Source organism: Neoarius graeffei, chromosome 1 (genome assembly GCF_027579695.1).
Source record: "Neoarius graeffei isolate fNeoGra1 chromosome 1, fNeoGra1.pri, whole genome shotgun sequence".
NCBI lineage: Eukaryota > Metazoa > Chordata > Actinopteri > Siluriformes > Ariidae > Neoarius > Neoarius graeffei.
In genome coordinates this window covers 20,276,618-20,418,790 of record NC_083569.1, presented here as the reverse complement: position 1 = coordinate 20,418,790, position 142,173 = coordinate 20,276,618, and the positions used below count along the sequence as shown (strand labels likewise).

The 142,173-nt window shown below is 43.1% G+C and overlaps 1 protein-coding gene, 34 non-coding genes and 2 pseudogenes across 35 annotated transcripts; 28 read left to right on the top strand and 9 right to left on the bottom strand.

Annotated features, from left to right (window-relative positions):
• Nucleotides 1-3,590: 3,590 nt before the first annotated feature.
• trnaf-gaa (transfer RNA phenylalanine (anticodon GAA)) lies at nt 3,591-3,663 on the bottom strand. Its single transcript has one exon. It is a non-coding gene; the product is annotated as a tRNA-Phe (tRNA).
• Nucleotides 3,664-6,871: 3,208 nt separating this feature from the next.
• Nucleotides 6,872-7,059, top strand: LOC132898006 (U2 spliceosomal RNA). The gene has a single exon (XR_009656441.1). It is a non-coding gene; the product is annotated as a U2 spliceosomal RNA (small nuclear RNA).
• A 3,279-nt stretch (nt 7,060-10,338) lies between these two features.
• Nucleotides 10,339-10,410, top strand: trnaq-uug (transfer RNA glutamine (anticodon UUG)). Its single transcript has one exon. It is a non-coding gene; the product is annotated as a tRNA-Gln (tRNA).
• A 4,982-nt stretch (nt 10,411-15,392) lies between these two features.
• LOC132896822 (U1 spliceosomal RNA) lies at nt 15,393-15,556 on the bottom strand. Its single transcript, XR_009656179.1, has one exon. It is a non-coding gene; the product is annotated as a U1 spliceosomal RNA (small nuclear RNA).
• Nucleotides 15,557-19,278: 3,722 nt separating this feature from the next.
• On the bottom strand, nt 19,279-19,350 carry trnad-guc (transfer RNA aspartic acid (anticodon GUC)). Its single transcript has one exon. It is a non-coding gene; the product is annotated as a tRNA-Asp (tRNA).
• Nucleotides 19,351-19,719: 369 nt separating this feature from the next.
• LOC132895558 (U5 spliceosomal RNA) lies at nt 19,720-19,834 on the top strand. Its single transcript, XR_009655771.1, has one exon. It is a non-coding gene; the product is annotated as a U5 spliceosomal RNA (small nuclear RNA).
• Nucleotides 19,835-20,022: 188 nt separating this feature from the next.
• Nucleotides 20,023-20,222, top strand: LOC132898473 (U2 spliceosomal RNA). Its single transcript, XR_009656529.1, has one exon. It is a non-coding gene; the product is annotated as a U2 spliceosomal RNA (small nuclear RNA).
• A 267-nt stretch (nt 20,223-20,489) lies between these two features.
• LOC132898642 (U2 spliceosomal RNA) lies at nt 20,490-20,675 on the top strand. The gene has a single exon (XR_009656567.1). It is a non-coding gene; the product is annotated as a U2 spliceosomal RNA (small nuclear RNA).
• Nucleotides 20,676-29,649: 8,974 nt separating this feature from the next.
• On the bottom strand, nt 29,650-29,722 carry trnav-cac (transfer RNA valine (anticodon CAC)). The gene has a single exon. It is a non-coding gene; the product is annotated as a tRNA-Val (tRNA).
• Nucleotides 29,723-31,408: 1,686 nt separating this feature from the next.
• On the bottom strand, nt 31,409-31,481 carry trnav-cac (transfer RNA valine (anticodon CAC)). Its single transcript has one exon. It is a non-coding gene; the product is annotated as a tRNA-Val (tRNA).
• Nucleotides 31,482-31,568: 87 nt separating this feature from the next.
• Nucleotides 31,569-31,640, top strand: trnag-ucc (transfer RNA glycine (anticodon UCC)). The gene has a single exon. It is a non-coding gene; the product is annotated as a tRNA-Gly (tRNA).
• A 2,360-nt stretch (nt 31,641-34,000) lies between these two features.
• On the bottom strand, nt 34,001-34,164 carry LOC132896928 (U1 spliceosomal RNA). Its single transcript, XR_009656209.1, has one exon. It is a non-coding gene; the product is annotated as a U1 spliceosomal RNA (small nuclear RNA).
• Nucleotides 34,165-37,739: 3,575 nt separating this feature from the next.
• On the top strand, nt 37,740-37,854 carry LOC132895678 (U5 spliceosomal RNA). Its single transcript, XR_009655806.1, has one exon. It is a non-coding gene; the product is annotated as a U5 spliceosomal RNA (small nuclear RNA).
• A 188-nt stretch (nt 37,855-38,042) lies between these two features.
• Nucleotides 38,043-38,223, top strand: LOC132898914 (U2 spliceosomal RNA; annotated as a pseudogene).
• A 13,415-nt stretch (nt 38,224-51,638) lies between these two features.
• LOC132898263 (U2 spliceosomal RNA) lies at nt 51,639-51,803 on the bottom strand (annotated as a pseudogene).
• Nucleotides 51,804-51,999: 196 nt separating this feature from the next.
• LOC132896609 (U5 spliceosomal RNA) lies at nt 52,000-52,112 on the bottom strand. Its single transcript, XR_009656110.1, has one exon. It is a non-coding gene; the product is annotated as a U5 spliceosomal RNA (small nuclear RNA).
• A 3,153-nt stretch (nt 52,113-55,265) lies between these two features.
• On the top strand, nt 55,266-55,337 carry trnap-cgg (transfer RNA proline (anticodon CGG)). Its single transcript has one exon. It is a non-coding gene; the product is annotated as a tRNA-Pro (tRNA).
• Nucleotides 55,338-71,418: 16,081 nt separating this feature from the next.
• trnat-cgu (transfer RNA threonine (anticodon CGU)) lies at nt 71,419-71,491 on the top strand. The gene has a single exon. It is a non-coding gene; the product is annotated as a tRNA-Thr (tRNA).
• A 4,593-nt stretch (nt 71,492-76,084) lies between these two features.
• Nucleotides 76,085-77,974, top strand: LOC132883894 (carbamoyl-phosphate synthase [ammonia], mitochondrial-like). The gene is made up of 3 exons (XM_060918004.1): nt 76,085-76,292; nt 77,734-77,891; nt 77,945-77,974. The coding sequence occupies exons 1-3, from the start codon at nt 76,085-76,087 to the stop codon at nt 77,972-77,974; spliced, it is 396 nt and encodes a 131-aa protein (XP_060773987.1).
• A 1,929-nt stretch (nt 77,975-79,903) lies between these two features.
• LOC132899091 (small nucleolar RNA U3) lies at nt 79,904-80,118 on the top strand. Its single transcript, XR_009656625.1, has one exon. It is a non-coding gene; the product is annotated as a small nucleolar RNA U3 (small nucleolar RNA).
• Nucleotides 80,119-91,801: 11,683 nt separating this feature from the next.
• LOC132897042 (U2 spliceosomal RNA) lies at nt 91,802-91,992 on the top strand. Its single transcript, XR_009656226.1, has one exon. It is a non-coding gene; the product is annotated as a U2 spliceosomal RNA (small nuclear RNA).
• A 3,874-nt stretch (nt 91,993-95,866) lies between these two features.
• Nucleotides 95,867-95,938, top strand: trnaw-cca (transfer RNA tryptophan (anticodon CCA)). Its single transcript has one exon. It is a non-coding gene; the product is annotated as a tRNA-Trp (tRNA).
• Nucleotides 95,939-111,483: 15,545 nt separating this feature from the next.
• trnal-caa (transfer RNA leucine (anticodon CAA)) lies at nt 111,484-111,566 on the top strand. The gene has a single exon. It is a non-coding gene; the product is annotated as a tRNA-Leu (tRNA).
• A 138-nt stretch (nt 111,567-111,704) lies between these two features.
• trnas-uga (transfer RNA serine (anticodon UGA)) lies at nt 111,705-111,786 on the top strand. Its single transcript has one exon. It is a non-coding gene; the product is annotated as a tRNA-Ser (tRNA).
• A 1,083-nt stretch (nt 111,787-112,869) lies between these two features.
• trnal-caa (transfer RNA leucine (anticodon CAA)) lies at nt 112,870-112,952 on the top strand. The gene has a single exon. It is a non-coding gene; the product is annotated as a tRNA-Leu (tRNA).
• A 138-nt stretch (nt 112,953-113,090) lies between these two features.
• trnas-uga (transfer RNA serine (anticodon UGA)) lies at nt 113,091-113,172 on the top strand. The gene has a single exon. It is a non-coding gene; the product is annotated as a tRNA-Ser (tRNA).
• A 1,083-nt stretch (nt 113,173-114,255) lies between these two features.
• trnal-caa (transfer RNA leucine (anticodon CAA)) lies at nt 114,256-114,338 on the top strand. The gene has a single exon. It is a non-coding gene; the product is annotated as a tRNA-Leu (tRNA).
• A 138-nt stretch (nt 114,339-114,476) lies between these two features.
• trnas-uga (transfer RNA serine (anticodon UGA)) lies at nt 114,477-114,558 on the top strand. The gene has a single exon. It is a non-coding gene; the product is annotated as a tRNA-Ser (tRNA).
• Nucleotides 114,559-115,641: 1,083 nt separating this feature from the next.
• On the top strand, nt 115,642-115,724 carry trnal-caa (transfer RNA leucine (anticodon CAA)). The gene has a single exon. It is a non-coding gene; the product is annotated as a tRNA-Leu (tRNA).
• A 127-nt stretch (nt 115,725-115,851) lies between these two features.
• On the top strand, nt 115,852-115,933 carry trnas-uga (transfer RNA serine (anticodon UGA)). The gene has a single exon. It is a non-coding gene; the product is annotated as a tRNA-Ser (tRNA).
• Nucleotides 115,934-117,016: 1,083 nt separating this feature from the next.
• On the top strand, nt 117,017-117,099 carry trnal-caa (transfer RNA leucine (anticodon CAA)). Its single transcript has one exon. It is a non-coding gene; the product is annotated as a tRNA-Leu (tRNA).
• A 138-nt stretch (nt 117,100-117,237) lies between these two features.
• trnas-uga (transfer RNA serine (anticodon UGA)) lies at nt 117,238-117,319 on the top strand. The gene has a single exon. It is a non-coding gene; the product is annotated as a tRNA-Ser (tRNA).
• Nucleotides 117,320-118,402: 1,083 nt separating this feature from the next.
• Nucleotides 118,403-118,485, top strand: trnal-caa (transfer RNA leucine (anticodon CAA)). The gene has a single exon. It is a non-coding gene; the product is annotated as a tRNA-Leu (tRNA).
• A 138-nt stretch (nt 118,486-118,623) lies between these two features.
• Nucleotides 118,624-118,705, top strand: trnas-uga (transfer RNA serine (anticodon UGA)). The gene has a single exon. It is a non-coding gene; the product is annotated as a tRNA-Ser (tRNA).
• Nucleotides 118,706-119,788: 1,083 nt separating this feature from the next.
• Nucleotides 119,789-119,871, top strand: trnal-caa (transfer RNA leucine (anticodon CAA)). Its single transcript has one exon. It is a non-coding gene; the product is annotated as a tRNA-Leu (tRNA).
• Nucleotides 119,872-134,817: 14,946 nt separating this feature from the next.
• On the bottom strand, nt 134,818-134,889 carry trnah-gug (transfer RNA histidin (anticodon GUG)). Its single transcript has one exon. It is a non-coding gene; the product is annotated as a tRNA-His (tRNA).
• A 496-nt stretch (nt 134,890-135,385) lies between these two features.
• On the top strand, nt 135,386-135,458 carry trnai-aau (transfer RNA isoleucine (anticodon AAU)). The gene has a single exon. It is a non-coding gene; the product is annotated as a tRNA-Ile (tRNA).
• The last annotated feature ends 6,715 nt before the right edge of the window (nt 135,459-142,173 follow it).

The window sequence follows — 142,173 nt, the reverse complement described above, 5'->3', positions numbered from 1 at the left end:
ATCGAAAATTATTTTAAAAAAATTAAAAATAAAAATTCAGGCATGACGTGTGCGCATCGTGCATGGAGATTCCCGCCATCATTGGGTTGCCTGTGATGGCAGGTACGTGAGTACACGACACACAGTGACATCGGGCGACAACAGCGACAAGTTACTCACTACTGTACTGTCCCGACTACTACTCTACTTCACACTTCACTACTCACTCCACTAGTTGTTGGGTTTCCTGTGGTGGCAGGCACACACAGGACTGAAATCATCAGAAAACAACTCAATGGGTTTCTTTATGTATCCACACTCTATGCCTATGGGGCTCCCCTCACGCGGGCCGGCGCTCCGCTAACACATAGTCTGGTGGTTATTTCTCAATAGGGCGCTCCATAACACTTTCATGCACATCTAGGGGTAAAAGCTGCCAACTCAAAATATTCCTCATCTTTATATATTATGCGTTCTTCAGCTTTGGTCTTTAAAGTCATCATTCCTGATTCACTTGCTTGACGAAGTTTTGTCATTCTTGTTCCTTCCACAGTCTCGATGACATATGAAGCACTTCTGGAAGTCAATATCCCTTCCTCTTTTTCTCTTCTTGGAGCTGAATAAGGGTTCCATGACTGTCTAAAAAACAAGGGATCCACAACACAAATAGTAGTGTCTCAATGTACAGTTTTTAAAAATGTGAGACTTAGAAATGAGTGCAAAAACTCATACTTAATGTAGGTTTGGATCCGTTAGCTCCATTCCTATAGAGACCTACTACTTTATATAAAATATATGTCTTCACCAAATTCACGTGTCCTTGTCTTTGTTCCAGCTCCAAGGTGTCTTCATCCAGACTGTGTTAAAAACTGTCAAGCAGGCAATCTGTCTAGTTTACACTGTCTTGTAAGGCTGTCTTGTACTGTCTTGTACAATATCACATCTGTACCTTGTCTCCCATTTTATAAATAATATGCATCATGTTACAAAACACATCAATGTTTAATTGGCAGAGGAAAACTACTTTCATGTTGAATAAAGCCACTGATTTTCTCTGTTTTCAGGTACACTGCCGCACCTTCTAGGATCTTCTAGATTGCTGCCTCTGGGACAAGTGACCTTATTGGCTGCTTTTTCCAGTTCTTCCAAGAAAAATCAAACCAAAATGTTTGAAGTATCATATTTTTAAGTGAATAAAAGCAGGTCTCTGATTGGACAACGTAACATATGTTGCACACTCATAAAAAACAATATATATTGCAGGTAATGGAGTGAAATTTCTTTGATACCCATAATGCTTCAATGGTCAACCTATAGGCAGTTATGAACTATGGCTTACACTTGTCTCATCTCCTACCGCTTTATCCTGTTCTACAGGGTCACAGGCAAGCTGGAGCCTATCCCAGCTGACTACGGGCGAAAGGCAGGGCACACCCTGGACAAGTCACCAGGTCATCACAGGGCTGACACATAGACAACCATTCACACCTACTGTCAATTTAGAGTCACCAGTCATCCTAACCTGCATGTCTTTGGACCATGGGGGGAAACCAGAGCACCCAGAGGAAACCCACACAGACAGAACATGCAAACTCCACACAGAAAAGCCCTCACCAGCCATGAGGCTCGAACCCAGACCTTCTTGCTGTGAGGCAACAGCACTAACCACTACACCACCAGGCCATCTGCTTGCACTTGTTATTTTGGTTATTTAAAGTTGCTAAATTATTCTTTTGAAATATTTTAAAACATTCTATTTGTAGGTTTTTTTTTCAGTATGCTTGAAATGAATGGTGGACCAAATATATATATATATATTTAATTTGGAATTTAGCATTATTTTATATTGGAAATGCTTCATTAATGATGTGTGGATGTTATTTAATATAACCACATTATTTCTAACCATCAAAGACATATAATTTTTGACACTAAGATCATGTTTGTATCTTCCTGGAAGGTAAAATTACATGTTTTTATTACATTTCTGGCAGCCATATTGAATTCTAAGAGGGCCACCAGATAAAATCCTTGTTGGTAGATACCAGAACATCTATTGAACAAAAAACTTAGGTTTAACCACAACTTTTATGGTGTAGATTGCTCCAGGAGTCCATACATTTAGGTATTCGAGATTGTCCAATAGTCAGTTTCAAAGTGGCTGCCAAGGGATAGTCAGAGGCATTTCCAAAGATGCCAACCACCATATTTCTGTCTCTTAGGAACCATTTTAACTAAAAAACATGGTTGGCAGCTTTTACCCCTAGATGTACAGGGGGCTTTCTCCCGTAGTCAGCTGGGATAGGCTCCAGCTTGCCTGCGACCCTGTAGAGCAGGATAAAGCGGCTAGAGATAATGAGATGAGATGAGATGTGCGGGGGGTTATAATACCATTTTTATCCTCCAGACTAACAGGCCACGAGGTGGTGTGCATGACTGGCAATTACTATTATAACACTGGCCATGAGGCAGTGTGTATGACTGGTAATTACTAACACTGGCCACTAGGCGGTGTGTATGACTGGTAATTTCTATAACACTGGTATGGTGGCGGCGGCACGGTGGTGTAGTGGTTAGCGCTGTCGCCTCACAGCAAGAAGGTCCTGGGTTCGAACCCCGGGTCCGGCGAGGGCCTTTCTGTGTGGAGTTTGCATGTTCTCCCTGTGTCTGCGTGGGTTTCCTCCGGGTGCTCTGGTTTCCCCCACAGTCCAAAGACATGCAGGTTAGGTTAACTGGTGACTCTAAATTGACCGTAGGTGTGAATGTGAGTGTGAATGGTTGTCTGTGTCTATGTGTCAGCCCTGTGATGACCTGGCGACTTGTCCAGGGTGTACCCCGCCTTTCGCCCGTAGTCAGCTGGGATAGGCTCCAGCTTGCCTGCGACCCTGTAGAAGGATAAAGCGGCTAGAGATAATGAGATGAGATGGTATGGTGGCAGGCACGTACGGGACCGAAACCATCAGAAAACAACTTGATGAGTTTCTTTATCCATCCACACTCTATGTCTATGGGGCTCCACTCACGCGGATCAAGAATGCACACCAGTGCAGATAATAGTATAGAGTCCGTGTGGACACAAAAGAAGGCATTGGTGCAAATGACATCACCTGTGCAGCACCGCTGACCTGCAAATCAAGGTCCTTGCCATACCATGCGGCGCAAAGGGCAGCACCGATCTCCGTAGCCCTCGGCCTCTCGCCTATTACGGTACATAGCTCAGGTTACAGTGGGGGGCTAGTCCTCTGGGAACCGCAAAAGTTTGTCTCCCAACTCGCATCTGTATTGCAACGTGCCTTGCCAGACGGCAGTAGGTACCATTTTTATGATGGTATGACCCGATCGTGAGTAGAACTCGTGATCGACCAAAAGGAGCATGCAATTGAAAAAATCTGGGCATGTTAGCTCAGATACTGCAAAGAAAGTCTTCAGAATTTCCACTGAGAGTTGACCTCACATTACTGGAGTCAAAGTTCAGAGTGCTAACCACTACACCATGGAACCAAAACATAGCTGTAGAATTGTTTTCAGCACCAAATTACCGGCATATACTGACATTGCCCAGGCAAAAAAAACAAGCACAGCTTTTGATATACATAAACCACACTCCTCAATGCTGAAACCCGGGATTGAACCAGGGACCTTTAGATCTTCAGTCTAACGCTCTCCCTACTGAGCTATTTCAGCAAGTCCATTGTCAGTCACTCATTGTGCCGGATTCAGGCTAGGCGTGGCACATCAGGGCGGTGTAAGCAGCGGCCTTATCTGACATTTGTTGCAGTGGGTTGTCGACGGGCCTCGTGGCCCGTGCTTGCCGCAAGCAGCGAACGTGGGTGAAAACGGAGGCTTCGGCTGACGTGGCTTTGCGAAAGTAAGCGCTGCAAATGGTTTTTTTTGTCGCACATAACCCTTAGCCCCTCCGTTAGTTGTGGCTGAGTGGTGAAGGCAATAGAGTTGAAATCTGTTGGGGCTTCCCTGCACAAAGTTTGAATCCTGCTGGTTATGTGTGGCATGATGTTTGAGGCTTGTCAAGTGCTACCGGTATTGATCTGGCTGCTGGTGGATTGTTTTCACCAGGGCCCCTGTGCTCTTGGTGTGAAACAGGGCAGTGGTCTTCTTTTGATCACCGCACATAGGTATTTGAGCAGTGACCCAAGTGCATCGCCAACTCATGTGGTCAGCACAAGACCTGCGTGTGGTCAACAATGCGTCTCGCTTTGGTGTCTGGTCGAGCGGACTAAGGAGCAGTGTTCGGCTAGCGGTATCCAGTGGAGAAGCGTTCTTCTATCTTGATCCTGAGGTCTGTTAAGTCCTGCTGACTGATGTTCGGGATGGTGTACTGATACCATGCTGAAATCCAGTTTTGCATCTTAAGGTACTGAAACGGATGCCTTGATGATTCCCTTTGCAATTCAGCATGCTTATGAGTAAGTTTGAGATTCTCTTTGCCATACGATGGGTGAAAACTGGTCATTGCAGTCCATTGTAGGATTTCATTTTACAGCGCTGGCTTTATTTAGCAGCGCTGCCCTTAGACGGTTGTACATCCAGTGAATCAAGTACGCTAGGTCGTAGACTCGTTCACGTCCAACCTGAGGATTTTGCCTCCCTGAAGTGTATGCGTTTTGAAACGAAGTGCAGCAAAGCATCTCCTGACATTTGTCCATGCTGTCACGAGGCCCCGTGTGCAGTGGTGGCCACCTGGTTAAAGCGATGTCCTTGATGTCCACTCAATGTCTCCCACGCTGCTTTGAATGTGCTGCCGACTCCATCTGAAATTTGGTTTGCCGAAAGGCAGCCAAAGCCTTGGTTTGTGGTGGCTTTTACCCGAGCTTGTCTGGCAAAAGAGGGAGCGGTTCCAAATCCAGGTATCTGTCCTAAACGGAAAGGGCTTCTCTCCTGGACAGGTTGAGCCAAAGCACCGTCATAAAATGTTTGCAGAAAAGTCTGTCTTTTCTGCAAACTTGTAAAAGCACTGCCCAGAGTATTGCAATAGTTGGCCAAGCGCATGGCCCACACGTGAGAGCAACATGAGACCTCAGCATGTTCTATGCCGGATTCGCGCTTAGAGTAGCAAGTCAGGGTGGCCGACAGGTCTGAGGTGCTGTGTTCAAGTTGTTGCCCCCTCTGGGGGTGTGGATTTGAATCCCATTTCTGACATTTATTGCAGTGGGCTGTTGACAGGCCTTGTGGCCTGTGCTTGGTGTGAAAATGGAGGCTTTGGCTTGTGTGCCTTTGTGCAAAAAAAGTGCTCAAAGTAATTTTTTTGTCGCACTTGAGTTTCAACACCTCCAGTAGTCATTGCTGAGTGGTGAAGGCAACGTATTTGAAATCCCTTGGGGTTTTCCTGCGCAGATTCGAATCTTGCTAGCTACGTGTGGTGTGAAATTTGGGGCTTGTCGAGTACTGCCCGTATCAGTCCAGCTGGCAGTGGATTGGTTTTGCCAGGGCCCCTGTGTTCTCGGCCTGAAACTGGGCGGCGGTCTCCTTTTCATCACTGCACATAGACATTTGAGCAGTGACCCAAGTGCATTGCCAACTCACGTGGTCAGCACAAGACCTGGGTGTGGTCAACGATGCGTCTTGCTTTGGTGTCTGGCCAAGCAGACTAGAAGCAGTGTTCGGCTAGTGGTATCCAGTGGAGAAGCGTTCTTCTATCTTGATCCTGAGGTCTGTTAAGTCCTGCTTACTAATGTTCAGGATGGTGTACTGATTCCAAGCGTGTTTTTAATTAAATGAACAAAAGTTCACATGAAAGAATGAGCAAATAATAAGGTAAATAATGAGGTAAATGTATTCTCTGTGCTCGCTCATTTCACTGTTACCCCCCAATCATGCAGTCTTGATTATTTCACTGTTATCCACAGTGTCAAGTGGGGAATGATCTCTCTTATAAGTGCACACACACACACACAGGGAGGTTTTGATAGCCAGACTTTCTAGGAGGTTCCAATCCCACTGGGGTTTTATCCCGGGGTTTCGTACCAGGCAGCGGATTCATTGTATTATATTTTGTTTTCAATATGATGTTATTTCGGGGTAGCATGGTGGTTAGCACTATCACTTCACGGCAAGAAGGTCTGGGTTCAAACCCCGTGGCTGGCGAAGGCCTTTCTGTGTGGAGTTTGCATGTCGTCCATGTGGGTTTATTCTGAGTGTGCCGGTTTCCCCCACAGTCCAAAGACATGCAGATTAGGTTAATTGGTGACTCTAAAATTGACCATGAGTGTGAATGGTTGTCTGTGTCTATTTGTCAGCCCTGTGACTTGGTGACTTGTCCAGGGTGTACCCCACCTTTTGCCTGTAGTCAGCTGGGATAGGCTCCAGCTTGCCTATGACCCTGTAGAACAGGATAAAGCGGCTAGAGACGATGAGATGATATTATTTTTCCAATATGTTTTTTTTGTATTCTTGGCTCAGCAATGGTGAAATCGAATTTGTAAATAAAATCAGTGCCCTGACTCTACTCATCAGGCCAGAGCTATTCTCTTTCTGTGTATGTTTTGTACAACATAAGGAAACAGTATAGTAACTATAACGGTAAAGAAATAAAACAGAAGAGTCTGGCTATGATATAAGAAAATTCTACAACCCAGAAACAGATGGAGCTCTGCTTTTAGGCAGTGCCTCAATCTAGAGATTACAGATTTCCGGGGAGAGGAATGTTAATGAGTTCAGTTTATTTTTGCAGGCTTTGCTCTGGTAGCGATGAAAATTTTTGGTGGTCAAATGTTAGAAATATCGAGCTTTTTGCATGGAAACCACACACACATGCCCAAAGTGATGTCTCTCTTCAAAAGGATCCAGCTGTTGGGGGCGGAGTCTAGCTGTGTTTACCTTTCTGGATTTTAACATTTGGAAGTGGTATATTTAAAGCCATTGACAGCAGTAAGTTGTTGTTTCTTGGCCTTTTATTTAAGATCAAGTGTAGTGTTTGTTTTTATCACTTTAATATCTGATGTATTCTTTAACTGAAAATATTATTATTAAAAAAATTTTTAGATTAGAGAGCTGGAGTTGGGGTTTGCTCCTTCTGCTCCACTTCAACCTGGTATTATAGTATCGCCATAGTTTGAATTACGGGGGGGTACTATACCCCCCAATGAAGACCCAGTGCCCCCCAAAGAGACAAAAATATAAGTTTTGGAGGGGTCCGATATTTTTTTTGACATTGTGAAAAGGAAATATATAATTCAAACCAACTCCCATTCGGCATTCTTATTGTAGGAACATTTTAATGTAAATTGATTTCAGACAGACACCCCTATTGTGGACCGTACCATTTTTAGTCACCGCAGCGCTAGAACGCGCTAGAGCAGGGGTTCTCAAAGTGTGGGAGAGTCAGCCCCCCCCCCCCCCCCCCCCCCCCCGCAGAGAGAAAATAAACAACAGCGCCCCCCCTTACAATTTTTGCTGTTGCTATACTTAATGTTCCATTTTCTTTTACACATTTTAAACATCTGTGCTTTTTGAAAACATCTTTTTTACACATTTAAAACATATGAGCTTTATTAAAACATCTTTTTTTTTTTACACATTTTAAACATCTGTGCTTTTTGAAAACCTCTTTTTTTTTTACACATTTTAAACATCTGTGCTTTTTTTAAACATCTTGTTTTACACATTTTAAACATCTCATAGCATCATTAGCTAGCACCTCTTGGCAGACAACACACTGTGGCAGTGGAGCATCTTCAGATCCAGTCCATGAAAAGCCAAACTTTAAATAATCGTGGTCATACTTCCTTCTTTTTTTGCTTGGCCCAGACTCTGTCTCCTCACTCACTGTAGCTTTAGGTACTAAAAATCGATCCATTTTGTCTCTGGCAAAGGCTAGCTGAAGTTCGCTAAATGTCCGCAATAGTAACTTATTCTGGTTTATTTTTCCTCACGTTGCGCCCCCCTGAAGAACTCTGGCGCCGCCTAGGGGAGACACGCCCCACACTTTGAAAAGCCCTGCGCTAGAAGCAATAGCTTCTAGTCCACACCGTATTCAGTTGATTCATCAGATACAGTCCATGGGTTTGCAGCAATTTATACAGTCTGTGGTTTGCAGCAGAAGACATGCATTGGTAATGTTAGTTGCTAACCAACTTTTAGCCTGTTGAAAATGTGTTATTTTACAACTTTCATTTATTAAAGTGATTTGTTCTTTCAGCTCATGTCACATCTTTATACATTGAATTACTTACCCACTGAGGCCAGAAGGCTACAGTGGACAGATGTTAACGTTAGTTATCAACGTTAGTTAGCAAGATAAGCTAAGTCTCTATTTAAATCAAGCTTATTACAGTGTGGTATAGAAACAATTCTCATTTCAAAGGAGAAGAACTCCATATGTTTCCATTCTCATTTTATCATGAATAAATTGTGCCCTTCTGAAATTCATTTGGCACATAGGCCCATCCTGTGTGTGTGATTAGGCACAAGAAGTTCTGATGTAGGCCTAGCTAAGCCTATGCAAAATTACAGTCAGAACCTCTGGGGACTGGGGGCAACATAAAAAGAGCCAGGTAGTAGGCTAGCCTTGGCAAAATAGCTTAGTACATGGATGTTTTCTATTGTTTTTACTTACATTCCTTTTGTATTATTTTTAAGATAGTCATAGTTTCATCTGAGTACCCTGTTTGAGTTTATTCACAGAAACAGTAGGCCAAACATGAGGAAAAGAAAAGGGCCAGACATCAGGCATTTTTTTGGTGCTAAAAGAGTAAGTAGTAAATATTAGCACTAAGACCTACAGACAATTACAGTACAAGTGTAGGTGCAGTTAGGTTTTATACACTGTTCATGTGAATAAAGAAAATGGGTTCCCAGCAGACAGGAGAGGCACAGCAGGACGAAAGAGAGCAAGACATTCAGCAGGACTGTTCTATATGTGTGTATATACTGTATGTGACTCATTTGTAGTGTTGATACCCAGTTTGTTCTGACAAAGAAGGTTATCAGGTTGTACTGCTGTTTTTCTTCTGTGGTAGTACTGTATGGTTTGTCATGCTTCTTAATGACATTAAAAATTATTGATCAGAGTTATTGTGTTGAGTTACTGACACCGACTTTCATAGATGAGACGGGACAGGACCAGGGGGGCGATTGATATGATAGTGGACCATGATGGTACCCCCCAATTATGGTGGGGTAATTCGCACTCTGAGTATCTCCAGGAATATTGCCTTGTTCTAAATACAAAGAAACAGCTTTCTTATTTGATATATTCTTTAAATAAAGATAATAAATGAGTTTTCTAAAATAATGAGTGGGAATAGAGCTTTTTCTATTCTATCTGTTCATATGGCATTGTAGTAGATCTAGAAATTGTCTTGTTAAAAAAATAAGTAAAGAAAAAAGTTCTTTCTTTCTTTGCTGGGTCGACCTTTTCCCCATTGCCTGATTTTCTCCATGTTCAACAAGCTACTGGACCATTAGTCTGCAGTAATTCTTTCCCCTACTTTCTCATTAGACAGATCACACAACACCCCAACCCCTTCTTTCTTTCTTTCTATCAAAAACGCTCGTTGGTCAGACATTTCTCTGCCTGTGTGCAATGGCTAATAAAGCAAAGTGGAAGAGATTGGCCCAGGCCACCTTACCCTCTACCAGCTTTCTGTATCTCCAATACAGTGTCACTAACCTGGTTAAGTATAACTTAGATTTTGAGTTGTTTAAGGCACTGTGTTTAGGTTGCAGTCTTTTCTGGAGGTGTGGGTTTGAATTCTACTTCTGATATTTGCTATCATGGGTTATTAACGGGCCATTGGTTTTATGCTCATAGTTTGTGTTTGTTGAATGCTTGTTGGGAGTTTTGCCTGCATGTGAGTGAAAATGGAAGCTTCAGCTAGCATGCCTTTGCAAAAATTAGCTTGAGAAACTTTTGGAATAGAATGCTTCAAGAGTATTTGGAGTCCTACTGCAATAAATAAAATTAGATCAGAATTAATTTCTTAGCCTGTAAGAAATTGCATGCTTGAAATATTCAGATTTTTAAATTCTTTTCAGATAATTTTTTTTTCAGTTTCTTGTGAATATCTGCCACATATTACAATATCATTAGGTATTTTATGTTTCTAGATGTAAAAATATAAAGTTTTAGTTCATGGAACGACATGCGACCTTTGACCTGGATTTTCATATGGTTATAATGTAAATTGCCTGTTGACATTGATTGATAAACTACAAAACTAGAAATTAATACAAGCAACAATGAATGATTAACCATGTAGCCAGCGGTCAGGGTTTCTAGAATTTTTTTTTCCAGCAGGTTGACGATTTCAGGTAAAACCTTCAATCGTGTTCGTGTGTTGCTGGAATTTCATTATATCATTCAAAGGTTTGATAGTGAAAACAACCCTTTAGTTGTGTCTTGGTCCCATGGTGTAATGGTTAGCACCCTGGACTTTGACTCCAGTGATCTGAGTTCAAATCTCAGTGGAACCTCTGAAGCCTTTGTTTGTGGCTTCTGAACTCACATGCACAGACTATCTCAACTGCATGCTCCTTTTGGTCAAGCAAGCTGTCACATCCCAAACCCTTTGTTTCCGTTAAAGTGCCAGTCTTCTGAAAATTACATTACCCCTGGGAATTATACCCGATAAAACTAGACATGTTTAATAGTTTACTGTCTAAATTGTATTTTAATATGAGACCAGGAACATGTTCTGTTTATTTGGTAAAGTTTGGCTCTTTGAGTCCACCATTACACGAACGCGTTCCTGGTAAGTTACTGTTTGTTCAAAGAAGTGACATCATATGCGAAATGCTTAAAAGTTCGTTGGCATTTCTGGCTTCATCTGTTTTGCAAATTGGAGCACATTTTTAATGATTTTTTTTAAAATTTATTCTGCAACAAAACTAAAACCAAAGCATGCCTCCTAAGGGGTGTGTCCTTCAAGACTGTTCAAGTGTAGCCATTAAAAAAAGCAGAATTTTGATCCATTGTAGCCCAAAAGCTGGCAGGACACTTGCGGAAAAAATGGGTTTGATTTGTACTGACAAAGAGAGGTAACTTCAAGCCGATAGGATGGTTTGGTGTCTGCTCCATACATTTTGAAAAAGATACATCTGTGAGGCAGATTCACATAGAAGGATTTGAGTGATGTCTGGTACATGGAGCAGTTCCTACGATCTGGAAACAAAAGTCAGACGTGCCATCCCAAAGAGCTCACCGCACAGTAAGTGTCAAGCTTGCATTTAGCCTGTCGCTCTTGGTGAGGATAAGCAGGGTGGCGGTCTTCTTTTGGTCACTGTAGATAGGTATTTGAACAGTGACCCAAGTGCATTGCCAACTCATGTGGTCAGCATAAGACCTGCGTATGGTCAACGATGCGTCTCACTTTGGTGCCCGGCTGTCGGTCTAGCCGAGCGGACTAAGGAGCAGTGTTCGGCTCGTGGTATCCAGTGGAGATGCGTTCTTCAGTGTTGATCCTGATGTTTGTTGAGTCCTGTTTACTGGTGTTTGGGATGGTGTGCTGATACAGTACCATGCTGAACTCCAGTTTTGCATCTTAAGGTACTGAAGCAGATGCCTTGATGTTCCCCTACGTAATTTAGAATGCTTACGAGTAAGTTTGAGATTCTCTTTGCCATACGATGGGTGAAAACTGGTCATTGCAGTCCATTCTAGGGTTCATTTTACAACACTGGCTTTATTTAGCAGCACTGCCCACAGACGGTTGGCAGGTCGAGTCAAAGTACTGTCATAAAATGTTTGCAGAGGTTGCTTGTAAAAGCACTGCCAATACAGAGTATTGCAATAGTTAGCCAAGTGCATGGCCCATGCGTGAGGTCAACACTCCATGCCACCCCAAAATGTAGCTCCCTCCAGTCTCTTGCTGCAGCTGACATCAATTTTACTTTGCCATTTTTTTAACTGACTCCTCTATTACAGACACTGTCTGATGTGCTTGGGGACAGTAGGGGCTCCGAGTGTGCCTCCCTCATGGCTGTTTTAGTCCTTAAATCATCTTCAGTGCTTAAAGAAGCCCACCCAAAAAACTTTGTCAGCTTAGACTATGCCATTGTTTGGGTCACGCAGAGATAATTCCACCAAAACACCAGACCGATTAAGACACACTGCAATTGGTCAAAAGCTTGGAGCTTATTTGGGCATTATGTGTTGTCGATTTTTATTGGTCACAAGCATGTGCTCATTGTTTACACTCTGGCTTCCTGCCGTCTCTTCACTGGGGTTGGATTTTGGCAAACGGAGGGATTTGTGGAGGGAGTTCTAGAAAAGATGAAATATGATAATGATGACAGATACATTCATCACAGTGATGACTGCTAGTAATTTTCTCTTCATCATTGATGGATTATGTTTGTCAGTGACAAGCGTGACGAGTGCTAGTGGGAACCCTGGTTACACTACATTTAAATTCACTTAACCAACATTGAGGGAATATTGCTCCAGCGGTACAACAGTCTTTCAATTATTAAATCTACCTTGCTAACAGTGAGCACAGCACACACAGAAAACTGGGGGTTTTCTGACGTAACTTTCATTAGACTAGCACATTCGGAACGATGCAGCCGAGTGAAATCCACCTACCCGTCAGTCGCTGCGATCTAATAATGGCGGACAAGCTTTTAGTAATTTTTGGAACAGAATTCAGATGCAAAGAAGCATTTTTATTTATCTCCCAACTTTACAGTGTATTTGGCACATCACACACAGAAAACCAGGTATTTTCTGATGCACCTTTCATGAAACAAGCACTTTCAGAACAATGCAGCCAAGAGAAATCCATGTCGCCAGCAGTTCAGGTTGACCATTTAAGGCATCCATTAAATTAACTGAATCAATTTTCTGATATTTACCTAAAAGCTAAAAACACAGAAAACAGCTACAACTTAGTAAATGAAGATAAAATATGACAGAACTACAGACAAAAAGATCTGAACTTCAGCAAATGGATGCGTGAATTTTTCGACTAGCATCCTGTCTGTCAGTGTTAGCTAACGCTACTTATGTCATCTGCTGCACTAGTATATTTTGCCTGAGAAAGTTTCTCAACTAAAGACAAAATAAACAAAAGAATCACGACTTACCTCTTCTATTTTGCTAAGGCATCGTGTTTAGCAGATAGTTACAACTTCGTACGACACAAATCCTCATAAAATATAAAGTATGACGGACTGATAGAAAACAGTGGCGCCAATTTCTCGAGCTGAAGTCCATTAACGTTAACATTAAACATATGATGATGCTGTGCAACGTCACGCATTCTCGCAGCGCATGAGCATTCAATGATAATTCCAATGAAAATGTTATTTTAAAAATTGATGGGTGTAATTCACTTTAGCTTATTTTTTTGTTGTCTAAATCATTATTGACGAACTCTCATATTGATGGTGTTTTTAGAATAGATGAAAATGAATAAAAGTATTATATTATAATAAACACTGAAGCAGAGGGAGCTCAGCTCCTGCTGGCTGTACTGCCGAGGCGAGGAGGCGGAGCTGAGCTCCAGAGGGCTCCGCCCAATTTAATCTCTGGGTTCGGAACCTGAAAAGTCGCTCCCCTTCCGGATAGCCGTTTTGTTTTTTGTTTTTTTCCTGGTGCGAACCGTGACGACATCAGAGGGCGTGTTTTTAGTTTTGGATAAGTTTCCACATCTTCTTATGATTACTAGTTGGTCTGTGCTTGTATTTTGGAAGAAAGCAAATATCTGCTATGTCTGCAAGTCTTATGAAGACAAGGAGGCACCAAAGCGCAGTGGGTAGAGAAAATGTAGCTGGCTCTGCATGTTGCTGGTGTTTTCGTTCTGCTCGCACAGCTTTCTGACCACCAGGGAAGAAATAACAGAACAAAGCTTGCGGGCAAGCAATGCGATCCACCATCTCCGGACTACTGTTTACTTCTGCTGTGCACTGTCTTCTGTCGATGACGCATTCTTGATGACAAATTTCTGTTGAAAACTCATGGAGACCAGGGGCGTCACTAGGCCTTTTTTACTGGGGCACGTGCCCCAGTAAAAATCAGCTGTGCCCCAGTAATGTTGAAAGATTTTTGCAACAAACTAGTTTCTTTGGCAGATCATTTATCTACTGTAAGTTGTAGGACAGAGTGTGTTTCAAACTTCTATTGCCTCTTCTTTCTAACTAATTTTCTGATTGGTCTGGGAGATTCTCACTGTAAACATAGCTTGCGTGTGGCGTGCCATGAGTCCATTTAGCCTACTGGAGAGATGAGTCTACTCTTTGGATGAGTCAGAGAACGGGCTCTGGATGAGTTAAGGTAGTGTGAAGATTTTGCAACAAAACTAAGCAAACCATATTCTAACAAACCCATTAAACTACATCGAATTAAACGATATTAAATTACTTTTCCAGATGGATATCAGACAATTCTTCTCACGAAGCAGAGACAGGGGCAGGGAAACAGTGACAGATGAGGAGGAGGGTGAGAGAGGTAAGATTAAGGTTGTAGGCTATGTGCTAGTCAGTCATAACTAACCAGCTAATTTTGTGAATCGTGAGAGTTGAGGTGACATGTTTAGCATCAGCATGCATTAAAAGCCAAAATGCCAACAATAATTTTTTTGGGGACTGGGATGTGTTTTCCGTCTAGTTAACCTATTCTTGCATACCGTAACTTAATCCACGAGAGCATAAGAATTATCCACTTTGCATAGGTTGTCCAGGAACGTTAAGGTGCATTGTGCGGGGGGGGCAGTGCCCCAGTAAAGCTTAATTCCTAGTGATGCCCCTGATCGAGACCCTTGCTCGTGCCAAGGTTCCCAGAAGCCTGACCTAAACCCGTTCAAGAACACGTTCCCTGGTGGTCGGAAAGCCGTGCAAGCAGAGCGAAAATAACAGCAACATGTGGAGCCAGCTACATTTTCTCCACATGCTGCACTTTGGTGCCTGAGCCCACTTGTCTTCATAAGACTTCAAACACATCGTGCAACTTGCATTCCAGCGCACAACATCAGGGGAGGGGAAAGAAGGAAGGAAAGAAGGAGATAGATAGATAGATAGATAGATAGATAGAAAAGCCACCAGCTCTATTTTTGACTCTGTCAGGGTTATGGGAAAGAGGAGAGAGCAGGAACGCATTCCCCCACTTTCAGAAATTATGCAGTCGATATTCCCACATTTGAGAAATTCGCAAAGGTCTGCATGACCCCGGTGAAACTCTCTCCGTCCACAGCGCATCCTCAACAACCATTTTCTGCTCAAAACTCATGGAAACCCTAGCTGGGTGCTAAGGGTGAAGGAAGCCTGAACAAAACCTGTTTCCTAGTGGTCAGAAACACAGCAATACACAGAACCAGAGATATTTTTTCTATGTTAACCTTAAGAGCATAACCTTTCTAGCTCCTCAAAGATTTAAAACAGATAGTAGCTCTTCATATAAAACATTTGAACACAAAGAAAAGAAAAACAGCTCTATCTTTGACTCCAACAGAATTAGGCAAAAGGGGAGAGCGCAAATGCAGTCCCCCACTACCGAAAATTACACAGTTGAGATTCCTGCATTTGAGGAATTCACAAAGGTCAGCACAACCTGAGTACAATGGCTAGATCTCACTTTGGGCAAACCACCTTCTTGATCATGGTGTTGCCCCTGCCAGGTAAGTATGAGTTTCTTTGCCTGGCTGAGATGTAACCCTGCAAGGGTGTAGGCTGCTCCATGAGGGCAGGCAAAGCGTCCGAGCAGGGTTTTGCATAATTTTTGGCCCCTCCTCTTCCAAGTCAGCACAAGACACTGGTGGTGATTTCATGTGCGCTCCCTCTACTGGTCAGACAAGATATGGACCTGACAAGACTTTGCACCGACCGACACGTAGCCCTTTTCCACCAACAGGGAACGGGTTCCGTTCTGGTTCGCGCACCAAAGTTTGATCCGTTCAGAGCATTTTGGTCAAAAATCCATTGGTTCGGACAGTGGTTAAATTGGCTTTTGTAAGGAGGGGGAGCTCTTCTTCACTCACAGTGGTCAATATCTCTCAAAACATTTTTATTTATCGCACCATCAGTTTAATACATATTTTATCAGCTTATGGCCTAGTTATTTATATCTCACATCAATACACATATTGGTAACTTATTAAGTCTATGATTCACCATCAATCTACACTGTAATTTGTAAAACCTATTCACAATATACACCACCAATTCACATATTAGCAATAGTTCTTTACATCTCATCAATCTACTGTATTATTTGCATTACTTGTTTACATCTCACACCATCAATTCACATATTAACAATAGTTCTTTACATCTCACACCATAAATCTACATCAATCAAATCAATTGTTTGCTAAACTTACTGACATGTCACAACATCAAACCACATATCAGCAATAGCCAGTCATTCCAATTTAATTTACAACTTTCCAAATAAGACTTAGATCAAGTTTCTCCTGCCTTTCCTGTCTCTGTCTACATGCTCCCGGGGAGACTCCCAGAGCGTCCGGGAGACTAGGGATGTCTGAATTGTTTAATTTTGTTATTTAGTCTAGTCTTAGTACCCCACAGCAACCTCATAACTTTGGCCAACCAAAGCAACATTGGATTGGGGGTCAAGCGCGCGAGCCAATGGAAAAATCCAGGCTGCCAGTTCTCACTATCACGAGGGAGGTTTGCTAACGCTCCATGTGCAAAGATAGGTTAGCGGGCATCCATTAAATTAGCTAACTCAATTTTCTGATATTTACCTAAAAGCTAAAAACACAGAAAACTTTTTTTTTTGTCTGACTTTTACTAGACTTAGAAATAGAATATTATTAGAAGAACATCATCAGAGGGTCTACCATTGGCAATTCATAATAGTCATAATTGACATTAACATTGACTTTAGGCATATTAAAGTATGGTCCATAGTTACTGGATTTATCTAGATCTGTTACTATTAATAAGTTTTAATTGACACAACATGTGGTTATTCATACACACACATTTTATATCCATATGCTCAAGGGCACTTCAGCCCAACACCACCCCATGTTAACCCAACTACATGTCTTTGAACTGTGGGGTTAACCAGAGCTGACACAGGGAGCAACACAGGGAGAAAGGCCACCACCAGCCGCTGGGCTCAAACCCAGAACCTTCTTGCTGTGAGGCGACAGTGCGAACCACTCCATCCCCCTGCTGCACAAGTTAATAAATGTTTAAAGTCTCCCCGTCGGGGAATCGAACCCCGGTCTTCCGCGTGACAGGCGGAGATACTGTCCACTATACTCACGAGGATGACGCAATAGCCCTCATTTATCAATAAAAAATGTGGTATGGAAAGCACTTACTGCTGGGGTCAACAGCGTTCCTGTCAATAATCAAACTCCAGCTGATGTTTTCATATTTAATTTATAGGCCTACATCCGTTATATTGGACAGATCACACAGCACTCAACTGTTCCTTTTCAAAATTCAACACCACCCACCCCGCTTGCTTATCTATCTATCTATCTATCTATCATTCTTTCAAAAAAGCTCGTTGGTCAGACATTTCTCTGCCTGCGTGCAATGGCTAATAATATAATAATAATGGCCGTCCTCCAGCGCGCGGAAGCGCTGGCGCTGTTGTTCTGGCGTGCGCCCCACGCGCTGGAGGACGGCCCGGCGAAGGTCCGCGTAGGCCGGCGGGGAGTTATAGCGCGGCCAGCTGCGCCTCTCCCATCAGGAGGGGGAGGAGGCGCGCCGCTCCATCGACCACCCCGTGGCTTCGGCGACCTGCTCGAACAATGTGAGAAACGCCTCGGGGTCGTCCTGCGGGCCCATCTTGGTCACGGTGAGGGGAGACGGGCCCGGGGCGCTGGTGGACCCCGCCGACGCGAGGAGATGCCGGAACGCCTCGCGCTCTTCCTGCTGGGCCAGCACCAGGGCTTCGAAGCGCCGCTTTTGCTCCTTTCGGAGCGTGACGAGCGCCTGGTGCTGGCTTTGTTGAGCCGTGGCGAGGGCGTGGACCAGGTCCGCGAACAGGGAGGATTCCATGGGGCTGCAAGGTTGGTGCTCCACCTTGTCCCGGGTTTTGGCACCACTGTAGAGCTCTCTGAAGTGTGGGTGGAGCACAGAGGACAGCAGGACAACGCTTCAGATGCAAATAGGCTTTTTATTGTCAGACTTTTCAGTATAACCGCCAGTTTTAATCTGATAGCGAAACACACACACTGTGTTCTTGTCCTGGGATGAGCTCTTCTCTGCTCTGCCTCCTTAAATAGGGCGCGGTTACTGGGAAAACACAGGTTAATTACCGTCAGGTGTAATGATTCTGCCACTCACCTTCCCTGGCTCCGCCCTCCTGTCACAGACCGGCGCTTGACCACGCCCCCGCTGCCACACACATGTTTTAAGTGTTTATGTATCAATCATTAATTGTACAAAATGATTTTCAGACATTTATGTATTTGTCATATCTTTCTTTGTCACATGACGTGTTGTCTTGATAACACATGTGGCACATAATTTTAGCAAATGGATGACAGAAGATTAATTGAAAGATTTATGCCACAGAGCTGCCTTTAACTAATAATTATCACTTATTACTGATGATTGTACGTTTACTAAACAATACAATACAAAGCTCAATACTCCCAGCCAGGCGCTCCCAGCCTATAACATATTGAATATCAAGTTAAAATCAACCGCAATAAAAGGAAAATGATGAAAACTGGAATATCAAGGGGTCTACTGTATCAGAAGGCCCACTGCATTTCGCGAGATCGCAAGCTGTCAAGTTGCTAGAATTCAATCTTTCTAGCTATACTTTCACCCCCTACAGCTATCAGTATTACACATAATCATAGATTAATCACACAGCATTCTAATTCAAGTGAAAATGGTCTTTAAAAATACACACAAGTAGTGATTTAGTCAGAGAAACCAACCAAAACAAGTCTTCAAGTCGCCGGTCTTCATTCTCGTCTTCGTTTCTGTCGTCGTCAGAACTGTCCTCATTTTCTTCTGAAGATGAGCGCTCAGGTTCAAATCTGTAAGGCTGGATACCACCAGGACATTCAGCTGTCAAAATCTCTACTTGTGGGCCATTTTCTTCTTCTGTATCGGTAAAATCAAAGCTAATTTCCTCAGCATCGCTCCTATTTTCTGGTGTGTCCGTCATTGCAACTGCACCGAGTGGTTACTGGTATGACGTCACGCAGCTGTTCCATTGACCGAGAGGGGGCGCTGCGAACGCGGAAAATTTCAAGTGATGGGCATGATCAAATAAAGACCGATTACAACCGCGGGAAGCTTTTGAAAAATCGACGGTCAATTTATTTCGAATCTCGGAAGCATTCTGGTGCAGAATAATGCGACTTTTACCGCCACTGCATGACGCCTTCAATAAATTTTTAAAGCCTCCCCGTCGGGGAATCGAACCCCGGTCTTCCGCGTGACAGGCGGAGATACTGTCCACTATACTAACGAGGATAACGCAATAACCCTCATTTATCAATAAAAAAATGTGGTATGGAAAGCATTTACTGCTGGGGTCAACAGCGTTCCTGTCAATAATCAAACTCCAGCTGTTTTTTTCATATTTAATTTATAGGCCTACATCCGTGATATTGGACAGATCACACAGCACTCAACTGTTCCTTTTCAAAATTCAACACCCCCACCCCGCTTGCCTATCTATCTATCTATCTATCTATCTATCTATCTATCTATCTATCTATCTATCAATCATTCTTTCAAAAAAGCTCGTTGGTCAGATATTTCTCTGCCTGCGTGCAATGGCTAATAAAGCTGTAAAGGCACCTTCAATCCAGTGTCACTAACCTGATCCAGTGTTAAGTGCAGCTCAGGTTTCTCTTCATTGACGCATAAATCTTTCGCCTTTTACTAAAGATTTCTGTGGAGAGAAATGTTAATGAGTTCAGTATATTTTTGCAGGCTTTGCTCTGGCAGAGCTGAACATTTTTAGTCAACAAATGTTAGAACTATTGATCGTTTTGCATTAAAGCATCTCCCACACGCCCCAAAAGATGATGTCTCTCTTCAAAAGGATCCAGCTGTTGGGGGCGGAATCTAGCTGTGTTTACCTTTCTGGATTTTAATATGTGGAAGTGGTATATTTAAAGCCATTAGCTGCAGTAAATTATCATTTCTCTACGTTTTGGCTCGGATCAAGTGTAGTATCTATTCTAATCAATTTAATATTTGATTTGTTCTTTAAACGAGACTGTTATATCCAGCAGGTTTTTTTTTTTTTAGAGTAAGGAGCTAGGATTGGAGTTTGCTCTTTTCATATACTAATCTAATGTTATAGTACATCTGTCTTTGTTCTCGAGAAAGCTTCCCTTATTTAACACACTCTTTAAATGAAACTGATAAATGTTTTTTTTTAGAGTAGAGAATAAAAAGAATGTGTTCCTTTTATTGTGTACATCCATATGGTACTATAGTAGATTTAGGAATGGTTACCTTATTTTAAAAAAGAAAAAAAAATATTTTGCCTGCCCTAACTTTTTTCCCTATTTTCTGGTTTTCTCCATGCTCAACAACACAGGTGTAGAATTGGGTGTGGGCGGTATGGGAGAGAAATGTTAACGAGTTCAACGTAAGTTATTGCTTTTCGGCTTTTTGGTTAAGGTCAAGTGTGGTATATCTATTCTTATCAATTTAATATCTGATATGTTCTGTAAATGAAAATGTTATATCAAGCAGATTATTATTTTTTTTTAGAACAGGGAGCTGGAATGGGGGTTTGCTCCTATCAACCTGATATTGTAGTATTTTCAGGAATAATGCCTTTGCTCAAAAAAAGGATTTTTTAATTCTTATTTGACACTCTTTAAGTGAAGTTAATAAATGTTTTTTTTTTTTACAGTAGATAATTAAAATAGGAATTTGGTTCTTTTATTCTATACGCTCATGTGGTATTATACTAGATTTAGGAATGGTTACCGTATTTTAAAAAAGAAAGAAAAAAAATTTTATTTTGCCTGCCCTAACTTTTTCCCTATTTTCTGGTTTTCTCCATGCTCAACAACACAGGTGTAGAATTGGGTGTGGGCGGTGTGGGCGTGTCCCTACCAATATTTCTGACTGAAGAAAAATAAATCCCGCCCCGTGCGCGGCACCCAAAGGGTTACTGTAGGTTTCCAGTGGGCGAAACACCACGCCCAGTTCGCTCATGAATATTCACTCTGGGGGCGTGGCCGCGAAAATAGCCCGCAGTTTTGGCTACCGTGTCAATTAGCAAGTGCGGTTGCAGTGATGATGATAACGATGGTTTATTTCAAACATGTAAACAAACAATGAATAAATAAGCAGATAACAAGGAAAACAAAACAGCATTTGCAACAAGAACACGTAAAAAGCCACTAAATTAGAAAATAAACCTTAAATAATATAGGTAATAATAATATATCAAAACAAAAGAAAACAAGACAAAAATACAAACATAGCAGGGACGTGCACAGGATTATAGAGGGGCAGGGGCTCAAAGTCAGAAAAAGGGCAGCAAGTGCATTATTTTTTTTCCCGGTCCTTTCCAAAATATGGAAATGTAGAATTAAAATTAACGTACTAAGAGGAAGGTAAGTACTTAGCTATGTGTCCTGTGTTGGTGAAAGTGATATGCAATTGCCATTTCTTTTGTGTCAGCAAAATTGTCACTCACATTATCATAGGCTTGGAAGACATGCAAAGCAATAAAACACTGGTGCATTATTAGGCTTTTTTATTGTTAAAGATTTAACATTGAACAGTGAAACCTGAACTTTGAACAAATAAGTAAATAGCCTAATGGACAAAATGATAAAAAAATCAGTCCTTCTTTTCATAAAGTAGAAGCCTAACATTCCAGGGGCCTTAAAGCAGTAACCTTCTGGGGGCCATGTCCCTGTAGATATTAATGACCTCATTGTGATTTATGGGTATGTCTTTTTCAATCGAGAGGAGAAGGAGATCAGAGAGCCTCTCTGCTTTGCATAGGCTTCTGAGTATATTTTTCACAAGCTTTTGTTTTTGGTTTTTTCTGAAACATAACCCACATTTGATTTGAGCACATTGTGGAAGAGGTCGACGACTAGTTATATATACAAGAGGAGAATGTAAGCTTCCCAACGATATATGATACTTGCATGTACACCGAAGCACGCCCGAGGCAATCGATTGTGAACAGTAACAGGTCAGGTCATGTCAGTTAACAAGCAGATTATTAAACTACAGAGACTTAAATTACTCGCACAAATGTCAGTAGCCCTGAAACGACACAGGCTCACGGAGACTCACAAGAAACGTGTGCAACAGAAAGAAACGTCTAAATCTATGGATGCTTTCCTCCGACCTAAAAACGACTCTCTAGCTGACAAAGTGACTGCGGCAGAGGTGACGAGTGTGTATCACACTGCCCAACACGCAATATCATATCGGGCAGGAGATTGTGGCACAAAGCTAGCTGCAACGATGTATCAGGACTCCGACATTGCGAAGATGATGGCATGTGGTCGGACAAAGGCAGAAGCCATCGTCACGGACGTGCTTGCCCCTGCCTCCGTCGAAGATTGCTTGAAAGTCCTCAGAAGACCACTGAATGAGCAACGAGAGACAACAACCAAAGGTAAAGCTAAAAGTTATATTAATGGATGTAACAGTGTTGCGTTAGCTATCTAGCTAACGTCAGTGAAAAAAATAAAAGTTAATTTAATTCTGTCTCTTATCTCTCTTCCTTATTTCATTCAGATGCATACATGTCAACCTATACGGAATGTCCGTATTTTATACGGATTTGATTCAATAAACGTAGTATACGGGCGTACAAATAAAGTTATACGGATTCTTTAAAAAAAACTTCAATATTTATTTTGAGCTATAATAAATTCCCACGATGATAAAAGAGCGCATAACATTTACAAACATACTGTACACCACAGAAAGCACAAACAGCCAGTAAAGAAGAGTCTTATGAAATCGCGCGTTATCTTGTGGTAGCGAGACTTCGTTCCACTTTTGATCATGCGCACACCGCATTGCAAGAATCCCACCAACCAGGAAGTATTTTGTTTGAAATGCGTATTTCCATCTGAGCAACTTTCACTAGCGACTGAAAAGATTCTGAATGGGCACTCCGGCAAGATCAACACAGACACTTGCTGTGACATGCAGCCTAGTGAGGTATTGGTGCAGAGTGCTAAAAAAGCTGTCATGGAGTACAATTCAGAACATTAGAGTGGCACTTTGTGTTTTTGTCGAACATTGGAGCTTTGTATTCATTCTGAAGGTTTATTGTTATTAATATTGAATAAAAAGTAACTGGGATATATCATTGTTAATTATCATTCAAATTTTAGGTAAGTTATTTTAATTTGCATCTTATACGGATTTTATAAGGGAAATACGGATTTTGGAGGTTGGCTATACAGGTTTGATTGACCAAAGGTTGACATGTATGCAGATGCTGGTGAGTCCTAAACGTGTCCCCAAAGGCCTGAAGGTGTCCCCAAACACAGAAGAGTTTTTGCTGTGGTTGTGAGTTAAGAGACTTTTTTTTCTACTGTTTCTGTGGTGCTGAGCCACTACAATTCCTGTTAATCCACTGAAAACTAAATGGAGACTTGTCACTATTCCTGCTGTACTGATGCACTGCAAAGTCTCAGACTCAATATTATATTATGATTGATTTAAAGTGAATAAATTGTAATGGAAAATAAATAAAATTTAGTAGCTTCAGTAAATAATAAGTGGAAGTGTGTCTGTCAAGTCATTCAATGGTCAAAATATTATGAACGTTTATTTAAAAAAAAACACATTTGGTGGCCTGTTCATGACCATACATCACCAATAACAGCAGAATAGGGTATTATTGATATATCATGTAAGGTAGTATGTACTAGAAATGGGTAAACCACTATCTGTGAGTCTTCCAGCGGCCGGCGCGGCGCCGTCCCACATTGTCCCTCAAAAACATACCCCTTTTCCTCCCTTGGGTTTATGAGCAGGTGGTCACCCTACCCTACAAATGCCCCAGATGTCATGTCCATACAGTTTGAAAGGGCTAACTGTTAGACCACAGCTCACATGTTCCAGCTGCCTCACTGTCCGCCTCCTCTGTTATCATTGTGGCAGCGCGCGCAGCGGCTTCTTCCCTCTCACTCAGTCCGTGCACGCCCTCTCTCTGGCCGCACGCGAGCAGAGCAGCAATGGACAGAGAAGCGGCAGCTTAACGCACACAGCCACCCCGGATGACAGCGCACACAACCACCCCGGATTACAGCGCACACAACCACCCCGGATTACAGCGCACACAACCACCCCGGATTACAGCGCACACAACCACCCCGGATTACAGTGCACACAACCACCCCGGATTACAGTGCACACAGCCACCCCGGATTACAGCGCACACAACCACCCCGGATTACAGCGCACACAGCCACCCCGGATTACAGCGCACACAGCCACCCCGGATTACAGCGCACACAGCCACCCCGGATTACAGCGCACACAGCCACCCCGGATTACAGCGCACACAACCACCCCGGATTACAAGAACATTGGTAGATAGCCGTTTAATGTTTTTGTACCGCCGTTGTTTTAAACTTCTAACAGGACTGTATTATTTATTATTAGGATTATTATTATTATTATTATTATTTTAAAAGGGCAATATTTAATTCGAGGCAAAAAGGGCAGGGGCTCAAGCACCCCTAAAGCCCTATGTGTGCATGTGCCTGCAAACAAGGACGTACTAAGCAGTTTTGAGTTTACATGTCCGAAAAGGAGTGGGCTGAAGTAAAAACTTATTTAATCCCACCCCTCTACTTTAGTCAATATAAATTGATTATCGAGCTTCCTTATATATATATATATATATATATATATATATATATATATATACACACACACACACACACATATATATATATATATATATATATATATATATATACTGTATATTACTTATTATTTCAACTCTTCAGATATCTTCTCCTACTTATTCAGGTGACATTGGGCATACCTAACCACCTGTGTTTTCTTTCTCTTCCCCCCCCCCCCCCACCCCAAATCTGTCCCTCTGAGTTACATGGAGTCAACAGGAAATCTTTTGGTGGAGACGGTGGGGACCTCGACTGGCTATCGTAGCCTGCAGGGAATCGGCCGTCAGACATTCTGTCGCATGTCCCAGACCCGGTGAAATGTAACTGAATTGTCTTGGCCAGGCCTAAGGGTCCCATCTGCATCTCATCATTGCTGAGGAGTGTGCTCCCATCACCCAATCAAGCATCCAGCCAGAGCAGGTCATGATATATTTTTTACCATATTAACATGCCATTGTGCGTCATGCCTGATGTAAAGACTCTCGTCTCTGCGAGCCTACCACACAGATTTAATACTTGTCATTTTTAGGGCATACCTAACAACGTGTTTTCTTTCTCTCCCCCCCCATCTGTCCCTCTGAGTTACATGTTGATCCTGGGATTGAGATGCTGGCCTCTTCTGCCCCTCGGACCTGCTTGATCCATCCTGGTGCCCTGTGTCTGGTCGGAGTTTTATCGCCCCACTCCTGTGAAGGACGGCCCCATGAGGACAGTTGAGGGTTATACCTGTTAAAACTGTTAATATTATAGTCAGGCTGTCTGTTGTTGCCCAAATGAGGATGGGTTCCCTTTTGAGTCTGGTTCCTCTCGAGGTTTCTTCCTCATGTCGTCTGAGGGAGTTTTTCCTTGCCACCGTCGCCACAGGCTTGCTCATTGGGGATAGATTAGGGATGAAATTAGCTCATGTTTTAAGTCGTTCAAATTCTGTAAAGCTGCTTTGCGACAATGTTTATTGTTAAAAGCGCTGTACAAATAAACTTGATTTGATTTGATTTGATTCAGATATCAATTCTCTATGACTATATCCAGGGGCGGAGCTGGGGGGGCAGGAGGGGCCGTGGCCACCCCAGGGCACGCCTTGGCCCCGCCCTGGCCACCCCAGGGCTGGACAATAAAATTTATAAAACCGGTATGTCCCACAAAATGTTAGTTCCGCCCGCTGGATTTTTGTTCCGCCTATTTGGTTTCTGCGGGGATGCATATTACTGTAGCACATAAACGTTTCGCGTGTTCAAGCAGCAGGTGGTATCAGATAGTCATGCTCTAGTCCTACAACACAACAACCTACAAACTACGTGAATGTGCAATTAATTTGGGAGGTAAGTTATTCATCTCTTATACTTTCTTCAAGTTCTCACTTTGTAGATATACAGTTACAATTCTGTCCTCAGACAATTCAGAGTTTCCAGAAATCTCCTGAGTTTCCAGAAATCTCCACTTTGCCTGGGGTTTTCGAAAGTATCCGTTTTCAGTGACTGAAACCTTCGTTTACATGTAAATGCAACCTTATAGATAAATATGTGTCTTTATAGATATCCGGCTACAGTGGGATTTGTGCTGTGTGCACACATAGATAGATACTAGATACACAGTAGCTATAGAGAAGTTGTGTGATGTTTATATTAATGTGTGTGAGATGTTGTGTGTAACTGGTGGGAGTACACATTGATTAATAATTGTCACACTCATACATACACAACACTCATGCATTCTCTCAACACACACTGTCCCCCTACCCCTCTCATGCGCCACATTTCTATATTTACATGTAACACACTCACTCATACACAACACTTATGCACTCTCTTAACACACTGTCTATCTCTCTCACACACACACACACACACAGTTTGTGCACTACATTTCTATATTTACATGTAACATTCATACACTCTCAACACAGACACACAACTCATGCACTAAATTTTTATATTTAAATGTAACACTCATGCACTGTCTTAACACTCACTCTCTCTCTCACTCATATATGAACACACACTTCACTCTCTTAACACACACTGTGTCTTTCTCTCACTCACTATAAGATACAACTCATGCACTCTCAACACACACCCTCTCTTACACACACGCACTACTCATGCATGATGCACTACATTTCTATATTTACATGTAACACACTCACTGGTATACCCAACACTCGTGCACTCTCAACACACACACCACTCATGCACTTCATTTTTGTATTTACATGTAACATATCTTCACACACACAGAGCTCATCTATATCTACATGCAGTGCACATACTTCCCCCCCCCCTCTCTCACACACACCACTCATGCACTACACCTCATCTATGTCATGTGTTACATCAGTGTAACACTTTCACTCACTCACACACACACACACACACACAAACACATTTTGTAACTTAACACATTGTTTGTACAGTACTTACAATGGACAATATCACAACGTGTTGTAAGTGTTTACATATGTTGTATGTATGAGTTAAGTATACAAGTATTTTCCTTTACCTGAGCAAAGCACTCTTTATTCAAGCCTGACTAATATCCTTACTACTTCCCAGGTGCCTGAGGCAGGTGATCTTTTAGTTTTTACTTCTGCATTTTAGTGGTGATCGTTAAAATCCTGATGCTTAACTAGAGTAAACAAGTTGGATGGTTTCTTTGTTTTGCAGACGCTTTATGTTACATAAATAAATGAAAACATTAATTTCTGACCTCTTGGCTCACATGGGTTTTGTTCATGAGTTAGGCACCAGATATGCCACCAGATACATCAGAATACAGGAAATCAAATCTAGCTAATTCAAAATTTCCCGGGGGAGGACCCCCGGACCCCCTCACCTGACCTTTATTTAGTCACAGCATGGCCACCCCCTGTATATCCTTGGCCCCCCGTTGGCCACCCCATGTAAAAAATCCTGGCTACGCCACTGAATTCAACACTGGGGATTTTGCTGTTTGTGTTTGGTGATGGTTTATGCTCAAAGCCTGATGAGTCCACTTCTTACTGTGGTTATTTTCTGTGTTCTTCAATACTCTCACTCCTGCTATAATTGACCTTAAAAGATGCTGAAAAATCAGCATTCTATTGCACTGTATACATTCGACACAGACTGTCCATTCCATTGTGTTGAAGCGGAATGCATGTGCACTACCACAACTGGATCGGCATATTCAAAAAACAAATAAATAAACAAATTCACCGCTATTTCTGCCCAGCTTCAAACCAAGGACCTTTCATGTGTTAGACAAACGTGACAACCACTACACTACAGAAACTGCAGCTTGTGGACCAATCAGCTGTTGCCTGGGCCTCAAATTAAGAAGCAATGGCACTGAGGCATTTGCCCACAGGCCGGGTATGCAGCGTTGGTGGTATAGTGGCTAGCATAGCTGCCTTCCAAGCAGTTGACGTGGGTTTGATTCCCGGCCAACGTGCACCCTTTAATGCTTTGTTTCCCTGAAGAAAGGCAAACAGCGTGGCGAGGAAAGGGCAGGAACGGATCGGTTGCTTGTCGCTGCCTTGCCAAGGAGGTGACTGAGGGCCACTCCTTCTGCTTTCCGCTCGCGTTGCATGCAGTTGAATAGCATCGGTTTGCGCAAACCTGGGCGTGCTTCAAGGACACGGGCGCCTGCGTGCTTGTCTTTCATTGGCGGCAAGCTGCTTCTTTGCATGTTTTCCACAAACGGAGGACTGCACAGTCACGGTTTGAGAGTCAATTAGCAAATGCCACTTTGCAGCGTTCTGATGCCGTGTGCAGCCCTGTTGACCTGACCTCACTCCGTAAACAAGCAACGAAGTGGCATTTGAGAACACCACCTACCCGTGACGAATTGCAATGTCCATGATTCCACAGTCGCCAGAAATGCAGATCGTGCCCGATTTTGTTTTTAAAGCAGCCGTCACGGACCTTGATGGAAAACCAGAGAGGCAGGGAAACCGTGCAAACGAGGTTTTGTCCCGACGGTCGTCTGCACCTAGGAGAACATGACAACCACTAAGCTACAGAAAGCAATCCGGTCACGTTAAGGGTCTGTCTTTCTGGCTGTTTCGAGGGTACCTGATTTTAGCAAGGCGATAACTGGACGTTAAGGGAAGCGGAGCTCAAAAGGCAAAGCATGGCTCTGCCAGGTTCCGCAGGAGCGTCTATTCGCTTGTCAGGTGAAAGGGGAAACCCCTGCACAGCAGAAAACACGCGAAGCTTTTTCAGCGTCTCGGTTTGGGACTGTTCCAAAAGGCACGGACGGAGCAGAGATGGCAGCTCGACATTTGTTCGCCGCCAAGTTCAAGAAAACGAGCACCGATTCCGCCCGGTTTCGAATCGGGGACCGTTCTCGTGTTAAGCGAACGTGGCAGCCGCTACAGCACAGAAACCACGCGTGTGTTAGCTCTTGCCTGGGCCTCAAGAAGAACACAGATCACGCTTAAGCGACTGTCACGAGGATAGGGGCACGGCCTTGGCGTCGTAGAGATGAGCTGGTGGTCGAGTGTGACGAGGATCAGCACTGAAAAGCGCTGCAACAACATCACGGGAAGAAATCAAATGCCTTGTCTGGACGGGCCAAGGCGGTGACTGAGGACTGTTCCTTCCGCTTTCCACGAGCCACGTAAGTAGTTGTTTGCAGGGTTGAATGACATCAGTTTGCCCGTGCGTACGTTCGACCCATGAAGCGGTGAACAACACGGGCTCCTGCGTGTTTTCCTTTCGTTGGCAACAAGCGACAGGTGTATATTTGTCCACAAACAGAGAACTGGAGAGTCACTGTGTAACATTTGTTCAGCAAATGTGTCCATACCTTGGCTGGTGAAAAGCAAACACTTCCGTAGTTGGCACGGTCAGAGCAGAGATCACAGCTCAGCAGTCACTCAAAAAATAAATAAATAAATAAATAAATAAATAAACCCACCCACCGCTGTTTCTGCCCGGTTTCAAACCGGGGACCTTTCGTGTGTGAGACGAACGTGATAACCACTACACTACAGAAACCTCAGCGCTTGGACCGATCAGCTGTTGCCTGGGCCTCAAGTTCAGAAGCAATGGCACTTAGGCATTTGTCCCCAGGCCAGGCACGCAGCGTTGGTGGTATAGTGGCTAGCATAGCTGCCTTCCAAGCAGTTGACCCGGGTGCGATTCCTGGCCAACGCACACCCTTTAACGCTTCGTTTCTCTGATGAAAGGCAGAGAGCGTGGCCAGGCACCCGGGAGGAAACGGATCGGTTGCTCGTCACTGCCTTGCCAAGGAGGTGACTGAGGGCCGCTCCTTCTGCTTTCCGCTCGCGTTGCATGCAGTTGAATGGCATGGGTTTGCGCAAACCTGGGCGTGCATCAAGGACACGGGCGCCTGCGTGCTTGTCTTTCCTTGGCGGCAAGCTGCTTCTTTGCATGTTTTCCACAAACGGAGGACTGCACAGTCACGGTTTGAGAGTCAATAAGGAAATGTGTCTGAATGTTGGCCGGCAAATACTCGTTGAGACATGATGAAGCATTCCAGACTCAATGCCACTTTGCAGCGTTCTGATGCCGTGTGCAGCCCTGTTGACCTGACCTCACTCCGTAAACGAGCAACGAAGTGGCATTTGAGAACACCACCTCCCCGTGACGAATTGCAATGTCCATGATTCCACAGTCGACAGAAATGCAGATCGTGCCCGATTTTGTTTTTAAAGCAGCCGTCACGGACCTTGATGGAAAACCAGAGAGGCAGGGAAACCGTGCAAACGAGGTTTTGTCCCGACGGTCGTCTGCACCTAGGAGAACATGACAACCACTAAGCTACAGAAAGCAATCCGGTCACGTTAAGGGTCTGTCTTTCTGGCTGTTTCGAGGGTACCTGATTTTAGCAAGGCGATAACTGGACGTTAAGGGAAGCGGAGCTCAAAAGGCAAAGCATGGCTCTGCCAGGTTCCGCAGGAGCGTCTATTCGCTTGTCAGGTGAAAGGGGAAACCCCTGCACAGCAGAAAACACGCGAAGCTTTTTCAGCGTCTCGGTTTGGGACTGTTCCAAAAGGCACGGACGGAGCAGAGATGGCAGCTCGACATTTGTTCGCCGCCAAGTTCAAGAAAACGAGCACCGATTCCGCCCGGTTTCGAATCGGGGACCGTTCTCGTGTTAAGCGAACGTGGCAGCCGCTACAGCACAGAAACCACGCGTGTGTTAGCTCTTGCCTGGGCCTCAAGAAGAACACAGATCACGCTTAAGCGACTGTCACGAGGATAGGGGCACGGCCTTGGCGTCGTAGAGATGAGCTGGTGGTCGAGTGTGACGAGGATCAGCACTGAAAAGCGCTGCAACAACATCACGGGAAGAAATCAAATGCCTTGTCTGGACGGGCCAAGGCGGTGACTGAGGACTGTTCCTTCCGCTTTCCACGAGCCACGTAAGTAGTTGTTTGCAGGGTTGAATGACATCAGTTTGCCCGTGCGTACGTTCGACCCATGAAGCGGTGAACAACACGGGCTCCTGCGTGTTTTCCTTTCGTTGGCAACAAGCGACAGGTGTATATTTGTCCACAAACAGAGAACTGGAGAGTCACTGTGTAACATTTGTTCAGCAAATGTGTCCATACCTTGGCTGGTGAAAAGCAAACACTTCCGTAGTTGGCACGGTCAGAGCAGAGATCACAGCTCAGCAGTCACTCAAAAAATAAATAAATAAATAAACCCACCCACCGCTGTTTCTGCCCGGTTTCGAACCGGGGACCTTTCGTGTGTGAGACGAACGTGATAACCACTACACTACAGAAACCTCAGCGCTTGGACCGATCAGCTGTTGCCTGGGCCTCAAGTTCAGAAGCAATGGCACTTAGGCATTTGTCCCCAGGCCAGGCACGCAGCGTTGGTGGTATAGTGGCTAGCATAGCTGCCTTCCAAGCAGTTGACCCGGGTTCGATTCCCGGCCAACGCACACCCTTTAACGCTTCGTTTCTCTGATGAAAGGCAGAGAGCATGGCCAGGCACCCGGGAGGAAACGGATCGGTTGCTGGTCACTGCCTTGCCAAGGAGGTGACTGAGGGCCGCTCCTTCTGCTTTCCGCTCGCATTGCATGCAGTTGAATGGCATCGGTTTGCGCAAACCTGGGCGTGCTTCAAGGACACGGGCGCCTGCGTGCTTGTCTTTCCTTGGCGGCAAGCTGCTTCTTTGCATGTTTTCCACAAACGGAGGACTGCACAGTCACGGTTTGAGAGTCAATAAGGAAATGTGTCTGAATGTTGGCCAGCAAATACTCGTTGAGACATGATGAAGCATTCCAGACTCAATGCCACTTTGCAGCGTTCTGATGCCGTGTGCAGCCCTGTTGACCTGACCTCACTCCGTAAACGAGCAACGAAGTGGCATTTGAGAACACCACCTCCCCGTGACGAATTGCAATGTCCATGATTCCACAGTCAACAGAAATGCAGATCGTGCCCGATTTTGTTTTTAAAGCAGCCGTCACGGACCTTGATGGAAAACCAGAGAGGCAGGGAAACCGTGCAAACGAGGTTTTGTCCCGACGGTCGTCTGCACCTAGGAGAACATGACAACCACTAAGCTACAGAAAGCAATCCGGTCACGTTAAGGGTCTGTCTTTCTGGCTGTTTCGAGGGTACCTGATTTTAGCAAGGCGATAACTGGACGTTAAGGGAAGCGGAGCTCAAAAGGCAAAGCATGGCTCTGCCAGGTTCCGCAGGAGCGTCTATTCGCTTGTCAGGTGAAAGGGGAAACCCCTGCACAGCAGAAAACACGCGAAGCTTTTTCAGCGTCTCGGTTTGGGACTGTTCCAAAAGGCACGGACGGAGCAGAGATGGCAGCTCGACATTTGTTCGCCGCCAAGTTCAAGAAAACGAGCACCGATTCCGCCCGGTTTCGAATCGGGCACCGTTCTCGTGTTAAGCGAACGTGGCAGCCACTACAGAATAAAGCAAATATCTGCTATGTCTGCAAATCTTATGAAGACAATGAGGCTTAGGGACTAAAGCGCAGCATGTGAAGAAAATGTACCTGGCTCCGCATGTTGCTGGTGTTTTCATTCTGCTCGCACGGCTTTCTGACCACCAGGGAAGAAATAACAGAACAAAGCTTGCGGGCAAGCAATGTGATCCACCATCTCTGGACTACTGTTTACTTCTGCTGTGCACTGTGCAATGCCTTCTGTCGATGACGCATTCTTTATGACAAATTTCTGCTGAAAACTCATGGAGACCCTTGCTCATGCCAAGGTTGCCAGAAGCCTGACAGAAACCCATTCAAGAACACGTTCCCTGGTGGTTGGAAATCCGTGCGAGCAGAGTGAAAATAACAGCAACATGCGGAGCCAGCTACATTTTCTCCACACGCTGCGTTTTGGTGCCTGAGCCCACTTGTCTTCATTAGACTTCAAGCACATCGTGCAACCTGCACTCCAGCACACAACATCAGGGGAGGGGAAAGAAGGAAGGAAATAAATAAATAAATAAATAAATAAATAGGCAGCACGGTGGTGTAGTGGTTAGCACAGTCGCCTCACGTCAAGAAGTTTCTGGGTTTGAACCCGGCGGCCAGCAGGGGCCTTTCTGTGTGGAGTTTGCATGTTCTCCCTGTGTCTGTGTGGGTTTCCTCTGGGTGCTCCGGTTTCCCCCACAGTCCAAAGACATGCAGTTAGGTTGAAGTGGGGTGGCCTTGGGCTGGGGTGCCCTTGAGCAAGGTACCGAGCCCCTGACTGCTCCCCGGGCGCTCTGGGCTGCCCACTGCTCTGGGTGTGTGTGTGTGTGTGTGTTTGTTCACTGCTTCAGATGGGTTAAATGCAGAGGATGAATTTCACTGTGCTTGAAGTGTGCATGTGACGAATAAAGATAGATAGATAAGCCACCAGCTCTATTTTTGACTCTGTCGGGGTTATGGAAAAGAGGAGAGAGCAGGAACGCATTCCCCCACTTTCAGAAATTATACAGTTGATATTCCTGCATTTGAGAAATTCACAAAGATCTGCACAACCCCAGTGAAATTCCCTCCATCCACGGTGCATCCTCAACATCCATTTCCTGCTCAAAACTCGTGGAAACCCTAGCTGGGTACTGAGGATAAAAAAAGCCTGAACAAAACCTGTTTCCTAGTGTTCAGAAACCCAGCAATACACAGAACCAGAGAGATTTTTTCCACACATTAACCTTAAGAGCACATCCCTCCTTTTTTCTCAAAAACTTCAAGCAGCCAGTAGCTCTTGATATAAAACACCTGAACACTAAAAAAAAGAAAAACTTCAAGAAGACAAACAGCTCTATCTTTGATTCCAACAGATTTATGTAAAAGAAGAGAGCATGAACACAGTCCCCCACTATCAGAAATTATGCAGTTGAGGTTTCTGCATTTGAGAAATTCATAAAGGTTAGTACAGCCTGAGTGCAATGGCTAGGCCTTACTTTGTGCAAACCACATTTTTGATCATGGTATTGTCCCTGCCAGGCAAATATAAGATTCTTTACCTGGCTGAGATGTAACCCTGCAAGGGTGTAGGCTGCTCCGTGAGGGCAGGCAAAGCGTCCGAGCAGGGTTTTGCATAATTTTTGCCCCCCCCTCTTCCAAGTCATCACAAGACACTGGTGGTGATTTCATGTGCGCTCCCTCTACTGGTCAGACAAGATATGGACCCGACAAGACTTTGCACCGACCTACACGTAGCCCTTTTCCACCAACAGGGAACGGGTTCCCTTCTGGTTCGCGCACCAAAGTTTGATCCGTTCGGAGCATTTTGGTCAAAAACCCATTGGTTCAGACAGTGGTTAAATTGCCTTTTGTAAGGAGGAGGAGCCCTTACACTCACAGTGGTCAATATCTCTCAAAATATTTTTATTTATCACACCATTGGTTTAATACATATTTTATCAACTTATGGCCTACTTATTTATATCTCACATCAGTGAACATATTGGTAACTTATTAAGCCTATGTTTCACCATCAATCTACACTGTAATTTGTAAAACTTATTCACAATATGCACCACCAATTCACATATTAGCAATAGTTATTTACATCTCATCAATCTACACTATTATTTGCATTACTTGTTTACATCTCACACCATCAATTCACATATTAACAATAGTTCTTTACATTTCACACCATAAATCTACATCAATCAAATCAATTGTTTGCTAAACTTACTTACATGTCACAACATCAAACCACATATCAGCAATAGCCAGTCATTAGTCAAGTCAAGTCAACTTTATTGTCAAATATGCTATACATGCTCGACATACAGCACAGATGAAATATCAGTCCTCTCTGACCCACGGTGAAACTGGCAATGCAATAAATAAAAATAGAATAATTGGAAAAAAAAACAATATAAACAGTATAAACACTCTAGATAGGAACTAGACATAGACTAAACACTCAAACAGTATAAACAGTATAAATAAACAGTATAAACACTAGATAAGAACAAGACAGACTAAACACTCAAACAGACAATATAAACAGTATAAACACTCTAGAAATGAACTAGACTAAACACTCATACACACACACACACACACACACACATAAATTGGTACAAATAACCAAACAGTCAAGGGCACTTGAGGTATACCAGGTAAACATGAAACATGAAATAAGCAGTATAAACAAACTAGCAGCTGTTAAGGTGAGGTAGTGCGGAATAGTGCAAATGGGCGAGGTAAAGTGAGATGTGCGGTCCCTGAGTTCAGTGTGTTAATGAACGATGAGATGTATGTGTGTGTGTGTGTGTGTGTTGGGGGGGGACTGTGAGGATGACATATCAGATGCTGAAGGGGGGTGTGCGAGCAGAATCTGTGGCAGGGGGCAGAGGGGGGAGGAGGGGCAGAACAGGGAGGGAGTTGAGCCTCCTGACTGCCTGGTGAAAGAAACTTCTTGAGCATGCTGGTTTTGGCCCGGAGACTCCGCAGTCTCCTTCCCGACGGCAGCAGGCTGAAGAGGCTGTGAGATGGGTGGGGTCACCTGCAATCCTGATGGCTTTGTGGGTGAGGCGGGAGTTATATATATCCATAAGAGAAGGGAGAGAGACACCAATGATCCTCTCAGCTGCTCTCATGATGCGCTGCAGAGTCTTGCAGCAGGACACGGTGCAGGCGCCGTACCACACGGTGATGCAGCTGGTCAGGATGTTCTCGATGGTGCCTCTTTAGAATGTGTGCATGATGGGGGCCGGGACTCTTGCTCTCCTCAGTTTGCAGAGGAAGTCCAGATGCTGTTGAGCTTTTTTGGCCAGTGATGCGGTGTTGTTGTTCCAGGACAGGTCTTCAGAGATGTGCACACCCAGAAACTTGGTGCTACTCACCCTCTCCACTGCAGCACCGTCGATAGATAGTGGAGCATGCTGGGTGTGCTCTCTCCTGAAGTCCATAACAATCTCCTTCGTCTTCTCCATGTTCAGACGGAGATTGTTGTCCTTGCACCACATTACAATTTAATTTACAACTTTCCAAATAAGACTTAGATCAAGTTTCTCCTGCCTTTCGTGTCTCTGTCTACATGCTCCTGGGGAGACTCCCAGAGCGTCCGGGAGACTAGGGATGTCTGAATAATTTAATTTTGTTATTTTGTCTAGTCTTAGTACCCCACAGCAACCTTATAACTTTGGCCGACCAAAGCAACATTGGATTGGGGGTCGAGCGTGCGATCCAATGGAAAAGTCCAGGCTGCCAGTTCTCACTATCACGAGGGAGGTTTGCTAATGCTCCATGCGCAAAGATATGTTAGCGGGCATCCATTAAATTAGCTAACTCAATTTTCTGATATTTACCTAAAAGCTAAAAACACAGAAAACTTTTTTTTTGTCTGATTTTTACTAGACTTAGAAATAGAATATTATTAGAACATCATCAGAGGGTCTACCATTGGCAATTTATAATAGTCATAATTGACATTAACATTGACTTTAGGCATATTAAAGTATGGTCTATAGTCACTGGATTTATCTAGATCTGTCACTATTAATAAGATTTTATTGACACAAAATGTGATCATTCATATATACACACATTTTATATATACATGTTCAAGGGCATTTCAGCCCAACACCACCCCATGTTAACCGAACTACATATCTTTGAACTGTGGGGTTAAGTAGAGCAAACTCCACACAGAAAGGCCCCCACCAGCCGCTTGGCTCAAACCCAGAACCCTCTTGCTGTGAGGCGAGAGTGCAAACCACTCCATCCCCCTGCTGCACAAGTTATTTTTAAAGTCTCCCCGCCAGGGAATCGAACCCCAGTCTTCCGCGTGACAGGCGGAGATACTGTCCACTATACTAATGAGGATGACGCAATAACCCTCATTTATCAATAAAAAATGTGGTATGGAAAGCACTTACTGCTGTGGTCAACAGCGTTCCTGTCAATAATCAAACTCCAGCTGATGTTTTCATATTTAATTTATAGGCCTACATCCGTGATATTGGACAGATCACACAGCACTCAACTGTTCCTTTTCAAAATTCAACACCCCCCACCCCGCTTGCTTATCTATCTATCGATCGATCAATCTTTCTTTCAAAAAAGCTTGTTGGTCAGACATTTCTCTGCCTGTGTGCAATGGTTAATAAAGCTGTAAAGGTATAGGCACGGTGGTGTAGTGGTTAGCGCCGTCACCTCACAGCAAGAAGGTCCGGGTTCGAGCCCCATGGCCAGCGAGGGCCTTTCTGTGCGGAGTTTGCATGTTCTCCCCGTGGGTTTCCTCCGGGTGCTCCGGTTTCCCCCACAGTCCAAAGACATGCAGGTTAGGTTAATTGGTTACTCTAAATTGACCATAGGTGTGAGTGTGAATGGTTGTCTGTGTCTATGTGTCAGCCCTGTGATGGCCTGGCGACTTGTCCAGGGTGTACCCCGCCTTTCGCCCGCAGTCAGCTGGGATAGGCTCCAGCTTGCCTGTGACCCTGTAGAACAGGATAAAGCGACTAGAGATAATAAGATGAGGTGTAAGAGATTGGCCCAGGCCACCTTACCCTATCTCAGCTTTCTGCACCTCCAATCCAGTGTCACTAACCTGATCCAGTGTTAAGTGCAGCTCAGGTTTCTCTTCATTGACGCATAAATCTTTCGCCTTTTACTAAAGATTTCCATGGAGAGAAATGTTAATGAGTTCAGTATATTTTTGTCGGCTTTGCTCTGGCGGAGCTGAACGTTTTTAGTCAACAAATGTTAGAACTATTGATCTTTTTGCATAAAAGCATCTCCTACACGCCTCAAAAGTCGATGTCTCTCTTCAAAAGGATCCAGCTGTTGGGGGCGGAGTCTAGCTGTGTTTACCTTTCTGGATTTTAATATGTGGAAGTGGTATATTTAAAGCTATTCACTGAAGTAGTTTATCATTTTTCCGCATTTTAACCAGTTTCGAATGTAATATTTATTCTAATCAATTTAATATCTGATTTGTTCTCTTAACAAGAGCGTTATATCAAGCAGATTTTTTTTTTGGAGCAAGGAGTTGGGATAGGGGTTTGCTCTTTCAGCTTCATGTACTAACCTGATGTTGTAGTACCTCTATCTTTGTTCTAGAAAAAGTTTATTTTTTCTTATTTGGTAAATGGGCTTCTTAGAGTAGAGAATAAAAATAGTAGTTTAGTCCTTTTATTCTATACTCTCATGTGGTATTATAGTAGATTTAGGAATGATTACCTTATTTTAAAAGAGAAAGAAAAAAAATCTTTGTTTTGCCTGCCCTAACTTTTTCCCTATTTTCTGGTTTTCTCCATGCTCAACAACACAGGTGTAGAATTGGGTGTGGGCGGTATGGGAGAGAAATGTTAACGAGTTGAACGTATTTTTGTAGGCTTTGCTCTGGCAGAGCTGAATATTTTTGGTTATCAAGTGTTAGAACTATTGATCTTTTTGCATGGAAGCATCCCCACATACACTCTACAAGGCGATGTCTCTCTTCAAAAGGATCCAGCTGTTGGAGGCGGAGTCTAGCTGTGTTTGCCTTTCTGGATTTTAATATGTAGAAGTGGTATATTTAAAACCATTGACTGCAGTAAATTATTGCTTTTCGGTCTTTGGGTTAAGTGCAAGCGTGTTATCTATTATTAATCTGATATGTTCTGTAAATGAAAACTTTTTTTTTTCTTCCACTGCTGTAAGGAACATTGAAAAATAATTTTTATCTATCAATTTGCTCAGATTTTCAACAGATGTTCCTGGACCCAGGATTTGTTCTGCTAAGATTGGTCCTACGTTTACAAAGTAGTGGTTGAAACTATTAATTACCTCATCCATATTATATTCATCTTTGTCATTATTAAGAAAGTACCTTAGATAATTTAAAGATCTTGACCCATTTTTTATAATACTGTTCAAAGTGCTCCAAATTACTTTGAGATAATTTCTGTTATCGTTTAATAATTTCTTATAATATTATTTCTTAGCAGCCCTTATAATATTAGTTAATTTATTTTTATATTTTTTATATCTATCCTCTGCCTCTTTAGTTTTCTGCTTTATGAACTCTCTATACAATGTATTTTTCTTTTTACAGGCATTTTGTAAACCCCTTGTAATCCATGGACATACTGTATGTTTGACTTTTTACTTTATTGAACAATTGGACAATTTTTATTATATAATGATATAAATATCCTCAAGAATTCCTCATATGCTTTATTTATGTCTTTTAGTCGGTATATTTCATCCCAATTTTGTGCCAGCAAGTAATTTCTAAAAGTGTTAATTGATTCCTCTGATCTAAGTCGTCTGAAAAGTTTTGTGTTTTCTGGTTTATTATTCCCAAATTTTGTTTCATAAACTGAGAAAACTGGTAAATGATCACCGATATGATTTATCAATAGTCCACTTACTAAATTGTCATTAAAACTGTGAGTGAATATATTGTCAATGAGGGTGGCTCCGTGTGAGGTGATTCTGCTGGGTCGAGTAATTTTCGGGAAAAAGGCCATACTGTACATTGTGTTGATAAAATTGTCTGTCATTTTGTGTTTATTTGGATTGAGCAGGTGAATATTGAAGTCTCCGCATATGAAAACTGTTTTGTGACTCACTTTTGAAAACATTTCCTCTATCCAGTTATTGAAGACCTCAATACTAGAATCTGGAGCTCTATATATACAACTAACAATTACATTTTTATGTTTCTCTCTGCAAATTTCAACTGTTATGCATTCCAGTGTGTTGTCAATTACTGTTGATATACTTTCCATCACACTGAATTTCAAGTCCCTATCCACAAATATGGCCATGCCCTCTCCACTCTTGTTTTGTCTATTTATGTAGTTGAATTCATAGCCCTCCAGCTCAAAGTCCGTGCTTTTGACGTTATGTATTCAAGTTTCAGATATTGCTACGATGCTGAACAGATGCGAAAACTGATGTAGATATTCCTTGATGAGATTGAAATTTGCATACGTGCTTCTGCTATTGAAGTGGATAATTGAGAGTTTGCCATCAGGTTTAATGCTCCGATTGAACTGTTCATCAGTGTAATAACAGCAGTTGTTGTTAATGGCAGAGAAGAAATTATTGTCCCGGTCTATATCATATTCCAAATCCTGTGATTTGTGATCAGTGTACACATGATTGTAGTTCCAGTAAATCCTGTTCCGTAATCCTCTGAGATGTGTGGCTTTTGGTCCCGCTCATGATGGTCACTGATACTTTTCCAGGTCCTCGATATTTTTAACAACCAATACTTTGGCCTCCTCAGGTGTACCATTTAGCTTAATAAACACCCTGCAGTTTGTCATCCAAGTATTCTGAATTTTCCTCTGTTTCTTTAAGGCATGTGCATTCCTGGCTATATCTGCATTTTGTTTGGTCAGATGCTCGTTTATGTAGACCCTGGATCCCTTTAGCTTGTACGCTTGCTTTAATAGTGCAGTCTTATGTTTCCTGTTGACAAACCTCATGATGATGGTCTGCTTGTCGCTGGTGTTCCTCTTTGGTAGTGGGTGGCAAGCCTCAATGTTATCGCAGTCCAGGTGAATTCCCTCGGACTGCAGGAAAGCAGATACCTGTTGCTCCATGGAGCTCACATCCAGCTCGCTGGGCTCCCCCCGCTGATAGCTTTAATCAGCAGGGGGGAGCCTGGGGAGTTGGATGATAGATATTTGGGCTCCATGGAGCCCGGGGAGCTTTGATAAATATTTGGGTTTAATCCAAACAGTGGCTGTTTTCACAGATGTGCTGCTTTGAATGTGGCAAAAGAAATTTGATCTTGACTTGGCTGAAAGTGCAGATGATTCAGATGGTTTGCAAAATGACAAGAAAGTTTTTCTCTGTAAAATGCAAACAAGGCAGCAGTTGGTGTTTCGGAGAACGCGAGCAGTGGTCCCACCACCGCTTACATGCAAAGCAAGTGCTCTACCACTTGAGCTAACTCCCCTGCTGTGTTCAAGGGTTTGTCCAACTAACAACCACAAGCCCCCCAACACTGCCCTTCCTGGCCTGCTCGTTGCTCTCTGGAACCATGCCTGAGTTTCCATTGGTTGTTTGTTTATTTTCACATGGGCGACTGCACAGAAGTGGACTTTTGTTCTGGAGGAGTGTATTCTGACTCCCATTTGCATGAATACCAGGTGGTAAGCTTCAAGGGTTTTGCCACTAAAACAACCCAATCTCCTCACATGGAGTCCCTGGCATGCTTCTCACACTTTTGGGGCATGCCTCAGGAAGCATTTGTTGCTTCATTGTTCAATGAGAGCAGTTGGGTGGAAAGTGGTGAAAAGTGCCTTTTCAGGACAGCAGCTTTAAGAATACAAGCAGGTACGCATCATATTTTCAGTTTGTGAAAGCTATCTCAGCTGACTGTGCACTCGTGCGAGAGTGAGAATTTCATAGTGGATGGTGGGACTATGACAAGCCTGTTGAAAAATGTGAGTTGGAGATGCTGAGGTCAGTCAGCAATTCAAGAAATAAAGACAAGCAAACTGAAAGGAATCTGTGAGAGCTCACCTTCGGAGCTCATCAGAGGAGCATATCAGCAGAAAAGTAATGTGCAGTTAGTTGAGTTGGTCATTGTTGCAAACAGTGCCAAGGTTGTGGGTTTAATCCAAATAGTGGCTGTTTTCACAGATGTGCTGCTTTGAATGTGGTGAAAGAAATTTGATCTTGACTTGGCTGAAAGTGCAGATGATTCGGCTGGTTTGCAAGATGACAAGAAAGTTTTTCTCTGTAATATGCAAGTAAGGTGACAGGTGGTATTTTGCAGAACATGGGCATCAGTCCCACTACCTCTTACATGCTAAGCAAGTGCTCTGCCACTTGAGACAATTCCCCTGCTTTGTTTCAGGGTTTGTCCAACTAACAACTGCAAGCCCCCCCCACCCTGCCCTTCCTGGCCTGCTCATTGCTCTCTGGAACCATGCCTGAGTTTCCATTGGTTGTTTGTTTATTTTCAAGTGGGCGACTGCACAGAAGCGGACTTTTGTTCTGGGGGAGTGTATTCTGACTCCCGTTTGCATGAATACCAGGTGGTAAGCGTCAAGTGTTTTGCCACTAAAACAACCCAATCTCCTCACATGGAGTCCCCGGCATGCTTCTCACACTTTTGGGGCATGCCTCAGGAAGCATTTGTTGCTTCATTGTTCAATGAGAGCAGTTGGGTGGAAGGTGGTGAAAAGTGCCTTTTCAGGACAGCAGCTTGCTTTTCACCAGCAGCTTTAAGAATACAAGCAGGTAAGCATCATATTTTCAGTTTGTAAAAGCTGTCTCAGCTGACTTTGTACTCGAGCGAGAGTTAGAATTTCATAGTGGATGGTGGGAATATGACAAGCCTGTTGAAAAATGTGAGTTGGAGATACTGAGGTCAGTGGGCAATTCAAGAAATAAAGCCAAGCAAACTGAAAGGAATCTGTAATACCTCACCTTCAGAGCTCATCAGAGGAGCACATTAGTGTTGTGATGTTCACGAACGAACCGATTCTTTTGAACGGCTCCTAGGCATGAACGATGAGAACCGGGTCTCGACCTGGGGGAGCCGTTCTTTCTGTCGTTCTTTTTCTGTACTGTGTTTCAGATGAAAAAGCTTTTGCCCAAGGACAAGAAGTAGGCTAAACAGCATTTGCCTTTTATTTCTTCAAGTTTTATCTGTTTGCCTAATAGTTCAAATTGTTTTGTATATAGTTTATAATGTTGTTGTGTGATATTAATGATAATATTGTGGGAAAACTACTTAGCACAGACGTTCATTTAATTTATTCTATCGTCATTTTGTTTGTTCTATTTTTGTGTGTTTTATTTATTTATCTGTTTGTCTAGTTGTATCTATTTTTCTAATATTTTTTGCATTAATAGTTTTTTTCCTATTAAAATAATCTTGTGTTCTTGTTATAACTATCTATTTATCTGACTGTTTAGTTGTATCTATTTTTGTTACAATTTCAATATTTTTAATATAGAAAGTTTGTTTTTTTCTATTAAAATGTTCTTGTGTGATAACTAGTTCTTGTGTTATATTTATTGTAGTTGTATCTATTTTGTATCTCAGACTTAAATATTTTTGTAAAACAAGTGTTTTTCTGTAAAATATTCTTGCGTTTTTGGTAACTATGTTCTTGAGTGGGTTCTTTTTTTTTTTTTTTACAGAAAAGCCGTTCTGCATGGACATTCATTGAAGCCCTCATTGTTTTTTAATGGTTATTTATGAGCGTTTAGGGGTTACAATAATGTAAGTCTAGGTTGCTTTATATAAAAGGTATGTCCAGAAATATTGATGTCACTGTCTAAGCAGAAGGATCTGGCTTCTTTAGACGCTGTCTTCTTAAAACTGAATAAATATTTAAAAAGAGCCAAATGAGCCAGGCTTTTGAATGGCTCTTTTCAAAGAACGGATCACAAAGATGCGGATCCCATCAAAGAGCCATAAATCCCATCTCTAGAGCATATCAGCAGAAAAGTAATGTGCAGTTAGTTGATTTGGTCATTGTGGCAAACAGTGCCAAGGTTGTGGGTTTAATCCAAATGTATATATATATATATATATATATATATATATATATATATATGTGTGTGTATGTATTATAAATTACATGCTTGAAATATTCAGGTTTTTCTATTCCATTTAGAATTTTTTTTTGCAGTTTGTTGTAAATATCTACCATACATTACAATATCAGACATTTTATATTTTTAGATATAGAAATATAAAGTTTTGGTTCGAGAACTGACATGCGACCTTTTACCTGGATTTTCATGTGGTTATAATATCAATTGCCTGTTGACATTTATTGGTAAACTACAAACCTAGAAATTAATACAAACGACAATGAGTGATTTAACAAAATTTAATGTACAAAAGTACTTAGAAAGTGGGTAGAAAGTGGAACAAAAAGATTTTCTGACACAGGTTAAACATTATCAGTTCATTTGTTTACAACCATTAGGATTACTTCCTCATTTACCTAAGCACTGACTTTGATATATTTATATAAAACATATTTTGGACTTAATACAAGTCTATATAAAAAAATTAAATAAAAACTGTTTTGTTAACTTAATTCCACATACCATTAAAAAAATAATTCTCATCTCGATGTCAATAATTGTGGAACGGTGTTGATAACTGTGGAACGGTGTCACATCATCTGACATGCTAAGTAATCGTGAATCAACTTATTTTTTTTCCAGTGGAAGTTTGAGTGACTATTCATGCACAATTTATGTATTGAAAGTCTCTTCTACTTTTGCAATGGCCAAAAGATCATTAAGGTGTCGATGATTGTAGCCGCAGCTCTACTTCTGGATACTTAAACTTACGACCTACGATACCCTGTGGTAGGAGTGGTGCTGTTTCAGATTGGCGTACTGCAGCAGTACGGTGTGAAGGTTTTGGGCACACCTGTAGAGTCCATCATCGCCACAGAGGACAGACAGCTGTTTGCTGACAAACTGAAGGAGATCGATGAGAGGATCGTCCCCAGTGTGGCTGTGGAGTCGGTGAGCCCTGCTCTTCTCTCGTTACACTCCACACGTGTATATCCAATATCCAGCACATGATATTCCCAGTCACCCGCTTTTAAAGGCCTCTATAGATCAAATGGGTGTGCTTTTATACAAATGTTTGCATGTGTCACATTATTTATGATAATATTTACTCAGCATGTAATGATATATTGCAATGATAAATCATGATACCTATATATGACAATTTGAATAAATGAATTACAAAACAATATCAACTGTGAGCTACTGCTCACTTACGTATCCCCTTGCTCTCACTTAGATCCAGGGCTTTGAACCAGAATTTTTTTCCTGTTGGTTCGTTCCGAACAGAAACAGAATTTTAACATTTCCGGTTTTGGGTTCCACCATTAAATAGACGTTCCCGAACCAGTTAGAACAAAAAAAAAATTCATTCCCGGAACGGTTAATTACGTTCCCTGTCAGCTGTTTAACAAATGGCTATAAAATTATGTCTCTGTCTCATCCAGCTTAAGCCAAATGTAGGCTAATTCTATTACAACCTTCATTAAATAAGATAAGAAATAATTCAAAACAATTATTATTTCAAATGTTGGCGATTTGGATTCTCAGTATGTCTCCCATCTACACAAACAGAAAAAGTGCCAAAAATGAAAGATAATTCGTTTAGTGTGTTACCAAAGGCTAGTCAGGCCCTATGCATTGATAGGCTAACATAGGTTAACGTCATTTAATGTTTGCGAGCCTCTCATTAACGTGGACAAATATATTGATATCGTGTTTGAAATTCACGTTTTTGAATAACGATAGACTGCAATATTTACCTCTTATTTATCACGTGGAGACGTGATAGTAGTCCACCCTCCCACTCTCTCCATTCAGTCAGCAAACGTCACACAGGAAGTGAACCCCAGCAGGTCATAGAAACTTGCGCAGGAGAAGAATGACTTTTTTATTTGTAGGCTACGGAAACTTTGAGGAATGAAATAAAAACCGATATTAACCGGTTACCATTATTTTTAATAAGCATTTCTGTTCCGGAGCATAAAAAATAATAAAGATTCTGGTTTCGTTTCTGTTCCATGTGAAATACAAAAAGTTCCCGGTTTTCGTTCCTTGAACCGGTTCAAAGCCCTGCTTATATCAGAATACAAGCAATTGAAGGAATAGGACACTTATTATGAATGTTGACTTCAACAAATAATTAACCCAGAAACAAGTAAGTAAAGAGCAGTGTTCTCCCCAGATATTTCAAATAGCATCCTGGTAAACTGTCATTTTGAAATAGCATTTTGCTTCTTGAAATAGCGTCTAAATCCACCCTATAAATTTCATAAATACATTCAGTCAGTAACAGATAGTCGATGTGCGACAGACCTGAAAACGGTATACACAGTATAGAACCCCAAGCTGAAGTTCAGTACCAAATATCAAGCAGTTGTGATTTGTAGTTGCTGAGAAAAGTGTTTCGAAAATTTTGTAAATCCACCCTATATGTTTTGTAAATGCATTCATTTGGTAAACAGGAAGTCGATGTGGGACAGACCTGAAAACGGTATACACGGTATAGAACCCCAAGCTGAAGTTTGGTACTAAGTGGCTATGATTTGTGGTTGCTGAGAAAAAGGGTGTTTCGGATGGACGGAGATACAGACGGACGGACGGAGGTAAACCAGTTTATCCCCCCTTCTTTGGAGTGGGGGTATAAAAAAATGAATTGTAATTATCAGGCTGTGTAATCACTAAGATAGATAGATAGATAGATAGCTCCCAAGCTGGAAATTTGTTTTGTTGCAGCAGCAAGTTATCAAACATGTGAAAAGAAAAAGAAACACTGTGCAACATAAAATAGAATTTAAAAAAGAACAAACTGACTTTACAATATACAGATTAAAAAAAAAAACTATATATGCACTTTGTACATGTGACTGTGCATTAATAGTGCAAAAATCAAGAATTGTGATAAATGAAGATAAAAACTGTGCAAATGACAGTAAACTCAAAACTATGCCTCTTCAGGTAGCTTTTTTTCTTTTGCCATGACCCGGATTCAAACCGGGGTTGCTGCGGCCACAACGCAGAGTACTAACCACTATACGATCATGGCAAACTATACAGATGTAATCAGGCACTTACTTTCAAGACTATATCACTCATAGTTTTCAAGTTCTGCTCCGGAAACAAAACCTCCCCCTCAGACTAACCTGAGAGACTAAGTCTGAAATTGTTTCCATGGAAACATGAAAAATTAAAATTTCTCAAATTTCTTTGTATGAAAAGGCACATCTACATCACCTTCTTAATATGTATACCTAGTTTCAAATCCGTATCATGAATAGTTTTGGATATATGCTCCGGAAACAAACATTGCTCTTAGAAACTAAGTCAAAATCCATTTTTTATGTAAAAATTTGAAAAATACTTGAGAAAGTAGCCAGAATGTACAGTCCACAGCCCACTCTACGATTGACACACTGCATTATTTAAAATGTGTGTCCTTTTTTTGTGAGGCAAATAGTAAACAGAAGCTAACTGCAACAAGGAACTAAAGTTGTGAGTGATGTTCCAGTAGGTTCTGTGGGCCATTTTGAGGAGCAGGACAGGGGCTCAGTGGTGAGAGCACTGGTCTAGTAAATCAGGGGTTGTGAGTTCAATCCTCAATGGGGGCCTATAAGGGGTGTTTTGAAGGTGGAAACATGATCCAGATAAAAATGAGTATATTGTGGACACTGCCCTCTGAAGGTTGCTCATGATTTCTCATCACCTGAAGACCACTTTCTGCTGGTGAGAATGGCCCCGTATGGACAGTTTGATGATCAGTGAGATCACTGTGGATGAGACTGAGGACCTGAAAGTATCTTTGGTGTGCAATTTCTGCAAAACAATTTGCACTCAAGTCTCCATCAATGCACATCGTCAGGTGGTATTTGTTTATATTTAGAGGCTACTTTGCAAAATTTACCAAGTCTTATTTTTGGTAATAATATACAAGTTCAGATATAAATCCATAAATCTGGGCTTGTTGTAATGTTTGTAGGCTGCTGTTTCATAGTTAATTATGCAGGAGAACTTTGTGCATAAAAAGATCCCTGAAACCGCATATAGGAAATTGGTATATAAGTATTACATCATTAATATGCAATTATTATATCCATAATAGGTGTTATTTGTGGCACACAACCTTTTTACTGAGGTCAAAAGCAGGGTTCATACATTAGATACCCATTTAACCCTAAAAGGACCTAAACTACTGAGTGGGATCAGTTAGAACCTCAGAGGTGGTGTGCTGCTCAGTCTATTCAACTGACATAACTTTTTGCTTTTAGGAGTTTGTTACTCTATCGATTCTTGATCTAAAAGTATGTTTGTTTCAAGATTGATGAAAAAAAGTGTTTAACAAGGTGACTGATTTTCTGTTTGGGTCCCATAACTCTGTGAGATTTGTTGCAAAAATATTTCAGCAAGTTAGTCGCTTCTTTGTGTGTCTATCTTTGCCTATCTGTATGTTTGCATGCTTGCAGGGCCGTGCAAAGACCTTTGGAGGGGCAGGGGCTCAACATTCAAAAAAGGGCACTTGGAACAAATTTTTCACACAAGTTAACTTTATTCAAAACTAAATTTCAACTGAACATTCTGTGTGTGAGTGAGATCCATCTAAATGCTGCAGTATTCTTCAAAGCAGCAGTCTTCGGTTTGCCATGTTCTTGAAAATGTCTATGACAACACTGTATTCAATATGGATATCTTTCTCAATTGCCAGCAGAAGAAGGTCTGACAGCCTTTCTTCATGACAAAGTTTTGTCTTCACTAGCTTTAACTTTGAAAAGGAACGCTCTACCGTTGCAGTTGACACAGGTAGTGTTGTAAATGTGTGCTGTAAATGAAGCACACACCCTGTAAAAGGGTGCTGTAAATGAAGCACAGTTTGGAATGCCTCCTCACTATCTTCAGCCTCTTCCTGAGGTGTGTCCCTATTATCTTCAGGCTCTTTCTGAAGTGTGCCCCTGATATCTTGGCTTTCTGTCTCAGTCTCACACACACTTTCTCTTTGCTGTTCTTCACAACTTTCCTGGTTCTGTATATTTTCTGCCTCTGGATTTTCTACATCTTCCACACTCTCTGCACTCTCTTCCTCGGTATCTCCTTCCTCCACATCAACATCTCTCTGTGACTTCGCTGTTTCCTGCACACTTCCTGTGCCTCCTGCGCTAACTCCAGCTTCTGCCTCAACCTGTTCATCTGATCTGGAACTTTCCACTCCTGAGAACAAGTAACAGTTTGTTATTTACCATTCAGTAGTCTATTCAGCAATCACTTCAATGTGAGCAACTGGCACATTAGTTCAGAATTGACAACATGCATCTGACTTATTACCAACATTTTCATACTGTATTTATTGAAGCATTAATATGAAAATATAGTTGATCTTGGTAACAAGACATGTCAGATAGTTCTTGTTCATTCTGAAGTGAAGATCAGTCTGACCTGTAGTTTTCTTTCTGACCCAACTGGACAGAGATCCACTGCCTTTTGCTGCCTCCCGCAGCTCCTTCTCTTTCTGCTTCTTTATCCTCTCCTTCCTTGGCATCTTTGCATAATGCAGGCTTTCACTTATTTAGAAAACGTTTCCCTATGTTTTAACTCAACTAACCTAAGCTATTATAACATAATAGTCTTGATAGAATATGTTGTGGACATCGTCATTCAGCCTTAAGTTTTCGAAGCTGCTAGAATATGTTATTAACGCCGTCGTTCAAACTAAAGTTTCCGAATCTGCCACGTTAATCAAATGAATGGAGCAAACAGTTTAAATATAGCCTAGGCGACTTCATTAAATTACAAACAACCCTATGCATTTACTGTTGTGTTCTAAGCTGCACAATATTGCATGTTCAGATAAGAAATGAAAGGAGACTTTCAGTGTGTGACCTTACCATGCCATTCCTCGCACTGTCTCCCACTGTCAACTGCCTGCATGTGCTTTCTGCACAGAGGTTCACTGAATGCATGGCATCACAGATTGATGCCCGCATTTACATAGAAAAACGTTATTTTATAAATCTATAATTTCATATATTATTGTCAAATTGTAGAGAATATTGATGTTGGAGCTAACTTATCTTTTACAAATATTAAAAAAAAAAAACAACAACAAAACAGTCCCTATGAAAAGGGCACTTTGGACAGCAAACAGAAAAGGGGCAGGGGCTAGAGCACCTGTAGCACCGGTTCATTGCACGTGGGTGATATGCTCCCTGACTAACAGTTGATAATGTCAACAAAAAAAGACTTCAAATTAAGACTATAATGAATTCAGAAATAATTCATATGCTCATGAGTTCTTGGTTAAGCAATAGACCCCTTGTGTGTGGCGTCAGGTGATAATTTCTTCTGGGGGACAACCAGAGACCGTCTTTCTTGTGAGCAACGTGTAATGGGTCTTAAATATGGTTCATTTTTGCACTGGTTTTGGTTGTCTCCCTGGAACTTTGTCTTGAACTTCTGATAGTGGCTTAGTAACTTGAATCAGGCATTTCTTGAGAAAGGAAATATCTCTTAACTGGGAGTAGGAGATGTTTTTCACTGACAGTTTTTATCTGTAACTGTCAGTGAATCCCTTTGTTTCACTCCAGCTTCGATAGCCCACAACAGTGATGGCATGTGAGAAAAGTTCTCTCCAAGGCCTGCCATACAGTCGTAGTTTGCGGCCACAATCTTGCTATTTTATTCATCGACAATCCACGGAGTTAGAAGTTTTTCAGTCATTCTTTGCGAGTGCTTAACCTGGAATAGAACATACAGTAGGTTGTATTCAGTCATGTGACTTTTGCTTGCGAGTTTAATTCCGGTGAACATGAGTGTCACCACCATTGAATGTGAAGGGGACGTGTCCCCTTCACAAGTCATAATTCTTCATTTGGACCCCCCCCCATATTTAACATAAAATATTAGTTCACCCAGCGCCATTTCTATTGCTTCGTGAAAGAATCCATTCCACTTGATCGATAAGAGAATACACATACCACTGAAAATCCACTCTGGGTTTTCTGGGTGTTACCTACAACAACTCAGTCAAAATTTCCCCACAGGACAGGGTTTTTTTGTCCCAATGTAAATGTTAGTGCGGTTAGCTGGCTAGTCAATGTTAGGAGATATATCAGATAGCTTAATATTAGCTATCATTTAATTCAAACCCAGTAGGCCTCCCTTACTGTAATGCCAAGAATGAGGTCAAGTCTGCTCTGATGATATTTATTGATTCCCTGTTGTGATTTGAAGAACTTGTTTTGTCTGGTCTTTGCCAGTTTTTTGGAAAGTAACATGGGAAATCAGTGTATGGGGAAGGAATAGTAGAAAGGAAAGCAATGGAGAGAGATGGATGCTATTCCAGGTGGATTGTGAAGGAAAGGGGGATAAAAGTTATGAAGTGGTAGAAATTGTGGTGGCACCAATGTAAGAAGGAGTTATATCTATAAATCTATTTGTTATACTAATCTGTAAATGTTACTGTAGTACCACCATTGCATGTAGGTTGACAAAACTGCATTTGTTCATTGTGTGAAGTTCTCTTTTATGTGTCATTGCTTGACACAGTGTAATTTTGTGTTATGAAGACTGCATGATGCCATGCCATTTTGTTATGAGTATCACTAAATCGGAAAAAAGTAAAATGTACCCACGAAAGTCACTGTTGGTGGTTAACAAAATTGCACCTGTTCATTGTGTGGAGTTATTTTTTGTGTGTCACCGTTGCTTGACACAGTGTGATTGTGTTATGAAGTTTGCATGATGCCATGTCATGCCTGTTCATTGTGTGAAATTATGAATATTGGGTAGCACTTTATAATAACAATCCGTTATAACTAGTTAATAGATCATTAGTAAACTGTTAATTAATGAGTTATTAATGACTTGTTAAGTGTTTGTTAATAGTTCATTAAGGATTTATAATGATGTCTTATACCGGTATATTATTGTCAGTCAGAAAACACATCAAATGTTAAAATGACACACAAAAACATTTTTTTTTTTAAACAAAGGCACCATTCCTGAAGATAGTACAATACCAGATTGATGTGTGGAGCAGAAGCAGCAAGCCCCTATTTTAGCTCCCCATTCAACATCTTTATTTAGAGAGCATATCAGATATTAAAGTGATCAGAACAGATATTATACTTGCTCTTAATCAAAAAGCAATAACTTTCTGTATTCAATGGCTTTAAATATACCACTTCCAAAATTTGAAAATATTAAAATCCAAAAAGGTAAACACAGCTAGACTCCACCCCCAACAGCTGGATCCTTTTGAAGAGAAAGACATTGTCTTGGGGGCTTGTGTGTGTTTTCCATGCCAAAAGTTCAATATTTCTAACATTTGACCACCAAAAATGTACAGCTCTACTAGAACAAAGCCTGCAAAAATACATTGGACTAACTAGCATTCATCTCTCCAGAAATCTTTAATAAAAGACAAAAGATTTATGCGACAATGAAGAGAACCCTGAATTACACTTAACATTGGGTCAGGTTAGTGACACTGTATTGGAGGTGCAGAAAGCTGGTATAGAGAGCGTGCACGTGACGTCACGAGGTCACGTGATATTTGTTTATCCGCCATTTTGGACGGCATGGCCGCGCATAGAACTTAGACGAACACGTTCTAATTATCAAGTGTGTGGAAGTAGCTCTTTCGAGAATGGTTATATCTTGTTAAGCATTTGGTTGTACCAATAGACAGGGCCAAAAGGAGGGCCTGTCATTTTATAGATTCCCCGCAGATGAGGAGAGACGCGCAAAATGGGTGTCCGCTGTGCGAAGAGAAAACTGGTACCCCAGTTCTACCAGCCGAATTTGTAGTGAACACTTCATATCAGGTAGGTGTAATCTTCTAATTCAATACTCCTAGTACATCTGTTAAGTTGATTTTCGGATTGAATGATAACTGCATACTTAGAAACTAGACAGTCTCTAACGTTTAAAATGGCTATGCCTAGCCCTACTACCCTGGCCTAGTCTATGACAATGTTTTATCTTTTTGGCTCATATATGCCTTTGAAAGGTCAATCCATAGTAGGGATGGCGAAAACTAAAAAAAATCTTGACCGACCACCGAGCCTCATTAGCCGGTTAAAGTCGGTTAACCTATGAGTTTAAACAGGGATGCAAACGGCGGATGCGCCTTTTTCACGGCTGAATCTCGCAGATCCGATTTTTTTTAGGGGGGGCGTTGGAGTGTCTGAATAATTTAATCAAAGTAAATTATGTATTAAAATTACTAAATGAGCAAATGCTGTTACAGTCCATGAAACATAGAAAGTATTAGTATGAGAAGAAGGCAGTTGGTTAGAAAGCTGCGCACATTTGCGCAGCTTCCGCGCAGGCGTGCACGGCTTTCTGATTTTCTGTTTTTCAGACAAAAACATACATATTTACAACCCTGTCATTATCTGGAACTGAGTTTAGATTACGAACATTCTTAAGATAAAACATCCTGCATAGTCTCTTTATGATAAACGTCTTAATGCCACTTACCCGTGAGGTTATCAAGTAGACATTCTTCTTCGGGACCTTCCAGAGGTATAGTTGAGATACCCATCCCGCAACAAAATATTTATAAGCTTCCAGGCTCTTGTAAGCTTTGAGGGCTTTGCCAGTGTAACACAATTCACGATTAACGAGAAAATTGTAAATGTTGTGGTAGGCCAGATCGGGCAAATCGCCGGCACCGCAGCTCCAAATTTCCCTGAACAAAGATTGCAGCAAGTTGTACGGATCTGCAATCCCCAACCTCACGTCACCTTCAAGATGCTGAACAAACTTAGACAAGTAATCGCGCGATGTAGATGGGGTATTTTCTGAATTTTCTTGGGGATTACTGCCTGGATCCATTACGCTCGCGCAAGGTAAACTATCCTGATGCCGTCCAATGTGACAGAGTGGGCGGAGTACACACGTGCGGGTCACGTGACTGCACATCCTCTATAGGGTAAGGTGGCCTGGGCCAATCTCTTACACCTTTACAGCTTTGTTAGCCATTGCACACAGGCAGAGAAATGTCTGACCAATAAGTGTTTCTGTTAGATAGATAGATAGATAGATAGATAGATAGATAGATAGATAGATAGATAGATAGATAGATAGATAGATAGATAGATAGATAATATTTTTGGTGGTCAAATGTTAGAAATATCGAGCTTTTTGCATGGACCCCCCCCCCCCCCCCCCCCCATATATACAAACCAGTTTTATGCAGAATATTAATAGATTTTGTTAACTCATAAATTAAAAAAAACAAATGAATAAATAAACAAGCATAGAATGCAAAGCCAATGCAAATAAATACAAAAAAACAATAAAACAATAAAAGTCTCTGTCATACAGGACCGTGAGCCACTCTCAAGCTGGCTCTCCCCTGACCCCCAGAATGCGCATAGCTGCCACTTCAGGACCCAGCAGAGATCCTCACCCTTTGCCCACTGCTCCATCCTTGTAGTTTTTCACATCTCTTTGGTAGGCATCTATGAGAGCCAAGTACTGTGGTGGCCAGGACCCCCCTGCTTGTGACCCCGGCCACCTCCTCTGATTGTGGGCATGCAGTGCCTCCTGCAGCGAAGATTTTACCAGCTTTTTGAGTGCGTGCAAGGGCACCATCACCCGCTTCCCCACCAGCAGGCTGCAGGAGGGCCACAGGGACTTTACCTTAAAATTTCAAACAGGCTCAATTCACCTTAAAATCAGCTCTCTGTAAAGGGACACCGCAAGAAGGTCATAGGTTTTGGAATTTTGAAAAAAAGATTATGGTTGCAGAGATACGATGATTTTAGTAAAAAAGAAATAACGGTAATTGCGTGCTAACTCCCCCAACACACACACACACACACCTCTCTACTTAACATTGTAGCACAAAACAGAAAGGGTCTACATGGTCCTAATTGGTTCTGTTAGAACCAGAAAAGGTTGGTAGTTTTATGAGCAACTTAGTTTTGGAGGTGAATCCGAACAAATTCCTGCCTGTTGTGTGCCACCTGCTCCTGCAGCTCCAGCACTGTAAAGTGAGAGTAAGTGTCTATTTACTGCCATTATTGAGCCTTCTGTTGAGCAGGTGAGCTTACAAAGATGACAATTACAAAGAGACAATGCTTTATCATAACTGTGAAAATTGAACACCAAATCAGTTTAAAACAAAAAACAAACAAACAAACAAAGAACCTCTATGATTTGTACCATGTATTAACTTCCCGGGTTCCAGAAAACAGCTGGCGCAGTTGTTGCTCTTCTTCTTCATGAGTGACTTGGCTTGTGTATTCGTCCGCCTCTTTCTCCATGGCTATAGGTTCTAAATCATTCTCAGACAACCAACCACAGATTGAGGACGAATCTGAAGAGCTTTCGTGTCTTTTTCAAAATAATCGGTATCAAGAACGCACACCACTGCAGAGAATAGTATAGAGTCCATGTGGAAACAAAAGAAGGCACTGGCGCAAATGACATCACGCGTGCAGTGCCGCCGACCTGTAAATCACTGCGATCTAATAATGGCGGACAAGCTTTTAGTGATTTTTGGAACAGAATTCAGACGCAAAAATCTTTTTTGAAGATTAACCTTTGAAGGATGTAATGCAATTTCAGCAGCATAGACACAACTTTTTGTGGGCTGTTTGGCTCGTTGGTCTAGGGGTATGATTCTCGCTTCGGGTGTGAGAGGTCCCGGGTTCAAATCCCGGACGAGCCCAGGTTTTACCTTAAATGGTTGATCTGAACTGCTGGGGACATGGATTTCACTTGGCTGCATCATTCTAAAAGCATGAGTTTAATGAAAGTTATATAAAAAAAATCCCTGGTTTTCTGTGTGTGATGTGCTCAAATACACTGTAAAGTTGGTGGATAAATCAAATAAAAGAAGGTTTTCACGTCGAAAAATCACTAAAAGCTTGTCCGCCATTATTAGATCGCAGAGATTTACAGGTCAGCGGCGCTGCACGCGTGACGTCATTTGCGCCAGTGCAGAAGGTTCCTTCTTTTGTTTTCACACGGACTCTATACACTCAAAAAAAGGATTCTAGCTGTCTGTAAAATGTACATAAATCTCGCAAGCACTTTCTACCCAATGTTGTCACGTTAGCAAAATGAAAGTGAAAACATCGTGTAAGATTTACTAGGCAGTTATTCCAAAGACTATGTAATGTTGAACGAACTCAAAGCAGTCAAGCAATTACTCCCACTACCCAGAATGCCACGCTCCAGCCTTTCGACTTGACCAGAGGAAGAACAGTTCGCTTGTCAGCAAGGTAACGGCGGGTAAGGAAATCTCTTCCAATAAATCCTTAATCTTCCTCTTATGAAACAAATCAAAACTCTGAGTAAATTTGTAACATGTTAATATCATACTCTTATTTAGCAGCAGCACACGATATGTTCGATGTTTGATGTTATTAATTACCCTACAATGTAGGCTAATTAATAATAAATCCACAGAGGAATTGGCAAACCACGGTTTTCACCTCAGTGACCATTTTCCTATGAATTCAAAGTGAATTGGTGGCATGTCTTCCAGTATTTATATTCGTGTCCTTGGCCAAGCGTAATGAATCGTCATTTGAAAAAAGCTCATTGCTCCCTTGTTACAGGGGTTAGCACGTGCTCTGATGTGCGGGAGTTTCGCTGGCCTGTACGCGCTGTTTTGTGGACAGGGAATGCTATGGGGGCCTTCAGGGAAGTCAGTGGACGGGAGCAGTCCTTTTTCCATCAAATTCTGAAGCGACTTAAGCCCCATGTCGACTTAATTTAAAGCGACACAAGACGCACCAAAACCGTTTTCCATCACGTGTGTCGCATTAACTTTTTAATGCGCATCATTTTAAAGCGACTTCATTTTGGATGGAAAAAGGACTTCTGCGCTTTGAAACGAAATGTGAATTGAGCCGTCAGCTTCGGTGTTAACTCTACAGCCAGACCATGAAATCTAAGCGGTTTCTGAACGACGAAGTAGCGTGCAGTCTATTCACCTGGCTTATAAATGGGTGTACTTTCTTGAAAGTTGCACACCTTTTACACGTAGGGTCACCTAACCAAGTAAACCATTGAGTGGCCTTTTAAACAATGTTTTAAAAAGGGGGCATTTTGAAATATCATATTGAACCTAAATGTAACTGTAGAACTATGCAACATGTGATAATCTCACCAATTACAGATATTGTGTTTATTGCAGAAGTGTACAACGTCTTGCAGTAGCCTACTGTTAATGCTGGCAAAAAGTGCAATCTGAGTTCTGGAGTATTTCAGGGTATGTTTTACTATGCTTCCATTTTAGGTGTGATGAATGCAACATACCTAGATTGTGTGCGATTACAGCACAGTCATAAGCATCTTGCATTCACACAGATCTTTCAAGATATAGAATGCTTTGCATATCCATTTGTGTGTTAATCACCAAGACTATTTCCAAAAGGTGTATTCAGTTGAGAATTGTATCCTTGTTGTGATATTCAAACAGAGACGACGATTTCCTCACAGGCAGTGGCTTTTGGGTTACCTGACAGCATCAGTGAGCTCAGATGAAATCTCTCCTGGAAGATTTCAAGGTATGATCTGTTTTACTGGGCTGCATCTTCCATCTTCCAATATATTAAACCTTTGCATGTAATGAATGTAAAATATGAATAACCACAAGATTTGAGCTGCTGAAATATTCAGAGACAGTCACTGGCAACAACCCTGTTGCATATCCATTTGAGTAGACCAAGACAACTTCTGGAAGTTACATGTCATATTCACTTGCCATTTGTGTCCTTGTGATCTTCAGACAGAGACTGATCTACCTGGCTGGCAGTGGCTTGTGTGGTACCCTTCAGCATCAGTGAGCTCAGGTGAAATCTCTCTCCTGTGATGAATGTTATATGTGTGGCCACTAGGTTTTAACTGTTAAAACATTTGGGTATAGTCACAAGCGACACTCCTTTTGCACACACAGACTGCCCATATCCTTTCAAGATATGGAATGCTTTACATTTCCATTTGAGTAGACTTCATGACTAAGACGACTTCTAGAAGTTACGCTTAATATTCACTTGTCATTTGTGTCCTTGTTATATTCAAGCAGAGACTAATCTACGTTCCTTGCAGTGGCTTGTGTGGAAACCTTCAGTATCAGTGAGCTCAGGTGAAATCTCTCTCCTGCCTCTTTTTTTTTAAACTCTGCTTTGTTTGACGTCACTCTGAAGTGTAAAGACTGTGACATTGTAAGATCTTTTCTTCTGTAATGCGTTTTGTGTTTTGTGTCTTTGTTGTGTTATTCAAACAGGGGGATCTTCCTGACTGTCAGTGCCTGTGTGTTGCCTAACAAAATCAGTGACCTCGGATGGAATGTGTGGAAGTGTCGTGGACTATTTCAGTGGGTACGAAGTATTTTTAGTGGGCTGCAAAACGCAGCAATGATGTGGTCATTAGTATGTGGAAATGTAAGGAATGCAATATATCTGTAGCCACTAGATTTGAGTTGCTGAAGCATATAAGATTAGAGCACAATCACAGGCAACGTTACGCTTGTATACAAACAGACTGCCCATGTTCTTTTAAAACATGGAACGCTTTACACATACATTTAAGTAGATTTCATCACAAAGACAACTTTCAAGAGTCTAGTGAACTGTCAACATTCAGTTGTCATTTGTGTGCTTGTTGTGATCTACATACAGAGAGGGATTATTTTGTACACATTGGGACTCATCTGAGGAGTAATGAGACTGTTGCTTGCATGTTTTCAGATTGCAGTTTTCAAACCAATATATATGCAACATTTCACTCTCACAAGAACCGCAAACACAACCCACACACATTAAAAGATTTCAAGCCTGGCATAGTTAGAACCACTCAATCTTCACGAGAGACATGTGACGTAACTGAAAACGATTTGCAGAATGATGATGATTTTGATGGAAACTCTGAATTTTCTGGTAGCTGTCTGAGTGAACCTAAGAACTTGACTGAAGTAATTCAACAGAAGTTTGCTGGATCATTGCTGAAGTTGGAGCATTTTGCACATGTGGCAGGCACAAAACTTGATGAGTTCTTAGAGGAGCTACATTACTTGCATTCATGTACATTACCACTTTCAGCTGAGGTTCTTGAAGAGCTGTTTCAGAAACATGGCGTTGCAACTGATAAATCTGTCGTACTTGATATAGCTGGTGCTCTGAATGCATCAAACCCTATATTCAAAGCTTTAGACAAAGGCTCCCCCCTAAGCACTTGTTATCTCCGCAACCAGTATTACAAAGACACTTTCAAACTCGTCGAACCCATTGAGTACATTCTTGATTCCTCAAAGAAAAGCAGTTTTCAGTATGTGCCTTTACTTAAGTCTTTACGTCAGCTCTTTGAGAAGAAAAACATTGTGGATAAAGCAGTTGAGAATCATGAAGGACAGAATAGAAACAGGGTGTCTGGTGAACAACTTCAAAGAAAATGCTTTCCTATCTGGGAATGAATTGAGAATTTTGGTGAATTTGTATGCTGATGATTTTGAGGTCTGTAATCCTCTGGGCACGTCATGCAGGAAACATAAGCTTTGTGGTATTTATTGGACACTGAGTAATATGCCTCCGGGCTCACATTCATCTCTGTCTTCGATATACTTGGCAATCCTGTGCAAAAGTGATGATTTGAAGGTACATGGTCTTGATAGGATCCTGCATCCTCTCCTACAAGATGTGAAAATGTTGGAGCAGGATGGCATTTTCATTCCATTGCTTGGCAGATGTTTGAAAGGAACTATTCAGGTTGTTGTGGCAGATAACCTAGGTGCTCACACCTTTGCTGGTTTTAATGAGAGTTTTTCTGGTGGGTACATATGTCGGTTTTGCACAGCTACAAAAACAGACATTCAAACCAATTCTGTTAAGTCAGCCTCGCTCACTCTCAGGACAAAGGAACTCCATGAATCTCATGTGCAGACAGCTGAATCGACTGGTACAAGCTGTTTTGGGGTGAAAAGCCATTGCAGTATCAGTAAATCACTTGACCACTTCGATGTTCTTACAGGATATCCTCCAGATGTAATGCATGACATTTTTGAGGGCATAGTGCCAGTAGAACTTGCACGTTGTTTAGCATTGCTGATATCCAAGAAATATTTTGATCTTGACACTCTTAATAAACTCGTTCTACAGTTCCCCTTCAAGTGGGGAGACAAGACTAACAGGCCTCATGAGATCCCACACACATTCTCAACAAGAAAAACAATAGGTGGGAACTGCCATGAAAATTGGGTGCTGCTGAGACATCTCCCTTTCATAATTGGACATTTAGTCCCTGATGAGGAAATTGAGTGGCAATTATTGATGGATCTAAAAGATATTGTGGAGCTGGTGGTTGCCCCAACACACACAGATGAGTCGATTGCCTACCTTGAGTTCAAAATTTCAGATCACAGACATAAATATCAATACCTTTTCCCTGATGTACCACTGCTACCAAAGCATCACTTTTTGGAGCACTACCCACAGCTGATCAGGGCATTTGGTCCTCTTGTGGGTCACTGGACCCTCCGATTTGAAGCTAAACATAGCTTTTTCAAGCAGGTTATTCGACACACTAACTGCTTCAAAAATGTCCCTCTGTCCTTAGCCACTAAGCATCAGCTAATGATGTCCTATCACTTGAATTCCTCCAATTATGAAAAGGATGGTCTTGAAATTACAAAGGCATCAAAAGTTCCAGTGAACGTTTTAAAATGGGAAGTGGCTCAGGTTGTTGAACAGAAATTCCCCAGTGCTTCTGATATTGATCTCACCAAATGTGTGTCATACAAAGGTGTAACATACAGGAATGGCATGATTTTGGTGCATGGGTCAATGAGTGGTCTCCCTGACTTTGGAGAGATTATTCATATTTGTGTTGTACAAAAGACACTGTGTTTCATGGTGAAAAGACTCTCTGGCTGGTACAGGGAACACTTTCGAGCATTTGAATTGAGTCCATGTCCATCCAAAGAAACCATTTTGGTGGGAATGGAGGAATTGGCAGATGTTTACCCTTTGGCAGATTATTTTGTTGGACCAGTTAGAATGGTGACCCTTAAACGATATATAATTTTGTAAGCAGCGAAATTTGTTAATGTTTAAGAAAGCCAAAAACACTAAGTGCAGTCAGTTTACATCAAGGTCAGGGGATGATTTTACATTTTGTTTTTGTTTTTTTCTACTTCTGACATGTGTTGTTCTTCATTTATAGTTAAACTATGGCTGCTCCTGTGAAGCTCAGAGTTATTCTTGGAGAAAATGACTCTGCAAGATTGACACTCCCAAATGGCATACCAGAGTCTGTGGGTGACCTAATACAGTACATCAAGAACCAATTCGAACTAGAGGGCGACATTAGACTGCAATTTATGGATCAGGAGTTCGGCAATGAGTTCAATAATTTGACTTCAACTTCTTTAATTGAGGATAAAAGCACTATCAAAGTCCTCTACCAACCATTGACCATACTTTTGGAAGCCCAGCTTGATGCCTCCCCGCCTTCACCACATGCTAGCTGTCCACCACCACCGTTGTCATCTCCTACCCCATCAAACTCAAGTCTTTCCACGTCGCTGTCTATTGCCTCATGTGACACTGACATACTATCTTCTTCCGAGTCCAGCTCCTCAAGGTCCTCTGCATGGCCTTTCATCTTTAAGGTGCCGCACTTCTCTTATGATGCAGAAATACAGCTTGATAGAGCGAATGCGGCGTTCAAAGATAGTGGCACTTTGTTAGACCCTGGCACCAAACTGAAATCTTCCATTCTTAATGGTTTAATTGAGGAAATTGTGAAGTACAAAGTTTATCTTACTGATGCAGAGTTCAGTCAAGTTGCGGAAGCGCTGGTCACCACACATCCTTGTCTCAAAGAGCCAGGGTCAAAGACTGGGTATGCAGGATGGAAGACGAGCTTAAAGTATAAGCTGGGAAATTACAGAACCACGCTACGTCAGCTGGGACACCCAGAAGTTGCTGTGAATGCCCAGACCAACAAACGTGTTCAATGCAGTCCTGCCTCTGGAGTTAAAAAGCCTCGTAAAGCGGAGGTAAACTTCTGCCCGGCTCTTCCTCCCGGGGAGACGATGGACTCACAGGAAGCCAAAAGAGTGGCACTTCTGTCTGAATTTGATAAGGCAAACAATGAAATTCACGTGACTCAGTTGATGGATCAGACCTTCTCCCTGAGGCGACAAGAAGTCATCCAGGAACCACTCATTGCTGAGTTCAAGACCAGATGGCCGGCACTCTTCTCTGTTCGTGAGGTAAGTGTTAATAATGAAATAAATTATAATAATTTTTATACGTTATGTTTTAAAATAAAAAACTGCAATAAAAGGAAGGAAAAGGCATAAAAGAATGGCTCTGAACAGGGGAAGAGCGCAAATGTTTGTGAGGATTTTGCCACCTGCCTCCCATTTCATTGTAGATGGTTGCTATTACTTAAGGGGGTTTAAGAGATTATTATTCTTTTTATTTGGAGTTTCTTATGGATATTGGTGCCTGTGTCCTGAAAAAAGACAAGTAAGCTACATATATTTTGTGTTTTGTGTTGTATGTTTTATAGGTGTGTGCAGAGTTCAGAAGAATAACAACAGTCAATTTGCGGTCGAAGTTCTTCTCCAACCTGGATGCATATTCTCAAAATCTGATGAAGGCGTTCAGCAGGAAAGGGGGAACTGTTGGTCGAAGCCTCAAGAGCATAATGAAACCCATGACCCAGGTATAATGCACAACAAATGTTTATTTGATCTTGTTTTTTTCTGCCAAGAAAGTGTGTATTGTTTCATGGATGTTTCCTTGATTTCTATATCATTACAAGACACAAGATGTTTTGTTGTACTCATGAATTTCATTTAAATTTTTGTACTGAAAATAGTCCCCCAAAAAGGGGGAAAACAAAAGTTAAGTAGAGAAAGTCAATGCAGATTAAAAAAAAGTGGGTGTGTGGAAGAATTCTGTGATGTGTCTATGGTGTTTGATGGCCGTTAAGCATCTTAATAACTTGTGAAAACTGTCCCTTAGTTTGCCAGTATGGGTTCGCATATTCCAGTCAAGTCAACTTTATTGTAAGTTTCGTCATATGCACAGGTCATACAAGGAAATCAAAATTGTTTCTCTCTATCCCATTTAAACACAGACATACACAGGACTGACATCATAACAATACGGACATTTTAAGTGCAAGACAAGACCAATAACAATGTAACAAGCAATAATAAAGTAATGAATTAATAAATGACAATTGAAACATTTAGAGAAATAATTTACGGTTAAGACAATAGGACAGTCTAGAGCAGTCCAGTTGGTCAGGTTATCATAGTAGCAGCATTCAGAAGCTGCATATAGTGTGTTGTATATTGCAAGGTCCAATCAGTTCTTGTGAGGTAGTGCAGGTAAGGTGCAAAGTCACACAGTGGAGGAGGGGTTCCTGAGTCAGATACTTTCTGTGTGTGGGGAGGGCTTTTTGATTGAAAGTCTGTGGTGGTGAGAGTGGAGCTGTCAGTGATGGGAGAGAGGGGAGGGAGCTCAGCATCCTGACGGCCTGCTGGATGAAGCTGATTGTGAGTGTGGTGGTTCTGTGCCAAAGGGTAGGAGGCTGAACAGGTTGTGTTCTGGGTGAGTGTCATCTGTCACGATTGAGAGCTTTGCTGGGGAATTGGATGGTGTGTATGTCTTGCACTGATTCGTGTTTTGGCAGGAGACCTGTGTGCAATTTTAAGTGAAAATCGATGTTCATGTGTGTTTATTATGTCTATAGGACAATAACATTAATGTCAGACGCGAATGCATCCTGAAGGGACTTTGCACCTACTTCAATGAAGACCCTGGAAAGCTGCTGAAGGAATACATGGTATGTGTTGGGGGCAGGGGGTGGGGGTGTAGATAGTCGCGAGTAGATAAATGGTTATCATGCCTACCAAACTGTAGCAAGCATACCCAAAGGTCTGCTGCAGAACATTTTGCTATGTTGCAGCCAAACAAATCGATCACTCAGGAAACCATAGCTAAACATATGCCTTGAATATGCCTTTAGTCTGTGGAGACATTTGACCACAACTACCACCACTGCAATTGACCTTTGGCTAAGGCCGGCCCTAGAATGTTGATTGACCAATCAGAATGCAGCAAGGGGATCACTGTTGGCCCCTTGCTGCGTTGTCATTGATCAATCAACATTCTATGGCGGGCCTTAGCCAAAAGGTCAATTTATACCTTGAAATGTGACACTTCGTCATGTGACAACAGATGTAGTTGTCATATCTTCCTCCAACAATGCAAAGATATAACTCCAGATTCCTTAACATCATGCCAGAACTGAGAGAAATTTTTAGCTTAAGGGTGAAACAACCCAGCTCCATAAGACAAGTTTACTGTCTTTTAACTGAAGTCTTCGATTCAAATAGTCAAACATGTCTGAAGAATCTTATTCATCTGGGTCATATTAGTCAGTGCCATGCCAGCAGTCACATTGCTTTCACTGACGACAAGTTAATACTTTTTTTTTCATACATCAGGCAAAAAGTGCATTGTACATATCAAAGTATTCAAAAGATAGAATAGTTCATGATCGAGATGTGTAAAGTTTAAATAATTGATGTGAGCTTGTCTAAAACTTTTCACCTGGTGTATTTGGTATTGTGGTAGCATATTTGAAATGGATGGTGGAGAAGGTAAAATGTATGTCATGTTAGATATTTATGTGTATATACATGTATATCTGTCAAATTACTTTTCAGGCACAAGATGCTGACACCGAATCTGCTTTGGCAGAAGCCATCCATGCCATCTACGTGATCCGCCATGAAGGTGCAGAAGCTGGTGACAGTCCTGAAGACATCGGAATCATTTTTGAAGGGGTGACTATAATTGACTGCTTGCCGAACATCCCACTTGCAGTGGCTGTATTTCTCGCCTTTGTTTACGCACTTAACTTGTGTTATCCTCCTGAACACAAGAACACATTTGAAGCCTTGCAGAAAATTATCCTAGAATTGGATGGGAACAAGATGGGAAGAAAAGTGCAGGCTCTGAAAACGATTCTTTCCCGTTGAGGCATGTCTGTAGTACCTCAAATTGGTTCATTGTTTACGGTGGTGCTCTTTCCTTGACTAAGTTTAAAGGTACGAAATGAGTCGTGGTTCAAAGTTTTTTGCCTTAACCCTTTGGTGACTGACCCCTTGAAAATGGTTCCTCCAGGAACGATGATGTTTCAGTTGTCAAGACAACGGAAAAACTAAAATACAAAAACAGAAAGATACGTCACAATGCTCTTGTGCACAAAACAAAATGCTCTTGTATTTGTATTTGTATTTTAGTTTTTCCGTTGTCTTGACAACTGAAACGTCATGGTTCCTGGAGGAACCATTTTCAAGGGGTCAGTCACCAAAGGGTTTAAAGAAACGCATACATGTGTTTGGCCATTCCGGTAAGGTTTTACCAAAAGTTGTGTGAGTAATAATGCAGATGTATCAGTAGTCAATTGTTGTTTTATTTTCTACCCATCACTGCAAGTCAGTGTACGGAGCAGATCATTGAGAGCCTCCAAAATCCACTCCACCACTCTTAGATTTCCGGTGCTAAACACTGTCCATTTCTCAAAGTGAAGTGTAGTGCACTTGCTAGCATTCCAGTAGTACGGCGGATCAGTGACTTCATTGTGCGCTTTTGAGTAAAAGCATGAAAAGTACACATGGCAGCCAAAATTTAGCATTTTTTGTGACTCCTCCACATCTAATATTAATCAGCTTTTCAAGATTGATATGTGTACCAATTTTCATGCTATTACTCAAAAGTGCCCAATGAAGTCACTCATCCGCCGTACAACCAAGGATACTAGCAAGTGCCAGACACTTCACTTTGAGAAACGGCCGCTGTCTGCATGCATGTTGTGGGTGTGCGGGTGTGTGCGCGCGCGCGTTGTGGTGTGTGTGAGAGAGAGAGAGAGAGAGAGAACACTATTTTTTCCAGTGAAAAATAGTACACAGTTAATAACTGAGCCATACACATGCCTTTAAATATTTCTACTATTAGAGTCAAAGGCTTGGATTGTTTGTTTTGGCCTTTGGAGACACTTGCCCTGTAAACTTGTTACTAGAAGATCTGAGTAATGATGTAGCAATGTGCACTCTCATTCAGACCATACACAGCTCTTGTACACACTAACAGTGTTTTTTTTTTTCTGCCTTAAAACACACTTTTAAATGTTGTATTTTAGAAAGGCCTGATGAATGTTACTAAAACCTATCTAGGTGATGTAGAAATGTGCTTGCTCCCTCATACAGGAGGTGGTGTTTGGGCATTCCAGTAATGTTTTACTAAAATCTGTTTGGGTAATAATGCAGAAATGTGTTTTACATGATGTTCATTGTAGTTCATTGTTACTTTCTCCCCATCACTGCAAGCACTGAGCAGATCATTGAGAGGCTCCAACCACTCCACCACTATTAGTTTTCCAGTGCTAAACACTGTCTGCAGGCATGCTGTGTCTGTAAGTGTGTGTTTGTGAGAGAAGAGAAAATGTACACACAGACGAGTCATATCCATGCATGCGTCTTTTACAAACATGCATATTTTGTCTTCAAATATTTATAATTTTCATTGTTGTTTGTTTGTTTAGCTGTTTTTTTTTTTCCCGGAAGAGACAGTTGCCATATCTGTGTGTCGCTTGCATGTCTCCCCAATCACATACATGAACTCTTGTGTACACCAAATGTTTAAGTTTTTATTATTTTATTTATTGCCCTCAAGACACTATTTTAAATGCTGTGCTTTTCTGAATGGCCTGGGGAATGTTCAGAATAAAAGTTCATCTTGAACATCTTGGTTTTGTGGCGTTTTTTTTTTAACCTAGATTTATAGCCTTTTCAATGCAAGCTTAACTGTAATGCTTTGAAAGTAATTGATTAAAACATGGAAAGTATTTCCACATTAATCAATAGCACATTTCCAACATTATGAGCTCTTGTTGGATCAACTTGAGACCACTGGGATAATCAACCCAGAATCAAACCTGTTGGATGAACATTATGAGATCCTGTTGGATCAACTTGATTGAATCAGGTTTAGATAACCTGACTCAGTAATGTTGGATCAACCCAAATAAGTAAGGTTACATGAACTGAAGGTAATCCTTTTAAACCAACAAAGTTGCCTAACTTAAAAATAAGAAAGGCGATCATGTGGAAATACTTTCCATGACTTTCTTAAGTAAATCCAACACATTTTTTTTTTGAGTGTAGATATTTAGGCACTGCCTAAAAGTGGAGCTCCTGATGAGTGTATGAGCAAAATATTTACAAGGACACAAAATCAACCTAACTAGAATAATAATGTTATAGCATATAAACCATCAAATTGTGTAGTGTACTGGATTTCGTGTCAATAAACTGCTGCATTGTCTTGTCATATTGACACCAAAAACGAGATACACATCACAGTTATGAATACGTATTTATTCCTTTCTTTGACACCGCATACCATGCACCAGAAACAACACCATGACATTATTATGGTGTGACTCTGCTGGGTGCCTGGTGGACAGCAGGGTTGCAGTGCTTTCACTTTATAGTATTACTGTATCGTTACAATCAAATATCAAACTTGATATGTCACACAGTTTTCTGGTTATATCTTTCAGATTTATTGGTCCGGGAAGTTTGAATCTGTAAATATATTTCTTTACTGCAGTTCAACCCACGCATGAAATGGAACTTGATTAAACCATGTTAATGAGCCATATTACCCAGTTTATTCTCCACACACCTCATTCAAACCCTTGGTTCAAAAATGAGTTTAAAGTTATCGCATTATAATGTGAAAAGTTTCATGTTTTAACAATATAAATTATCACATCATAATGTAAAATATTTCATGTAATAACGTGAAAATATATTGCTATAGCATGAAAAATATATTGTTATAACAATAAATTTTTCACATTATGATGTGATATTGATTTTTACATTTTTTTTCTGGTGTGGCATCAATACGCTTCCGTATTTTATACAGTGTCCTTCTTGTGTCAGGAAACTTCAGAACTTTTGAACATGCAAGGAGCAAATGGTCACAATATTTCTGCTATTTGTTTTAGTCATGAGACACTCAAGTCTTGCCCTAAAGGATCTTAAACAATGTTTTGAAACACGCACTAACTGTCAAAAGTTGCCTGTAAAAACACTTGTTTTTGGTTAAACAATCTATTGTGTCATTTTACATACCCTAAAATCAAATCTCATCTCATCTCATTATCTCTAGCTGCTTTATCCTTCTACAGGGTCGCAGGCAAGCTGGAGCCTATCCCAGCTGACTACAGGCGAAAGGCGGGGTACACCCTGGACAAGTCGCCAGGTCATCACAGGGCTGACACAGACAACCATTCACACTCACGGTCAATTTAGAGTCACCAGTTAACCTAACCTGCATGTCTTTGGACTGTGGGGGAAACCGGAGCACCCGGAGGAAACCCACGCAGACACAGGGAGAACATGCAAACTCCACACAGAAAGGCCCTCGCCGGCCCCGGGGCTCGAACCCAGGACCTTCTTGCTGTGAGGCGACAGCGCTAACCACTACACCACCATACCACCCTTAAAATCAAATCCTGTTTGGAATTAGGAATTCTCATCTCATCTCATTATCTCTAGCCGCTTTATCCTTCTACAGGGTCGCAGGCAAGCTGGAGCCTATCCCAGCTGACTATGGGCGAAAGGCGGGGTACACCCTGGACAAGTCGCCAGGTCATCACAGGGCTGACACATAGACACAGACAACCATTCACACTCACATTCACACCTACGGTCAATTTAGAGTCACCAGTTAACCTAACCTGCATGTTTTTGGACTGTGGGGGAAACCGGAGCACACCCACGCGGACACAGGGAGAACATGCAAACTCCGCACAGAAAGGCCCTCGCCGGCCCCGGGGCTCGAACCCAGGACCTTCTTGCTGTGAGGCGACAGCGCTAACCACTACACCACCGTGCCGCCGGAATTAGGAATTGTGGGTGAAATTTGGTGTGTAAAAATCCCTGTCGGGTTTAAGCTCTCCAGTGCTTGAGTTTCACTCCCCTGATGTGATGTATGTCAGGGGTTCTCAACCTTTTCTGCTTTTCTGCCCATTAAAAAAGATCCCCAATTATTTTGGCTCATCAATTCTATTAGAATTTAATAATCTATTGTAAAGTGTATTAATGGAATGCAACAAACGAAGTTTGGCGGCGGATATAGAAATGGGTTCTGTCCATCCATCTGTCTGCCTGTCTGGCTGTTCATCCGGTGTTGTTGATGGTATCAAAGGCTCAAAGAGAGCGATTTGAGTGCAACATGTTTTGAAGAAACTGCACCTTCCTCAGCAGCAGTGAGAACTCACAAGCAACAATACATGCACCACTTCTCTCAGGTCCCAATGTTTTCAGGTCGGAGCCTGAGAGGCTTCAGCTGGCATGCCTTTGCAAAAATAAGCACTTGAAAATTTTTTGGAATGGAATGCTTAGAGAGTATTTGGAATCCAACTGCAATAAATAGAATTAGATCAGAATTAAATTCCTAACATATACAAAATTACATGCTTGAAAGATTCATATTTTTCTATTCCAGTCAGATTAAATTTTATTTATTTATTTATTTATTTATTTTTCAGTTTGTTGTAAATATCTACCACATATTAAAACATCAGTAGATATTTTATATTTTTAGATGGAAAATATAAATTTTTATTTTGCGGAATGACATGGGACCTTTGACCTGGATTTTCATGTGGTTACAATGTACGTAAATTGCCTGTTGACATTGATTGAAAAACTACAAAACTAGAAATTAATACAAACAACAATGAATGATTAACCATGTCGCCAGCAGTCCAGGGTTCCTTTATTTATTTATTTTCCAAAAGATTGACGATTTAAGGTAAAACCTTAAATCATGTGTTCATGTGCTGCTGGAATTTCATTATATCCTTCAAAGGTTTGACTTTTTCATGTCTGCAGGATCCTGCTCCAAGTTTGAGATGGTTGCATGCAAAGCTGGATTAACTATATGGGCCTGCGGCACAGTGCCCAGGGGCACTAACCACTCACAGCCAGTGGGGGGCACCACATGACAGAAACTTTAAAAATATTTTTCGTGAATGTTTGTACACTTAAAATGGTTATACACTTGACATTGTTAAATAGTCATATATAATTCATTATGAACACTAATTTCATAAGAACAACAACAATAATCATAATTCTGAGCAAGAGTGGCCTATGTGACCATTAACCCCCTTTCCTCAACCTGTCAGTTGAGCCAGTCCACCTACGGTGAACTGTATCAATTTTTTAAAAACCGCGGTAGAAATGAAAAATGGACAGACATCAATTGAGTGGTTGTGCAAAGAGAAAATTAAAAAAAGAGAAAGACTCCAGGCGTGTAGCTGCAATTAAAAATGTTCCAGTGTTAGATCGTTTTTTTATAAAAACATCGACAACTGCTGTCACTACCAGCACTGAAGCCGAAGCTAGTGAAATCAGCAATGCTAGTGAGGGAGATGGCCCTGCTAGCACTAGCCGGGGAGATGCTACAACCACAGCCAGTGTTAGCCGAGGGGTCGGCGACGACGAGGATCCCCTTGAGACATACAAATATATGCTGCTCATTTTTGAATAAGACATTTCAATATGCCTACATGCATATCGTTGGTTGTTTTCAGTGAATTTGATGGGCTGATGTAGCCTACTTAATAAATTTTCAATGAGGAAGAATGACCTTGTTTATGTATATGCTACTATTTTTGACAGCAAAGGGCAAGGTTTGTGAGTGTGTGCAGGAGGTTACTGAATGCGTGTGCTCAGGGTGGTGGGGGGGCACTTGAGGTATAGTGCCCAGGGGCACCGCATTGGCTTAATATGGCACTGGTTGCATGAGATGTGTGGAGGAAAGCAGGTTCATGTTACTTTTGCTTTCTTTCAGCATTGAGGAGTGTAGTTTGTGTATGTCTAAGCGTCTGATCAAGGGCATGTTTATTTTCTTTTGCCAGGGCGGTGTCAGTATATGGCAGTGATTTGGTGGTGAAAAGAATCTTCTTGTTATGGTGTAATGGCTAGGACTCTGGACGTTGACTCCTATGATCTGAGTTCAAATCTCAGTGGAACCACTGAAGCCTTCATTTGAGGCTTCTGAACTAACATGCACAGACTGTCTCAACTGTGTGCTCAAGTTGATCAAGCAAGCTGTCACATCCCAAACCCTTTGTTTCTGTCAAGGAGCTAGTCTTCTGAAAATTAGCTCAATGGTGAGAGCACTGACCTTATAAACCAGGGGTTGTGAGTTCAATCCTCACTGGGGCTTATAAGGGATGTTTTGAATGTAGAAAGGTGAACCAGATAAAAGAGGGAAGATTGAGGGCACTGACACCAGAAGGTGAACAAGTGCTGCTCATGATTTCTCATCTCCTGAAGACCACTTTCTACTGGTGAGAATGGCCCCACATGAAGAGCCTGAAGATCAGTGAAGTCACTCATGGTGCTTATAACCAAATCTCTTGAGAGCTTGGCCTGTCCAGTGTTTTTGTTAGCTCAGATGAGAAAATAGCCAGAATGTACAGCCCACAGCCCACTCTATGATTGACACACCACATTATTTAAAATGTGTGTTCATTTTTTGCGAGGCAAATAGTAAACAGAAGCTAACTGCAGCTAGGAACTAAAGTTGTGAGTGACATTACAGCAGTTTCTATGGGCTGTTTTGAGGATTGCCACAGGGACTTCAGGGTTCTGCTGTGGCCCCAATCTTCAGCAATTGCAAAAGAGTCAGGGCTCCATAGCTCAGTGGTAAGAGCACTGGTTTCGTAAACCAGAGGTTGTGAGTTCAATCCTCACTGGGGCCTATAAGAGACATTTTGAATGTAGAAAGGTGATCCAGACAAAAGAGGGGATATTGAGAGCACTGACACCAGAAGGTGAACAAGTGCTGCTCATGATTTCTCATCTCCTGAAGACCACTTTCTGCTGTTGAGAATGGCTCCAGATGGATAGTTTAAAGATCAGTGAGATGACTGAGGACCTGAAGGTGTCTTTCATGTAAAATTTGTGCAAAACACTTTGCACCCAATTCTCCATCAATGCACAGTTGATAACATCAACAAAAAAAAAGACCTCAAATGAAGACTATAATGAATTCGGAAATAACTCAGATGCTCATGAGTACTTGGTAAAGCAATAGACCCCTTGTGTGGGGTGTCAGGTGATAATTTCTTCTGGGGGACAACCATACCCTGTCTTTCTTGTGAGCAACGCTTAATGGGTCTTAAATATGGTTCATTTTTGCCCAGTTTTTGGTTGTTCCAATCGTTCAAACAGAGAAAAACATAAAAAGTATGATTGTCTCCCTGAAACTTTGTCTTGAACTTCTGATTGTGGCTTATTAACTTGACTTGGGCATTTCTTCAGAAAGGAAATATCTCTGAACTGGGAGTAGGATGATTTGGCTGCTGGCATGTAAAGAGTTAGTGAAACTGTCTCCGATTCTTGCTTTTTGTAGGCGTCTTTACAGACATCTTCAACATCTCGTTGAGCCAGGCTGTTGTCCCCACGTGCCTCAAGACCACCACCATCATCCCGGTCCCAAAGAAGCCGTCTCCCTCCTGCTTCAATGACTACCGCCCTGTCACACTCACTCCCATCCTCATAAAGTGCTTCGAGCGGCTAGTCATGAGGCATATCAAGTCTGCCCTCCCCCCCCCACCCTGGATCCTTTCCAGTTTGCATATCAGTCCAACCGTTCGACTGATGACGCTATCTCCACTGCCCTCCACTCAGCCCTCACCCACCTGGAGACAAAAGACTCGTACGGGTATGTCAGAATGCTGTTCATAGACTTTAGCTCAGCATTCAACACAATCATTCCTCAGCAGCTCATTCACAAACTGGACCAGCTGGGACTCAACACCTCCCTGTGCAACTGGCTGCTGGACTTCCTGACGGGGAGACCACAGACTGTACGGGTCGGCAGCAACTCCTCCAGCACCATCACACTGAACATGTGGGCCCCCCAAGGATGTGTGCTAAGCCCCCTCCTCTTCACTCTGCTGACCCATGACTGCACACCAACATCCAGCTCAAATCTCTTCATTAAGTTTGCAGATGACACGACTGTGGTGGGTCTCATCAACAATGGCGATGAGACAATCTATAGGAGTGAGGTGAGCCGCTTGGCCATGTGCAAGGACAACAATCTCCGTCTGAATGTGGAGAAGACGAAGGAGATTGTTGTGGACTTCAGGAGAGAGCACACCCAGCATGCTCCACTATCTATCGACGGTGCTGCAGTGGAAAGGGTGAGCAGCACCAAGTTTCTGGGTGTGCACATCTCGGAAGACCTGTCCTGGAGCAACAACATCGCATTACTGGCCAAAAAAGCCCAACAGCATCTGTACTTCCTGTGCGGTGTGAAACTTGAGGCACGTCGAGTGCTACCCATGTCGGTCTGGCTGGCGGTGGATCGGTTTCGCCAGAGCCCCTGTGCTCTCGGTGTAAAACAGGACGGCGGTCTTCTTTTGATCACCGCACATAGGTATTTGAGCAGTGACCCAAGTGCACTGCCAACTCACGTGGTCAGCACAAGACCTGCGTGTGGTCAACGATGCATCTCGCTTTGGTGTGTGCCCAAGTGGACTAAGGAGCAGTGTTCGGCTAGCGGTATCCAGCGGAGGTGCGTTCTTCAATCTCTGTCCTGATGTCTGTTACGTCCTGTTTACTGATGTTCGGGATGGTGTGCTGATACCACGCCGAAATGCAGTTTTGCATCTTAAGGTGCTGAAACGGATGCCTTGATGTTTCCCTACGTAATTTAGCATGCTTACGAGTAAGTTTGAGATTCCCTTTGCCATACGATGGGTGAAAACTGGTCATTGAAGTCCATTCTAGGATTTCATTTTACAAGACTGGCTTTATTTAGCAGCACTGCCCATAGACGGTTGTACATCCAGTGAATCAACTAGGCTAGGTCGTAGACGCATTCACGTCCAACCTGAGGATTTTGCCTCCCTGAAGCGTATGCGTTTTGAAACAAAGTGCACCAAAGCATCTCCTAACATTTGTCCATGCTGTCACGAGGCCCCGTGTGCAGTCGTGGCCACCTGGTTAAAGCGACGTCCACTCGACGTCTCCCACGCTGCTTTGAATGTGCTGCCGACTCCATCTGAAATTTGGTTTGCCAAGAGGCAGCCGAAGCCTTGTTTTGTGGTGGCTTTTACCCGAGCTTGTCTGGCAAAAGAGGTATCTGTCCTAACCGTAAAGGGCTTCTCTCCCGGACAGGTTGAGTCAAAGCACTGCCGTAAAACGTTTGCAGAAAAGTCCGTCTTTTCTGCAAACTTGTAAAAGCACTGCCCAGAGTATCACAATAGTTAGCCAAGCGCATGGCCCACGCGTGAGAGCAACATGAGACCTCAGCATGTTCTATACTGGATTGGCACCAGGTGAGGCAAGCCAGGGTGGCTGAGCAGTCTAAGGTGCTGTGTTCAAGTTGCAGTCTCCTCTGGAGATGGGGATTTGAATCCCACTTCAGACATATGTTGTTGAGGGGCCTCATGGCCTGTGCTTGGCGCAAGCAGTGAAAATGAAGGCTTCTGCTGGTGTGCCTTTGCAAGAAGAGTGCTTTTTTTTGTCTCACTTGAATTTCTGGGCCCCTGTGCTCTCGGCCTGAGAGAGGGCGGCGGTCTTCTTTTGATCACCGCATATAGGGATTTGAGCAGTGGCCCAAGTGCATTGCCAACTCATGTGGTCAGCTCAAGACCTGGGTGTGGTCAACGATGCATTTCGCTTTGGTGTCTGGCCGAACGGACTAGGAGTAGTGTTCGGCTAGCAGTATCCAGTGGAGAAGCATTCTTCTATCTTGATCCTGAGGTCTGTTAAGTCCTGCTTACTAATGTTCGGGATGGTGTACTGATACCACGCTGAAATCCAGTTTTGCATCTTAAGGTACTGAAACGGATGCCTTGATGTTACCCTACGCAATTTAGCATGCTTACGAGTAAGTTTGAGATTCCCTTTGCCATACGATGGGTGAAAACTGGTCATTGCAGTCCATTCTAGGGTTTCATCTTACAAGATTGGCTTTATTTAGCAGCACTGCCCATAGACAGTTGTACATCCAGTGAATCAACTAGGCTAGGTCGTAGACTCGTTCACGTCCAACCTGAGGATTTTGCCTCCCTGAAGCATATGCGTTTTGAAACAAAGTGCACCGAAGCATCTCCTAACATTTGTCCACACTGTCACGAGGCCCCGTGTGCAGTCGTGGCCACCTGGTTGATGTGACGTCCGCTCGACATCTCCCACGCTGCTTTGAATGTGCTGCCGACTCCATCTGAAATTTGGTTTGCCGAGAGGCAGCCGAAGCCTTGTTTTGTGGTAGCTTTTACCCGAGCTTGTCTGGCAAAAGAGGTATCTGTCCTAACCGTAAAGGGCTTCTCTCCCGGACAGGTCGAGTCAAAGCACTGCCATAAAACATTTGCAGAAAAGTCCGTCTTTTCTGTGAACTTGTAAAAGCACTGCCCAGAGTATCGCAATAGTTAGCCAAGCACATGGTCCACGTTGCTCTCTGGAACCATGCCTGAGATTCCTTTGGTTGTTTGTTCATTTTCAAGTGAGCGACTTCCCAGAAGCAGACTTTTGTTCTGGGGGAGTGTATTCTGACTCCCATTTGCATGAATACCATGTGGTAAGCTTCAAGTGTTTTGCCACTAAAACAACCCAATCTCCTCACATGGAGTCCCTGGCATGCTTCTCACACTTTTGGGGCATGCCTCAGGAAGCATTTGTTGCTTCATTGTTCAATGAGAGCAGTTGGCTGGAAGGTGGTGAAAAGTGCCTTTTCAGGACAGCAGCTTGCTTTTCACCAGCAGCTTTAAGAAAACAAGCAGGTAAGCATCATATTTTCAGTTTTTAAAAGCTGTCTCAGCTGACTTTGCACTCGAGCGAGAGTTAGAATTTCATAGTGGATGGTGGGAACATGACAAGCCTGTTGAAAAATGTGACTTGGAGATACTGAGGTCAGTCGGCAATTTAAGAAATAAAGCCAAGCAAACTGAAAGCAATCTGTGATAGTTCACCTTCGGAGCTCATCAGAGGAGCATATCAGCAGAAAAGTAGTGTGCAGTTAGTTGATTTGGTCATTGTTGCAAACAGTGCCAAGGTTGTGGGTTTAATCCAAATCGTGGCTGTTTTCACAGATGTCCTGCTTTGAATGTGGCGAAAGAAATTTCACAAACAAAGTGAAAGGAATCTGTGATAGCTAACCTTTGGAGCTCATCAGAGCAGCATATCAGTAAACGCTGTCTAAGCTGACTTTGCACACTAGCGAGAATTAGAATTTTAGATTTGATGCTAGTATGATCTTTTATTGCCATGATGGAGTTTGTGGAGGAACTGCAGCTTTTGCTAATTAGACCTGTTGCACTGGAACAGAGTAAATATCCACCATGTTGCACTGTGTGCAGGAGGAGAACCTGAAGACGGTGCTGATGAACCCGACCAGCCCCTTGGTGCAGACTAACAATGTGGGAACCATGCAGGCAGACACAGTCTACTTCTTGGCCATAACACCCCAATTTGTGATGGAGGTGGTCAAAGCTGAGAGTCCGGATGGCATCCTGTTCTCCATCGGCGGACAAATGTCACTCAACTGTGGTGAGACCTGTTCTGAATTATATCTCTACATGTGTAGATATAGAGTGGCAGCTACAATTATCAACAGTACATAATTACTGACACCTTTTCAGATTTACCAATTGAAAACAATTTTACAAAGGTGAGTTTCAGTTACAACAGTTTTTATTGGTTAATTAATCAACCGGAAGACACCCTTCACCCTTTGATCTTGTCGTCTGATGACACAGCTCGTTACCTGAGATGGAATTTTTTTTTAGCATGATGAGCAAGTTGAGGAAAACCCAGATGCTATCATCATATGTAAGTATGGTGGAATGATCATGGACATGTTTTTACTTTTCAAATTCACCGATATTTCATGATATCCTTGTTGAAACCTACTTTGTTTCTTACTCTTTCATTTGACAGTTGGCATTTTGTATCTTATCACGCTTTTGAGAAGTCATGTGAGGTGTTCATCATCGTGATCACTTTCACTGGTGGCCACCATTATCGACACCCTGTGGAATTAAGTAACATTTACAACTGTTATGTATCGATCTTTGTGTATCATTGTTGAAGCAGATGAAGTACTTTAAAAAAATATAAGTGCTGTGATTTATCATAATTTTTTCCTGATTCATAACAGAATGGAATGCTTAGAGAGTATTTGGAATCCGATTGAAATAAATAGAATTAGACCAAAATCAAATTCCTAGCATATATATATTTATATATGTATTATAAATTACATGCTTGAAATATTCAGGTTTTTCTATTCCATTTAGAATTTTTTTTTGCAGTTTGTTGTAAATATCTACCATATATTACAATATCAGACATTTTATATTTTTAGATATAGAAATATAAAGTTTTGGTTCGAGAACTGACATGTGACCTTTTACCTGGATTTTCATGTGGTTATAATATCAATTGCCTGTTGGCATTTATTGGTAAACTACAAACCTAGAAATTAATACAAACAACAGTGAGTGATTTAACAAAATGTGATGTACAAAAATACTTAGAAAGTGGGTAGAAAGTGGAACAAAAAGATTTTCTGACACAGGTTAAACATTATCAGTTCATTTGTTTACAAACGTTCGGATTACTTCCTCATTTACCTAAGCACTGACTTCGATATATTTATATAAAACATATTTTGGACTTAATACAAGTCTATATAAAAAATTAAATAAAAACTGTTTTGTTAACTTAATTCCACATACCATTTAAAAAAATAATTCTCATCTCGATGTCAATAATTGTGGAATGGTGTCACATCATCTGACATGCTAAGTAATCGTGAATCAACTTATTTTTTTCCAGTGGAAGTTTGAGTGACTATTCATGCACAATTTATGTATTGAAAGTCTCTTCTACTTTTGCAATGGCCAAAAGATCATTAAGGTGTCGATGATTGTAGCCGCAGCTCTAGTTCTGGATACTTAAACTTACGACCTATGATACCCTGTGGTAGGAGTGGTGCTGTTTCAGATTGGCATGCTGCAGCAGTACAGTGTGAAGGTTTTGGGCACACCTGTAGAGTCCATCATCGCCACAGAGGACAGACAGCTGTTTGCTGACAAGCTGAAGGAGATCGATGAGAGGATCGCCCCCAGTGTGGCTGTGGAGTCGGTGAGCCCTGCTCTTCTCTCGTTACACTCCACACGTGTATATCCAATATCCAGCACACGATATTCCCAGTCACCCGCTTTTAAAGGCCTATATAGATTAAATGGGTGTGCTTTTATACAAATGTTTGCATGTGTAACATTATTTATGATAATATTTGCAAAGCATGTAATGATATATTGCAATGTTAAATCGTGATACATATTTATGACAATTTGAATAAATGAATTACAAAACAATATCAACTGTGAGCTACTGCTCACTTACGTATCCCCTCGCTCTCGCTTTTTTTCAGAATACAAGCAATTGAAGGAATAGGACACTTATTATGAATGTTGACTTCAACAAATAATTAACCCAGAAACAAGTAAGTAAAGAGCAGTGTTCTCCCCAGGTATTTCAAATAGCATCCTGGTAAACTGTCATTTTGAAATAGCATTTTGCTTCTTGAAATAGCGTCTAAATCACCCTATATATTTCATAAATACATTCACTTGGTAAACAGATAGTCGATGTGCAACAGACCTGAAAACGGTATACACAGTATCCAACCCCGATTCCAAAAAAGTTGGGACAAAAAAAAAAGACGGGGGGGCAGCAGGGGGTTTCGCCCGGGGAATAAATCACTCTAGGATCGCCACTGCCTGCATGAACCCCCATGTGATCTTCATCAGGGATTTCACTGAGCTCGATTGGCTAAGTGACTAGATAGAGGTGAGGTTCTGATAATAGCTTTTGCATTGAAAGTTCAAGATGGTTTATTTAAAGATGTTATCTCAAGTAGTTTTATTAACCCTTGTGGGACTATCTGCATTTATTCTGCTCACTGCAGAAGCCATGAGGATAAACTACATTATTCACAGATAAAGTGGGCTACAAGAACAAATATTGTTGACAGTGCTGCATTAAGTTTATGCTAGCCCACATTTTAATTGAAGAATATGTAATTGAGTGCTCCTGCAACCAGTGACACCTCTTATCAGGAACAAGTATCTTGACATGATACCAACATCATCTTAGACCCTCATCTCATACATGGTGCATTACAAAGTAATTGTAATAAATGTAATTATTAATGTGTTTTCTTCTCTAATTTCAGGGCTCCAATTGGGATTCTGGGTCCCAAGTTCAGTCCAAGGGTCTCCAAGTCCAAGTTTTTTGTCTAAAACGTTTGGCAACTTGTGCTTTATGTTCCTGTTCACCAAAGCAATAAATAATCCTGTTAACAATTTTCTTGTTTTCTGTAGTTGATTGAAATATTTTAGAATATGGGTCATTCTATTAATGGTTAATATTAAACCACAGTGATTCAGCATTTAAATTGTACAGTGAGAAACTGAATTTAGTGATTACCTGTTAATCACTGTTAATAGTACTGCATTGCCATATACAATACTGTTAAAAAAATGACAGTGCTTTGTTTGTACAGTAAATAAACCAGCACAGTAAATACAACTGAAATCACAGTATTTAATTGATATTTAGTCTACAGTTAAACTACTAATACTGTAAATACAACTGAAATCACAGTATTTAATTGATATTTAGTATACAGTTAAACTACTAATACTGTAAATACAACTGAAATCACATTATTTTTTATTTTACAGTAAATACATCAATACTGTTAATGGAATTACAGTACTTCTACTGTAAAATATATTTACAGTAATTACCTGGTTAATTGCTGCCAGTAAGTTACTGTAAATTTTACGGTAAATTTTTTACAGTGTATTTTTAATATACAACATTTATGGATGTTTTATAAGGTTGATTACAAGTATTATTGCTTTTTACACTTTTGAGAAAGTTGACTAGTCTTTTCTTTTCTACAAGGGAATGTGTTTCAGGTTATTTACTGTTTTTGTTCAATATTAATTTATATCGATTTTATTTGGTTGGAGAGTCTCTGTGGACATCTGTTTATTTATGTTTGTGTGTTGAAGGTAAAATCTACCATCTTCAGGCTGTGTGTGTGAGTTGAAGTGTGTGACTGGCTGAGGGTTTGAGGGGTTAAGGCTATACTTTCAGGGATCATTTCTATAGTCACTCACTAGGAAATGTGATTTGAAAGTGTTAAGTCTTGCTAATCACGATGATGAGTTATGATGTACTCTTCTGAGCGTGAATCAGATTTCAGCTAGTGATTTGTTTCATGGGCTTTAATCATTGATGAATGTTCTTTTATCTTTATGGAGATGAGAGAGGAGAAGTACATGATCAGAGTGATTTTGTTTTTATTAAGCTATTTTAAAAAAAGCTATAAAAGTAAAGAGAGTTGTTGATGGAGTTTTACTGATTTTATTATTATATTTTTATTTGCCATTATTTTGCTATGACTTTTCATTGTGTTCTTACTTTAAAAAAAGTGCTTTCTGCATGCTTATATAAGATTTTTGTAAAATATTAAATTAATTTTCTTAAGGGTGGATTGATAGGAAGAATATATGACTACAGCCATAAACAGACCAGAAAAGCTATTTTTATCAGTTATTTAGAAATTTTTAAACTTATATTGATTTCAAATTTAATTGTAGATATAATTATGAAAAATTTATACAATTATTTAATGTTTTTTTGACGAGTGATTAGTAGATTAATTGTTAACAATAGATCTACTAAGTAAAGCTTTATAAGTATTTTTTTATTTTTTAATAATGTATAGTTTTAATTAGTATTTGTTGATGAAATTATGTTTGTATGCTTTTTGTCAAGTGTGAGAGGAAAACTATGAGAATGATCAGTGGGTTGTCAATATAAAGAAAATAAATATAACGGGCTTCAAATTAAACAGCGATATGCTTGTACAACATGACAATGTTCTTACTCTATTACAGATATTATATTAAGATAAGTATACTATTTAACAGAACATGATCAGTGGGTTGTTAATATAAAAAAAATAGATAAAAGGGTTTAAAGAGTTATTAGAGTTTTAAATTATGTGTACTTGTACAATATGAAGATGTTCTTACTGTATTTGAGATATTTGATCCCCTCCTTGAACTGCCACCTTATTGTGGTGGAGGGGTTTGTGTGCTTGAATGATCTTAGGAGCTATGTTGTCGGGGGCATTATGCCCCTGTCAGGGTTTCCCAAGGCAGACAGGTCCTAGGTGACAGGCCAGACTAAGAGCAGTTCACCAAAACCCCTATGGAGAAAAATCCGAGGACCGTGACGTTGCCCGGGATGACGCAGCCGGGGCCCCACCCTGGAGCCAGGCCCGGGGTTGGGGCTCGTATGCGAGCGCTTGGTGGCCGGGCCTTTGCCCATGGGGCCCGGCCGGGCTCAGCCCGAAGAGGTGACGTGGGCCCGACCTCCTGTGGGTTCACCACCCACAGAGGTAGCAGTAGGGGACTGGTGCAATGTGGATTGGGTGGTAGTCGAAGGCAGGGGCCTCGACGACCTGATCCCCGGACACAGCGGCTGGCTGTTGGGACATGGAATGTCACTTCGCTGGGGGGGAAAGAGCCTGAGCTTGTGCGGGAGGTTGAGAGGTACCGGTTAGAGATAGTCGGGCTCACCTCCACGCACAGCTTGGGCTCTGGAACCCAGCTCCTCGAGAGGGGCTGGACTCTCCACTTCTCTGGAGTCGCCCGTGGTGAGCGGCGGCGGGCTGGTGTGGGCTTGCTTATAGCTCCCCAGCTCAGCCGCCATGTGTTGGAGTTTACCCCAGTGAACGAGAGGGTCGCCTCGCTGCGCCTTCGGATTGGGGAGAGGGCTCTTGCTGTTGTTTGTGCCTATGGCCCAAATAGCAGTATAGAGTATCCGGCCTTCTTGGAGTCCCTGGGAGAGGTACTGAGGAGTGCTCAGACTGGGGACTCCATTGTGTTACTGGGGGACTTCAATGCTCACGTGGGAGATGACAGTGACACCTGGAGGGGCGTGGTTGGGAGGAACGGCCTCCCCGATCTGAACCCGAGTGGTGTTTTGTTATTGGACTTCTGTGCTAGTCACGGTTTGTCCATAACGAACACCATGTTCGAGCATAGGGGTGTCCATAAGTGCACATGGCACCAGGACACCTTAGGTCGGAGGTCAATGATAGACTTTGTAGTCGTTTCATCTGATCTCCGGCCCTATGTCTTGGACACTCGGGTGAAGAGAGGGGCTGAGCTGTCAACTGATCACCACCTGGTGGTGAGTTGGATCCGCTGGTGGAGGAGGAAGCTGGACAGACCTGGCAGGCCCAAACGTATGGTGAGGGTCTGCTGGGAACGTCTGGCCGAGCACTCTGTCGGGGAGGTCTTTAACTCCCACCTCCGGGAGAGCTTTTCCCAGCTTCCGAGGGAGGCGGGGGACATTGAGTCTGAGTGGACCATGTTCTCTACCTCCATTGTGGACGCAGCTGTTCGGAGCTGTGGCCGCAAGGTCTCCGGTGCCTGTCGTGGCGGCAATCCCCGAACCCGGTGGTGGACACCAGAAGTAAGGGATGCCATCAAGCTGAAGAAGGAGTCCTATCGGGCCATGTTAACCTCCAGGACTCCCGAGGCAGCTGACGGGTATCGGCAGGCCAGGCGTGCTGCAGCTCGGGCAGTTGCGGAGGCAAAAACTCGGAACTGGGAGGAGTTCGGGGAGGCCATGGAGAAGGACTATCGGTCGGCCTCGAAGAAATTCTGGCAAACCGTCCGGCGCCTCAGGAGGGGGAAGCAGTACTCTGCCAACACTGTTTACAGTGCGGGTGGGGAGCTGTTGACCTCGACTGGGGACATTGTCGGGCGGTGGAAGGAATACTTTGAGGATCTCCTCAATCCCACCGTCATGTCTTCCACTGAGGAGACTGAGGCTCATGACTCAGAGGTGGACTCGTCCATTACCCAAGCCGAAGTCACTGAGGTGGTTTGCAAGCTCCTTGGTGGCAAGGCACCGGGGGTGGATGAGATCCGCCCTGAGTATCTCAAGTCTCTGGATGTTGTGGGGCTGTCTTGGTTGACACGCCTCTGCAACATCGCGTGGCGGTCAGGGACAGTGCCTCTGGAGTGGCAGACTGGGGTGGTGGTCCCTCTTTTTAAGAAAGGGGACCGGAGAGTGTGCCCCAATCACACTTCTCAGCCTCCCAGGGAAGGTTTACTCCAGGGTACTGGAGAGGAGAATTCGACCAATAGTCGAACCTCGGATCCAGGAGGAACAATGCGGTTTTCGTCCTGGTCGCGGAACACTGGACCAGCTCTATACCCTTCATAGGGTGCTCGAGGGTTCATGGGAGTTTGCCCAACCAGTCCACATGTGCTTTGTGGATCTGGAGAAGGCATTCGACCGTGTCCCCCGTAGTATTCTGTGGGGGGTGCTTCGGGAGTATGGGGTTCGGGGCTCTTTGCTAAGGGCTGTCCGGTCCCTGTACGAACGGAGCAGGAGTCTGGTTCGCATTGCCGGCAGTAAGTCAGACCTGTTCCCAGTGCATGTTGGACTCCGGCAGGGCTGCCCTTTGTCACCGGTTCTGTTCATAATTTTTATGGACAGAATTTCTAGGCGCAGCCAGGGGCCAGAAGGAATCCTGTTTGGGAACCACAGGATTTCATCTCTGCTTTTTGCGGATGATGTTGTCCTGTTGGCTTCTTCAAACCAGGACCTTCAGCATGCACTGGGGCGGTTTGCAGTCGAGTGTGAAGCGGCTGGGATGAGAATCAGCACCTCCAAGTCCGAGGCCATGGTTCTCGACCGGAAAAGGGTGGCTTGCCCTCTCCAGGTTGGTGGAGAAGTTCTGCCTCAAGTGGAGGAGTTTAAGTATCTCAGGATCTTGTTCACGAGTGAGGGAAGGATGGAGCGTGAGATCGACAGGCGGATCGGTGCAGCCTCCGCAGTGATGCGGTTGCTTTACCGGTCCGTTGTGGTGAAGAAGGAGCTGAGCCAAAAGGCGAAGCTCTCAATTTACCGGTCGATCTACGTTCCGACTCTCACCTATGGTCATGAGCTTTGGGTAATGACCGAAAGGACAAGATCGCGGATACAAGCGGCCGAAATGAGTTTCCTTCGCAGGGTGGCTGGGCGCTCCCTTAGAGATAGGGTGAGAAGCACAGTCACTCGGGAGGAGCTCGGAGTAGAGCCGCTGCTGCTCCACATCGAGAGGAATCAGCTGAGGTGGCTCGGGCATCTTTTTCGGATGCCTCCTGGACGCCTCCCTGGGGAGGTGTTCCAGGCATGTCCCCCCGGGAGGAGGCCCCGGGGAAGACCCAGGACACGCTGGAGGGACTATGTCTCTCGGCTGGCCTGGGAACGCCTCGGTGTTCTTCCCGAGGAGCTGGCCGAGGTGTCTGGGGAAAGGGAAGTTTGGGCTTCCCTGCTTAGACTGCTGCCTCCGCGACCCGGTCCCGGATAAAGCGGAAGAAGACGAGACGAGACGAGATATTTGATTACGTATTTATTTTATGGGTGATTTAGAGCATTGTTGATTAGTATGAAATATAGTTTTAAATTGTGGAGTGTATCATATTTTTTTTTTATAAATGGTAAATGTATTTTGTGTGTTTTCTCTCAGTAATTGGTCCGTGACATCATTTCAGTCCTTTTTCGACATTTCTGAGAAACTTACAGTGAGTCATTTCTTTTCTATAAGGTATGTTGGCAGGCTCTACAGCATGATGGCACTGTGGTTAAACAAGCCAATTCTCTGCTTTTGTTCAAGATTAATTCAGGCTATTTTGGTATTTTAGATAGTCTGTGCAGCTGTTTATTTTCATGTGTGTTATGTGGAGAACCTAAAATCTCCCATCTTCAGGATCTGTGTGTTGGTTGGAGTCATTGTCTATCTGACATGATAAGGAGCTATGACTATACTTTCAGGGATCATTTCTATAAGTACTTACCAGGGGTGGTTCTAGCCATTTTGGGGTCCTCAAAAGTCAGTCTTGAAACACACATACAGAATAATGGGTATCCCTACTTAGCACATACCATATCTCCTTGCTGTAAATTCAGAAAAAAAGATAGTAAACTGATACTAACAATATGCCCCAAATAAGCTCCACAGTGAAACAGGTTTGAGATTACTCCAGCATTTACCAAAATTTTGACAGTGTTTATTGCTCAGATCAAACCAGAAAAAGAGAGACTGACAAGGCAAACAACAGAAGAAGAGACAGTAGAGAGAGAGATACCCAATTTTAAGAGTCAACCTCCATATTTTAATAAAACAAGGATATCTGAAATCCAATTATTATTTTTACTCCACAGATACATATTACCAGATATAAAATGATCTTATTCTTATCAGAAGTAGAACACAAATGGATACATATCACCAGATACACATTACCAGAGATACAAAATGTTCTTACTGTTATCAGAACTACAACACAAATGGATATTACTCTATCGAAACCTCTACATTTCAATGGGATAAGACTGATGCCAAGATAAATGTACGAGAGAGAGAGTTTGTGTGTGTGTGAGAGTGAGTGAGAGAGCCATTTAGTGACAGGCAATACAGTGGTTGAGAGACAGATACAGAGGGATTGTGAGTTTGTAAAGGATGCAGCCAGTACATTATTGAAATGTCCTTAATCTTCAAAATCCCATTGTTCTGGCTTTGATCTGTTCGACCTGTTGCCCTCAGGGAGGCGCTACAGGTGCATCAGGACAAAGACAAATCGATTAAAAAACAGCTTCTTTCCAAAAGCCATAACCGCCCTGAACTTGGATATGCTCTGACATTACAGTCTATTTACTTTACTATTTACTAATTTATAATGTGCAGTACTTTATAAGGTGACTCTCTCTGTGCAATACCTCACTCCATAATGTGAAACGCAGCACACGCACCTCGGGACTGTGCACCTTACACACAGCTGTAGGTCGCATTAACCCACGGGCGCAGATAGAGGGGGGGACGGGGGGGATTTGTCCCACCCAGATTTAAATTCACCTCGTTCGGTCCCCCCCACTTATAGGGAGGAAAAAACGTCTATGCTGTCTTTCTTTGCATAAGGCAAACCTCACGGAAAAATCAAAAGACTAATTACCATTCGGTTTATTGAGGTGCACAGCAGTACAGACATAGTTGCAACTGCGCAGACTGCACAGGTTGCGAGCTCAAGCTTGGTTGCTATGGTTACCCACAACAAGTTTGACAGGCATATCAGGGACAGCTCCTCCTAGTTCAGGACGCCAACACGGCATGATGAAGGGTGCCAAAAGGCAGAAAACGATTGCATCGTTTTTTCAAAAAAAAAAAACTGACTGTAAGTAAACTGTGCCTTACTTTATCATATCACCTTGCAATTTTTTGATAGTCTGTTCAAAGTAATGTCGGAGTGAAAGTAAAATCGTACGGAGTAGAGAAGCCTTTCTGGTAGCCTCCTTCTTTCGGTGGTAGCCTGTAGATACAGTGCTCAGAAGGCAGTTTTAATGTTTAATCTGGCGTTCCCTGCCATAATTTCAGCGAGCTTATTGTTTCATAAGGAAACTTTGCGAAGAGTTGTTGACTGACTGCCGCTCACGCAACACACAGGCATAGTTAGAAAGTCAGGATGCACTGGTTTACACTTTACACACACACGTAGCCCAGCCTCTCGCTATGTTTAACAGTTGGAACTTAGCGGTTTTAAAACTAGTTTTGCAATTTCTGTGCGTGATGATAATGTGTAAACTTTGGATTTCCATAGGCTATGTTAAAATGTTATCATTGCCCTGGCCTGCAGGTAGTTCCTGGTGATGGCAGTGAGGGAGGTGAAAATAACATGTATACACACTACCGTTCAAAAGTTTGGGGTCACCCAGACAATTTTGTGTTTTCCATGAAAAATCACACTTTTATTTACCACCATAAGTTGTAAAATGAATAGAAAATATAGTCAAGACATTTTTCTGGCCATTTTGAGCATTTAATCGACCCCACAAATGTGATGCTCCAGAAACTCAATCTGCTCAAAGGAAGGTCAGTTTTATAGCTTCTCTAAAGAGCTCAACTGTTTTCAGCTGTGCTAACATGATTGTACAAGGGTTTTCTAATCATCCATTAGCCTTCTGAGGCAATGAGCAAACACATTGTACCATTAGAACACTGGAGTGAGAGTTGCTGGAAATGGGCCTCTATACACCTATGGAGATATTGCACCAAAAACCAGACATTTGCAGCTAGAATAGTCATTTACCACATTAGCAATGTATAGAGTGGATTTCTGATTAGTTTAAAGTGATCTTCATTGAAAAGAACAGTGCTTTTCTTTCAAAAATAAGGACATTTCAAAGTGACCCCAAACTTTTGAACGGTAGTGTATATATATATATATATATACATACATACATACATACATACACACACACACACGGTGGTGTAGTGGTTAGCGCTGTCGCCTCACAGCAAGAAGGTCCTGGGTTCGAGCCCCGGGGCCGGCGAGGGCCTTTCTGTGTGGAGTTTGCATGTTCTCCGCGTGGGTGTTCTCCGCGTGGGTGTGCTCCGGTTTCCCCCACAGTCCAAAGACATGCAGGTTAGGTTAACTGGTGACTCTAAATTTACCGTAGGTGTGAATGGTTGTCTGTGTCTATGTGTCAGCCCTGTGATGACCTGGCGACTTGTCCAGAGTGTACCCTGCCTTTCGCCCATAGTCAGCTGGGATAGGCTCCAGCTTGCCTGCGACCCTGTAGAAGGATAAAGCGGCTAGAGATAATGAGATGAGATATATATATATATATACACAAAATGGAATCATTTGCTGACAGCTCAGTCCCCCCCAGTTCAAAAATCCTATCTCCGCCCCTGCGTTAACCGACAATTGTCCGTCATTAACGGATTTTTTTTAGCTATGACGGAAAAATCTGAAGGCCGTCAGTCATTTTGACGGATGTTTACCATTACCAATAACAATAATAGCCTAATAATAACAATAATAAAACATAATGAAACACACAATTGAAATGATTGGCAAGCTGTGGCAGAGTTTTCTTACATACAATATACATAGCCGTCACTTTCAACCTGAGCCGGCGTTGTGGCAGTCTTGATGTTCAGTGCATTGGCTACCAATGTATACACTGTAGCCACTGCGCAAGGCTGTTCCCCCCATCACGCGCCTGACCGCGCTCTCACTTTTCTAACCACTAGCACAGTGAGATGGATTAATGTTTCCCTTCTCTGCAGAAGACACGTCATTTTTGCTATTAAAAAAAGAGATGCATTGGGTTGTTTGTGTCGTTTCCCTGCCTGTACGTCTTAATGCAATAGCGCTCATTTAGGCTAGTTGTTTTCTTGTTTTTAAAATGAAAAAAATGTCGATTTATTGTATTCTTCCCCAGCAAGCTTAAGAAGCTTAGGAACATCACTGCTCGAATATCTGCTAAACTATCATTTTAATGAGAGCACGGGTAGACAAACTAACATTTAAACATAACTTCGTTTTATTTAAGACCTTCCGTTCCAGGCTCCGCCGAGCCGAGCCGACCCCCACTATGACAAATTTAAGTCGCCTACGGAAGAATCTGAAGGCCGTGCGTGATTTTGACAGATGATCAATTTAAGTAGCCGGTAGTTCACGCGCCTAACCTGTTGGTGGCGAGCGCGTGCATATCGATTAGCTCTTGATTGGCTATTGATTATCTGTCATCTCTTTCACCTCAAGTCCATTCGTTGTCTATCTGGCTCGAGCGTTACGATAAGTGGTGTATACATTCGATGTAGCAAGATGTCACGGCAGCTTAGTGTGAAAGGATTTAAAAAAAAAAAAAAAAACAACTGTGATGGCCTTCAGAGAGGAGAGAAGAGAGGGAATGATGCGCTGGAGGAGGATGAAGATGGGCAGGCATTAACGGCTGTTCAGCCAGCGGCACCGGCAGCTACGGGGAAAGCAGCAACAAGTGGCAAGGAGGTCAGGTGGGAATACAGGGTTCAGTGGAAGCGGGAGTTTACTTGGCTGCGGGCGGAAGGGGGCAAAATGTTTTGTGACATCTGTAGGAGAGCAGAAGTCGCCAATGGATTTGTCAGAGGCTGCACGACTATGCAGAAATCAGCCCTCAATGACCACAAAAATAGCCAAAGCCACATCGAAGCCTGCACGGTACTCAATCAGAGTGTGCAGATGGAGAAGCACGTCGAGAAATCACAGGCTGCCTGTAACGAGGCACTAAAAACACAACTTAAGGTTGTGCTGCACATGGCAAATACAAACACGCCGAGCCATCAATATCCCAAACTGATACACCTCTTACAGTCTGCCGGGTGCCCAAACCTGAACAGTGCACACACATACACTCACCATGACACAGTACTAGCAGGGTCGGGAAATCCAACTTTCAGAGGCTCTTGCCGGCTTCTGATCACTTCCCTGGGAGAAATGTTTCCCGACTTCAGAACTTTGGCTGAAGTGGTGCTGGTTATTCCAGCCTCCAGTGTCGCAGCAGAGCGCGGGTTCAGCCTCATCTCATCTCATCTCATCTCATTATCTCTAGCCGCTTTATCCTTCTACAGGGTCGCAGGCAAGCTGGAGCCTATCCCAGCTGACTACGGGCGAAAGGCGGGGTACACCCTGGACAAGTCGCCAGGTCATCACAGGGCTGACACATAGACACAGACAACCATTCACACTCACATTCACACCTACGGTCAATTTAGAGTCACCAGTTAACCTAACCTGCATGTCTTTGGACTGTGGGGGAAACCGGAGCACCCGGAGGAAACCCACGCGGACACGGGGAGAACATGCAAACTCCACACAGAAAGGCCCTCGCCAGCCACGGGGCTCGAACCCGGACCTTCTTGCTGTGAGGAGGCAGCACTAACCACTACACCACCGTGCCGGCGGGTTCAGCCTTCGGAATGAAATTAAAACGTCAATGAGAAGTCGTCTGTCCGAGGCAAAGACGCAAAATTTAATGACAATTGCCTCGGCAGCAGTCTCCATTGACGACTTTGATTATGCACAAGCGAGCTCCCAATTTAAATCCATGCGGGCCAGAAGGAAGATTTGAGCTCACGCAAACAGGTCAGATTAGATTGTCACTTAAATCGTTGTAGTGGACTGTTCATATTTTAACTGCAATTGTCTTGCTACATTGTAAAATAACATTGTTCATATGCCCGTTAAGGCACAACAGCCGCAATGTTTTTAGCGGAGGGAAAATGGGTTCACAAGTGACCGAACGTCAGAATCTCTGTTCATCTTTTTGCATCATAAATACATAAATAAATGATTAAATAATACAAGCTTGTTCTGTGAATTAATTTTTAAATGAAAATGAGTCCATGAAAACACAAGTTATTAAATATATAGCATTTATAGCCTATATACATTGTCATTTAAAAGTTAAAATAAAATGACAGATAATAATGGACAATGACGGAATTTTTACGACCCTGTCCGTCAAAATGACGGACAATGAAAAAGTCTAACGCAACCACTGCACACAGCACACGGACCTCGGGACTGTGCACCTTACACACAACACATTCACCTCGGGACTGTGCACCTTACACACAGCACATTCACCTCGGGACTGTGCACCTTACACACAGCACATTCACCTCGGGACTGTGCACCTTACACACAGCACATTCACCTCGGGACTGTGCACCTTACACACAGCACATACACCTCGGGACTGTGCACCTTACCACATACACCTCAGGACTGTGCACCTTACCACACACACCTCAGGACTGTGCACCTTACACACAGCACATTCACCTCGGGACTGTGCACCTTACACACAGCACATACACCTCAGGACTGTGCACCTTACCACACACACCTCAGGACTGTGCACCTTACACACAGCACACACACCTCAGGACTGTGCACCTTACACACAACACACACACCGCAATAATTTATAATGTGACTGTCACTGTGCAATACTTTATATGTGCAATACCTCACTCCATAATATGTAACACAACACATACACCTGACTGTGCACCTTACACCCCCCTTTTATTTTATTTATTTATTTTTATTTATTATTTTTTTTTTTCTTTTTCCCCCCTTCCCCTCTCTCTCTCTCTCTCTCTCTCTACACGCTGTTTGCACTGTTATTGGAGATGCTTTAAGCTCATTGTACATGTGTATAGTGACAATAAAGGCATTCTATCTATCTTCTATTCCATAATGGGGTGTAGGTGGGTGGGTGAGTGTGTGTGTGAGAGAGAGAGTTTGTGTGTGTGTGCGAGAGAGAGAGAGAGAGAGAGGGGGTAGAGAAAGAGAGAGGTATGAGTTTTTAAAGGTTGCAGCCAGTACATTACTGAAAAGTCCTTAATCTCCAAATGTCCATTGTTCATCATAATCATATGAGAAAGAAAGTCCTACTTGAAAGTCTGCCTCCTCCACACGAACACATTCCTCAACAGAGTCAACAGCGGAGGTTGCAGACTCAGGCGATTTGAAAAAGGTAGTTAGTTTTAGAAGTGCAGCTGCATTCTTTTTGCTTTGTGCCCTTTTTTTTTTTTCGTTTAGCGCAACCACTGTCATAACTGCGCTTCATCTTGTTTACGGTTCCCTCTGCTTGGGTTTGAATTTCCGTCGCGCACCTGTCTACGTCTTCAGATCATGGACTAGTCCAATGTAAAACAATCAGGGTGTGTGTGTGTGTGTGCTGGGACAAATACTATATACACATGAATTTGATATTCTGATGCTATTTTGGTGTGTTTTTCCATTTATATCGTTGACTACTTAATATCAGAGACAAATTAAGATTACATATATATTGTTTGGTGTTTACCGTGACGGGGCTGACTGTTAGGGGCCCTCAAATTTTGGGGGCCCTAGGCAACCGCCTTGGTTTGCTTAATGGTAAGTCCGCCCCTGCGGGGCCCTACGCAACGTGCGTAATGTGCGTATTGGGTGAACCGGTACTACACACACACACCAAGACGATGTCTCTCTTCAAAAGGATCCAGCTGTTGGGGGCGGAGTCTAGCTGTGTTTACCTTTCTGGAGTTTAATATTTGGAAGTGGTTTATTTAAAGCTGTTCACTACAAAATTTTATCGCTTCTCGGCCTTTTGGCTAAGATCAAGTGTAGTATCTGTTCTTATCAGTTTAATATCTGATATGTTCTCTAAATGAGGACGATATATTAAACAGATTTTTAGAACAGGGAGCTGGAATAAGGGCTTGCTCTTTCTGCTCCACGCATCAACCTGGTATTGCAGCATCTCCAGGAATGGTGTCTTTGTTTAAAAACTAAAAAAAAGGCAAACTTTTCTTTAATATATCAGTTTAATGCTTGTGTATAGAAAATATAAGAGTAGATATTTGACAGTAGAGAGCTAGAAGTGGGGTTTGCTTTTTCTGTTTCATGTATCTGTGTGACATTATAGTAGTCCTAGAAAGAGTTATTTTGCTCAAAAAATAAAATTCTTTTTTTTTGTCTGGTCTGATTCTTCCCTGTTTTCTGGTTTTCTCCATGTTTAACAAGCAACTGGACTGTTAGTCTGCAGTAATTCTTTTTCTTACTTTTTCATGAGACACAATATTTTCTACCTTCTACTTTCTTTTTATTTACTTACTGGCTTATTTTTTTTTTTTCTCTGCCTGTTTGCAATGGCTAAGAAAGCTGTAAAGATGCAAGAGACTGGCCCAGGCCACCTTACCCTATATAGACAGGGCTGAGCCAGGTAAAAACTGCCCTTTTTTCCTGTCAAGGTTTTCTCAACAGATTCTGGTACTTCAGACCATACTGATCAAATTAAGATTTTGCGCCATCTTGAAATTTGTTCAGAATCCAAGATGGCCGCCAGGATACCTAAAATCGGTCCTGTGTGGGAGGAAATTGTCCAAAGATCTGTTTTTTTTGGCCTAAATTGATGATTTATGGTGAGAGAAATAAGATTCCATGGCTTTCAAATCCTTACCCAGTGTTTTCATCATGCAAATCCAAGATGGCCGCCGTATGCGGCCCCCTAAACTACAAAGTATCATATCTCCTGTTCTAGAAGGACTACAGCCGTAATTCTGGTGTCTATTCATAGGTTTTCATGGTCAGGGAATCCATTTCTGAAGGTATTTTGCAAATCTGACCATTTGGTCAATCAGAAAATCCAAAATGGCGCCCCACCATGGAGAAATGGTCTTGTGTGATTTGTGATCAAGGGACAGTTTGTTGAATTCAAATGAATTGTGTGATATTCTCATGTTCATGTAAGGTTTCATGTCCTGTTTCTGTGTATTAGATAACTGCGGGATAACTGGTTATCTCTAATTGACATCTAATCTATCTCTAATCCCAGTTTTTAGAAAACTAAAATCATAGAAATATCACCCAGTTCACAAATTTTAATGGGGATAAATAACTGTGATTTCTTTTCCAGCATCACCAGAGTCTCTGTGATGCTGTTGGCAGGCAAGCAATAGACTTTTGTGTAAACCACAATAATGGCAGCAAAACCGCTTTTGAGCCAGGGAGCCAGTGACGGAGAATTGTGTGTTCTTTGCAATAGTTGCATTAAAGCGAAAGAAGATTTTTCCAAAGTGGCAAAAGATGGGCTGAAACGGTATCGGGAGTTAGCAGACAGGTGGTCAAGAATAGATAGCAGTTTGGATGAGGAATAATTTCTGCAGACCAGAATACGGATGTACAGCAAGCAGAAGGTTAAATCGAGTTCAGGGATCTTGCCAGATGAGAGCAGCGCTGATGAGCACATAAAGAGGAGTAACTTCCAGGCACAGATATGGTACCAGTGTCTGCAGCCAAATATAGAGTACCCATCCATCGACAGTGGCAGCGGTTGGGAAAGAACAGACGAGGGTATCCGGCCAATTTGGTTTACATGTCCACAACTGCCACCAAGTCTCTCCAAGAAAAAGACCAAGAGAAAGGATCAACAGAAGGGTAAGCAGTGTTTCTCTAATTTGATCTAATTCTTTTCAAATTCAAGAACAAAGTGCATTTACATTGAATCCAATGTTCTGTCTTGCAGGCTCAGCTGAATATGATGCAGATCTTGAGACAGTAGATGAGAGTGGCCCAGCTCGACCAAAGAACAGGAAATCCTCCAGAAAACGACAAGTTTATGGTAGATAAATTTCTTTATCCAGGTCCAAGTCAGTTCTTTTCATTTTTCTTCTCTTAAATTTTCACCTTGCTCAAAATGTTAACATCCCTTTCAGGTTCAACTGGTTGTACAGATGAGACCCTGGAAGAGAGTGAACCACTTCATGAGGAACAAAGCGAAGGAGAACATGCTTCAAGAACTGGTGACAAGTGCTTTGGTGACGATGAAACTTCTGAAACAGAGGATACAGATACGGAGAATATTTCTGATAGTGACATTTCTGAATTTTTAACATCTGAGAGTGATGACTTTACTGATCTTGACATTAGTGATTAAGGAGACAGTGCATATTCATAGTTAACAGATGGAATATCCCAAAAGAATGGTGTACTGAATACTCAAGGGCCTTTGGACTTTTAATAGGACAGCAATGTTAGGGCTATTTTGTGCATAAGGTGTCCTATGATTACAAGAGCACTGAATAGATATTACCCACTTTTTGTTTTTTGTATCAGTTGAATCAACAGGTCTTGAGTGTGGTTGAATCAACAGACTGCGGCAATAGCCCCAATCAGGGGCGTATCAAGCTTTCCAAAAGTGGGGGTGTTCTGGAATGGGGAAGCCATATCATTAGAAATCGGTTTATGGCTATATACATGCCTGGCGTGTACACTGTGATGTACTGTCAATGACCGATATGGAACTTTTTCATACCCATGGTCCATGGATGCAAATGAAAGGGAGGACAGCAGAAAGCCTATAAATCCAGTTGACTCCAGCCGAGTTCTGCATTTCATGCAGAGATCTATGGTATCATGTTGGGTTTTGGTGTTGTTACTGCCAGGGCTATGTAATTATTCAGTAAGTGAAGGCAAAAAGTATTGAGTGATAATTCTAGGTAACAGGATACTGTTCTATAACAGAGATGTCAGTATTGCTGCCTACACTGGTATACACTGATATAAACAAAACCAAAAACTTCACATAGCCCAAGAAGTCATACACAGTGTATAGATCATACACCATCATGCATAACAGTTTGGACTGGGATCGCTTTGTGTGAGCAGGAGGCATGGCTAATCAGTTCATGTTGGAGAAGCGCAGCATCCTGGAAGGACCTCTTTAGTATAGCATTCAAATAAGACGGGGCAGTTCCTTCTTTTAATGTCTTTAATTATTCAAACTCGTGTACAAAACTTGTTTGCATCATGCATTACATCAGGTTTAATGCATAAAATTTGAAAATGATGCAATAGACTACACATACAACAAACACTTAATGGCCAAATAACATTACTGTACAACAATTATTGAACATTCATTCGATTTGAAATGCCTTTAAATCTCAATTGAAAAACTCTTCTAAAAAGTGATAAACAGTAATAATGCATGAAAAGTAGACTTGGTACAAACACACACACTCGTAATAAAAAACTTGCCTCAACTGACTTTACAACTAGTAACTACTACTATTTAACATCACTGTCAACAAATCCTGACAACCTTACTTTACCCTGACACACTATTTGTGTTTGAAACAACCAAATGTGTTTTTTCTTTGCTCCTTATAAGAAACAAATTGTTGAGCAATCATTTGTCTGTCCAACAGGTCAAGGTTGTTCTTCTGAACATGACACACAGCTACACTATTAAGACGTGTTTGTGTCATGCTACTTCGCAGCCATGTTTTCAGCCTTCTTAGAACAGATCATTCATACATTACTCACTTTTTAATATTATACAGACATTTAAGTGCACATGTCAAGCAAACCTATCCAAGTTGCTTTGGATAAAAGTGTCTGCTGCTACTAAGTATAATGTAATGGAACTTAACATTTTTGGATGACATAATCAAGAGCAGTAATATAATCAATGTAGGTTCATATAATCAATCAAGGTTTTGGAGGTTGTTGATATAGACATGCATCATTTAAAATGGTGTACCCCTACTTCAAAACCAACAAGTTAGCGACTCACAGGAGCTTGAGGAGGACTCAATATGGTTCTACAAAATAGCTTAATTATCCCAACATGTTCTACTTTTCCATGTACTCAGGGACCTCGTGGTGCAATGGTAGCGCGTCTGACTCCAGATCAGAAGGTTGCGTGTTCAAATCACGTCGTGGTCAAGCTTTTTCAGACCTTCCGGCAAGATGGCATGCTGAGTAGTCATGCATTTGGTATGCTCTGCAAGCCTAGTCCCAAATTGCAACAAAATTAAAATATTCTCCCAACGTTTACCTCTTTTTTAGTCAGCCGAAGCCAGAAAAATGATGTTCGAGGAAGTTAAAGCCTCGGGAAGTGAAATAAAGTCGACGCTGGAAATAGGGGCCGAGCTGAGCCTAGCATCAGCTAACGAAGCTAACGTTAACGTTCACCAAGAAGAAACAGAGGATATGGAGGCAACTTGCTCTGTGGTAAGAAGAAGACAACACAGCCCTCCATCCAATGTCACTGTCTCTGCTAAGAAACAGAAGGGAATGCCGAAACTACAGCCAGAATTCGTGTCTAATGTGGACGTCCTAGCTGCTATCCAGAACTTAACGGCATTAGTAGAGGACTTCGGTGCACAGCTAAAACAGAACAACATCATGATAGCTAACGTCGCAAAGGCAGCGGAGTTTAACGCTGCGAACATCAAAGAGGGACAAGAAAAGACTAAAGTGCTTGAAAATGCGGTGCAGGAGCTTCAGAAGGAGAATTTGGAGCTGAAAGAAAAAACTGAGGAATTGGAGCGATATCAAAGAAGATGGAACCTCCATCTAAATGGGCTCCCCGAAACTGAGGGCGAGAATACCCGACAGGAGGTAGCAGAGCTAATAACAAGGATGATACTAGAATGGTCACACAAAATGGACATAATTCTGGGCACTGTTCACAGACTGGGGAAACCGAAACCAGGAAAGACTCATCAGATCATCTTACAATTCACCTCAAGAACCCACCGCAACGCACTTTGGAAACAAGCGAAGGACGACAGGGTGTGCGCCGAGAGGAAGGCACGCTTCAAAGAGGACCTCACCACAGTGGAATGAGATGCTCGCAACGCGCTCTGGCCAAAGATTGAAAGAGCGAGACAGCAGGGAATGAAGGCATTCTTCAGAGGACCCTTTGGATTCATCAACGGACAACACATTCAGGAATAGGAAAGGTGATCGGGTATACCAGCTGACTACGATAAAATGTAAAGGGAGGAAAATGTTTATTAGGGGCGTTGCTGAAGTTAAAAACTTACCGTTACTTTTGACGGCAGGTGCTTAATTTAAAGCCACTAGAGTTGCCTGTTTGGCTCTTTTCTTTTATTTTTTTTGTCCATCGTTCTTTTATTTATGTCGTTGTTTACCACAGAAGTTTCAGTTACATCTCTAAATGGAAGGGGTCTTAAAGACAACACGGAAAGGAAAGCTTTGTTTTTGTTTTGCAAAGGGCAGAAAAATACTTTCACGTTTATGCAGGAGACACATTCTATGAGGGAGGATGAAACGTTTTGGACACAACAATGGGGAGAAAAGATTTTTTTCAGTCATGGCACAGAACGGTCAGGAGGAGTGGCAATTTTGCTAAATAACTGTTCTGGGAAACACTTGTATGTGAAGGCAGACGAACATGGACATTGGTTGATTGCAGTGATGGACTTAGTAAGTAAGTAAGTAAGCTTAATTTGTATCGCACATTTAAACACAACATGCACTGACCAAAGTGCTGTACAGAGTCAGTATTAAAAGACAAATGATCAAAAAGAAAAATAAAAAGAAATAAATAAAATAAAACTATAATGATAACAACAATAACAATAAGCTGATGGTTAGGGAAAGGCCAAGGAATAGAGATGGGTTTTTAGCCTAGATTTAAAGGCAGAGATGGAGGGAGCAGATCTAATGTCCGGTGGGAGCTGATTCCAGAGACGTGGAGCAGCAACAGAAAAAGCTCTGTCACTTCTCTGCTTCAGCCGCGAGCGAGGTACATGAAGAAGCCCTGTGTTAGAGGATCTTAGAGACCTTTGGACTGAGTGGGGCTGTAAAAGGTCATTGATGTAGGCTGGGGCCAGCCCACTGAGTGCTTTAAAAACAAATAATAAGACTTTAAATTGTATTCTGAAAAAGACTGGGAGCCAGTGCAAGGACGCCAGAATGGGAGTGATGTGCTCACGTCTCCTGGTGCCAGTTAACAGACGTGCAGCTGCGTTTTGGACCAGCTGTAAACGTCTAAGTGAGGTTTGAGGGAGGCCAAGATAAAGGGAATTGCAGTAATCCAGTCGTGATGTGATAAAAGCATGGATGACTATTTCAAGATCGTTATGAGATAGGAAGGATTTGAGGCGGGAAATCACTCTGAGTTGGTAAAAACTATTTTTGAGTCACTTAAATGACTCAAGGCTCATTTTGCTGAATGTGTATGGGTACAACAACAGACAGAAGAATTTGGACTTGTTAAAAGACATGACAAACGAAATAGAGAGATGCAAACTATCTTACCAATGTGAAAATGTATTAATAGGAGAGGATCTTAATTTGGTAAATGATGAATGGTTGGATAGGTCTCCCCCAAGAGGCCATACTTATTCACCGAATAAGACATTTCAAGAATTCTGCCATTCAAATGCGCTACAAGACGCCTGGAGGCACTACAATGGTAACAAAGTACAATTTTCTTGGTTTCAACCAAATGGGAGTCATCTGTCTAGGTTGGATTACTGGTTGCTATCAGACCCTCTTTTAGGACTGGTGTCTGATGTAAGAATGTCAGCAGCTCCGTTAACAGATCATTCAGTTATCTCTCTGGTACTAAAACCCCCTGAACCACAATTTCATTCTAAGGGTTATTGGAAATTCAACTCAGAGTTACTTTCACATGATTGTTACTGTACGGGTGTCAAGCAACTTATAAAAGAGGTTATGGATATGGAGGATTTTTCCTCATACATACTGAAATGGGAATTCTGTAAGTATAAAATAAGACAATATTCAATCGCTTACAGTAAAAATCTTAAAAAGTCTCAAAGACAAGAGGAACTGCAGCTCATTAAGGAGCTGAATGCCACATGCAACAAGCCCACACTTACAGATAATGACAAACAAACTCTATTGACTCTGCAGACAAAGTTGGATGATATGTATGCAAGAAAAGCCAAGGGTGCTTGTGTTAGATCTCGGGCTAGGTGGATAGAAGAGGGGGAAAAAAACTCAGCATATTTTTGTCGCCTTGAAAAAAACCAGACAGCAAAGGAATGAAATACGATCTTTACTGATTGATAATAACCTATGCAAGGATCAAAGGGTTATTTCTAAAGAGATTCTAACCTTCTATAGCCAACTGTATACTTCCAAGTTCTCAGAGAACGAGGCACTCACTTTCTTTGAAGGTATTAAACACCACATTCCACAAATTACAGAAGTATTCAGGGACACTTGTGATGGAGAGTTACAGATTCAAGAAATGGATGCAGTTATCAGTAAAATTAAAATTAACAAATCCCCGGGGGTTGATGGCTTAACTGCCAATTTCTACAAACATTTTTGGCCAGACGTGCACCATTTTCTTTTCCATACATTCCTTGAAATATTAAACAGCCACACACTTTCCCCATCCATGAAACAAGGTATTATAATACTAATTCCCAAACCAGGGAAAAATTCACTGGTTTTAGATAATAGAAGACCTATTACACTTCTCACAACAGACTACAAGATTTTAACTTATGTTTTTGCAAACCGTCTTAAAACAGGTATTGAACAATGTGTTAGTGAGTCTCAGTCAGGCTTTATGAAGAATAGATCTATTCATAATAACATCAGGTTAATTCTGGACATTATAGATTACAGTGATATGATAGAAAATGAAGGTTTTATACTGTTTCTAGATTTTTTCAAAGCATTTGATACTTTAGAACATAACTTCCTCTTTCAGTCTCTTGAATACTTTGGTTTTGGGAATGGATTCTGTAATTTTGTCAAGACATGTTACAAGGACATAAATAGTGTGGTTGCTCTACCCAGCAGAACAACCACACATTTTCCAATTCAAGTAGGGGTAAGACAAGGCTATCCTATTAGCCCATACCTATTTATCTTGGCAGTAGAAATGTTGGCTATTCATATTAAAAATTACACAGAACTAACAGCACTCCGTGTGCTTGATACAGATATAGTGATAAGTCAATTAGCAGATGACACAACAATTTTTCTGAAGGATAAACATCAAATCCCAGTGGCGATTAAAGGGATTGAAATGTTCTCCAAAGCCTCAGGTTTATGCCTTGATATCACCAAATGTGAGCTCATGCCTATCAAACAATGTGAAGAGTTGGTCATTAATAGTATACCAGTTAAAAGGGAAATAAAATACTTGACAAACAGAGAAGAATCAAGCTTAATATAACAGACACCATTCAGAAAGGGAAAACAAGGCTGGATATATGGCAGCAAAGAGACTTGTCTGTTTTTGGCAGGGTGTACCTAACAAAAATGGAATTTTTATCTAGGTGCATCTATCCTTCACACTCCTTAGCCATCCCAAAAGATGAAATTAAAGCTGTTAATCAAGCTAATTTCAGCTTTATATGGAGGAATAAAACTCACTTTTTACAGAAAGCATACATTGTCAAGGACTTTAAAGAGGGGGGGTTAAAAGTTATTGACTTTAACTGTTTAAATGGCATGATTAAACTTAACTGGATTAAGGAGTACTTGAAGAAGAGTGAAGCCTTTTGGTACTGTATACCCAGACTGATCTTTAGTAGAGTTGGTGGCTTGCCTTATCTCCTGTCATGTGACTTTGCCATTTCAAAATTACCAATCAAATTGTCAGACTTTCACCAGCAAGTTCTAATGTACTGGAAACTTATCTACAAGCACAATTTCACACCCCATTCTTCCCCTATTTGGAACAATGGATATGTTACATTGAGTCATAAATCCTTGTATATAAAAGAATGGAAAGAGAAGAATATTTGTTCCATATTGGATATTTTGGATGATGAAGGGAACATTTTTTCTTATAATACATTTTGTGTTAAGTATGGTTTTACCCCCCTGAAACGACAATTTCATAATGTCATTAAAGCTATCCCTGAAGGCTTGATTAAAACTATCCAAAACTATTTGAAATATGACAGTTTACAACCCAGGTTGCCTGATTTAATTGTGAAAGGTGTGCATCTACTAGATATTAAAAGTACAAACAAGTTTATAAGAGAATGCTTCCGAGAAGAGTTTCACCTGGTGAGACCAATAAGAAATACAACTTCTTTTACTGAAAGCCAGTTAGTCTCACTCAGAACTAAATATTTGAAGTTCCCAATTCCACCAAAAGCAAAAGAGGTGCATTTTAAAACCATTAATAACATATATCCATCAAAAGAATTGCTACACCACAGATTTAATATTGATTTAGAGCTATGTGTGTTCTGTAAGAAAGAAATAGATGCAACTGTACACATTTTCAGTGATTGTTTGGGAACACAAAGTTTTTGGGTTGCTGTGAAGAACTGGTTGGCAATATCTGGACCTAGACTTACAGCTGAAGAAATTCTTTTTGGCACCACAAGGAGAAACTCAGAAGAGAATTACATGGTGAATGTTGTTATAATTTTAGATAAATTCTTTATTCATAAAACCAGATATCTAAAAACGTTCCCTCACTTTATAGTATTTAAAACAGAATTTAATACATACTGGAATTCACTTAATAAAATGACAAGTAAGAAAGCAACTCTCCTTAAAAATATTATCTGCAATTTTATCTAACAGCCCTTGTACATGTAGAAATGAAATTACTGTCCTATTTTTATTGTCTGTGGTAGTTGTGTTAGTACAAAGAGACTTGGCTATGTAGATGGCAGTGTTTTTTTTTCTTTCTTTGTTCTTTTCTTTCTCTTTTTCTTTCTTTCTTTGTTTTATGTTTTTTGACTACAAGTGAGATGTAATGTTAAGTTCTTTAAAATACTCTTATATGAGCATGTAACATGTACTGGGTTATAATCTTAAGTGTACACATGCTTTGTATTGAGATTGAATTTCAATTAAAAAAAAACTTCTCCACGTACTCGATTGGAATACTAAATACTGGCCTATAGTGGTGACACAAACAAGACAGTTTTGGTGATTGAGCGAGTCCGCCAAGTTCGGGTGAGAAAAACTGTTTTGAGTCCGATGCGTGGCTGTTTTTTGTCTAACGTTATGGCAATAGTTTACTTCCTTGTTACACATTTTATAGTAGCTGTATAATTTTCATAATGATGTCATTTTAATCTGACAAAAGTGCGGGGGATGAAATTGTGTTTCAACAAAAGTGGGGGGGATGAAACGTACGCATCCCCCGCGGGTGATACGCCCCTGATCACAGGTGTTCAGCTGAGGCTTGTGCACTGAAACTCCTCCATATTCCTTGAATAAGTTAATGATATAATGCAATGTAGAGGGTGAAATATCCAAATCCCTTCCTTTATTTCTTTGAGGAACATTTGTTTTTCAACATTTCAATAATTTTCTCACGCATTTGTTGACAAACTGGAAATCCTCGGCCCATCTTTGCTCCTCAAAGACTAGGCCTTTCCTGGATATCGATTTTGTACCAAATCATGATTACAATCACCCAGGGGCGCTGAAATGTCCTTATTTTTGAAAGAAAAGCACTGCTCTTTTCAATGAAGATCACTTTAAACTAATCAGAAATCCACTCTATACATTGCTAATGTGGTAAATGACTATTCTAGCTGCAAATGTCTGGTTTTTGGTGCAATATCTCCATAGGTGTATAGAGGCCCATTTCCAGCAAGTATCACTCCAGTGTTCTAATGGTACAATGTGTTTGCTCATTGCCTCAGAAGGCTAATGGATGATTAGAAAACCCTTGTACAATCATGTTAGCACAGCTGAAAACAGTTTAGCTCTTTAGAGAAGCTATAAAACTGACCTTCCTTTGAGCAGATTGAGTTTCTGGAGCATCACATTTGTGGGGTCGATTAAATGCTCAAAATGGCCAGAAAAATGTCTTGACTATATTTTCTATTCATTTTACAACTTATGGTGGTAAATAAAAGTGTGACTTTTCATGGAAAACACAAAATTGTCTGGGTGACCCCAAACTTTTGAACGGTAATGTTCGGGAATCAGACACAGTCTCAGCATTTAAGTCTAGGCTGAAAACATATCTGTTTAGTCAAGCCTTTTGTTAATGGTGTTTATGAGGTAAAGGAGTAGATCTGGAGGGTCCTCAGACATAGAGTGTTTTGGTAAACTGGGATGTATGGATGCTGTCAGTCCCCACTCGCTTGCTCACTCGAGTTTGTTGACGGTGCAGTGGCTGGCTGCTTTATGTCCCGGGGCTCCCTCATGCCTGTGTTACCTTCTGGCTCTCTCCTTTTAGTTATGCTGTCATAGTTAGTTGCCGGAGTCCCTGCTTGTACTCGGTGCAATATGTATACTGTTCCTACTTATTCAGGTGACATTGGGCATACGTAACCACCTGTGTTTTCTTTCTCCCCCCCCCCCCCAAATCTGTCCCTCTGAGTTACATGGAGTCAACAGGAAATCTTTTGGTGGAGACGGTGGGGACCTCGACTGGCTATCGTAGCCTGCAGGGAATCGGCCGTCAGACATTCTGTCGCATGTCCCAGACCCGGTGAAATATAACTGAATTGTCTTGGCCAGGCCTAAGGGTCCCATCTGCATCTCATCATTGCTGAGGAGTGTGCTCCCATCACCCAATCAAGCATCCAGCCAGAGCAGGTCATGATATATTTTTTACCATATTAACATGCCATTGTGCGTCATGCCTGATGTAAAGACTCTCGTCTCTGCGAGCCTACCACACAGATTTAATACTTGTCATTTTTAGGGCATACCTAACAACATGTTTTCTTTCCCCCCCCCCATCTGTCCCTCTGAGTTACATGTTGATCCTGGGATTGAGATGCTGGCCTCTTCTGCCCCTCGGACCTGCTTGATCCATCCTGGTGCCCTGTGTCTGGTCGGAGTTTTATCGCCCCACTCCTGTGAAGGACGGCCCCATGAGGACAGTTGAGGGTTATACCTGTTAAAAGTGTTAATATTATAGTCAGGCTGTCTGTTGTTGCCCAAATGAGGATGGGTTCCCTTTTGAGTCTGGTTCCTCTCGAGGTTTCTTCCTCATGTCGTCTGAGGGAGTTTTTCCTTGCCACCGTCGCCACAGGCTTGCTCATTGGGGATAGATTAGGGATAAAATTAGCTCATGTTTTAAGTCGTTCAAATTCTGTAAAGCTGCTTTGCGACAATGTTTATTGTTAAAAGCGCTGTACAAATAAACTTGATTTGATTTGATTTGATTTAGTGTGTATACCGGTACATGTTATTTCACCTCCCTCACTGCCATCACCAGGAACTACCTGCAGGCCAGGGCAATGATAACATTTTAACATAGCCTATGGAAATCCAAAGTTTACACATTATCATCACGCACAGAAATTGCAAAACTAGTTTTAAAACCGCTAAATTCCAACTGTTAAACATAGCGAGAGGCTGGGCTACGTGTGTGTGTGTAAAGTGTAAACCAGTGCATCCTGACTTTCTAACTATGCCTGTGTGTTGCGTGAGCGGCAGTCAGTCAACAACTCTTCACAAAGTTTCCTTATGAAACAATAAGCTTGCTGAAATTATGGCAGGGAACGCCAGATTAAACATTAAAACTGCCTTCTGAGCACTGTATCTACAGGCTACCACCGAAAGAAGGAGGCTACCAGAAAGGCTTCTCTACTCCGTACGATTTTACTTTCACTCCGACATTACTTTGAACAGACTATCAAAAAATTGCAAGGTGATATGATAAAGTAAGGCACAGTTTACTTACAGTCGTTGTTTTTTGTTGAAAAAACGATGCAATAGTTTTCTGCCTTTTGGCACCCTTCATCATGCCGTGTTGGGGTCCTGAACTAAGAGGCGCTGTCCCCGATATGCCTGTCAAACTTGTAACCATAGCAACCAAGCTCGAGCTCGCAACCTGTGCAGTCTGCGCAGTTGCAACTATGTCTGTACTGCTGTGCACCTCAATAAACCGAATGGTAATTAGTCTTTTGATTTTTCCGTGAGGTTTGCCTTATGCAAAGAAATAAGACAGCATAGACGTTTTTTCCTCCCTATAAGTGGGGGGGACCGAACGAGGTGAATTTAAATCTGGGTGGGACGAATCCCCCCCGTCCCCCCCTCTATCTGCGCCCGTGCAATCACCTGTTGGCATCATCTGTTTCAAATTACATCATTGTTTAATTGTTTTACCCCATCACTAGCCCTAAATTTCCCTGTCCCAACTTTTTTTTGGAATGTGTTGCAGACGTGAAATGCAGGAATTGATGTATATTAGTAAATGAAATGAAGTTGATCAGGCACATGCTCTCTCTCACAGCTTGTGGTTCCTTGGCTCTGTGGGTGGCTGCAGACCAGTTTGTCTAGCTGAAGGCTGAACACCACTGCTGCCTGAAACATCATGAAAATGAGGAAATAAGAAACTCCACAACTGTATAATTTTTGTGGCTTGTTTGAGATCTGACAATTATTTCTTCACCCACATCTAAAGATTTGCGATATAAGCTAGTATATCCTTATTATTATGGACAGAATATAGGCTATATATCTCATGGATATATAAATTAAATAATCAAACAGCTGGATTTCAGTTTTTGATGGCAAAATGCTGTTGACCGCAGCAGTGATTTCAATACTGCGTTTTTCTGACTTTCTATGATGCTACTTTTCTGGCTGCCAAATATAAATAATCTGTTCAATTGGACATTTGAGCTTCTATTTGGAGGGTGGAGAAATGTTTCTTCTTGAACGTATTATGCCTATCCATGTTGGAAAGTCTTAGGCACAGGCTCTAAACCGAGAATATTTAGGGGTGTGATATTTAAATGACGATGATTTACAGATGCTACATTTATCAATGACCGATCAGTCTTATGCCGTGATTTCCTCCGGGTGCTCCGGTTTCCCCCACAGTCCAAAGACATGCAGGTTAGGTTAACTGGTGACTCTAAATTGACTGTAGGTGTGAATGGTTGTCTGTGTCTATGTGTCAGCCCTGTGATGACCTGGCGACTTGTCCAGGGTGTACCCTGCCTTTCGCCCGTAGTCAGCTGGGATAGGCTCCAGCTTGCCCGCAACCCTGTAGAACAGGATAAAGCGGCTAGAGATAATGAGATGAGTATTTGTTTTACTGGCAGCACTGTGACACGTGCAGTTTTATATGTTCACCCCACATGGGTTCTTCAGTTTCTTCCCACCTCCAAAATAAACAAGACTGTAGGAAATTTGCTGGGATAAAATGTCCCTATGTGTGAATGAGCATGTGAAATGGTCTGTACATGGTGCTCTGTCAAGTTATAGTTATGGTAGTTAAGTTATAGGGCCAGTGGCGCAATGGATAACGCGTCTGACTGCGGATTAGAAGGTTCTAGGTTCAACTCCTTGCTGGCTTGAAAACTTTAAAGGCTGGCATAGTGGTTAGCACTTTTGCCTTACAGCAAGAAGGTTCTGGGTTCGAGCTCAGTGGCTGGTGTGGACCTTTCTGTGTGGAGTTTATATGTTCTCCCTGTGTCTGCGTGGGTTTCCTCCGGGTGTTCCGGTTTCCCCCACAGTTCAAAGACATGCAGTTAGGTTAACATGGGGTGGCCTTGGGTTGAAGTGCCCTTGAGCAAGGTACCTAACCCCTGACTGCTCCCTGGGCGCTGTCGTGTGGCTGCCCACTGCTCTAGGTGTGTGTGCATGCGTTCACTGCTTCAGATGGGTTAAATGCAGAGGATAAATTTCACTGTGCTTGAAGTGTGCATGTGACAAATAAAGGTTTCTTCTAAGTTAGCATATAAATAAAAAATTGGTTTGAAAAATAAATATTTGCATATGAATTCTGCTCCAAAAATCACTAAACTTTTCCACCATTATTAGATCGCAGCGATTTACAGGTTAGCGGTGCTGCATGCATGATGTCATGTGCACCAATGCCTTTTTTGTGTCCACATGGACTCTATACTATTCTCTGCAGTGGTGTCCGTTCTTGAAACCAATTCTGTTGAAAGAGACAAAAAGGCTCTTCAAATTCGTCCCCAATCTTTGGTTGGCTGTCTGAGGATGATTTAGAACCTATAGCCACGGAGAAAGAGGGGGACAAATATACAAGCCAAGTTGCTCGTGAAGAAGAAGAGCAACAGGGGGGCAGCCAACATGGCATCAGTGTAATATGTGATTTGTGGAGCTCCGCAACATGATAAACGAAACCTAATGTGCTGAATTGCTAAATATGCTTAAGGGCTGATTAGAATGAACCTAATTGATAAACTAAATAGCTACTACAAGGACCTCGCTCAGAAACTATTTTTTAATCCTTGTTTTCTTTCATTTTATTCACGGTTATCCAATTAGTGCCTCAAGTTAACCATTCAGTGAACCTGCTAACTAAAGGAGAAGTGAACATATCACTATACGAACTAAACCGACAGGAGTTGGTAAGCATACTTGCTACTTTTTTCAGGTTATCCATCAATATGGAAACAGAGGAAGGTAGCTGCGCTGTAATGCATTTCTATGCCAGAAAGTCTCTGAGTGGAAAGTTTGAACCAGATGCTTTACAAGACAAAATGGAACAGTGTTTGGTGCCACTACCAGAAACTCCGAAACCATGACCAGCCAAAAGGTCGAAGACACGTGCCAGTGACGAGGATTATAAAGAGGCTGTGCCCATCTCGCTTTTGCTAATAATAATGGAAAAAACTGAAAAGATGCAAGAAGAATCTCTCAAACGGCTGCAGTCACTTGAGGCAAAGGTGAAAGATAAGACAAATTCCATTAAAAGTGTCACTGACATCCCTGATTCTATGGGGAAACAGGTAGAAGATGTGACAAATCAAGTCATCGCCTTACAAAGTAAAGTCCACATCTTAGGAACAGAGAACAGTGTCCTCAGAAACAATGCAGTGACCTGGATGCCTATAAAAGAAGATGGAATCTATGAGTGTCTGGCATTCCGGAGCAAGCAGGTGAGAAAGTGAAGAATATCATTGTTGACATTTTCAAACACGTCTCCCAGGACATTGTGAACCAGCTGGCTTACTCAGTGGACACTGCTCACAGATTAGGTCCCTGCTCTGCAGAGGTGCGCTCCAGCCGTTGCATCATAGTTCAATTCCTGTCACGAGCACACAGGGACATTGGCAGTGGCATTTCCAAAACCCAAGGGCTGTCTTGAGATCACTGAAATATGCACAACTCACAGCAAACCCAAGGAAGTGTGCAATTTGGTGGGTGGAAGTACAGTATCTGGGCTTTCACTTGGGTCATGGGCAGGTGCATCCCTAAATTGATAAGAATGCAGTGGTTGTGGCCTGCTCAAGACCAAAAAGGGGGTGAGGCAGTTCCTGGGGCTGGCTGGCTATTACAGGAGGTTTTTCTTAATTTTTTGGACTTTACCAGCCTGCTGACTGAGCTCACTAAAAAGGGAGCACTAGAGCTTATCTAGTGAACAGAGCAACTATGCAACGGAAGACGGATCAATGCAAACAGGCTTTTTCACAGATTGAAATATTGTTTCTCCAAGACCCTCGGTGTAAACATAAATACACAAACAAAACAAGCACTGATCTTAAAAAAAAGCATACACATACAATACCACACAAGCAGAAATAGTGCAAATTATATTAGTGCAAATGATAATTGTAACAGTGCAAAATGGCTAAGGATATGTGAGTATCTGCAATATGCAAATCATGATCCATTTACAGGATGAGTAGTGAGCAGATGTTGAGGTGAGGAAGTGTCATAAAGTGACAAGTGCTTTATTACTTGACAATACTACAGATGAATTGGAGTAACAGACTGAGTTATTTGGAGATAGGGGAGAGAGAGAGAATTCAGCATCCCAACAGCATGGTATATAAAGCTGTTCACCAGTCTGGTGGAGCTAGCTTGGAGGCTCTGGTACCTTTTTCCAGAAGGCAGAGGACTGAAGAAGGTGTGTGAAGGGTTAGTAGGTCGATGTTTTGGTTGTACATGGCTGCCTGCATCACTGTCCCAGTCTGTAATGTCAAAACAGTTCTGAAGTGCAGAAGTAGCACCTCTGGCTGCACACGTATCTCTTTCAGAACTGATTTGGTCACTTTCACCCTTGGCCTGTATGCTGGCTTTAGCATAACTGTGATGTGGTCAGAGAGTCCGAGGTGGGGGACGGGGGCAGCCTTGTATGCTCCTTTGTTGTTAGTGAAAACAAGGTCCAGTGTATTATTTCCTCTTGTCGGGAAATCAACATGTTTGTGTAGCTTGGGTAAAACAGACTTTGGATTGGCAGAGTTAAAATCCCCAGCAAGACTAAGAAATCTATCTGGGCGGGCTGGCTCTTGCTCACTGATAGCTTGGTACAGTTCACTTAGTGCTGCCTCTCTGTTGCTGTTATTAGTGCTGGGTGGAATGTATACAGTTACTAACAAAATAGCTGTAAATTCCATCAGCAGGTAAAAAGTTCAGCACTTCATGATCATAAACTCCACCAGAGCTGAACAGTGTTTAGAAACCACTATCATATCCCGACACTGAGCATTGCTTGGTCTTACCTCCCACTTCCCAGGCTCCATCAGCTATGTGGCACATTAGCCAGTCTAGCTGTATGGCGGAGTCCGGGATGGTGTTATTTAGCCATGTTTCTGTGAAAATACAAACACATTTTCTTGTGTTGCACTGGGTGGCTCTCAGAAGGTGTGCATGGTCCATCTTATTGTCTATGGAACGAACATTGGCGAATATGATGGTACTGCCGGTCTATTTGGATGAGCCGCTAGCCTAGCCCATGTCCCTCTGCACTTTCCCGTTTCCTGCTTCCTCTCACAATGCCTGCAGTGCCCCCTCTCCTGATAGGAAACAGTACTTGAAGTCAGTGATGTTGTGTTCTGGCAGAGTCAGCTGAGGCTCTAGAGTTTTTGTTCTTGTGCTGCTTGTCAAGCTGTGTTCACTTGTTCTGCCAATATTCACCAGAAACTGGCGACTGTACTTGTGTCTTAACGTATACAGACATGTAGACATTGATGAAGAAACATTTCAAAACACCATGTTATTGGGTTTGCGAGGGGCTGCTGCATCCATACATGCCGCCATCTTGAAACCATCTAATAACCATTAGATAAACCACCTTTTTTTTTGAGTGTGTTGCAGGCATCAAATTCTGAGTTTGTTTATATTTACAAAATACAATTAAGTTGGTCAGTAAAATTATTGAAAATCTCTTCTTTGTCCTTTTGTCAGTTAAATAAAGGTTCACGTGAATTAACACATCACAGATATTTGTTTTAATTGCTTTTTGGAAAATATCTAAACTTTTCTGGAAATGGGGTTAGTATTAGTCCATATGGAGAATATAACTAGGGGGTGGGTCACTCTGTGTAATCATCTGACAAGGCTGTTCCTGATTCGCTGAGTGAATCTACAGCGCTGGGCTCATTCAGTTTGCCCAAAGCCTCATTTTATATCATTGTTTATTTTTCTTTTCTTCTTCTTTATGATGGTGCTGTTGTACTTGGCTTCACAAAAGTCCAAAATAGTAATCTTTAAAACATGTGTTATCCAAAATAAGACAATGTAGAAGCCAAAAAATGAAATATTATACTGATTTTTTTTCTTTGAAAGACAGTAGGGCTTAGTCCTGCTAGCCCACAAGCTGCCGCTGGTGATTATACAGTTGAAGATTAATGGGGAAAAAAATCTCGTCTGTCTCTAAATCTTCAACTGTCCAGTTTCAGTGAGTCTATTGCCATTGTATCCTCAGATTCCGGTTCTTGGCTGACAGGACTGGAACTTGATGTGGTCTTCTGCTGTTGTAGCTCATCCAACTTAATGTTCGATGTGTTGTGCATTTTGAGATGGTTTTCTGCTCACCATGATTGTAAAATTTGGTTATTTGAATTGTCAGAGTGTAACACTTTGGCAGCTTATGTAATTTCTAACAGCTGGAATACAGATATCACATTTCTGTATATTGTATATATCAGATACTCACTGTGAATGTCTAAAATTCCTCGTGGTGTTTGCTATTCAGTGGGGCATAGTGGTGTTTTCTCTGTTTTAGATTAGAAAACTGACATCAGGATGGATGCCTTAGGCCAAGCGGTCTAAGGTGCTATTGCAGCCTCCTCTGGAGTTGTGGGTCCAAATCCCACTTCTGACATTTGCGTAGTTATGAGAAATCAGGCACCCTGCTTATCACCACCGAGGTCAGGAAAGGTGGTTACATCATGAGACGATGCAAGCTAGGATGAACTCAAGCACCCTGCTCATTACCACCAAGGCCACAGAAAAGCAGCGTCCGGCTAGCGGTGCCGCTCGACGTCTCCCACGCTGCTTTGAGTGTGCTGCCGACGCCATCTGAAATCGGGTTTGTTGAAAGGCAGCCGGAGCCTTGTTCTGTGGCGGCTTTTACCCGAGCTTGTCTGGCAAAAGACGGAGCGGGTCCAAGTCCAGGAATCTGCCCGAAACGGAAAGGGCTCCTCTCCCGGACAGGTCGAGTCAAAGCACGGCCGTGAAACGTTTGCCGGAAAGTCCGTGTTTTCTGCAAACTTGTAAAAGCACTGCCCAGAGTATTGCAATAGTGAGCCAAGCGCATGGCCCACGCGTGAGAGCAGCGTGAGACCTCAGCATGTTCCACGCCGGATTCGCCCTAGGCGTGGCGAGTCAGGGTGGCCGAGCGGTCTAAGGCGCTGCGTTCAAGTTGCAGTCTCCTCTGGAGGCGTGGGTTTGAATCCCACTTCTGACATTTGCTGCAGCGGGTTGTTGATGGGCCTCGTGGCCCATGCGTGGCGTGAAAACGGAGGCTTTGGCTGGTGTGCCTTTGCAAAAGAAAAAAAAGTTGCTCAAAGCAATTTTTTGCTGCACTTGAATTTCGGCGCCTCCATTAGTCATGGCCGAGTGGTGAAGGCGACGGACTTGAAATCCGTTGGGGTTTCCCCGCTCAGGTTCGAATCCTGCTGGCTACGTGCGGTGTGAAATTTGGGGCCCGTCGAGTGTTGCCCGGCTGGCGGCGGATGGGTTTCGCCAGGGCCCCTGTGCTCTTGGCCTGAAACGGGGCGGCGGTCTTCCTTTGATCAGCGAATATAGGCATTTGAGCAGTGACCCTAGTGCATTGCCAACTCACGTGGCCGGCTCAAGACCTGGGCGTGGTCAACGATGCGTCTCGCTTTGGTGTCTGGCCGAGCGGACTAGGAGCAGCGTCCGGCTAGCGGTGTCCAGTGAAGAAGCGTTCTTCTATCTTGATCCTGAGGTCTGTTGAGTCCTGCTTACTAATGTTCGGGATGGTGTACTGATAGCACGCTGAAATCCAGTTTTGCATCTTAAGGTACTGAAACGGATGCCTTGAGGTTTCCCTACGCGATATAGCATGCTTACGAGTAAGTCTGAGATTCCGTTTGCCGTACGATGGGTGAAAACTGGTCATTGCAGTCCATTCAGGGGTTTCATTTTACAACCCTGTTTATTTTACAACCCATTTTACATTTGTTTAGCAGCGCTGCCCACAGACGGTTGTACGTCCAGTGAATCAACGAGGCTAGGCCGTAGACTCGTTCACGTCCAACCTGAGGATTTTGCCTCCCTGAAGCGTATGCGTTTTGAAACGAAGTGCACCGAAGCGTCTCCTGATAATTCGTCCACGCTGTCCCGAGGCCCCGTTTGCAGTCGTGGCCACCTGCTTAAAGCGATGTCCTCGACGTCCGCTCGACGTCTCCCACGCTGCTTTGAGTGTGCTGCCGACGCCATCTGAAATCGGGTTTGTTGAAAGGCAGCCGGAGCCTTGTTCTGTGGCGGCTTTTACCCGAGCTTGTCTGGCAAAAGACGGAGCGGGTCCAAGTCCAGGAAACTGCCCGAAACGGAAAGGGCTCCTCTCCCGGACAGGTCGAGTCAAAGCACGGCCGTGAAACGTTTGCCGGAAAGTCCGTGTTTTCTGCAAACTTGTAAAAGCACTGCCCAGAGTATTGCAATAGTGAGCCAAGCGCATGGCCCACGCGTGAGAGCAGCGTGAGACCTCAGCATGTTCCACGCCGGATTCGCCCTAGGCGTGGAGAGTCAGGGTGGCCGAGCGGTCTAAGGCGCTGCGTTCAAGTTGCAGTCTCCTCTGGAGGCGAGGGTTCGAATCCCACTTCTGACATTTGCTGCAGCGGGTTGTTGATGGGCCTCGTGGCCCATGCGTGGCGTGAAAACGGAGGCTTTGGCTGGTGTGCCTTTGCAAAAGAAAAAAAAGTTGCTCAAAGCAATTTTTTGCCGCACTTGAATTTCGGCGCCTCCATTAGTCATGGCCGAGTGGTGAAGGCGACGGACTTGAAATCCGTTGGGGTTTCCCCGCTCAGGTTCGAATCCTGCTGGCTATGTGCGGTGTGAAATTTGGGGCCCGTCGAGTGTTGCCCGGCTGGCGGCGGATGGGTTTCGCCAGGGCCCCTGTGCTCTCGGCCTGAAACGGGGCGGCGGTCTTCCTTTGATCAGCGAATATAGGCATTTGAGCAGTGACCCTAGTGCATTGCCAACTCACGTGGCCGGCTCAAGACCTGGGCGTGGTCAACGATGCGTCTCGCTTTGGTGTCTGGCCGAGCGGACTAGGAGCAGCGTCCGGCTAGCGGTGTCCAGTGAAGAAGCGTTCTTCTATCTTGATCCTGAGGTCTGTTGAGTCCTGCTTACTAATGTTCGGGATGGTGTACTGATAGCACGCTGAAATCCAGTTTTGCATCTTAAGGTACTGAAACGGATGCCTTGAGGTTTCCCTACGCGATATAGCATGCTTACGAGTAAGTCTGAGATTCCGTTTGCCGTACGATGGGTGAAAACTGGTCATTGCAGTCCATTCAGGGGTTTCATTTTACAACCCTGTTTATTTTACAACCCATTTTACATTTGTTTAGCAGCGCTGCCCACAGACGGTTGTACGTCCAGTGAATCAACGAGGCTAGGCCGTAGACTCGTTCACGTCCAACCTGAGGATTTTGCCTCCCTGAAGCGTATGCGTTTTGAAACGAAGTGCACCGAAGCGTCTCCTGATAATTCGTCCACGCTGTCCCGAGGCCCCGTTTGCAGTCGTGGCCACCTGCTTAAAGCGATGTCCTCGACGTCCGCTCGACGTCTCCCACGCTGCTTTGAGTGTGCTGCCGACGCCATCTGAAATCGGGTTTGTTGAAAGGCAGCCGGAGCCTTGTTCTGTGGCGGCTTTTACCCGAGCTTGTCTGGCAAAAGACGGAGCGGGTCCAAGTCCAGGAATCTGCCCGAAACGGAAAGGGCTCCTCTCCCGGACAGGTCGAGTCAAAGCACGGCCGTGAAACGTTTGCCGGAAAGTCCGTGTTTTCTGCAAACTTGTAAAAGCACTGCCCAGAGTATTGCAATAGTGAGCCAAGCGCATGGCCCACGCGTGAGAGCAGCGTGAGACCTCAGCATGTTCCACGCCGGATTCGCCCTAGGCGTGGCGAGTCAGGGTGGCCGAGCGGTCTAAGGCGCTGCGTTCAAGTTGCAGTCTCCTCTGGAGGCGAGGGTTCGAATCCCACTTCTGACATTTGCTGCAGCGGGTTGTTGATGGGCCTCGTGGCCCATGCGTGGCGTGAAAACGGAGGCTTTGGCTGGTGTGCCTTTGCAAAAGAAAAAAAAGTTGCTCAAAGCAATTTTTTGCCGCACTTGAATTTCGGCGCCTCCATTAGTCATGGCCGAGTGGTGAAGGCGACGGACTTGAAATCCGTTGGGGTTTCCCCGCTCAGGTTCGAATCCTGCTGGCTACGTGCGGTGTGAAATTTGGGGCCCGTCGAGTGTTGCCCGGCTGGCGGCGGATGGGTTTCGCCAGGGCCCCTGTGCTCTCGGCCTGAAACGGGGCGGCGGTCTTCCTTTGATCAGCGAATATAGGCATTTGAGCAGTGACCCTAGTGCATTGCCAACTCACGTGGCCGGCTCAAGACCTGGGCGTGGTCAACGATGCGTCTCGCTTTGGTGTCTGGCCGAGCGGACTAGGAGCAGCGTCCGGCTAGCGGTGTCCAGTGAAGAAGCGTTCTTCCATCTTGATCCTGAGGTCTGTTGAGTCCTGCTTACTAATGTTCGGGATGGTGTACTGATAGCACGCTGAAATCCAGTTTTGCATCTTAAGGAACTGAAACGGATGCCTTGAGGTTTCCCTACGCGATATAGCATGCTTACGAGTAAGTCTGAGATTCCGTTTGCCGTACGATGGGTGAAAACTGGTCATTGCAGTCCATTCAGGGGTTTCATTTTACAACCCTGTTTATTTTACAACCCATTTTACATTTGTTTAGCAGCGCTGCCCACAGACGGTTGTACGTCCAGTGAATCAACGAGGCTAGGCCGTAGACTCGTTCACGTCCAACCTGAGGATTTTGCCTCCCTGAAGCGTATGCGTTTTGAAACGAAGTGCACCGAAGCGTCTCCTGATAATTCGTCCACGCTGTCCCGAGGCCCCGTTTGCAGTCGTGGCCACCTGCTTAAAGCGATGTCCTCGACGTCCGCTCGACGTCTCCCACGCTGCTTTGAGTGTGCTGCCGACGCCATCTGAAATCGGGTTTGTTGAAAGGCAGCCGGAGCCTTGTTCTGTGGCGGCTTTTACCCGAGCTTGTCTGGCAAAAGACGGAGCGGGTCCAAGTCCAGGAATCTGCCCGAAACGGAAAGGGCTCCTCTCCCGGACAGGTCGAGTCAAAGCACGGCCGTGAAACGTTTGCCGGAAAGTCCGTGTATTCTGCAAACTTGTAAAAGCACTGCCCAGAGTATTGCAATAGTGAGCCAAGCGCATGGCCCACGCGTGAGAGCAGCGTGAGACCTCAGCATGTTCCACGCCGGATTCGCGCTAGTCGTGGCGAGTCAGGGTGGCCGAGCGGTCTAAGGCGCTGCGTTCAAGTTGCAGTTTCCTCTGGAGGCGAGGGTTCGAATCCCACTTCTGACATTTGCTGCAGCGGGTTGTTGATGGGCCGCGTGGCGTGAAAACGGAGGCTTTGGCTGGTGTGCCTTTGCAAAAGAAAAAAAAGTTGCTCAAAGCAATTTTTTGCCGCACTTGAATTTCGGCGCCTCCATTAGTCATGGCCGAGTGGTGAAGGCGACGGACTTGAAATCCGTTGGGGTTTCCCCGCTCAGGTTCGAATCCTGCTGGCTACGTGCGGTGTGAAATTTGGGGCCCGTCGAGTGTTGCCCGGCTGGCGGCGGATGGGTTTCGCCAGGGCCCCTGTGCTCTCGGCCTGAAACGGGGCGGCGGTCTTCCTTTGATCAGCGAATATAGGCATTTGAGCAGTGACCCTAGTGCATTGCCAACTCACGTGGCCGGCTCAAGACCTGGGCGTGGTCAACGATGCGTCTCGCTTTGGTGTCTGGCCGAGCGGACTAGGAGCAGCGTCCGGCTAGCGGTGTCCAGTGAAGAAGCGTTCTTCTATCTTGATCCTGAGGTCTGTTGAGTCCTGCTTACTAATGTTCGGGATGGTGTACTGATAGCACGCTGAAATCCAGTTTTGCATCTTAAGGTACTGAAACGGATGCCTTGAGGTTTCCCTACGCGATATAGCATGCTTACGAGTAAGTCTGAGATTCCGTTTGCCGTACGATGGGTGAAAACTGGTCATTGCAGTCCATTCAGGGGTTTCATTTTACAACCCTGTTTATTTTACAACCCATTTTACATTTGTTTAGCAGCGCTGCCCACAGACGGTTGTACGTCCAGTGAATCAACGAGGCTAGGCCGTAGACTCGTTCACGTCCAACCTGAGGATTTTGCCTCCCTGAAGCGTATGCGTTTTGAAACGAAGTGCACCGAAGCGTCTCCTGATAATTCGTCCACGCTGTCCCGAGGCCCCGTTTGCAGTCGTGGCCACCTGCTTAAAGCGATGTCCTCGACGTCCGCTCGACGTCTCCCACGCTGCTTTGAGTGTGCTGCCGACGCCATCTGAAATCGGGTTTGTTGAAAGGCAGCCGGAGCCTTGTTCTGTGGCGGCTTTTACCCGAGCTTGTCTGGCAAAAGACGGAGCGGGTCCAAGTCCAGGAATCTGCCCGAAACGGAAAGGGCTCCTCTCCCGGACAGGTCGAGTCAAAGCACGGCCGTGAAACGTTTGCCGGAAAGTCCGTGTTTTCTGCAAACTTGTAAAAGCACTGCCCAGAGTATTGCAATAGTGAGCCAAGCGCATGGCCCACGCGTGAGAGCAGCGTGAGACCTCAGCATGTTCCACGCCGGATTCGCGTGAGGCGTGGCGAGTCAGGGTGGCCGAGCGGTCTAAGGCGCTGCGTTCAAGTTGCAGTCTCCTCTGGAGGCGAGGGTTCGAATCCCACTTCTGACATTTGCTGCAGCGGGTTGTTGATGGGCCTCGTGGCCCATGCGTGGCGTGAAAACGGAGGCTTTGGCTGGTGTGCCTTTGCAAAAGAAAAAAAAGTTGCTCAAAGCAATTTTTTGCCGCACTTGAATTTCGGCGCCTCCATTAGTCATGGCCGAGTGGTGAAGGCGACGGACTTGAAATCCGTTGGGGTTTCCCCGCTCAGGTTCGAATCCTGCTGGCTACGTGCGGTGTGAAATTTGGGGCCCGTCGAGTGTTGCCCGGCTGGCGGCGGATGGGTTTCGCCAGGGCCCCTGTGCTCTCGGCCTGAAACGGGGCGGCGGTCTTCCTTTGATCAGCGAATATAGGCATTTGAGCAGTGACCCTAGTGCATTGCCAACTCACGTGGCCGGCTCAAGACCTGGGCGTGGTCAACGATGCGTCTCGCTTTGGTGTCTGGCCGAGCGGACTAGGAGCAGCGTCCGGCTAGCGGTGTCCAGTGAAGAAGCGTTCTTCTATCTTGATCCTGAGGTCTGTTGAGTCCTGCTTACTAATGTTCGGGATGGTGTACTGATAGCACGCTGAAATCCAGTTTTGCATCTTAAGGTACTGAAACGGATGCCTTGAGGTTTCCCTACGCGATATAGCATGCTTACGAGTAAGTCTGAGATTCCGTTTGCCGTACGATGGGTGAAAACTGGTCATTGCAGTCCATTCAGGGGTTTCATTTTACAACCCTGTTTATTTTACAACCCATTTTACATTTGTTTAGCAGCGCTGCCCACAGACGGTTGTACGTCCAGTGAATCAACGAGGCTAGGCCGTAGACTCGTTCACGTCCAACCTGAGGATTTTGCCTCCCTGAAGCGTATGCGTTTTGAAACGAAGTGCACCGAAGCGTCTCCTGATAATTCGTCCACGCTGTCCCGAGACCCCGTTTGCAGTCGTGGCCACCTGCTTAAAGCGATGTCCTCGACGTCCGCTCGACGTCTCCCACGCTGCTTTGAGTGTGCTGCCGACGCCATCTGAAATCGGGTTTGTTGAAAGGCAGCCGGAGCCTTGTTCTGTGGCGGCTTTTACCCGAGCTTGTCTGGCAAAAGACGGAGCGGGTCCAAGTCCAGGAATCTGCCCGAAACGGAAAGGGCTCCTCTCCCGGATAGGTCGAGTCAAAGCACGGCCGTGAAACGTTTGCCGGAAAGTCCGTGTTTTCTGCAAACTTGTAAAAGCACTGCCCAGAGTATTGCAATAGTGAGCCAAGCGCATGGCCCACGCGTGAGAGCAGCGTGAGACCTCAGCATGTTCCACGCCGGATTCGCACGAGGTGTTGTGAGTCAGGGTGGCCGAGCGGTCTAAGGCGCTGTGTTCAAGTTGCAGTCTCCTCTGGAGGCGTGGGTTCGAATCCCACTTCTGACATTTGCTGCAGCGGGTTGTTGATGGGCCTCGTGGCCCATGCGTGGCGTGAAAACGGAGGCTTTGGCTGGTGTGCCTTTGCAAAAGAAAAAAAAGTTGCTCAAAGCAATTTTTTGCCGCACTTGAATTTCGGCGCCTCCATTAGTCATGGCCGAGTGGTGAAGGCGACGGACTTGAAATCCGTTGGGGTTTCCCCGCTCAGGTTCGAATCCTGCTGGCTACGTGCGGTGTGAAATTTGGGGCCCGTCGAGTGTTGCCCGGCTGGCGGCGGATGGGTTTCGCCAGGGCCCCTGTGCTCTCGGCCTGAAACGGGGCGGCGGTCTTCCTTTGATCAGCGAATATAGGCATTTGAGCAGTGACCCTAGTGCATTGCCAACTCACGTGGCCGGCTCAAGACCTGGGCGTGGTCAACGATGCGTCTCGCTTTGGTGTCTGGCCGAGCGGACTAGGAGCAGCGTCCGGCTAGCGGTGTCCAGTGAAGAAGCGTTCTTCTATCTTGATCCTGAGGTCTGTTGAGTCCTGCTTACTAATGTTCGGGATGGTGTACTGATAGCACGCTGAAATCCAGTTTTGCATCTTAAGGTACTGAAACGGATGCCTTGAGGTTTCCCTACGCGATATAGCATGCTTACGAGTAAGTCTGAGATTCCGTTTGCCGTACGATGGGTGAAAACTGGTCATTGCAGTCCATTCAGGGGTTTCATTTTACAACCCTGTTTATTTTACAACCCATTTTACATTTGTTTAGCAGCGCTGCCCACAGACGGTTGTACGTCCAGTGAATCAACGAGGCTAGGCCGTAGACTCGTTCACGTCCAACCTGAGGATTTTGCCTCCCTGAAGCGTATGCGTTTTGAAACGAAGTGCACCGAAGCGTCTCCTGATAATTCGTCCACGCTGTCCCGAGGCCCCGTTTGCAGTCGTGGCCACCTGCTTAAAGCGATGTCCTCGACGTCCGCTCGACGTCTCCCACGCTGCTTTGAGTGTGCTGCCGACGCCATCTGAAATCGGGTTTGTTGAAAGGCAGCCGGAGCCTTGTTCTGTGGCGGCTTTTACCCGAGCTTGTCTGGCAAAAGACGGAGCGGGTCCAAGTCCAGGAATCTGCCCGAAACGGAAAGGGCTCCTCTCCCGGACAGGTCGAGTCAAAGCACGGCCGTGAAACGTTTGCCGGAAAGTCCGTGTTTTCTGCAAACTTGTAAAAGCACTGCCCAGAGTATTGCAATAGTGAGCCAAGCGCATGGCCCACGCGTGAGAGCAGCGTGAGACCTCAGCATGTTCCACGCCGGATTCGCGCTAGGCGTGGCGAGTCAGGGTGGCCGAGCGGTCTAAGGCGCTGCGTTCAAGTTGCAGTCTCCTCTGGAGGTGTGGGTTCGAATCCCACTTCTGACATTTGCTGCAGCGGGTTGTTGATGGGCCTCGTGTGTTTGTGAATTTAAGACTTTATAATAATTCCATACAGAATACTGTTTGCTGTAACATCGTATTTACGTAACTTTTCCGTACAAAATACGGCCAATCCGTACTAGTAGGCATCTCTGGTAAAAGAAAGAAAGAGTACCTGGTGGCACTTTGCCTGTCCCACTCAGGTTTGCTTGCCTGTAAAACAAAGAAAGAGTCCCTGGCTGCACTTTACCTGTCCCACTCACATTCGCTTGCCTGTAAAACAAAGAAAGAGTACCTGGCTGCACTTTGCCTGTCCCACTCATGTTCTCTTGCCTGTAAAAGAAAGAAAGAGTACCTGGCTGCAGTTTGCCTGTCCCACTCACGTTCGCTTGCCAGTAAAACAAAGAAAGAGTACCTCGCTGCACTTTGCCTGTCCCACTCACGTTCTCTTGCCTGTAAAAGAAAGAAAGAGTACCTGGCTGCAGTTTGCCTGTCCCACTCACGTTCGCTTGCCTGTAAAACAAAGAAAGAGTACCTGGCTGCAGTTCGCCTGTCCCACTCACGTTCGCTTGCCTGTAAAAGAAAGAAAGAGTACCTCGCTGCACTTTGCCTGTCCCACTCACATTCGCTTGCCTGTAAAACAAAGAAAGAGTACCTGGCTGCAGTTTGCCTGTCCCACTCACGTTCGCTTGCCTGTAAAAGAAAGAAAGAGTAACTGGCGGCACTTTGCCTGTCCCACTCACATTCACTTGTCTGTAAAAGAAAGAAAGAGTACCTGGCTGCACTTTGCCTGTCCCACTCACGTTCGCTTGCCTGTAAAAGAAAGAAAGAGTACCTGGCTGCACTTTGCCTGTCCCACTCACGTTCGCTTGCCTGTAAAAGAAAGAAAGAGTAGCTTGCTGCACTTGGCCTGTCCCAATCAAGTACGCTTGTCTGTAAAATAAAGAAAGAGTACCTGGCTGCACTTTGCCTGTCCCACTCACAAATGAGCGTTAACTCTATTCTTGAGAGCGTGTCCGCCTGTTCACTGCTATTTTTGACCCTTTTTGTAATAATGAGGTGTTTAAAGCGCTTGTTGTTGAACTGAAAAGGAAAACTGAGAGTTCATTGCTGCTGGTGCGGGAATAAACCCAGTGGTGCTGCAGGAATAACCGCTGTGTCAGAGTCGCTGCTGGGATCCTGATCTCGCTGCTTCTACAAATGAGCGTTTTGTGGGGATTTCCAAACATTTAAACTAGTGCTGTCAAAAATGTCGCGTTATTAACGCGTTAACTTGACTCAATTTTAATGGCGATAATTTTTTTATCGCGAGATTAACGCTCTGTGACATGATGTAGGTTTTTCATAAGCTTTTGAAACTGCCAGGAACTTGGAACAGAGACTTTGCTTAGAAAAACGATAGCAGCTAGACTGTAATGCCACACCCCGCACAGCCAGAGTCCTCTGCCCTCCCCGAAGAGCCCCGGTGCTCGGCTTAGGTTTCGTTTTCCCATTGGCGGCTCCAGCCCCACTTTGCAGTGGCTCTGACACATTGGTACAACCAGTGTCCGAACTATGCCAATTTTTTCGGGGGGTCCCTTTTTTTCCCTTGGGGGGGTGCTTGTGCTTGTCTCAGAGCGTGGATCTCCATTGCGCGCTCACTTCGGATATGCAAATGCTTCCCGTTACACACGATTGCTATGTCAATAAACATCATTTTGCCAATATTTTAGAGACCCCCCAACATTTCCCAAATCATGTTTTCAAGGGATCTCATGTCTGTTTCAGGGGATCTCGGATCCCCCAAGTACCCCCGTAGTTCGAACAGTGAGCAAGCCCATTCACTTTTTTATGCTGATAAGAGAATTACATGGTTTTTCATGTGACAAAAATGTGCGATTAAATTGCGATTAATCGCGAGTTAACTATGACAGTTGCGACATTAATCGCAATTAAATATTTTAATCGCTTGACAGCACTAATTTAAACACAAACACCTTTCAATTTCAGCGAGGTGGGCGGGGACTTCATGAATATTCATTAGGAAAGTGCCGCCTGATTGGCCAGTGAAGTCTTTCTGTTCCACCGCGTTACTTTATGAGGAAGCGGTTTTGTTTGGTTCCGAACCCATCAGTCCGAGTCCAATAATTATTCTACCATCAGGAAAAGCAGCACAGAATTTACTGCGATTGGTTTCAAATGCATGTTGTTGTGGTTTGTGGATTATTATCCGTAAATAAAGTTGGACTTTTCTTCAAAAGGAGCGAAATCAGTGGCGGATTTAGCAAATTGGGGGCCCCAGGCGAAGGTATGTATGGGGCCCCCCTCATCCGATCCGAAACAAAAAAAAAAAATGTACCGACTGCATGGTGGATAAGCAGGTAAAGCTAATCTATAGGGAATTAAAGGTTGGAGAGGAGAAAAAAAACATTCCCCTTTAAACCCTGCATACACTTCTTTACTCCAAAATGAAGATGGAAAGCAGAGAACACAAAAAGTGTAGCACTACACAAACTAATAGTCATGATGGAACCCAACAGAAAATAAGATTTCAGATAACATCTGTCTTTGCCAAAATGCCAGGAAAACCAGCACTGTTTATTTTTTTTAAAAGATCAGAACATTTCAAACATTCTATAAATAAAACTATGTACATAGTTGTGTGTGTGTGAATTAGTGTGTGTGTGTGTGTGAGTGAGTTAGTGTTTGTGAGTTAGTGTTTGTGAGAGTGTGTGTGAGTGAGGGGAGATAAGAAGTGTGAACTGAGGAGAGATGAGGTGGCATTTGGCTCTAAGCAACTCCATATCCATGTGAATGTACGTGTCAGTGAGAGAGAGACAGTGTTGTGTGTGTGAGACAGAGAGGGTGAGTGAGTGAGTGAGTGAGTGAATGAGAGAGTCATTTTCTTCGTGGTGGTCAACAGAAACGGGACACGCGCTCACCACCTCCGCTATGTTTTTTTTTTTTTTCAGAATGATTAGTCTGCTGCTCGTCTGCTGTGTTGGAGCTTGATGCCGCTCGCTCCCCTCCTGAATCAACAGCAGCTCCTCCTGCTCCGCTACAGCATCCGAGTCAACCGACGGCGTTGACACATTAAAGAAAGTTGTAAGCTTGGGAAGCGCATCATTCTTTGATTTCGCCTCATCCTGCTTCCTCCTTTTCGTAGCACCACTTGGAAAGTGGCGCTTCATTTCGCTGATCACAAGTTCAAAACAGTTCAGCACAGTCGCTATTAGAAGTTCCCTGAATTCACTCACTCAGGTTCAGTTCACGTTCGTCGCGCAATGTTCTCGGACTCGCGCGATCATTGCATGGAATAGTCCATTTCAACACAAACGGGGGGTGTACAAATACTTCATTCCTTTGTATTTTAGTTTTTTGTCTTTGTTTCCGATTTAAACATACAAAATTACAATTTACAAACACAATGGCTTAGGAATGGATCGCTGTCCAAAGGCCCCCAAATCCCCAGCTGATTCGGGAAGGGGCAGCTGGTCTGGGGCCCCTGCCGAATGGGAAAGTTGGAGGGGCCCAAGGCAATTGCCTACTTCGCCTCTATTGTAAGAGCGCCTCTGAGTGAAATACAGTTTTTCTCGATTGCTAGCACACATTTTCTGAAAACATGTCTCACATTCTCAGAACTCTTCACACAAATCCAAAAACTCACACAATTGGCAAAACCCCTCACTTATCCTGCAAAATGACACTTTTCACTCAAAATAATACACTTCCTTCTCAAAATGCTATTTTGTTATCAAATGACATACACAGACAGTCACATGAATAAACATTCATAACAACCAGTTGAACACATTGTGCATATGGTAAAACACATTTCTCCATTGATGAGAATGGCGTAGGCCTTCTTTTTCAGTGTGGCACATCAAATAGTATGTATGTACTCTAAGCTGTGTTGTACAATAATTATGTTTGCTTATTTTTTATTCACAGAATACACAAACACAGTCACAAGTACACTTTATTTTTCCCACAAGAAATGTACATACTGTGCAACTGAAACAACACAAATCCTCATCAGAGCTGTATACAAAACAAAACACTGTAGTATGTTGATTCAACAACAACAAAAAAAAACAAAAGCTAGTCTACTTCGTCCTGTCGTCTATTATGATCTGGCCACAGGACCTCATCAACATCGCATGCAATATTTTCTCTGGCCAGGCAGCGTGGGAAATATCGCCTGACATGGCGCATCCATCCATTGTATGCATCAATGGCAATGTCCCCACATGCCTCCTCCATAGCTTGGAGGAGAGGAGCACGTGCCTGTGGATGGCGTTCATATACTTTCCACCTCCAAGAGGAGAAAAATTCCTCTATGGGATTGAGGAAGGGTGAATATGGAGGCAAGTAGACTACTAGAAAATGAGGGTGGTCAGTGAACCAATTATGGACCAGAGCAGCCCTGTGAAAACTTACATTGTCCCAAATGACTACATACCTGGGCTGCTCTGGTCCATCTACCTGATGAGGTGGAATTAGTCTGTTGTGCAAAGTGTCTAAAAATGTAATTAGATGTGCTGTATTGTAGGGCCCCAGGGTAGCATGGTGATGGATGATGCCATTGCTAGTGATGGCTGCACACATGGTTACGTTCCCACCATGCTGCCCTGGGACGTCAAGAATGGCACGCTGGCCGATGATGTTTCTTCCTCTCCTGCGGTGTTTTGCAAGGTTGAAACCCGCCTCATCAATAAAAATGAAGCGGTGTTCCTGTGCAGCCACCTCTAGCTCAAGAAATCTCTGAAACATACATGACAATATACTGTAAGAAATGTGTTACATCATGAAACATGATCCTTATGATGGCAATACAATGCAGTAATGAAATACTGTAAAGTAAGCAGACCATATTTTGCATTATTGAGAGCATGCATAAATTGTGGAATTGTACATCACTTACTTGCACATAGTCGTGTCTCAAGTCCTTAACTCTCTCTGTGTTGCGAGAGAATGGCACCTTATAGACCTGTTTCATTGTCATCAGGTTTTTGCGCAACACCCTGTCCACTGTTGATAGGCTCACTGTTTGAACATTGTGAAACACATCATTGTTGGCAATGATGTGCCTTTGTAACTGCTTTAGAGTTATGGCATTATTTTGTCGAACCATATTGATAATTTCTGTCTCCTGTTCAGGAGAAAGGAGATGCTCCCGACCACCTCTCACTGGTAGTCTTTCAGTTCTGCAATATAAATAGAAAAATAGTGTACACATTGTGTCTGGGAATACACTAGTAGATATGTTTACCAAATATTTCAAACATTCCTCTCAGAATTTTTACAGTCCTACATACAGTAACAGTCCATATGTAATGATGTACTGCAGTACTGACATTACTGGATCTGAGATTTCTTATCTATTGTCATTTCGAAACGTCCGAACAATGGCTGCAACAGTGAACCTACTCAAATTAGGTTGAACACGTAGCCCAGCCTCTCTCATTGTTAGGCCATGGTTGACTACGTGGTCAACCACAGTGGCTCTGATCTCATCAGAAATTACAGTCCTTTGTCGTCTTCGTCCTCTTCCATGTCCTCCTCGTCCTCCTCACCCTCCTCTCATTCTTACTCCTCTACCTCTGGCTCTAACTCCAATGTTTCCATCCATGTTCACAAAGCAGAAAAACTCACCTGTTGCCCTTTCTTATATAGTTCTGATTGCTAATTGTAAAGAGGCGTGAAAGGAGTTTTCCCAGGTGTCGAGGAAGTGCACATCGTATGTCAGTTGAGGTTAGAATTTTGAATGACAGAGTGTTACATGTGAAAACAGTGGTTTTCCTTGATGAAAATTGTGCCAAATGCAGAGAATTGTGTATAGAGTTTAGAAAAAGGTGTGTTTCAGAATTATAATTGGAGTGTAAAGCAAGAATTGTGCTTGTAGTTCAGCTGAATTGGTTCAGGGTATTGGTGCATGAGTGACATGTTGTCAAAATTTTGTCACAAGTACCAGAAATTGTGTGTTAACAATCGAGAAAAACTGTAAAAGATTTGTACAAAACACAGGTTTATGTCCCAAACCAGCATTATGTAATAATTCATTTACTGTGTTTTGATCCAATCCTATAGGGGGGTTAGACCAAAAAATTTTTTCTACCCCCTCCAAAATATGGAGATGATCTATCTATGGAAATACCAATATTTGGCCAACTGAAAAATGCTAACCCCCCTGTACATACCCTCTGAAGTTAATAACCCCTCCAAATAGTCAAAAACTGCCTTTTTCACTAATATAAGCATTCCTTAACGGAAATAACTCTTAAATATAACATCAAAAATCACAGTAATAACATTTATTTCTCACAAAAAGAGTTGTTAGAAACCCTCATTTTGTCTCTGTTTACAGGTTTGAATCAGAGTAATAAATTCTCCATAAAGTTTCAAGAGATGCTTCTTTATATGTCTGGTGTGGATGTTGTATAAGTTCCAAAATAACCAGTGCTCTTGAATAAGTTCTGCCAGCAACTGAGCAGCAGCATCCCTGGATCTCTGTGCTTGACCAGCACGCTTCGGCCGCAGCAGATCGAGCATATTCTGAATGATGTCCTTCCCTGTTGGAAGCATCCCAGAAGGGAACTCAGCCTGCTCTATGTACTCTACTACACCGAGTATCTTCTTAGCTTTTGACCGTGTTGCAACAGAAGCCATTATTTACCTGCAAGAATACAAATAATGACTATTTAATACACTGGGAGATATAATTCAGATATGAATCATTTGTGCATACTGGTTCTTAAAACTAAATTAGTAACCTTAAGTAATGATCCTCTGTGCTTAAAAATAGTTCATATTTGAGGTATTACTGAAGAGTGTGACATTCATCAATAACTTTAAAACTTGCTGAAAAAGAGCAGAATTACCATATGTTTAATTTACTTGAATGTAAGGTTATGGTACTTACCACTAAGCTTATTACCTTAAAATAATGATCATCTGCACTGAAAATGTTGTAGTCATACCGAGTGGCATACAGTGGTGCTTGAAAGTTTGTGAACCCTTTAGAATTTTCTATATTTCTGCATAAATATGACCTAAAACATCATCAGATTTTCACACGAGTCCTAAAAGTAGACAAAGAGAACCCAGTTAAACAAATGAGACAAAAATATTATACTTGTTCATTTATTTATTGAGGAAAATGATCCAGTATTACATATCTGTGAGTGGCAAAAGTATGTGAACCTTTGCTTTCAGTATCTGGTGTGACCCCCTTGTACAGCAACAACTGCAACCAAACGTTTGCGGTAACTGTTGATCAGTCCTGCACACCGGCTTGGAGGAATTTTAGCCCGTTCCTCCGTACAGAACAGCTTCAACTCTGGGATGTTGGTGGGTTTCCTCACATGAACTGCTCACTTCAGGTCCTTCCACAACATTTCGATTGGATTAAGGTCAGGACTTTGACTTGGCCATTCCAAAACATTAACTTTATTCTTCTTTAACCATTCTTTGGTAGAATGACTTGTGTGCTTAGGGCCATTGCCTTGCTGCATGACCCACCTTCTCTTGAGATTCAGTTCATGGACAGATGTTCTGTCATTTTCCTTTAGAATTCGCTGGTATAATTCAGAATTCATTGTTCCATCAATGATGGCAAGCCGTCCTGGCCCAGATGCAGCAAAACAGGCCCAAACCATGATACTACCACCACCATGTTTCACAGATGGGATAAGTTTCTTATGCTGGAATGCAGTCTTTTCCTTTCTCCAAACATAACGCTTCTCATTTAAACCAACAAGTTCTATTTTGGTCTCATCCGTCCACAAAACATTTTTCCAATAGCCTTCTGGCTTGTTCACATGATCTTTAGCAAACTGCAGATGAGCAGCAATGTTCTTTTTGGAGAGCAGTGGCTTTCTCCTTACAACCCTGCCATGCACACTATTGTTTTTCAGTGTTCTCCTAATGGTGGACTCATGAACATTAGCCAATGTGAGAGAGGCCTTCAGTTGCTTAGAAGTTACCCTGGGGTCCTTTGTGACCTTGCCGACTATTACACGCCTTGCTCTTGGAGTGATCTTTGTTGGTCGACCACTCCTGGGGAAGGTAACAATGGTCTTGAATTTCCTCCATTTGTACACAATCTGTCTGACTGTGGATTGGTGGAGTCCAAACTCTTTAGAGATGGTTTTGTAACCTTTTCCAGCCTGATGAGCATCAATAACACTTTTTCTGAGGTCCTCAGAAATCACCTTTGTTTGTGCCATGATACACTTCCACAAACATGTGTTGTGAAGATCAGACTTTGATAGATCCCTGTTCTTTAAATAAAACAGGGTGTTCACTCACACCTGATTGTCATCCCATTGATTGAAAACACCTGACTCTAATTTCACCTTCAAATTAACTGCTAATCCTAGAGGTTCACATACTTTTGCCACTCACAGATATGTAATATGGGATCATTTTCCTCAATAAATAAATGACCAAGTATAATATTTTTGTCTCATTTGTTTAACTGGGTTTTCTTTATCTACTTTTAGGACTTGTGTGAAAATCTCATGAAGTTTTAGGTCATATTTATGCAGAAATATAGAAAATTCTAAAGGGTTCACAAACTTTCAAGCACCACTGTACCTGAAGAGGTTCACATTCATCGATAACTTTAAAACACATTAAAAAAAAGCAGCATTCTAATATCAAACAGCACTGTAATGTATTTTGTCATGAATGGAAACTTTCAGAGGGTATGTACAGGGGGGTTAGCAAGGTTCAATTTAATAAAATTTGACATTTTCCCACATAGATGGACCATCTCCATATTTCTAGGGGGGTAAAACATGGAAAAGTCAAAATTCTTAAACCCCCCCCCCCCCCCCCCCCCCTATAATTAGCCTCTGATCAGGAAAAGGAGCACAAAATTTACTGCAATTGGTTTCAAATTATTATAATTTCATTTTCAGTCAGAGTTCAGATGAGCATTTTAGACGGATTTATTTCTGAATATGTAGTTTTCACATTTTCATAACAGGCTTATTAAATAAATATACAGCAACAATGTTCCAACAAATATTTTAATGAGTCTGAGTTTTGACTTTGACAGAATTACTAACTCTGTCAAAGGCCAAAGATCATTGCATCAGACAAAATAAATAAACACACACATAAATGTGGGTGAGGTGGCCGAGAGGCGATGGACTGCTAATCCATTGTGCTCTGCATGCGTGGGTTTGAGTCCCATCCTCATCGCATGTCTGTTCTTTTGGGTGGCACGGTGGTGTAGTGGTTAGCACGGTCGCCTCACAGCAAGAAGGTTCCGGGTTGAACCCAGCTGCCGGCGAGGGCCTTTCTGTGTGGAGTTTTCATGTTCTCCCTGTGTCTGTGCGGGTTTCCTCCGGGTGCTCCGGTTTCCCCCACAATCCAAAGACATGCAGTTGGGTTGACGTGGGGCGGCCTTGGGCTGAGGTGCCCTTGAGCAAGGTGCTGCTCACTGGGTGTGTGCGCATGTGTTCACTGCTTCAGATGGGTTAAATGCAGAGGATGAATTTCACTGTGCTTGAAGTGTGCATATGACAAATAAAGGTTTAAATATTAACATAGAGTATATAAAATGCAATTTTAACAAACAAAGGTTTAAGAAAAATGTAAACACCTGTAACTTAATTCATGACACCTTTTCTCGTTATCTGTGCAAAGATCTGTACTATTAATTCAGATTTATTCCCTTTGCAGACTTTTTAATTCAAATCAATGTCTTTAAGTGTCAGATAGAAACACATCCTGGCTGATCGCTTCATCAGGGGGAAATGGGGGAACTGTAGCCTGGGCCCGCCCATCCTAAGAGTGACGCAACACGAGGGCCTGTTCCGAGCTTAGTCTGGCCAGGCAGGCTATCTACAGCATTTCCAAGCTCCCGAAAAATCGGGAACCAATCAACTTTGAGCATCTCCAACGGCCCTGGGTAGAGGCGTGTTCAAGGCAGTGACGTAGTAGAACTGCGACCAGAAGCCATAGATTGTTTACAGAATCTATGCCGGAAGTGCTTCATTCACATCATGAACATGGAGCAGCGGCAAGCCTTTAACACAGCGGTAGATGCTGTATTGACAGCATTCAACGGGAAGTTCTCATTGAAAACGGAGCAAAGAGCAGCCCTGGAGGTATTTATTGAAAGGAAGGACGTTTTTGCCTTGCTCCCGACCGGCTTCGGTAAGAGTTTAATCGACCAGTTAGCCCCGTCGCGTTGCATACGTCAGAGGAAAGAGTGATATGATTGGTTTAAGCTTCATCACAGCCTTTTCTGGCTTCGACCAGTAGCAAACTGAGGCATTTCAGGGAGGCGGGTCAACCACGGGCTCTGGGAAATGGTTTGGCTTAATAGCTTGGCCAGACCAAATGCTCGGAGAGCTTTGAAGTCGCGTTAGCCAGGCTAGGGGAACTGTCCTTAAACTGCTCACACACACAAAATACATTATGATTTAATGCTGTGACAAAACACAGACAGACAATAATCAGCAATTATTGGTCGGTAGTGATGGCCGTCTGAAGCTGAGGCTCCGAAGCGCGTGCCGAGTATAAGGGGGTGTGGCAGATGAAGCCCCGCCTCGAGGCATGGATCGTTCGGAAGAAAACCACGTGAGGGAACCACGTGAGGCTGGGGAGGGAATTTCGAAGAAAAGGAATCACCTCAATCCAAACACAGTGAAAAAAAATCTGTTCCTCAACAAAAATCAATAAAGGTTCCCCTAAAAGTTACTCTGTGCACTGCACGGCTGCAGTAGCACTCACAGTCCCATCACACAAGCACTGAACACAAAGCTTACTCCCTTTATGTTTATGTACACCTTTTTATTGTGCAGACAAAATTATACTGATCATTAATCCATAGAAAGACACAAAGTGTGTGTGTGTGTGTGTAAGAGAGAGACAGAGGGTCAACACCAAATAACATATGGGCAAATAAGTAAAACAAACAAGCAAAAAAAATCTGATGACATAAGTTATTTTAAAATGGAACATTGTGCAAATTACTGTACATGTAAATAATAATGTAAAGTGGCAGAACATTGATGCGAGGTAAAAATTAAACATACTGTACATTTCTCTTAGCAGTAGGTCGCAAGTGAAGTCTGCTGAATGAGAGTCTGAGTAATGAACCTTTTAGTGAATCACAACCGAGGCCTTGTTTATCATGGGTCATGTGGTTTTCTGCTCAACGATACAAAGCCTCAAAGCGGGGCTTCATCTGCCCCCTTATTCTTGATATGCGCTTCGAAGTCTCATTTGGCCATCACGATCTTTAAACAGTGATATCAATGAAAACTATGGTCAGGCAAGGCAAGACTAAAATGGCCATTATGAGTCTTGAAAGTATTTGTGTGTGTGTGTTTTGAATATATTATGAAGTCATTGACAACAATAACAAAAATCTACGAAATCATTGTACTTAGCAACCAAAAAGTGTGATCCTGAGTGTGAACATAGATCTGGAGCAGGAGACAGAGCCAAGACACCTCATCTCATCTCATTATTTCTAGCCGCTTTATCCTGTTCTACAGGGTCTCAGGCAAGCTGGATCCTATCCCAGCTGACTACGGGCGAAAGACGGGGTACACCCTGGACAAGTCGCCAGGTCATCACAGGGCTGACACATAGACACAGATAACCATTCACATTCACACCTACGGTCAATTTAGAGTCATCAGTTAACCTAACCTGCATGTCGTTGGACTGTGGGGGAAACCGGAGCACCCGGAGGAAACCCACGCGGACAACATGCAAACTCCACACAGAAAGGCCCTTGCCAGCTACGGGGCTCGAACACAGACCTTCTTGCTGTGAGGCGACAGCGCTAACCACTACATCACCGTGCCGCCCCAAGCCAAGACACACTGAATATAGATTTTATTGACTGATCTAACCCCCCATTTATTTATTTTAACTCATTATATCATTGATATTATATCATCTGGAATTATGTAACTTTGACAAGTGATCAGCCTTCAGTGTAACATAACTGTGTGAAAGTTTTTGTACAGTGCAGTTGGATTTCCTGTCACTGTGGGCTGCAGAGCGCAGTAGTATAGTGCAGAGTCTGATACAGCAGCAGAGGAGATGAGCAGATCCACTTGGTTATTCTTTTCATCAACTTCAGCAGAGAGACGTGGTGGGATTGAGTCACTTTTATATCCACTTTGTGATATATAAAGAAGGAAGTCAGGTTTAGATTTTGGATATTGTCTGTACCAGTGCAGGTAGTTTCCTTTACCACTTGCTTTGTAGTCACAGGACAGAGTAACATCACTGCCTTCATCTATAATTGTATGAGTAAAAAGTGGCTTGATTGAAGCTGCCATGGAGTCACTTGTCATAAAGAAGAGAGCATGTACATTCTGTTTTTTCTTCCCACCATGCAGATGAATAAATCACTAATTCAACGCTTAATATTTCTGCAAGAACGCAAAGTCAAAGTTAACTCACCGAGTGAAAGCCACAGACACATGAATATAACAGTGAACATGATGAATGGTCTCAGCTGAGTGAAAGTATTCTTTCTGTACTATGATATGTTCACATCATAAAGGTTCATGAAGCTCCAGCCCACAGCACCACATGACAAGTGTCACCATTGTTACTGACAGATTGTTGATTCTTACTGAAGTATCCTGGCTTTACATTCAGCCTCACATGGGGAACCTGTCTTCAACTCCGACTGTCAGCAGAATTCATATAATTATGAAAAATCAGTTTTTTCTAATCTGTAAAAATATAATCTAATCAATACATTATTAAATGTTTAAATTCCCTGTTATATTTGTTTTATACAGTAAGTGGTTTTGCTGCATTAGGAGATTTAGCCTGATCTGAAATTGCTGTAAATAAGTATAAATCATGACAAATAATTTAGTATGACAAGTTATTATTATTATTATTATTATTATTATGTGATTGATTTATTGACTTTGTAATAATGAAACCTGTTATTTCATTGAGGTGAGGAACAAACCAGCTGCTGCTCTTTGTAATATTATGAAAGATGCCACCAAGCCATTAGGCCTTAAGAGGTGTGATGTAGACCCCGAAGCCGTTTGTTTTCAGGATAATGGCTGGCTGATGAAATTATTGGCTGGCTAGCTGACTCAGCCAAAACCTTAATGGCTGCTGCAGCCACCAAAATGTTTATGGCTACAAATGGCTGATACTGGACGTCACTGTGTGGCATATATCCGGGCGAACGGATCAAACAAATGGGGGGAATAAATAGCAAATTACCACAGGTCCCCTGGTCTCTTACTTCATTGTAAATATAAATCTAGCAAGATTGTAGTTCAATGCTAATAATAAGCTAATCTGGATTGTTCGAGGAAGGCATCTAGCTATCTACTCTCACTAGCAATGACCAGTGAAGGACTGGCAGCTATCTTACTATGATGAAAGTAGAGTGGTGGAGTACTTTTTTTTTTATCAATCTCGAAGTATGTGAAACAAACAAACAAACAAAAAATACCTTTACACTTTCCCTCAGCAGCGGCAAAGAATGCAGCCATCTCGTCGATATCGGAGTCGATTGATGCTCTGGGTGGGTTCCCGGGTTCCCCAGTGTATCGTGGTAACGGTGTGAGGAGCGGGAAGCCAGACAGGTAGTCACAATGGCAAGCTTGTGGTGGCTCTCTGTGCTGTGATATCAGTTCTAAATCTCTACAGTGTATGCCTATACGTCTCTATTGTGTTACTACTAGTGTGTACAGTTGATCATGTTTGTGTCACTTTTCTTGTAGCTCATGATGTGGATAAACCCATTATTTGATGTACACAATTCTTAGTGGCTCAGCCAAACTTTATTAGATAGCGGCTCAAATTGGCTTACAAAATTATTGGCTGGCGGCGGCTCAAATTCTAAATGGCGGTTTTAGCGGTGCCTGGCGGCGGCTTCGGGGTCTAGTGTGATGCATTTTGTGTGTGAAGTTTGCTGGATCGAGTGAAGGTTGCACAGAGAGAGAGAAAGAAACTGGGTGTTTTATTTATTTGTGTTTCTTATTTCCTCCTTCAATCCTCATTGGGGCCTTTGACAGACCTGAATGGAGAAAGATTCCATCTCAGGTTCTAATCTAAAAATATTGGGACCTGAGAGAAGTGGTGCTTGTGAGTTCTTGCTGCTGAGGAAGGAGAAGTTTCTTCAAAACATGTTACACTTAAGTCTCTATCATCGAGGCTTTGACACCAACAAAAATATTTCAATTAAAGCTCTTAAGGATTCTAATAATGCTGTAAGTATTTGTAAGTTCCTGGTTACATAGCACTAGAAAACTCGGGACAAGAACTCCATGAGATGTACATGGAAAAAGCATGAGGTTGAGAAAATTACAAGTTAAAAAAGACAAGAAGACAGAGTCATCTATATCCCTCACCCTATATACCAACTATATACCAAGTTTCAAGATATTATTTGTCACATTTTTCAAATTCTGCTGCAGGAAACCAACCCTACCTCTTTATACTGACCTCAGCAGCCCATGGCTTAAGCCCACCGGACCTTTGGTCCAGGTGAGCTAAAAATTAAAATTTCTCATATTTCTTAGTATCAAAAGGCACATATACATTACTTAATCAACACATAAAAAAAGAAAGAAAGCACAACTTTATTCATCACACACTTGTGAAATTTCCTCTCTGCATTTAACCCATCTGAAACAGTGAACCCACACATGCATGCACACGTGAGCAATGAACACACACACACACACACACACCAAGAGCAGTGGGCAGCCATGCTAACAGCGCCCGGGGAGCAGTTGGGAGTAAGGTGCCTTGATCAAGGCCATCCCATATTAACCTAATCACGTCTTTGAACTGTAGGGGAAACCAGAGCATCCAGAGGACACAGACACAGCATGCAAACTCCATACAGAAAGGCCCCCTCTGGCTGCAAAACCAGAACCTTCTTGCTGTGAGGCAACCATACTAACCACTTACACCACCCAAAATTATGCCTACTCAAGTAGCTTTTTTTTTTGCCATGACCCGGATTCGAACCGGGGTTGCTGCGGCCACAACACAGAGTACTAACCACTATACGATCATGGCAAACTATTCAGAGACAGATATACATTAGCTTTCAAGACCATACCACTCATAGTTTTCAAGTTCTGCTCTGGAAACAAAACCTCAGACGAACATGAGAGACTAAGTCTGAAATTGTTTCCATGGAAACATAAAAAATTTTAATTTCTCAAATTTCTTAGTATGAAAAGGCACATCTACATCACCTTGTTAATATGTATACCAAGTTTCAAATCCGTATCATGAATAGTTTTGGATATATGCTCCGGAAACAAACATTGCTCTTAGAAACTAAGTCAAAATCTATTTTTTATGTAAAAATTTGAAAAATACTTGAGAAAGTAGCCAGAATGTACAGTCCACAGCCCACTCTACGATTGACACACTGCATTATTTAAAATGTGTGTCCTTTTTTTGTGAAGCAAATAGTAAACATAGGCTAACTGCAGATAGGAACTTGTGAGTGATGTTACAGCAGTTTCTGTGGGCTGTTTTGTTTCATCAGCTATGAAAGCATTAAGGCTCCATAGCTCAGTGGTGAGAGCACTGGGCTAATAAACCAGGGGCTGTGAGTTCAAGTCTCACTGGGGCCTGGAAGGAGTGTGTGGAAGGATGATCTAGATAAAAGAAGGGATATTGAGACCACTGACACCAGAAGATGAGCAAGTGCTGCTCCTTATTTCTCATCACCTGAAGACCACTTTCTGCTGGTGAGGATGGCCTCATATGGACAGTTGTGAGATCACTGAGGATCTTTGGTGTGCAATTTCTGCAAAGCACTTGGCCCTCAATGCCCATTGTCAGGTGGTATTTGGAGACTACTTTGCAAAATTTACCAAGTCTTTTTTTTGGTGGTAATATACAAGTTCAGATATAAATTCATAAATCTGGGCTTGTTGTAATGTTTGTAGGCTGCTGTTTCATAGTTAATTATGCAGGGGAACTTTGAGCATAAAAAGAGCCCTCAAACCACATATAGTAAATTGATATAAAAGTATTACATCATTAATAGGCAATTATTATATCCATAATAGGTGTTATTTGTGGCATGCAACTTTTTTACTCAGGTCAAAAGCAGGGTTCATACATTAGATACCCATTTAACCCTAAAAGGACCTAAACTACTGAGTGGGATCAGTTAGAACCTCAGAGGTGGTGTGCTGCTCAGTCTATTCAACTGACATAACTTTTTGCTTTTAGGAGTTTGTTACTCTATAGATTCTTTATCTAAAAGTATGTTTGTTTCAAGATTGATGAAAAAAGTGTTTAATAAGGTGACTGATTTTCTGTTGGGGTCCCATAACTGTGAGATTTGTTGCAAAAAATATTTCAGCAAGTTAGTCGCTTCTTTGTGTGTCTATCTTTGCCTGTCTGTACGTTTGCATGCTTGTCTCAGATGTCTGCCATAATTAAGAATATAACTCATCTCATTATCTCTAGCCACTTTATCCTGCTCTACAGGGTCGCAGGCAAGCTGGAGCCTATCCCAGCTGACTATGGGCGAAAGGCAGGGTACACCCTGGACAAGTAGCCAGGTCATCACTGGGCTGACACATAGACACAGACAACCATTCACACTCACGGTCAATTTAGAGTCACCAGTTAACCTAACCTGCATGTCTTTGGACTGTGGGGGAAACCGGAGCACCCAGAGGAAACCCACGTGGACACGGGGAGAACATGCAAACTCCGCACAGAAAGGCCCTCTCTGGCCACGGGGCTCGAACCCGGACCTTCTTGCTGTGAGGCAACAGCGCTAACCGCCGTGCCGCCCTCTGGTCTAATCTTCCTTATATTAACTAATGCAACGCGGCAAGACCAGGCTACAGATGCAACATGATCTTTGAAGGTCAGCTGATCATCAATCATGACACCTAAGTTCCTTGCTACTTTAGTAGGAGCAAGAGCTAAGGAGTCAGTCTTGATACAGATGTTATGATGTATGGTTGGCTTGGCAGGGAAGACCAGTAGTTCAGTTTTTGAGAGGTTTAGCTGGAGGTGATGGTCTTTCATCCATGCAGATATATCAGAGAGACAATCTGAGATTGGCGCTGAGACCATATGGTCATCAGGTGGGAATGAAAGATAGAGCTGGGTATCATCAGCACAGCAGTGATATGAGAAGCCATGTGAGTGGATGATTTGGCCCAATGAGGTGGTATACATGGGAAACAGGAGGGGCCCCAACACTGATCCTTGGGGCACCCCTGTGACAAAGAGGTGCGGTTCAGATCTGTGCCCTAACCAGGACACTTTGAATGACCTCTCTGTGAGATAGGATTCAATCCAGGAGTGTGCTTTACCTGTGATGTCCATATTTGAGAGTATATTTAATAGGATTCTGTGATTGACTGTGTCGAATGCTGCTGATAGGTCAAGCAGGATGAGTACCGAGGACTTCATAGCCGCCCTAGCTTCTTTTAGGGCTTCAGTCACAGACAACAAAGCCGTTTCAGTGGAGTGGCCACTTTTAAAACCAGATTGGTTGGAGTCAAGGAGGTTGTTTTGGAAGAGGAATTCTGTGACCTGTTTGAAAACTGCCCTTTCAATGGTCTTAGAAAGGAATGAGAGGAGAGAGACCGGCCGATAGTTCTCCACTTGAATGGGAGCAAGAGAAGGTTTTTTGAGTAATGGTGTTACCTGAGCCTGTTTAAATGCAGTAGGAAATATTCCTGATGTCAGTGAAGCATTAATCACATGTGATTGCTGCTATAACAATGGGAGCTATGGATAGCAGGGGGTTGGTTGGGATAGGGTCCAGTAGACATGTAGTAGGACGGCTACATGTAAGGAGTTTGGACACATTGCTATCGGTAATCACTTTCTCATGCATTTAACTGTGCTGTGGGGAGAGCGGGAAAAGGCCGAGCGGCATTTTTGGATACCAAATGTTTGTCATGTCTCGTTCAAAATGCTTATTGTCATTTACCTCTCTCATCTGTGTTCACTTTGTCTAATATCAAGAAATGCAAATGTACACACGGGCTGTGAAAAACACTCTCATTTATTGGGTAAAACTTTGTGATGACATTTCCATATTCACTTTACTCACCGGCATTCAAACTCCACTACTTACCTATTATTGAAAAAAACAAAAGCAAAATTGAACTCCTGGTTAATGAGAGACATCTCTTTATTTGGAAGAGTCCTTTTATCTAAAACAGAAGGTATCTCTAGATCAGTTTATGTTTCATTGTCACTCAGTATACCATCAAATATCATCAAGGAGTTAGACAAAATGTTATATGATTTTATATGGAGGAAAAAAACTCATTACCTTAAAAAAGATGTTATTAGAGGTAATAGAGAACAAGGCGGTCTGGAGGTATTGGATTTTAATGTCTTAAATAATTCCCCTCCTAGAACTGCCACCTTATTGTTGTGGAGGGGTTTGTGTGCTTGAATGATCCTAGGAGCTATATTGTCGGGGGCATTACACCCCTGTTAGGGTTTCCCAAGGCAGACAGGTCCTAAGTGACAGGCCAGACCAAGAGCAGTTCACCAAACCCCCCTTCGTCTCTGCGAGCCTACCACACAGATTTAATACTTGTCATTTTTAGGGCATACCTAACAACGTGTTTTCTTTCTCTCTCTCCCCCCCCCATCTGTCCCTCTGAGTTACATGTTGATCCTGGGATTGAGATGCTGGCCTCTTCTGCCCCTCGGACCTGCTTGATCCATCCTGGTGCCCTGTGTCTGGTCGGAGTTTTATCGCCCCACTCCTGTGAAGGACGGCCCCATGAGGACAGTTGAGGGTTATACCTGTTAAAACTGTTAATATTATAGTCAGGCTGTCTGTTGTTGCCCAAATGAGGATGGGTTCCCTTTTGAGTCTGGTTCCTCTCGAGGTTTCTTCCTCATGTCGTCTGAGGGAGTTTTTCCTTGCCACCGTCGTCACAGGCTTGCTCATTGGGGATAGATTAGGGATAAAATTAGCTCATGTTTTAAGTCGCTCAAATTCTGTAAAGCTGCTTTGCGACAATGTTTATTGTTAAAAGCGCTGTACAAATAAACTTGATTTGATTTGATTTGATTTATGGAAATGAAAAAATCAAGGACCGTGACGTCGCCCGGTATGGCGCAGCCGGGGCCCCACCCTGGAGCCAGGCCTGGGGTTGGGGCTCGTATGCGAGCGCCTGGTGGCCGGGCCTTTGCCCACGGGGCCTGGCAGGGCTCAGCCCGAAGTGGTGACGTGGGCCCGACCTCCAGTGGGTTCACCACCCACAGAGGTAGCCGTAGGGGGCCGGTGCAGTGTGGATTGGGCGGCAGTTGAAGGCAGGGGCCTCAACGACCTGATCCCCGAACACAGTGGCTAGCTGTTGGGACATGGAATGTCACTTCGCTGGGGGGTAAAGAGCCTGAGCTTGTGCGGGAGGTTGAGAGGTACCGGCTAGAGATAGTTGGGCTCACCTCCACGCACAGCTTGGGCTCCAGAACCCAGCTCATCGAGAGGGGCTGGACTCTCCACTTCTCTGGAGTCGCCCAAAGAGAATGGCGGTGGGCTGGTGTGGGCTTGCTTATAGCTGCCCAGCTCAGCCACCATGTGTTGGAGTTTACCCCAGTGAATGAGAGGGTTGCCTCTCTGCGTGTTTGGGTTGGGGAGAGGGCTCTTGCTGTTGTTTGTGCCTACGGGCCGAATAGCAGTATAGAGTATCCGGCCTTCTTGGAGTCCCTGGGAGAAGTACTGAGAGGTGCTCAGACTGGGGACTCCATTGTTCTACTGGGGGACTTTAATGCTCATGTGGGCGATGACAGTGACATCTGGAGGGGTGTGATTGGGAGGAATGTCCTCCCCGATCTGAACCCGAGTGGTGTTTTGTTATTGGACTTCTGTGCTAGTCACGGTTTGTCCATAACAAACACCATGTTCGAGCATAGGGGTGTCCATAAGTGCACGTGGCACCAAGACACCTTAGGTCGGCGGTTGATGATTGACTTTGTTGTCGTTTCATCTGATCTCCGGCCCTATGTCTTGGACACTTGGGTGAAGAGAGGGGCTGAGCTGTCAACTGATCACCACCTGGTGGTGAGTTGGATCCACTGGTGGAGGAGGAAGCCGGACAGACCTGACAGGCCCAAACATATGGTGAGGGTCTGCTGGGACCGTCTGGCCGAGCACTCTGTCGGGGAGGGCTTTAACTCCCACCTCCGGGAGAGCTTCTCCCAGCTTCTGAGGGAGGCGGGGGACATTGAGTCTGAGTGGACCATGTTCTCTACCTCCATTGTAGATGTGGCTGTTTGGAGCTGTGGCCGCAAGGTCTCCAGTGCCTGTCATGGCGGCAATCCCTGAACCCGGTGGTGGACACCGGAAAACACTACCGTTCAAAAGTTTGGGGTCACTTTGAAATTTCCTTATTTTTGAAAGAAAAGCACTGTTCTTTTCAACGTTCGACCCATGAAGCGGTGAAGAACACGGGCTCCTGCATGTTTTCCTTTCATTGGCTACAAGCGACAGGTGTATATTTGCCCACAAACAGAGAACTGTAGAGTCACTGTTTAAGATTTGTTCAGCAAATGTGTCCATACCTTGGCTGGTCGAAAGCAAATACTTGCTTCCGTAGTTGGCATGGACAGAGCAGAGATCACAGCTCAGCAGTCAGTCACTGCCGAGTTCAAAAAATAAATAAATAAATCAACCAGCCAGCCACTGTTTCTACCCAGGGACCTTTCGTGTCTGAGACGAACATGATAACCACTACACTACAGAAACTGCAGCGCTTACACTGATCAGCTGTTGCCTGGGCCTCAAATACAGAAGCAATGGCACTTAGGCATTTGTCCCCAGGGTAGACCTGCAGCGTTGGTGGTATAGTGGCTAGCATAGCTGCTTTCCAAGCAGTTGACCTGGGTTCAATTCCTGGCCAATGCACACTCTTTAATGCTTCATTGCTCTGATGAAAGGCAGAGAGCATGGCGAGGCACTTGGGAGGAAACAGCAGGAACAGATCGGTTGCTCGTCACTGCCTTGCCAAGGAGGTGACTGAGGGATGCTCCTTCTGCTTTCCGCTCACATTGCATGTAGCCAAATAGCATTAGTTTGCGCAAACCAGAGCATGTCTGAAGGACACGGGTGCCTGCGTGTTTGTCTTTCATTCGTGGCAAGCTGCTACTTTGCCTATTTTCCACAAACGGAGAACTGCACAGTCACTGTTTTAGAGTTAATAAGCAAATGTGTCTGAATGTTGGCTGGCAAATACTCATTGATACGTGATGAAGCATTCCAGAGTCAATGCCACTTTGCAGCGCTCTGATGCTGTGTTCAGGCCCGTTGACCTGACCTCACTCTGTAAACGAGCAACGAAGTGGTATTTGAGAACACCACCTCCTTGTGACGAATTGCAATGTCCATGCTTCCACAGTCAACAGAAATGTAGATAATGCTCCATTTTGTTTTTAAAGCAGCTGCCACGGACCTTGACGGAAAACCAGAGAGGCAGGGAAACCATTCAAAAGAGGTTTTGTCCCAATGGTCGTCTGCACGTAGGAGAACATGACGACCACTAATCCACAGAAAGCGATCCGGTCACGTTAAGGGTCTGTCTTTCTGGCTGTTTCAAGAGTACCTGATTTTAGCAAGGTGATAACTGGACATTAACGAAAGAAGAGCTCCAAAGGCAAAGCATGGCTCTGCCAGGTTTCTCAGGAGCGTCTATTCGCTTGTTAGGTGAAAGGGAAAACCACTGCGCAGCAGAAAACACGCGAAGCTTTTTCAGTGTCTCGGTTTGGGATTGTTCCAAAAGGCACGGACGGAGCAGAGATGGCAGCTTGACATTTGTTCGCTGCCACGTTCAAGAAAACCTGCACCGTTTCCGCCCGGTTTCGAATCGGGGACCATTCTCGTGTTAAGCGAACGTGGTAACCAATACAATACAGAAACCACGCGTGTGTTAGCTCTTGCCTGGGCCTCAAGAAGAACGCAGATCGCACTTAAACAATTGTCACGAGAATAGGGGCATGACCTTGGCATCGTAGAGATGAGCTGGTGGTCGAGTGTGGCAAGGTTCAGCATCGAAAAGCGCTGCAACAATATCACGGGAAGAAATCAAATGCCTTGTTTGGACGGGCCAAGGAGGTGACTGAGGACTGTTCTTTCCACTAGCAACATAAGTAGTTGTTTGCAGGTTTGAATGACATCAGTTTGCCCCTGCGTACATTCAACCCATGAAGCGGTGAAGAACACGGGCTCCTGCATGTTTTCCTTTCGTTGGCTACAAGCAACAGGTGTATATTTGTCCACAAACAGAGAACTGTAGAGTCACTGTTTAAGATTTGTTCAGCAAATGTGTCCATACCTTGGCTGGTCGAAAG

Bases quoted from the DNA above. Each gene is read 5' to 3' on its own strand.
- LOC132883894 (XM_060918004.1), top strand. From the start codon at position 76,085: ATGTTGCACTGTGTGCAGGAGGAGAACCTGAAGACGGTGCTGATGAAC. The intron at 76,293-77,733 runs GTGAGACCTGTT...ACCCTGTGGTAG, and splicing joins ACAAATGTCACTCAACTGTG to GAGTGGTGCTGTTTCAGATT. The intron at 77,892-77,944 runs GTGAGCCCTGCT...TCCAATATCCAG, and splicing joins CCAGTGTGGCTGTGGAGTCG to CACACGATATTCCCAGTCAC.